At 36.0% G+C, this 106,301-nt stretch overlaps 2 protein-coding genes across 14 annotated transcripts in view; both read left to right on the forward strand.

The window, feature by feature from the left end:
- Window positions 1-31,383: 31,383 nt before the first annotated feature.
- svila (supervillin a) lies at window positions 31,384-95,136 on the forward strand. 13 transcript variants are annotated; one of them, XR_012341365.1, is made up of 42 exons: window positions 31,384-31,597; window positions 39,426-39,486; window positions 39,994-40,079; window positions 45,679-45,739; window positions 46,201-46,349; window positions 47,444-48,122; window positions 55,477-56,232; window positions 57,433-57,467; window positions 59,514-59,578; window positions 60,332-60,468; window positions 61,959-62,054; window positions 63,622-63,907; window positions 65,085-65,180; window positions 67,940-68,336; window positions 70,654-70,888; window positions 72,190-72,322; window positions 74,192-74,239; window positions 76,809-76,877; window positions 78,376-78,426; window positions 78,808-78,976; window positions 79,067-79,162; window positions 79,309-79,395; window positions 79,881-80,058; window positions 80,194-80,366; window positions 81,117-81,272; window positions 81,985-82,121; window positions 84,266-84,413; window positions 84,544-84,689; window positions 86,033-86,208; window positions 86,570-86,717; window positions 87,760-87,953; window positions 88,035-88,117; window positions 88,881-89,029; window positions 89,257-89,362; window positions 89,501-89,708; window positions 89,792-89,925; window positions 90,488-90,643; window positions 90,887-91,030; window positions 91,408-91,529; window positions 91,621-91,776; window positions 92,054-92,115; window positions 94,253-95,136. XR_012341365.1 is itself a non-coding variant. In XM_073827738.1 (42 exons), exons 1-42 carry the CDS (start codon window positions 31,543-31,545, stop codon window positions 94,337-94,339), a joined length of 6,669 nt encoding a protein of 2,222 aa, XP_073683839.1. In that variant the 5' UTR covers window positions 31,384-31,542; the 3' UTR covers window positions 94,340-95,136. The 13 variants fall into 13 exon arrangements, 12 of the variants coding, with proteins under 12 accessions (XP_073683839.1, XP_073683842.1, XP_073683841.1 ...); XM_073827738.1 differs by having other exon boundaries at window positions 92,095-92,115; XM_073827741.1 differs by lacking the exon at window positions 78,376-78,426 and having other exon boundaries at window positions 31,385-31,597; window positions 92,095-92,115.
- Window positions 95,137-104,397: 9,261 nt separating this feature from the next.
- The window catches only part of psme4b (proteasome activator subunit 4b), a 42,994-nt gene continuing 41,090 nt past the window's right edge, over window positions 104,398-106,301 (forward strand). Inside the window, exon 1 of the mRNA XM_073827879.1 lies at window positions 104,398-104,843. Coding sequence (XP_073683980.1) covers window positions 104,647-104,843 — 197 coding nt within the window. The 5' untranslated portion in view covers window positions 104,398-104,646. The remainder of the gene's footprint in view (window positions 104,844-106,301) is intronic.

Here is a 106,301-nt window from a genome sequence, read left to right on the forward strand (position 1 = left end):
GGCTGATGTGTCTCATGTCATTAAAATCCTTGCCTCACACCGGACAAAATGCATTCCTTAGATTCGATCGTGAGCAAAATCTTCGGGTGTTTCAGGTTTTTTGAAAAACCTACTTTCGCGAACTTCTCTTAGGTTTTTCACCCGATCAGAACATTCTCTGAAGAGCGAATATCGATATTTATCAAAACAGTCTAACTTTTTCATCGTTGCAAAAGACGCCAAAACATTCGACAGGGGCAGGGCCACTTTTAGTAAAATGCCTATAACTCCTGAATGGATTGACGTATCTTAGCCAACCTCAGAACAGCTATGTAAGAGCTCAATATGAGGTTGCAGGACCAAAATTGTGGCGCTTGGCTACTTGGTGGCACTATAAGAGGGGAACCCCCCCCAAAAAATGGCTATACCTATGCAACCATTTGTTCTATCAACATGTCTGCACACAGTCTTGGTCCAAAGTGCCACAAGTGTATATAAGGACATTTGTGTATCTCAAAAAACATGGTTTGAGCACCTATTAGATTTGGTTAAAGGAGGCTGATCGGAACAGAAGACCCCAAAGGTCTGTGAGAAATTTGAAAGAAATCAGCCACTGCCCATACACTGCAAAAAATGCTTTTCTTACTTAGTTTTTTTGTCTTGTTTCCAGCCAAAATATCAATTATCGATAAGTAAAAATTATTGTCTTGTTTTTAGTAAAAACGAGTCAAAATGAAGTGAGTTTTTGCTTAAAACAAGCAAAATAATCTGCCAATGGGGTAACTAGATTATTTTTCTTACCCCATTGGCAGATTATTTTGCTTGTTTTGAGCAAAAACTCACTTCATTTTGACTTGTTTTTACTAAAAACAAGACAATAATTTTTACTTGTCTAGATATTTTGGCTGGAAACAAGACAAAAAATCTAAGAAAAGTATTTATTTTTTTTGCAGTGTATTGCGTTTTTCAAGGGATTAAACAATTGTACATTGTGATTTTTTGGACATATGCACGATATTCATATCAAATGATAGACCTCCTCATTCCAGACAACTTTGTCTCTAGAATTACTGCTGTCAATCACTTTGTTTGTTAAATGATTGAGAAGATACTACTAAAAAAAACTACTTTTGCAAAACTAGGTCCTGGGTTTTTTGCTCTGTCTACAAAAACACTGCAGTACAATTCTGTGGACTCTCTAAGTCAATAATTATCAAAAAAAAAAAAAAAAAAAAAAGATTAAATTTACAATTGGGAAGCTATAACTGGACTGTTTAGAAAAGGGGCCTGTCCGAATTTATTTAAAATCCTATAAAGCCTAAAGGAAAACTCAAAACTTCACAAAACCTGATGAGCACATGCGACCGGTGATTCTAAACAAGGACGTAAAGTTTTAAAGAAAACGCACCACAGCTGCCACTATTACGGTCCTAAACATTACAAAACATACTGTTTCTATGGTAAATTACATGTATTTGCTAAAAAAACTTGCTACATAATGTCTTTTTTTTTAAGCACTTGCAGCTATATTTCATATTTTTTATTTTCAGTTTTCAACTTGAGTAATTTCAATTTGAGTAATTTTGTTATGTGCTTTTGTCATTTTTATTCATTTTTATTCATTTGATTATTATTATAAAAAATGTTTATTTATTCATTTCTGTTTTAGTAATTTTGGTGTTTTTAAACTTATTTGCCAAGTCAACATTTCTAATTTTTTATGTACAGTTCTTTATGTAATATTTTATTTTAACGTTACTTTTAACTTTTAATTGTTGTAGTTTTAGTTAGCAATAACGACAGTGATTAGAACAGAACATGCAACATTGTTTTCCATATTTATGCATCATATGAAGTTCTGCAAGCTTTGCATGAGACTTGAAATGCAATATTAAGACATAAAGAGCAAGATTGCTGATGAAGGTCACATCTGTTTCCCATGTATCAAATACCAAATGGATTTGCAATCAAATTTCCCTTCTGCTGCATGTGAAATGACGGTTCATGGAAACATTATTTAAACATTCGTGTTCAACATCTGAATTTTGTTTCTCATCACAATGAGAATTAAAGTTGTTCTTACATTAGTGAACTCATATGTCTCATATATAAACTTTACAATTAAATTAAGGTTGTATCGTAATTACTCATAGAGTATACAACTGACAGGTGTTGAGAAAAAAACTGACGCATACAAAGTACCAATTTGTTATGAGAGTTTGATCCAACACAGGTGTTTAACTCATAAAGTAGATGTACAGATTCAATACCGATGTGTTCATAACCTCTGGCTTCTCCAGAGGGATTTTTCTTGGAGTTAGTGCATGGTAAGGTTTCCAGGTCTGGTGAGTGATATGTAACTAATGTTGGAACGGTTCCAGTAGTGTTTAAGCTCTTCTGGGTCCATTGTCTCATACGTGGTAACCACATGTTTTCCCTGTTTCAAATTTGTTACGCTGGCATGCTGTTTCAATTCATGTTATCCGCCAACTAACAGTCATTGTCTTTTCAAACTCCAGCTCTCTGAATACAAAGATGTCTTTGTTGCTTTAGCTGAAGTTGTATTGTAGGGAGTTTGGGTGCAAACCACAATGATGTATCTGACAGTTTGTATATTCATTCAAAATAATGAATAATGGAACGGCTGATGATAAGGGAACAATTGTTATGGCTATGGTTTTCAATGTACAAACAAAAACACATTTATTTCAAGAAGTTTATGTTGTCTCTCCCTTATACTGTTCCAACCCAGAAACCTAGCTGTTTAGAAAAACTACCTCAGTCACCATTCAGTTTCATTGATTTCAAAGAAAGTAAATGGTGACTGTCATTGTCAAGCTCTAAAATCTCCTTTAGTCTTCTACAGAAGAAAGAAAGTCCTACAGGTTTGAAACGTCATGATAGTGAGCAAAGTATTATAGATTTTTTATTCTTTTTGCCTGGATCAGCTATGCCTTTAAGATTACACTCACGTCGCCCGGAAGCTGCTGCTGAGGACAAATGCAAGTTCGAGGCGCGCGCGCTAGGGAGCGTGAATGACAGACGGACACGCGCGCGGCTTCCCTGCACTCACGCAGCTCATTCGTTTGTCAAGATATGTTTGTTGAGATATTCTTTGTTGTCGCTTTTGTATTCACGAAGTGCAGTTTGGAAATAACTCCTACACACCAGTGACAAATACCTCTCCGGTAAGTTGTTAAATTTATAAACTTGCTTGTGATCAGTTCGTCGGATGTTACGCCTTTTAAACATTATTTCGCTTGTGTGTAACTTAACGTCAATTCCTTCAAGTCTAGTTTTTTTTTTACCAATTAACAAAACAATAAACAACATACATGGTTTTGTTTGTAAATACTCTTTAGTAGTTAATAAATTGTGTTAATTAGCTAAAGCTGTTTCTCCTCAAACCTGTTGGTGGTTTGTTTTTGTTTTAACGTTAGTCAGTTTGTTTAGCGTTTTCTAAGAGAAGTACTTTTAAATCGTTTTAATTCTTTGGTTTTACTTAGTTTTACAAGTGTTGCAGTTAAACAGTGCGACTATTATTTTGTAAATGTTTATTTAATTTTCATCTAGGTTTCTTGAGTATAACAGCGGACAGGATGCGCGCTCCCAGCAATTAAATGATGGTTGTGCAAAATAGAACGTGAACTAAAGTATTAAACTTTATTGAAGTGTATCCGTAAGATAAGAACAGGGCGAGGTTTCGAAGCGCCTTGTAAAGCATACCCAATGGTCTGTTTATCCTTCATTGTGGCTAAAGGAAGGGTCGCTCCCGTTACTTGATACACTGCATGTTTCCCAGCTGGGGCGCGCGGTCATGAAGCGCGCTCCTGGGGAGATGCATCTCACAAAAGCAGAGACATGAATGTGACATGCTTTTAGGATGTCACGGACTCTGCATGTGGGTGTACATTCTTCTGCCTTTTAAATCCTGAATGTAATTAGTTGTATACAACTAATGTAAAAGTAAAAATGTAAAAAAAAAAAAAAAAAATAGGATTAGTTTAAACTAAGTTATAGCTCAAGAACCACAGCTCTATAAAGTTAGCACACAGAATAACAAAACCAGTCTGCGCTGCAGTGGATTATTTTATGATCCAGTCTCATTTGCATTGATCCAATATAAAACCATCAGTGATGCAGCTTTGTGGTTCCTTTTTGTATTTAGTTTTGCCAGAAACTTTATTTTTACATTGGGTAGTTGGCCTGCCTTATGGGAAGTTGTTCTGTGGTGTGACACTATCTAAAACTTTTATATTTTATTATTAGGCAAGCAATTTTATGACATCCTGTTGAGAGTCTGTATGTATTTGTACTTAAAAATAAAAAATAAAGTTACAGGACCCAAGATACACTTAACCTTATACTTTAAAATAAGTTTTAACCTTAAGTCTTGATATTGATAAAATAATAATAATAATATGCACGGTTTTAAATCCAAGTTTGTTAGTTATTTTATATATAAAATGTGAATGCATGTAAATGCATATTGCTGACGATGAACATTTGTGATCTGCCCTATAAAAAAGCTCTTTACTGTAAACCAAGCAGTAATAAATGCAGGTGTATAGTCTCTTACACTTACAGTTGAATTATTAAAATCTTGTTTTGCATTTACACAAGGTAGGAAACAAATTCAACTTAATCTTTAATATATATTTTGCACAATTTTTCTCATATTTCTTTGTTTTTACAGGCGGTCAAATCTGTTTGGTTGAGAAATGGCTAATATTGTTAAAAGTGTAAAATCATTGGCAGAACAATAATAAGAGCATACTGCTATCAGGTCTTTTTACTTTTATTCAGGGTGTGCCTGGGTTGCATTTGGAAACCATCCTGAGCTTTAATGATTTCCTGCTTGGCCTTTAAAATCTGAGTTTAATGGGTTTTGTAATGCTGGCAGCTATTAGTATAGATCTTCAACCAGAGAGAGAGTGAGAGAATTAAAGGCTTGGAGATTGGTATAGACTGAAACTGAATTGGCCCAGCGACAATAAATGTTCAGCATGCTTTTTATATGTCCATCTCTCCATTATGGTGAAAGCAGGCTAAAATAGTTAGAAATTGCTCATCATCTGGGAATCATAAGCAAAAAAAAAAATGAAGAAATGTACTCTCCCTCGGGTCATCCAAGATGTAAACGAATTTGCTTCTTCATCAGAACACATTTGGACTGGAGAAATTTCGTTTTACATTATTGTTCATAAATAGGTCCTTTGCAGTGAATGGGTGCCGTCAGAATGAGTGTTCAAACAGCACAACAATCCACAAGTAGTCTGCATGACTTCAGTCCGTGAAAGTGAAGTGAAAAGCTGCATTTCAACATTAAACTGTTGCTTCTGGCCAAATATGTGTCTATAATTAATCATAAGAAACTGAAGTTGTCTTTTGCCTGTTGTGTCATTCCGTGTCAATTTGACCAGAGCTCCCCAGCTCAAATTTTAGATTTTGCTAATAGTTTTTTTCTGAATAAAGATAAACATGTATAGTGATGAAACCAAAAGTATTCACTGTCACTGATGAATATTTACTGAGTAATGTGCTATTTTGTAGAGGGACTGTCAAAATGGCAATTTTCACCTGAGATTCAGAATCAAATTACGAGTGACTTTAGAAAGATTGCAGCAGCATTTTTTTTTACACCGAGATTGGTAGTTCTGTTAGTAAAATCAGTTGACTTCAGCAATCTTTGTTGCATTATGTACCCAATGTGACCATTAAAACAGCAATTTTCAAGTTTTTACACAAGTTTGCAAATTTTTGCAAATTGACCCACATTGGGTTTTTGTCTACAATTTTAACGATTTACCCCTGGAGCCAAATTGAAATTACAATATCTCTGGAACTGAACCATACAGGGCCTTAACAATTAAGGTGCCAAAAGGAAAGTTGGTTAAGACCCAATATCTAAAAGGACATTAAGATATCTTTAATACTTCTTGAGTTACAGACATGCAAACTTTAAAGCAAAAACTTGAAAAGTGGCGTTTTCCCATTTTTGAATGGTCAACATTGGCACATAATGTAACAAAGATTGCTGAAGTCAACAGATTTTACTAATAGAACTAGCGATCTCTGTGTAAAAGTAACATTATGTTGCTGCCATCGTTATGAAGTCATTTTAACCCCCTGTAATTTGGCTCTGAATCTCAGGTGAAAATTGACATTCTGACCCCCCTCTACCAAATATTGGGTTACTCAGTAAATATTCACCCATGACATTTAATATTTTGGCTTTCATCACTATACATGTTTATCTTTCTTCACCAGGGCCCTGTTGTTCTCACATCACAATCCACCAACATATTTATTTAGAAATTTTTTGGACTGTTTTCACTTGTAAAGAGTGCATATTTCTCCCCTGACTCCAACAAGATGACTTTTTACACTGGAGAAAGGAAAAAATGAATAGAGGACTTGTATTTTAGCCAGAAGCAATGATTTGAAGTTAAGTGTCTCAATGGTATATTTGTATGTTACAAACATGCAGCTTTTTGGACTGAAGTTGCTTTGTGGCATTTTTATCAGCTGTGTGGACACTCATTCTGATGGCACCCATTTACTTAAGAGGATTCACTGGGCAAATCATGTAATGCAAAATGTCTCCAAATCCGTTCCAATGAAGAAACAATCTCATTTACATCTTGAATGCCAAAGGGTGAGAACATTTTCAGCGAATTTTCATTTTCGAAAGAACTGTGCAAATGTTTTCTCCAGTAGGAATAGGCAAATTTCCTTCACCGAAGGATCATGCTGTCCATCCGTATCTGTTTTCATCAGAGTGATCAGGGGAGCTGTGCCTTGTGACTGATCATAGCTCTTATGTTTCATAACAAAGCTGTCTTTCCATAGGCGGTTATATTTTGCAACTTGAGGGAGTGGAAGGAGCATGATGTGGATTACAGAACTGGACGTCTAGTCTTGTAAGTTTATGGTTAACCTCACTTTCCGCCTGTGGTCCTTGAGTCAGATGACTTTTGTAATGTATACGTTCTCAAAGCTCATTCCTTGTCTGTTTCATATCATTTGAAAACTTTAATTTGTATTAATTGGCTCATTTCTTAATGGTCTGTGAATTAGAGACTGTGATGGTAGAAAAGTAATGTCAGTAGTTTTTAAATGTGTTAGAAATCAATTTAGACATAACTATAGTACAAAATACAGTATTAAAAACTGATATTAAATTTGATATTTGCTAAAGATTAAATTTTATTGAATTGTTTTTAATTATTAGCTTAAAGTGAGCATAGATTATAGCAACGGTAATTAAAAGTAAAAATAGAAAAAACTAAAAAAAAAAAAAAAAAAAAAAAAAAATATATATATATATATATATATATATATATAATTGTATATTATTTTTATATTTTCAGTTTATTTTAATGTTTGTAGTAATTTTGTTATTGCTTCTACAGTATCACTTTTAATGGTGTTTAGGATTATTTTTCAATAATTAAATTAGAATTAATTTTTTCATTTCAGATTTAGTTTTAATGGCTTAAGATTTATCCTAAAAATATATTGCATTTGAAACTAAAACAGAGAAATACATCCAGTTCATGCTGCTTTATTGTTTCAGTTCAAACACGCTTCTCATTGAGTATAGGTCTGTATAATGGGGGAATGACCATGTTTTGAGGTTGGCACAGTAACAACCGTACCCATCATTCAGCAGACATAACCCACAGGGCCTTCTGAAGCAGCTGCTCATTAATCAGAATAAGTATCAGTTCTCTGAACAAGATAATAGCAGCTTTAGTCCTGCTCTGGCCTAAGCAGGGAGAGACTACCATGACATCCCAATGAGACTGAATTGTTTTCCTGTCACCAACAGTACTTCTCGTGTTACTCTTGATTAATATTGTGATTTCCTTCACAAAGGATGTCATTGTTTTAAGCGAATGACAGGAAGACGGTACATAGACTGAACTAACCCTTCCATCCTAGTCTCTGTGAAGCTATGTAAAATAAAATCTGAGCATGTGCAAATAAATAATTCCATTTAAGTGTGCCTACAAAATTATAAAATCATATAAAGTTACAGAAAAATTGGTCTTTTAAGTCAAGTCAACTTTATTTATACAGTGTTTTAACAATATAGATTGTGTCAAAGCAGCTTTACAGTATTACATAGTAAAATAGTGTGTTGATAATGCAAAAGGACAATGGTAATCAACAATCATCCAATAAATGCGGCTTATGAGAACAATTAATGAGAAAAAGTTCTTGATGTTCCCTTTCTAGTGCCCCTGAGCTTTCTCTCACTCAGTCCCGGTGTTGTCCGAGAGCAGAACTTCCCTGTAGACCCTCCTGCTTTCTCTGTGAGTCACGACTGACCCTGTTGCATAAGCGCAGGGGCTGACATCATTCCTAGAGACCCAGCACTGGGGTTTGAAGGCAGTGTGAACCGGTGTGGGGCCTCAAATCTCCCCCCTGCACTGGGATGAGGAGCAGCTGGGGCTCCTGAGGTGTGGACCTCACTATTGACAAAAGATTGTGAAACAGCTCCTCTCTCTGTTCTGTAACACAAGCACCTGGTTTTTGCATTTTGCTTGTAGACGATGTAGGCCATAGTTTGTGTGTGTGTCTTTGTCTTTGGTTTCTTCATTGAAAGATTTTGCCTTTAGGACATTTGTAGAGAGGATTTTAAACAGCAGAGAGATATTTAAAATGCAGGACTGTCTCCCTGTTTCAGTTGAAATTACGTCAATGCATAGAATAATGATGCATATTCCAAAGCACTTCAGTGGACCTTTAAAATTGCAAGTTGAAAAAAACGTCTAATGAAAACACATCAATTTCACAAAAATTCCCATATATCGCAAAAAAGGTACGCAAAAGCTGCTTGATCATTCTTTAAAGTACTATAACCTAAAAAAAAAAACCCTCATATAGCCGCTTACACAAGCATTGACTACAAAATACTTGAATAAAAAGCTTTCATTACCATTAAAGCTTGGATAACCCCTTATTTACACTGCACAAGATTATAAAATATCTTTTTCAAATCTGTAATGGTAATGCACCTACAGACTTAGATGGGTAACAATACTAAATGGGTGCTTTCCATTACAAATCCGTTACTTTTGCGATATTTTATAAATGTTGATTAAAAACTGTTGCGAAATGACACGGTTTCCATGAACCGATTATATGCGACTAAACGTAATTTTTTCCTCTTGCGGTATGACACTGTTTCCATTAACCGATTATATGCGGCTAAACGTAATTTTTTCCTCTTGCGATAAGTCATGTCAATAGATGTTTGTAGGTTTACATATGTCGTAGCCACCGCACAAGCCATTAATTTTAATCGTATAGGAGACATGGACATTTTTACGGAAGCAGCATTCTGAAACTAAAACGAGCCATTTTAGTTTCAAGCATTGACTAGAGTGTGCAGTGTAAATAAGGGGTTATCCTAGCTTTAAAGGAAAGCCCCTTATTCAAGAATTTCATAGTCAGTTCTTGTGTAAGCAGCCACATGAGGTGTTTTTTGAGGTTATAGTACATTAAAGAATGATCATGTGACTAATACATACACAAGGTGATTCCTTTTTCGAATTGCCTGAAAAACCACCTCATGCAAGCGAAAAAACTTTTTGCAAAATTAACGCATTTCCATTAGGTGTATTTTTAATTTGCACTTTCTGTTTGCGCAATTTGAAGGGTAATGGAAACGCAGCTACTGTCAATTTATCTATAGTGTTTAAGCAGTTGATAGTCATTCATAGCATAGTGTCTAAATAAAGAGCAAAATCTTAAAAACGTGTTTTAAAGAGATTATATAATTAGTAGTTTTTCTCTTTAATGATTCTTCCTTTTTTTTGCACTGTAAACAGGCTATTTGTTGCTGCTTTTGCTTTAGATCTTCTGTGAAAACAACACATTTGCATGTGAAATAAGATCCTTATTTGCAACCTGTGGATTTGTTGTCAGCTGTAGTTTTAAGTTGCTGTGATGTGTTCACAAAATAATCTGATTAAAGGGGTAAAATGATGCGGATGTCTTTGGAGTGTTACAAGCTGTTTGTGCATAGATAAGATCTGTAAAGTTGCAAAGTTTAAAGTCTCAAAACCAAAGAGATATTTATTATAAAAGTAAAGACTCAGACACACCTCCCTAAAACGGCTCGTTCAAACACGCCCCAACTTGTCCACATCAAGGAGTGAGTAGATTAGCGCAACATCGCCCATATGTAAATGGAAAGAAAGAAGGCATAACTTTTCCCGGCTGTAGTAGTGTTGCAGTCGATGCCATGTTGTGGAGACGCAGTGTGTTTCATTGCGAAAGCGAAAGTACTTAGTTTGGCCTTCCAAATCAGGACACAACTAGAAATCAGTGGTTAAGTTAAATTTACAACACTGTTCCGGAACCGTACAACGGAAAAATTCAAGTGGGTGATGAGCATGATAATTCAACGCTTAAAAAGACAGTATGAGTCATTATAATCAGTAAGGATGCACAGAATATTCAGCCACCGAAAATTTTTGTCCGAAAATGGCCCAAAAGTGCATTTTCGGTTTTCGGCCGAAAGATTTTTATCACAGAAACAACATGGCCGAAACAGTATGTTGACGCAAACAGAAACCGCAGCCTGCACGTGCTACACGTCTGCTTTGTGGACGTATTTCAGTATATCTGAGAAAGACCCATGGATAGCGATTTGCAAAACTTGTAATGCCGAAATTTCTGCCGTCGTGAGTGCAGTGATGAGAGCAGAGATCGAGACAGATGTAGCTTTCAGTGAGTGAAAAACAATGGCTTTACGTTGGTGTTACGTCGCAATATTTTAAAGAGATGTCTTTTCTATATACTGTATTTTTATAAATATTTATGTTTTAAACCATGAGTGTGGATGGATATCACACAAGCAACGTGAAAACTGCGCAATATGTTAAAGTGAAAGTGAAAACTGACGGTGCTTTCAGCATCTAATGTGCATTCTCTCAAAGACAATGAGAGACGGTTATACTTCATATGCTGATATTAATTTAGTCCCCTAATATTTTTCTTGTGCCCCGAACATGGTGGGAAAAAAGTAAAAAGAAACATATTTTGTGTAAGGTTTGTTTTTGAAAGTCGGTTCTTGAAATAAAGCTCTTAATTTTCATTGACTGCAGTGTTATTTGGGGTTAAGAAACTTTTAATTATGATTTCAGGTCTTAAATGTAGGGACTGACAGACAAGAATTGCAATGAAACTTCAAAAGGCTATCCATTGAATAAATTTGAGCGCTGCACGTTTCAAAGTCGTTTGCTGTGCTGCTTTGTGTACTAGCATTCTGAAAGCACCTCCTGCTGGAAGAGAAACGCTTAGAGTTGTAAATGTGAACTGATGGATCCACAAAATAGTCCCCCAGTTTCACAAACAAGGCTTAAGCCTAGTCCTAGACTAAAATGTAAATCTGAGCTGTTTCAACTGTAAGAAACTTGCGCTGACTGATCTTAAAATATATCAGTGTCTTTGCTTTGTCTCAGAATGCACATCGGTAATGTTTTTTTCTAAGCCAGTTTAATAAAAAATTACTTAAATGTCCTAATTGAACTATGGCCTAATCCTGGTTTATTCTAAGCCCTGTCTGAGAAACCGGGCCATCGTGTTATAAAAATTGAAACAATCAAACAATTTAAACAAAGGCAGTAAAATATATGTTATTTAAGTAATAATACTTGATTGATAATAATTGTTTAAATTGATTTATTCTTTGAAACTTTAATATTAATTTATGCAATTGCAATGCCTTGACTTAAGTAAGACTAGTACACAGTCATAGCCATAAATGCAATGGTACTAATAATTGGCGCAATTGTTTCGGTTTTTGGCCTTGGTTTCCTCTTTTTCGGTTTTCGGTTTCGGCCAAGAATTTATTTCGGTGCATCCCTAACAATCAGTAGTTATGTCCCCACTGCAACAAATGCCTTGTTTATAATGGGTTTTATTGTTTCTGTCTTGTCGCGCTGAGCAACGGCATGGTAAGGAGCGTAACATTTCCGTCCCACCCTTGAGGTATTCGGCCAATCACAATGCACCGGATAGCTGGCCAATCAGAGAACACCTCGGTTTCCATCAACGATGAGTTTTGTAAAAATTGAAGTGTTTCAGAAAAGCCAGACAGAGAGGAGCAACAATAATGTACAGTATGTGGAAAAACACATTAACATTGCATTACAACAAATACACATGACCCCTTTAAAATGTCTACATATTGCGAAGGTAGGAGTAAAATTGTTCAGGAATCTTGTTAAAAATAACGTTGTGATTCTTCAGAAGAAAGTGCACAGCTGTTGGTGCTACACACAACCAGCAACAGTGCAAAATTTAATCGTCTTTCCTATCTCATTATTTATTCTGATATTAGTAATAATAATCTTCAGATTTCTCTATATTACGTCACTAGTTTCTGAATACCCAAACCAACCTCACGGCAATTTATACATATTTTGTGAGGTGGCTAATTTGTACGGATTCGTACGTCCTGGCTGGCTCGCACGAATTCATACGTTTTGTGGAAAATCGAACGTATTTTATGAAATGGCAAGGATGAATTCGTACAAATGAGCCACCTCATAAAAATCTGTACGATTTTTCACAAAGCTTACAAATTTGTACATTTTGTGGAAAATTGTTTGTATTTTACGAGGTAGTAAGGACGTGCAAATTCGTACGAATGTGCCACCTCATAAAATGCGTAAGATTTTTCACAAAACATATACTAATTCATAAGAGCCCGGACTTACAAATTTGTATGTTTTGTGGGAAATCTTACTTATTTTTTTGGGATGGCAATTTCATAGGAATTCGTACGAATTACCCACCCCTAAACCTAGCCCTCACAGAAAACGTACAATATCGTACAAGTGAGGTTGTACAAATTCATACAAATTATCCACCTCGTAAAATACATTGGAAATTGGTTGTGAGATAACGTTAGAATACCAAACAGCAGTTGCTGATGTGTAAATGTGTTAATTTGTTAATTCACGTTTAATAGTTGCAGAAATACAGGGCATGTGCAGTTTAGTTTCTTTTTTACACTGGGAGGAAGTTTTGAGTTTTGAAAGTTCCAGTGCATTTTCATAATACACTAAACTCTTCCTGGAAAGTTCAAGGAATATTTGATTCCTCATGATATGACCCCTTTAAAGCCTAAGCTTAGAGGGCATGTTTTCTTAGTTTAGAGAGAACGGATGTGTCACAATTTATGAGCTGAAAACATCTCTGACTCACTGCAGAGTATAAACACACATACACATGAGCTCCTGACCATGGACAAACTTAGCACCAGATTTACACACCGACATACCTTCTGCCTAGACGCATGTAGTTAAAAACGTATACTTGGTGCTCACATGAGGATCCCAGATGTGTTGATCGCTCAGGATGTTCTCTGGCAGTGGGCCACAGAGTCCTAGAGCATACTGGGAAAAACAGTCTCTTAAGTTTCTAAGGCCTGATGAAGACATTGTCTGCTGATGCAACAACTGTTATTGTTCTTGAGTTATTTGATTGTTAAATATATGTGCCACAGCAGCCGTTTAGAGGTTATAAGGGTCATGTCTTTGTTTTTTCATCCACTCATTTCCTTTGCAGCATTTGTGACTTCATTTAAAAACAACAGTGCTTCTGGATTCATTCTTTATGTGCACCATCAGCTGTTTGACTGCTTGCTTATTCAGTGTAAGATGTTTTAAGGAGGTTTAAATTTATGTAATTGCATTTGTTTAAAACATTGCTGCCTATGTGATGGATGTTAACAACTCCAGACAGTTGTTAAACTATGTGTGGTTTGCAAATTGCATTGGGTTACTCTCTTAACATGGAATATGCAGGCACAGTTGTCAGTTTTTTCCTGGCTGGATAGTTTTGCTCTCTGCAAAATCATTCGACTTTGGCAGGTAGTCAGCAGTAATTTTATTAGCGGAACTTTAACATGGATGGTTTTTGTTTCTGTAACTTATCGTAGCTTGAAGTAAATGATGCCAATGAAATCAGTTAGCCAAGAAATACAAAATGAGAAAGATCTTTTATTAGTATTGTTTGGGGAGATCGATCCAAGCTTTTAATTGAATTCACCTGAGGTTATCTAGTAATCTCTGAACATCATGAGGACACACAAAAGCTAGCATGCTTTAGACACACACATCATCTCACTTCTGGTTTACCTTCTTTATGCTGTGTTGTGGATGGATTTGAACTCTCAGTGCAACTCTGTTTTTTTCATATCTATTTGTCAAATAGATCAGGAGTTGATGATATGATTTATACGGCCTTGACAGCTGCAAACTATTGCCTCTGCAAATGGCACTAAACTTCCTTAGCACAGTGGATGTCACAGAGGAAAAGAGTCAAGAGGCTGTTTTTTTGCAGAGGTGATGGGTTCAGCTTGTGGTTGAGTGAGAGAAAGAGAGCGAACATGATTTTTCAATTAAGCCTTCCCTCAGAATTTTCTTCGTAAGAGTGCAAAAAGCCAGATCTGGAGGGAGATCAAACCTCCACCCAAGTTGTGCATGTTATATTGCATATACACACACACTTTTATATAGAGTAACGGAGAACCACCCCGTCATGTTTAAAACCTTTCCCTTCGACATTCATTTGTTATATGTAATGTGTAGTAGATGGCCAACGGTGTCAAGCCCATGCTAACAGTTCACAGTTGATGTTATGTGGTTGTTTGACAGTGTCTGTAAGACTTTATATTCTAACCTGTAAGCTAATGGCGCACACACAATAAATTTTGGATTATGGTGGCACTAGTGAATGATTTGTAGAGACCTACTAGGTCCACTGTGCATACTGGGTTGGATGTTTTACTGCAAATGCATGAGTCAAATGCTAGAAGCACCACTGGCCAAATAATTTAAGTGCTACATAAGAATGAACATTGACTTTCAGTCATCCTGTTGTGTGTGTACTGTACATCTGCCCTCCTTTTACAGCGTCAGCATTTTAGTCCATCTTGTGGATGTTCCTGGAACTAAAGTTTACTTAAAGTAGACTGAATGTCTTTTCCAACTTAAGAACTATATTTGTATATAATACAATATATTATATAAATGTATTTGTTGAGTTTTATTTTCAGCTCATTCTGTCATTTACTGCACAGCATTTTTTTTTAATAGCATTCTTTGCGATTGCATGTTCACAAGCATTTTAATGCTTTCGATTGCTGTGTTTTCTTACAGTCTCTTTCTCTAAATGATTTGTTTTCCGAAATCCATATTTCTCTGCCCACTTTGAAACAAAAGACACAAAACGTGTTCTTTGTGACGATCATACCTTGCATTGCAAACTCTTGAATCCAAGAAGTTTTAAAATGCCATTTTGCACTTTTATTTGGGTGTTTGTTGTCAAAAGTACCAGAGTACCGGTACTGAAATTTAAAAATGTGACCAGCATTACCCACTAGTGTTTTTAGCACTGTTAAGCGGATTCTTATGGAAGCCTGTTTCCACCACTGAAAAAAAAAAAGGTTATTGAAACTCACAATTGCAAGTTATAAAGTCAGAATTGTAAAAACCATAAACTTACAATCCTTTATTTTTCCTCAATTGCGTGATATAAACTAACAATTGCGAGAAATAAAGTCTGAATTGCAAGGAAAAACTCACAATTTGGCCTTTTTTCACAAATGCAAGTTTGTATCTCAATTCTTTTTTCTCGCAATTCAGATTTTTTTTTTTTTTTGCAAAAGCAAATTTGTGTCTTGCAGTTCTGACTTTTTTTCTTGCAATTCTGACTTTATTCTTGCAAATGCGAGTTTGTATCTCACAATTCTGACTTTTTTCTCACAATTCTGACTTTTTTCTCACAATTCTGACTTTTTTTCTTGCAATTCTGACTTTTTTTCCTCAATTCTGACTTTTTTTCTCGTAATAGTTTTTTTTTATCACAATTCTGACTTTTTTCCCTTACAATTGTTTTTTTTACTCAGAATTGTGTAATATAAACTCGCAATTGCAAGTTACACAATCAGAATTGTGTAACACTCGATTTTTACTTTTTTTTTTTCTGAGAATTGCACAATATAATTGCATGATATATATCACAATTTGGCCTTTTTTCACAAATGCGAGTTTGTATCTCGCGATTCTGATTATTTTCTTGTAATTCTGACTTTTTCCTCACAATTCTGACTTTTTTTTTCCTTGCAAATTTGAGTTTGTATGTAACGATTCTGAAAATTTTTCACTTTCATAATTGTGTAATTTTAAACTCACAATTGTAAGAAATCTATTTTTCTTAGAATTGCAAGATAAAACTTACAATTGACTTTTTTTTCTTGCAAATGCGAATTTGTATCTCCCAATTCTGACTTATTTCTCTCAGAATTGTGAGATATAAACTTGCAATTGTGAGAAAAGACTGCTGTTCTCTGAATTGTGAGTTTATCTAATACCTTGCAATTGCATGTTATATAGATATAAGATATAAACTCAGAATTCTGACTTTTTTTTCTCAGAATTGCGAGTTTGTTTCACAATTGTGACTTATAACTTGCAATTGTGCAATTCATGCAATTTTGAGAAAAAAAGATTTGATGATTAAATCATGCAATTCTGACTTTATTTCTCAGAATTGCAAGTTTATATCTCACAATTCTGACAAAAAAAAGATTGAGTTTATATCTTGCAATTATGACTTTATAACTTGCAATTGTTAGTTTATATCACACAGTTCTGACTTCATTTCTCAGAATTGCAAGTTTATATCTCACAATTATGACTTTATAACTCGCAGTTGCAAGTTTATTTCTCAATTCTGAGAATAAAAATTCAAAATTGTTAAAGTTGCAATATTCTCTCTTTTTTTTTATAAAGTGGCAGAAGCGGGCTTCCATAGATTCTTAAACGTCTCTGGTTGGCCATTGTGTGCACAGATATGTCTTTAATTGGTTACAATGATCATCGCTTCACTCTCTTCACTGAACGATTATGCAGATACACTCGGGAACGTTTGAAAGCCACGTCTATCAGCGGATCCCTAATATATCTTCTCATAGACTGATCCGCTGATAGACGTGGCTTTCAAATGCTCCCATGTGCATCTGTGTGCGAAGAGCGTAAAGCAATGATCAACGCTGGTACTTGACATATGATGATTGTTTGAGCAAGTCTGATATTTTTTATTTTGCCGTGATTTTCTTAGACATGTTTGCTTTCCCTGTCTGTGTTTTGGCACATTACATGCAAAAATATTATATGCTCATACTATAGTAAAGTTCTTCGTGCATTTATTTCCGCACATCGCTTAAGGAACCAGTCGGCAGTGGCTTCTGCTTGGTCTTAAAGATGTGTAAGGCATTTGCATTTACATTTACAGGGTTTTATTGGGAACATGCCTTTAATTTTGTTATGCAGTTAATACACATTGCTTTAAAACAACCAGTTCCATGATTCCTTGGGTAAGAAAATCGTACTATTTGACACTTAATGCTGAAAAAAGTGTTGTGTCTCCAGCTGCTCATGCATAACACTTTGCATAGTTTCCATAATAAAGTTTGCATGTGCAAGCTATCTGTATGCAAAAAAATTAGTGTATGTAAATTATGTAGTTATGTAAATATGTCTGCACCCAATGCCCTCTTACTTTAGTTTACTTTGGTATGTAAAAGTTTAAGACTACTGCTGAAAATGCTTCTATTGTAGAAGCTCTCTTAGTGTAATACTTTTTCATTACATTCAAATGTGTTCAGCATGTTCTCAGATGTTTGGACCCCACTGTATATTTAAATACTCTACCAACCATCCTTAAAATACCAGTCAGAACACTATACTTTGGTATAACGTATCATGTTGACTTCAATTTACCAGTTTGACAGTAGAGTAGCTCCAAAGTGTATTGGAATAGACTTTCCTAAATGTGTGCCTAGGAAATGGAGCACTTTTTGTTACAGTTTTATATGAGACCACTGTCTTTTCTTCTAGTAGTGCTTATCAAAAGATTAGGCATTATCTCTGTGCAATATATCTGCCAGACATAATGCAGTAATGGAGAGATAAGTCTCCATGCTTGATTTGATGGATGGTGTGGTGGAGATAGAAAAATTGCCTGCGGAGAGACATGGAAAGAGAACGGGTGGATACAAATGTCTTTTTCACACATTCCCTTCGCCTTTTGAAAAGCATTCAAACAGATACCCAGGGACGCCACATTCAGCTGTTAGTTTGATTCTGCCCCCCACTGTCCATAATAATGTCTGGCCTAAGCTAGTAGAATAGGTTGCTAACATTTACGAATGAAACATTAGTGGGTTTAAAAACAATTAAATACAGTTGTGGTCAAAAGTTTACATACACTTTGCAGAATTTGCAAAATGTTAATTGTTTTACCAAAATAAGAGGGATCATATAAAATGCACGTTATTTTTTTTATTTAGTACTGACCTGAATAAGATATTTCACATAAGATGTTTACGTTTTTGTTTAGTGATACTTGTTCATGAGTGCCTTGTTTGTCCTGAACTGTTAAACTGCCTGCTGTTCTTCAGAATAAATCCTTCAGTGCCACCAATTCTTCAGCATTTCAGCATTTTTGTGTATTTGAACCATTTCCAACAATGACTGTATGTTTTTGAGATTCATCTTTTCACACTGAGGACAACTGAGGGACATTTTTTTTAAATTAAAAATCATTTTAAATTTGAAAATTAGGGTGAATTTAACTTGGTGTGTTTTCTGGGAAACATGCAAGTATCTTCTGTAGCTTCTGAAGGGCAGTACTAAATAAAAAAAAAATATGATATGTAGGCAATATAAGAAAAATGTACACATCTTCATTCTGTTCAAAGGTTTTCACCCCTGGCTCTTAAAGCATCAAATTTTCTTCTGAAGCATCAGTGAGCATTTATACCTTCTGTAATAGTAGCATATGAGTCCCTCAGTTGTCCTCAGTGTGAAAAGATGGATCTCAAAATCATACAGCCATTGTTGGAAAGAGTTAAAAGTACACAAAAATGCTAAAATACCAAAGAATTTGTGGGACCTAGAAGACTTTTCTAAAGATAATTGGGCAGTTTAACTGTTCAGGACAAACAAGAGACTAATAAACAGCTGTCACTAAATAAACAAACAAACAAAAACAAGTAACAACACAGTAAGAATCAAGTGTATGTACACTTTTGAACTGGGTCATTTTTATAAATTCAACTATTATTTTCTCTTGTGGACTATATGTAAATGTCTTATGTCGAATATCTTATTCAGGTCAGTACTAAATAAAAAATAACATTTTGTTTGGTCCCTTTTATTTTGATAAAATAATATCTTGCAGATTCTGCAAGGTGTATGTAAACTTTTGACTTCAACTTGAGGTAGATAGACTGCGTTTATTTCCTACAATGTCAAGCCTAAATTAGTTATGTAATTTTAAACATAGTTGGTGAGAGTAAAGCCTAAGTGTCCTGGTATGTTTGTTTATTGATAAACGGGGTTGTCTTTTGGCAAGAGCTGAGTTTTCAGTTTGTTGCTGACACAGGAAGATGCAGATGTCTTAACGAATAAAGACGCTACACTCATTGTGTGCCTAGCCAGATGGACCAACTGGCTTTAGTCCATGTATTATATACAAAATGTTTTCCTACCATGACCCACTTGTTACCCTCATTAAAAGTTTTTCATCATGATTTATGCCTCCATCAACATTGCAGCACTCTAATGAACTGTTATCTCCATTCATTTGAGTTCTTGATGAGTTGGCCAGCTTTTAGTTATCCTTTTGTGCCTCTGGTTTGGGACGGCGGCCGTTATAGCTTTGGCAAGGTCCAAAGTGGGTACTGTGCTTGATTTTCTTCCTCCTGCCCTAAAAACCCTCTTCCGGATTTACTCTCTTCCACCTTAACAGTCATAAAGCGTTAACCTCTAACAAAAACACTCTGTGGTTGCAAAGCTGCTCTGGTGTGAAACCACATCATGGTTTTGGGTACATGTTATGTGTTTCTCAGTTCACTGGGCTGTCCTGTCCTTCCCAGACCATCCCATTTGGCATGCCTGTTTCTGCAGTGAATTCCTTCCAAGTCTTTGCAGGATGGATCGTCTCTCTGTCAGTTGTACATGGTCTGAAGGCTTCTAGATTTCACTTTGGTGTCCAGGTGCAAAGACAGAAATGCTAAAGGGAGAAAGCATGTTGAGAGGTAAAGTGCTTAAGCTCAATGTACAGTATCTTTCTCTTTTTGTCATATTCTTGACATGAAGTCTCTATCTTGAGCTGTTTGTTGTTTGGTCTATATTTTAGCTCTTATGATATGAGTCCTTGCCTTTAGTCTGGTTTCTTTTTGTTAAATAATAAAGAACCTCAACTGGTTTTGCCCATTTTAATGAGGCATACGCAAGTATGTTTGTTTCTCATTTTTCTTTGTGATAGAGTGTGTGTGCAAAGAAGATTGGGGAATTGTTGCTATACTCCTAATGGTTCCCTCTCTCCTATAAATATGCATCCTCTGCCAAACTTGCTTTGGCTAATCTTATATTTCTATTTTTTTCTCAGTAACAGAGAAATTTGATTCTGGGCTCCAAGGTTGCGGCAAAAATACATTGCCATTAGCGTTTTGAATTGTTTGAAACTTTTTTGAGCCATGACAGTGAAGCAAAATAACCAGTTAATTTCATAGTGTTGACTTCTGTGCAGCTATTTTTTAAAACCTGTTTATGTGTGAAAAGGAGTTGGTTATGCAGTGATTGAGTGATGGTGTTCACATCAGTGAAATTGTTTTCAGTCAATTCTGGTTATTTACTAGTTGGATAAAGCATTTATAGCATGTACAAATGTCACGGTTGAAGTGTTAGGACAAAAACCCAAATTATTGTGGAAAACTGGACAATGATATGTCTTGACTTTTAACCAGTTGAATAAAGTCATTATCGGTTTAATTACTATTTGATGGCATCTACATAATCACATACATTCATTTACTTATCTGAATGAGAACATACTGCTTTGTTTCGTTATATAAAATATAAGGAAATAATTATTAATTGTTTCTCCTTGAGGGTGTACAAAAGAGTTCTGCACACAAACAATCTGACTTAGTTGTAAAATGCTGGATAAATGCCCAGGCTCTTGACTAATTCAGTCCAAAGTTAACTTTCCTCAAAGGTTGCTGATGAATTGTTTACTTGACCTAATTGCATAAGTGTGTTATGAGCACAATAGGGAAATGGAAAGAAAAATATTTGTAAATGCATGTGTGAGGATTTGATAAGAGGCACTAGGTGGAGCTCTGAACTCTTTTAGGAGCCAAGCACAGGTGAGGTTTTTATTTTTTATTTTTTATTTTTTTTACCGTTTCACTTTGTTATGTCTTGAGCACTCAAACACTTATTTGCTGTTCCTTTTCACTCCTCACTCTTACAGAATGCTGTAATCTTAAACAGCCGTGATCTGTTTTATCTCACGTTGACACCTAGACTCTGTTCTGCACACTGTCATCATGTTATCTCTGGAGATCCCTCTCTGGGTTTAGTGTACTACGCAGCACATTGGTTTTGTTTAGAGAGGACAACTTGGACATCCTCCTTTCACAATGTTTTACACATTTGCTTTGATCTTTTCCTTTTTTCTTATTTTTTTAGGCAGCAGCAGTAAGTTCCAGTCTAGTGATTCGGCAGAATCTGCACAATGTTAATTCTTTTACCAAAATGAGAGGGATCATACAAAACGCATTCTATTTTTTTTATTTATTACTGACCCGAACAAGATATTTCACATAAAAGACGTTTACATATAGTCCACAAGAGAAAACAACAGTTAAATTTATAAAAATTACCTTTCAAAAGTTTACTAATGCTTGATTCTTAATACTGTGGTGTTGATTTTTTTTTTTTTTTTTTTTTTTTTTTGGTTTAGTGATGGTTGTTTTATAAGTCACTTGTTTGTTCACTTGCTGTTCTTTTGTGTCCCACAAATTCTTTGGTTTTTCAGTATTTTTATGTTTTTGAACCCTTTTCAACAATGACGGTATGATTTTGAGATCCATCTTTTCACACCGAGGACAACTGAGGGGCTCATGTGCAACTGCAGTAGTCAACATTTGAAGTGCATCAAAAACTTTTCATCAAAGTTGTCCTAAAACTAAAACAAAAGTTTACACCCCTGGCTTTTAATCCATCATTTTTTCCTTCTGGAGCATCAGTGAGCATTTAAACCTTTGCTTCTGAGTCCTTCAGTTGTCCTCAGTGTGAAAAATGGATCTCAAAATCATAGTCATTGTAGGAAAGGTTTCAAATACACAAAAATACTGAAAAACCAAAGATTTTGTGGGACCTTAAGGATTTTTCTGAAGAACAGCGGGCAGTTTAACTGTTCAGGACAAACAAGGGACTCATGAACAACCAATAAAAAAAACACAGCTGTGGATCATTCAGGTAACAACACCGTATTAAGAATCAAGTGGATGTAAACTTTTGAATGAGGTCATTTTTATAAATTCAACTATTATTTTCTCTTGTGGACTATATGTAAACATGTTTTATGTCAAATATCTTATTCAGGTCAGTACTAAATAAAAAAAAAGCACGCATTTTGTATGATCCCTTTTGTTAAAAAACTGGCAATAGTTTGCAGATTCTGAAAAGTGTATATGACTTTTAACCTCAACTGTATAAAAGACATATAAAACTCATACAGGGGCATTTTTGCCCTCTTATCTTAAATTTTGGGGGAATTCTAAATAAATTTTAATAAACTAAATCACATAGTGAAAGTGTTAACTGTAAAGACCATTGCACACAGAGTCCAAAATTTTAGTATGCGTTTTTTTTTTCTTTTTCATATCTGTCTTCCTTTCCTATCAAATTGCTTGTTACGGATGTGAAAATGCAGAAAAATCAACCCTGATCCGAATTTTTTATGACGGACGAATGTTTCGGAGGCAGTGTGTAAACTCGATTGACATAATGTGAGGTTGTATTTGTTTTTTAACGTGCAAAAATTTCAGACGAAAATGTTGTACTCTGTGTAAAATGGCCTTAAATGCGCACATGCAGAAGTCTAACCTACATCTCAGTGTATGCGTGCACTGGATGTGTTTTTGTTTCAATTTTTGTACAATTACGATATTGTCATAGACAATATATATTGCACACCCCTACTTTAAACAGATTTTTATTTTTATAATACTTTATGTGATCCCTAGTGTGTTATCTTCATCTAGTCTCCTTACAAAACCTTGCATCCCTGCACTGGTTCATTCCGTTCTTATTTTACTGTGATCTGCATTCATGCTTCAGCTCACTCACACATCACATCAGTGTGTCAAACTTCACTTTGTCCTTGTGCTTTCATGTCACAGGATCACGTTTCCACTACTCTCCTCCCTGCCAGTCTGTGAGGCCTGCTATGGTATGACTGTGGTGGGAAAGCACCGTGCTATATTTGAAAACCTCTGATGTCTGTCTTCACATGAAGCTTTAGCCGCCTCACAGTACTCCTGTAAAGGGGGTGTGATTGACAGTGAAGGGGAGCTTGTATGTGTGTGAGTATGCCAGTACCACATGGCCCTCTGCTGTCCTCCCCTCTTCTTGTTGCTTGTTCGCTTTCTGACCTTCTCCAGAGCCGATACATCTCTTCTGAAGAGCAGCGAATACGTTTGTCCTGAGTGTTATTCTGTATTTAACCCTTTCATGATTGAAACATAGTCCACTTTCCCAACTGAGGCACATCTGATAGGAGCTACAGTAAGTTATTTGTACACATTGTCACTTTTTTCCTCTTTTGTTTTTGTTTTTGAAAGTTTCAAAATGGTAAAATATGAAAGCATGCAGTTTTAATGAAGTGTGTGTTCTGTAAGGTTTAGTCTGTGTACAGTACGTTAAATGAACCCCAAATCCCAGTATATCTGGTTTCCTACTGTAAGTAAAGTGGGTTAGTATCAGTGACCGAGAGTTCAGAGAGACTAAGCAGGGTCCTTTTAGACTGAGTGGTCTTTGATATGGAAAGACAGTGACAGAAAGTGCTTATATAGACGGCTGTACTAAGTGGTATTGAATCCTAAAGGGCATTTGTTACCTCCCATTAATGACAAATTCCTTAAAGTCTCCCAATGAGTCATTCTTACTGTTCTGAACAAATCATTTGTATCAATTGGACTGTGGAGAGTTGCTGGGAATGCTTTTTAACATCATAGTGCTTGTCATACTTCATTCTGCTTGTTCAAATGAGTATTCAGTTTTTGTTTTTTGAAAACTAAATTTATATAGAGGTATACAGATGTTTGCATAGCGTTCTGTCGGTTTACGTCATCTGGTCCTAGATTTGTCCTTCACTACTTTACATTGTGTGTTCAGTTTGGCTGTTTGGTGGAAGGAATAAAAATAGTGTCTGAAGGAGTGGCTAAAGGAGTAGATTTATTTATAAATGTCCCTTTTTTCGTTTTTGTCAACTAATGACATTTGTATGGAGCCACACACATGACGTGAAAAAATATATTTATCATGGCCACAAGGTAATAATTTGTCCCCTTGTTTTATTAATGTATTGTTTAATTTACTTATTTAATTTCTTTTATTTTAAGTTAAATTATAGCTATGAATTAATAATTAATTTCCTTAACTTATTAGTTATTTCCCTTGATTTATTAAATTAAGTCATTTTTGTACTAATCCTTTCCCTCCTTTTAATTTGAATAAAAATTTATTATTTTATTTTTTATTTTATTTTATTTTGGCATGTGCGGAGCTCCATACATTAATACAAAAACGTATGCATTATAAGGTATTTTCTCAAAGCTGACTTGTTTGTTTGAATGTTTCCAGATCATTAGACATGATGTGCCTTGAAAGCTTCATTAGAAGCTGCTTTCGTAAAAAAAAAAAAAACACACACACACAGCCGACGTAGCCTAGTATTTTTCTGCCCAGTTTCTGTTGCTGAGCTGTTCATCCTTTAATGGTGTGTGTGTGTGTGTGTGTGTGTGTGTGTGTGTGTGTGTGTGTGTGTGTGTGTGTGTGTATATGTATATGTGTGCGGGCAGTAAGCCTAAATAACGAAGCCTCATGCTCAACAGCTGTCTAGTGACCCCACCTGCTCTCTCTCCATCACTTCTCTGACCAAAATAGACCCACACAAATGGCAGATACACATTACAAACAATATTTTCTGTGCAACATGAGGTCAGAAGAGGAAATTAGGCTTTTATGCTTGTATCCATATGCAGTCTGATGTGATTAGGACGTGAAAACACATTCTGTGCTGCTGGATAAGCTTTTAAGCTGTGTAAATATTTTAACACTATTTCCACACTGCAATATCGTTTTCCATTGGATGAGTATTTGTGTCTGTAGTCCTTAATAGTGTGACAGGCTTACGTGTTAGCTGTAAATTAACTATAGCCCAATGCTAAATATACTCGCTCTAGCTTTAGCTAAGCTTAACAGGCTAACAATGACTTATTATCTGGCTTAAGGATGATTTTCTGTGCTTTCTGTCACTATACAGAGTGTTTACCTCAGAGTGTTTCTGAAATTTGTCATCTGAACACTTTGTATTCAAAAGGGATTGAATGCAACGAATTAAACAGACTTAAACACTTTTTAGCGACACTCAGTGGACATTTCACACTGATTATGTCACGAAACGTTGCAAAGTTGCCACAGATACATTTTCGTCATGAGTTCAGGTTGGAATAAAAATATTGAAATTAATAAATCTTACTGACCTCAAATTTTTGGAACAATAGTGCCCTTATAGCAACAATTGACAATACTTGTGAGTGTTGTTCTGTTTATGTACTGTATACTAGCACTTGTTTATATTTTCTGTAATTTGGGTTTGAAAGCCATGACTGAAACTGTAGGCTTTCTTTAGAAGGTGACTTGCCCTTGGTGTCCTAGATACTCAGTGAGGGTTATGCGCTGGACACGCACACGCACACACAAACAAACAAACAAACAAACAAACAAAACCTCCTATTACTTTCAACATAAAGGTGCAGTCACATCAGTGACACAGCCCCACCATTCAGACAAGGGAAAGAAAAAAGCAGTGACCCAGAGGCAGCCACTCAGAAAACACATTCCTTTTTTGGACAGAGGTAGGGGTGTGTGTGGGTGAGTGGTAATTTTAGGTAAATGTGATGTGGAATGAGTGGACAGTTTTCTGACCTTGTCCTGCTGCATAGTACCGACCCAAATCAGGTGACCAATGAGTGGTTGAAACAGGACTCCATGATTGTTTACCACTCGCCTTCCAATCTCAGGACTTTGATGATATATCAAGCACTGCAGTCATACTGATTAAATGGAGCAGAATGCAGCTATGGGTCATCAGTTCATTCTTCTGTGGTGCAATCTGAGTTTTCATTCTGCTACATCAATTATGGAAGTGAAGTGAAGCATTGATTTACAGATTGCGACGTGATTCATTTAGCATATTATTCACATTCTGCTTAATGATTCTGGTTTGGTAACATTAACACAAATGGAATCTTGATGTGCCAAAGTTTCCATCCTTTAATCAATTCACATATCATTTTTATAAATGTTCGTCATTTAGTTTAGCACAGCTCCTTTTTGCTTGAGTCTCATTACAGCAACCTAAAATGACATCTGCCAAATGAGCTACCTTGGATCTGTAGACTGTAAATGTAGCAGGGAAAATGTTATATTCATATTTCTGAGGCCCAGCACTGTTGGAAACAGCAAAGATGACGACAGATACCCATCTAAAGAGATGCAGTTAATCATTCTTCATATAATCCAGCAGCACAAGATAAGGCAGCACCCTCAGGGTTTTACTGTACATCTGAAAAGAATAAAATGACATATTTGTGGACAATATTTCAGACTTGGTTGGTTTTATTTAACAGATCATTTAGTTCCATTAGAAAACCAAAAGTCAGAATAGCTTAAACTTCCTGCCAGGTTGTGTTGTTCTGGCATGGGGCTTTCTGAAAGTTGATATGTGTGGAAATCAGGGCCATTTTCAGGACAAGCTGGACTTGAGTTATAGTATGATAACTTTAAGAGAGTCCAGAACAACAGCCTCTTTGGTTTAGTTTTCTTCTAGTCATGTTTGAACTATCCAAACTTATTAATTGCTAAAATGCTTTAGTGTTTTTTTTTTTTTTTCTTTCTGGCTTTGCTAGATATTTCCATTCAATTATTATCTGTTTATTTGCCTGCCCTGGAACATTTGACAGCACTGTTTAATAGATGATAGATGCTTAAGCTAAAATTCAACAAACCAATCTGTGGCCAAGTCTCTGCTTTGATTTATAAAATTTTCTGGTGCAGGAAACAATAGGCTAAAACTCTGGATTTAAGCTTAGACCCACTGCATGGCGTTTTGCTTTAATTTGTCTCATAATTCCTCTTTATTTCTGTTTGCTTGAGTTTATTGTCACCATTTACCACTTTAATCTTTATTTACAACTGTAGCGTGCAGATGGTCTAAAACCAAATCCTAGAGTTTGAGCTGTAAATACGGAGCACATGTGCAGAAGACCGTGTCATTATGGTGTGTTTTGGATCAAGCGATGAAGTCATTTATGTGCTATTTGTCATCTGAGAAAGCCAACCAGTCTCTGAGGAACTAGTAGATTACATTATTTGTAATGACAAGGCAGCGCGCATGCCCTCCTCCAGAGTCACGCAGTGATGTCATCCGCTTTCGGCCCTTAGTTAGATCCCGACTGGGACTCAAGTGCTGATTATTTTAGATATTCGTTCAGTCTCTGGAATGTCTTTGATTTCCTAATCATGGGCTGTGATGAAGTCTGATTCTCTGTATCTTGACTTGGCTCTGTGATTGTGTCAAGAACAACAGCTGGTTTCTCTGGCCACTTGAGACACTCATTGACACATTCTTGATGGGTCTCAGTCTCAGGCCGTCCTTAAGGGCGTTTGTTTGTGTGTCTATGAGAATGATAAGTATTGAAGTGGAAACATTGCAGTCAGGATAATAGGCCAGAAATAGTGCAGGGCAAATGCCATTGTGCATGTACATGAGTGTTAAAATGCCCTGCTTGCTTGAATGCACACTGAGGTTTAGTTCTCTCCGCTGCTGTTCCACACTGGCCTGTTTTTCATTGTTCAATGTCTTGTCAGCCTTATACTGCCTCCATCTGTTCTTTCTTTTCTATCCCTTTTTTTAACATTATTTTTTGCATGTCCATTTCTAATGTTAGTCAGTTTGAGGGCTAAATACAGTTGGGTTGACTGTAAGGCTCTCCTTATGGAGGTTGACATCTTAAATATTTAGCTTTTAGACCTGTTATAATTGGCTTACCTACATACATAAAGTTCAGTCTGTCAATCAGTCAGCCACCGCCCTAATGAACAATAGTCTGAATTGCACTCTAATGTGGAGATTAGCCAATAATGCCCTGAGGATGCATTAAATTAATTGACTGTAAGTGCTTTTATAATATTACAGAATATTTCTATTTCAAGTAAATGCTGTTCTTTTAAAATTATATAAATAAAATGAATGAATAAAAGGTACATCATGATTTACACAATTTTAAGCAACATTGATGATAATAAAAACATAAATCAATTGACCCTTCACAAACTGCTTGATTGACAAGCGATCTGACCAATCATAACGCCAAATATGCCATTTGTGACCCTGGACCACAAAACCAGTCTTTAAGTGTTGTGGGTATATTTGTGGCAAAAGCCAAAAATTCAATATATTGGTCAAAATTAATGATATTTCTTTTATGCCAAAAATCATTAGGATATTAAAGGGTTACTCCACCCCTAAATGAAAATTTTGTCATTAATCTCTTACCCTTATGTCGTTCCAAACCCATAAAAGCTTCGTTTTCATCCAAAATATTTTAAATTGTGTTCTGAAGACAAACAAAGCTTTTATGGGTTTGGAACGACATGGAGGTAAGTGATTGAGTAATTAATGATTAATAAATTGAAAAGTAGACATTTCACTCTCTATCTCACTCTATCTACATTTTCTGTGTGTCTGTAAGGCAAGTGTGCACAGAGTTTCGAAGTTTTGCGCAAATGTTCACAAAGACAATGTGCAATGTTTCGTTGTTATTCTTTGTGCATACAAATACAAATCTTTACAGATTTGAAAGATTACGTTTATCTGTATGACCAAAAATGATAGTATTTTAAGAGCAAGTGATACTGGCACGTCCATCTGTCATGCAGTGACCGCACTAGTATTCCGCACAGACACTTCAATAGCACACATTTTTCTAGGTTAGCGTTAGATTCAGCTGCCATGTAAAGTTTCTACTACATACATCTTTCAGATGAAAAGCCGATTAATGATAGATAAGCGTTTGAATGTCCTGCTCAATGTACTATATTACTAGCCTAGAATCTAGACGCGCCCCTAGCGGCAGCAAATTACATTTGCTTCTAAGGTCAGTCTAGTTACTCTCAATTCACTTAAAATTCCGAAAAATCCAAGATGTACCGGGCCAATCACGAGTCGGTGGGCGGGCTTAACATGATGACGCCTGACCTGCGACCATAAGTTCCGTCAGACATGAATTCCTGGTTCTGTGAATTACGCGTGGAAAACTGAACAGTATTTATATAATTTTTTACTTTGGATACACAGCCACGTCCATCTGTCCTGAGCAGGAGCTCGTTACATGTGAACGCGCTGTGGTGTAGAATACGCAAACACCGGAAGCGATCTGTGGCGTGTATACGACACTCATTGTTCACACAGTGCACAGAGATTGTGGATATAGCGGCTATTCAAAATGGTAATTACTTGCGCTTATCCTGGTTGTTCAAACCCATTTAAAGCTTAAAGATTACGTTTGCTTACGCAAACTCATCCTGGACTTTTTCACCGATTTCCTCTTCCGGTGTTTGCGTATACTACATCAGAGCAGGGTGTAATTTGGATTTGTCTGTGCATGTTTTTGTTTACTTTTAAAGGTTTAGTGCCCATCTATGTCTATTATTTGGCTGACAGACTGCACAGTGCACTGATTTTCGTTAAAAATCTCCGTCGCTCTGACTACGTCACCTGACAGACTAAGTCTCTGATTGGTTGTAGCGCTATCCTATTGCGTGGAGAGGAGTTTGAAAGACAACTGTTAATCCCACCCCTCCGGTTGAGCCCTGTCTATGGAGAGTGCCCAGACCCTACATTTATGTGGGTCTGGCTTGCCAGGCTACTATATTACTACATAGACCAACCATTAACGATCTGTCCGTCATGGACTGAGTGACTTTGCCACTTCCTGTGGAATATTTTTTTTTTTTAGCGAATAATACAAATTTGTTCGACCAAGCCATGGTTAGTCGACTATTAGGGGGAAGTCATACACAGAAAACAAAGCCATGAAGGTATGTCTAAGACTGAGACCGAAGAGAAGATACTGTTAAATAAAGTCATTATTTTTGTTTTCTTTGCACACAAAAAGTATTCTCATAGCTTCGTAACATTATGGTTGAACCACTGATGTCACATGGACTATATTAATAATGTCCTTACTACCTTTCTGGGCCTTAAACGCGTCAGTTGCGTCGCTGTCAATGCAGGGCAAGAAAGCTCTTGGAATTTCATCTTTGAGTTTATTTGACCATAATTTGTTTTCTCTCATTACCCTTTCATCTTTTCCTCCATTCTTCAGCACTCAGTGTCTTCCTCACAAATGGGTGACTTTATTCACTGAGAATTTCTGAGTTTGGCTGCCGGTTTGGATACTTTATTCCATTTGAACCCCGGAGCTAACAGGTGCGCCCGGTCAGAGTCATTCTTTTGAAACTCATCGTTATTCCTGAGAAGAAACTCAAGCGAGGAGCTCAGTTTTTTTTCCTGCACTGCAGGGACCAGGATAGCAAAAATGAAAAATCTAAACCTATTCAACACACAGCATCATCTGTTGATATTGGGAAGACAGAGTGGGAAAGACCCGATGAGTCCATAAATCGAATGATTGTTCTGCTACACACGTCGTTAATTATTTCGTCCCTCCTTTGAGCACTTAACACAACAATATGACTTGGCAAGTTACGTTCCCCATGGCAGAGATCTTGCTTTTCCACTCTCTTTCTCTCTGTACCACGCATATGTCATTGCTCAGAGATGAGTGGAATTTCTAGTTCCTTTGAGACACTTATCTTCTCTCACTTTCTCACCCTTTCAGCTGTCTTAAAAGCTAAACACACATCCATTGTATGCAGTTGCTAGTGCTACTGTCTGACCTCTGTTGTCTTCCCTCTCTCACCTCTTTCAGTATATGTCTCTCAGCCTCAGTATTGTTAATCTGATTAGCAGTGAGCAGCATAAACACCGTAGTTACCTTGCTAGCATTTAGCAGTAGCCATGCAGACAGCAAAAGGCTCTCCGTCAGCATAGTGTCATAGTGCTGGAGAGATACTGTTCTCCTCCTCCTCCTCTCACAGCGTTTCTCTCTCTCTCTCTTTCTCTCCACCTCCCTTCTCTGGCTGTCCCAGGACTGCTGCAGCTAACTCTGCATCACCTTGCAGTTCAGACACTGCTGCCTTTCTGCAGTCCTCTCTCACTCTCTCCTATTTTCCTCCTCTCTTTACTCCTTCACAATCCCCCTCCCTCCTTTCTGGTTACTTTCTTTTCTTATCTGTCATCCACCCCTCAATTTACTTTATCAATATGTACCGGAATCCTTGGATCTCCAACTATATCAACCATGTCAAGTTGTGCCAAGGTGAGTGAATGGCAGTTGGGGTGGGACGGGCCCACCACATGTCTGTTAATGCTGCTTGGGTTTTAATGGTTTTAGAGCCTCCAAGGACAGAAGTATTCAGGAAGAAGAACTCGCTGACTCAAAATTAAGAGACATTTCAAAGCAGAATAAGTGTTGTGTCTTGCATATTGTGGTTTAGATGCAAATAGTTGAAATTCTGCAGTTCATTTTAAGAGAGTTCGACTTGTGGTATTGCCTTTTAATGGTTTTGTTTTGGTCTGTACACTTGCGCAACAGCACATGCTTTTCCATTTATCCTGTGTGTTCTTAGTTAAGTGGTGCATTTGCACATTTATAGCAGGTGTTGGTGTCTAGCAAAGCACTTTTATGCAATATACAGTCAAACCAAAAAATATTCAGACACCAGATATAATTTTTGAGATTTTTTGACTAGTGCGTGCAGGCCACTATAGTTCATTTATGTAAGTGATGATAGCAAAATAAAGTAAACTGTGACATATTATACTCAACGATTCTTAAAAGAAAATTGTGACCTGCTTAAGTGTTTTATTTAATTGCTAAAGTCAACTTTTTTAACCACAGACTGAAGAAAATTAAGCATTGATTGGTAATCGGTCAACAAAGTATTGAATGCTGTGTAAATATTGCCATACTAACAGTTGTTTGAAATTTTGGTTGATTGGTTATCCATTACATACCTTTCTATCAAAGTTTTCTGACATGATCAAGATGAATTTGTTCTGACTCTTTAAATTCTAAATTCTTGTCATTTTTTTTTTTTATCATTTTCGAAACTGTGATAATGTGAGAAATGTTGAAGGTGTCTGAATACATTTTGGTTTGACTAGGTTATAATTGATAGTTTTCATTCAAATGTTTAATTTGTTTTCAGTCATAGTAAACAGTCAGTGTTTTGACTGCTTTAAATGTAAAATGGGTTAATGCGTAAACGTATGAATGGGTTTTAGAGATTCCCCATCACCTAATTCGCCCTTTCCTGGAGTGCAAACACCAGCTGTCTCATTTAAGACTCTTAAGATCTTCCTCTCTGTCTGTGAATCCGTAAATGACAGTTTTATACTCGTTTGAAGGCAGTGAAGAATGTTTGGAGTTGAGCTAGTATTAAAACATATCATTAAACATCATGATTTACTGTAAGTGGCGCCATATCTATGCGTGATGGCACACTTCCTGTGTGCACTGACTAATCCTATTCCTCTTGAAGGCTAATCCTATATTAGCTTAGCTACAATAACATCTGATTGCCACATTTTGGCGCTGTGTTTTCCAATGTACCTTCTTTTTTTAATTAATAACTATCAGTGTCCTACTTGCTCACTTTCATTCAGTTTTAGCCCTTTTTTAAGTGATTTGCTGTCAGTTGTTTGAAGGTAATAATGAAATGTTCAAATTTATTGTAACTATTTATACTACGTCATGGTTAAATGTTTGAACCTGATTGGCTGATGACTGTTCTAAGGTGTGCATTATTTTCAGAGAACGCTCTGCAAAATATTTCCAAGCAGGTCTAGAAATGTCCATATCACTTTTCCATATGATTTCAGTTATTTCAAAGGTCTTTACAGCTTAAATCAAAACAATAAACCCACAAAACCCACAATGACACTGACCAAGCAAATATATACAGTAAAAAATAGGATAAAAATGCCAAATTATTTCCATGTTTTTGCCACAAAATTGTTTTATGTAGTACAGAAAGCATACTCTATTTCTCTCTCACAAATGCACACACATAGTACAGACACACTTGCACAGAAACATGTTAGCACTGTTCTGACATTTTTAACAATAAAATAGTTTAGCAACTATAAATAGTTTAAAAACTACATAACAATGTCAGCGCCGATAGCCTTGTGGGCAACGCGCCGACATACAGGGCTGTTGCGCTCCGGGCGTACCGTGTTCGAATCCCGACTTGAGGACCTTTCCCGATAAATCTTTAAAAACTACATAATAATGCTAATAATGGAGCTGTTCTTGAAGATGGTTAACTTGCAGTTTTGCTATCCTACTCACAAGAGCATTGTAAGGACAAAAACCAGAAGAATGTCTTAAAATACAATATTTGAACAATATTTGAGGTGTGGTAACTGTGAAGTATAAGCAGAATAATTGACTCTGTTGAATTATTAGAAAATAATGCACACCTGAGGTAAAAATCTCCTCGGGTGTGCTTTATTTTCTAATAATTCAATGGGCCGTCGTCCATTATTCTAATTAACTTATTAGATCATGCATTACTGTTCAAAATGTTTGGGGTCAGTAATTTTAAGTATATTAATACTTTTATTAAGCAAAAATGAATTTAAAATTAAAACGTGACAGCATTTATTTTAAATAAAAATCTATTGTAAAGTTATAAATTACTATACTCTTTACTGTTCTTTGAATTTTCTGTTCTTTATACTTTGTTCAAAGAATCAAAGAACATTATTGGCTCTATTTTCCACAAATATTAAGCAGCACAACTGTTTTCTGCATTGAACACTAACGAAAATTTTAATCAGCATATTAAAATGATTTCTGAATGATCATGTGACTATAAAGACTGAAGTAATGGATGCTGAAAATTCAGCTTTGCGCCACAGGAATAAATTATGTTTTGAAATATATTCAAATATAGTTATTTTAATCGTAATATTTTACAATATTGCAGTTTTTACTATAGTTTTGATCAAATAAATGCAGTCTTGATGAGCACAATAGACTACATACACTACGAGTCAAAAGTTTTTGAACAGTACGATTTTTTTGTTTTTTAAAAGAGAACTTTTCTGCTCACCAAGCCTGCATTTATTTGATCCGAAGTACAGCAAAAGCAGTACAATGTTGAAATAACTGTTTTCTATTTGAATATATTAAAATGTAATTTATTCTTGTGATCAAAGCGAAATTTTTCAGTATCATTACTCCAGTTGTCAGTGTCACATGACCAATATAGAAATTAATACTTTTATTTAGCATAGAGGCTTTAAGTTGATCAAAAGTGATAATAAAGACATTTAAAATGTTACAAAAGATTTTTATTTCATATAAATGCTGTTCTTCTGAACTTTCTATTCATCAAAGAAACCTGAAAAAATATACTTGGCTGTTCTCAACACACACACACACACACACACACACACACACACACACACACACACACACACACATATATATATATATATATATATATATATATATATATATATAAATAAATAGTAAAAAGATTTCAATATTTCACTGTTTTTGCTGTACTTTGGATCAAATAAATGCAGGCTTAGTGAGCATTTTAGTTTCTTCTTAAAAAAAACTTAACTTTTGACTGGTAGTGTAGGTACAATAATTATTAAATTAATTGTAAGTAATTTGACTTGCATAGTGATTAATAATGCCTAAACGATGACTGTACAGGCCTTCTTTGAAAACATTAAAAATCTTACTGTTCAAAATCTTTTGACTGGTAGTGTAGTTAAAATAATTGTTCAATCACTTGCCAGTTACAGTATTTGACTTGCATTGTGATTTAATAATTTCTAAATATGCCTAAACGGTGACCGCACAAGCCTCCTTTGAAAACATTAAAAATTTTACTGTTCAAAAACTTTTGACTGGTAGTGTAGTTACAATAATTAAATTAATTGTCAGTAATTTGACTTGCATAGTGATTATTAATTCCTAAACGGTGACTGTACACGCCTTCTTTGAAAACATTACAAATCTTACTGTTCAGAAACTTTTGACTGGTAGTGTAGTTAAAATAATTATTAAATTAATTGTCAGTTATTTGACTTGCATTGTGATTTAATAATTTCTAAATATGCCTAAACGGTGACCATACAAGCCTGAGAGCATTGGGTTTATGATCTTGTCATACGACCAAACAGGCTGTGACTTGCTTCAGCTGTATCTCCTCCATGTGCTTTTACTCTGACTAATGCCAGATATCAGTGACAGAACCCTTCAGTCATGCAAGTTTATCAGCCACCAAATTGTTTGGTACTGACCATGCTGGAAAACAGGTGTGTGATATGCTGGAACATAAAATTAAGTGTCAGAGCTGTGCGATCAGCTTCTATACAATGCTTGTTGTAGATCACAGAGGTATGTTGGTGTGTCACAGGCCTGTGGAATAACATGCATGCCATTTAAAGTGCTGTAAATGTCGCACTTGACTGTGTCTGATTAGCATCTGTATTTAAGAGGGCAAAGAGCCAAGGTGTTGTGGATTTCCATGCATGTCTGTTAGCAGCGGGTGCTCTCAACCAGACTGTGCAATGCACATAATGAGTGCTTAGGATCATTTTAGTGATCAGTCTAGTTTATCAGCATTACAAACTGTCAGTTTGCATGATGGTTTTGTGTTGTTGTTCCTGCTTCTGGGAAACATTGTCATTAACTTTTAATTTACCCTGTAGTGTTAATTTAGTGAGGACATCGGAAAATCTATTAGCGCTTTGTTTTTTAACGCTGGCGTCATTAATCACTTGCTTTGCTTGAACGACAATGGCTTTGTAGTTGAATTATCCCAGATGTAACAATAACACATTGGTAACATATGGTACAGGAAGATGTCCTCGGTGCAGGGTACCAGAACAGAGGAGCTTCTGTTATTTTAATGTGAGTTCACTATTCTTCAAAGGTTAAAAACAACTTACAGTCCAGCCTGAAATTATTCATACCCCTGGCCAATTCTGACTTTGTTACTTTTATTCAACCAGCAAGTTTTTTTTTTTTTATTATTATTATTAGAAGTGACACAGACCTCTCTCAGAAGATAATATGATGTACAAAAGTTATTACTCATCTTTTATTTACATTTGAACAAAAAGTGGCATGTCCAAAATTATTCATACCCTTCTCAATAATCAATAGAAAAGCCTTTATTGGCTATTACAGCAATCAAACGCTTCCTATAATTGCTGACCAGCTTTTTGCACGTCTCCACTGGTATTTTTGCACATTCATCTTTAGCGATGAGCTCCAACTCTTTCAGGTTGGAGGGTCTCCTTGCCATCACCCTGATCTTTAGCTCCCTCCACAGATTCTCAATTGGATTTAAGTCAGGACTCTGGCTGGGCCACTGCAAAACGTTAATGTTTTGTCTGCTAACCATTTCTTCACCACTTTTGCTGTGTGTTTTGGGTCGTTTCTGAAATGTCCACTGGTGCCCAAGGCCAAGTTTCTCTGCAGACTGCATGTTGTTGTTGAGAATTTTGATGTATTGCTCCTTTTTCATGGTGCCGTTTACTGTGATTTGGTTCCCTGGTCCACCGGCTGAAAAACACCCCCAAAACATTAGGTTCCCACCGCCATGTTTGACAGTGGGGATGGTGCTTCAACTTTTTTACGGCAAATGGCCAAAGGCAAAGGCCAAGCGGGCTTTTGTGTGCCTTATCTGGAAAAGTGGTTCCTTCCTTGGTCTGCGTCCGTGGAACCCAGCTGTGTGCAGTGTCTGTTGGACTGCCTTGAGATGTTGCCACCAGCAGAGCCCAGATTCATCAGGATGGCCTTGGTGGTGGTGCTTGGATGCTTTTTTACCTCTCTCACTATCCTCCTGGCCAGCACAGGTGTCACTTTTGGCTTCTGACCATGTCCTCTGAGATTTTTCACAACATTTAGATATGGTCTTCTAGCTCTTTCCTGACTTGTGAGCAGCCACAATGCGCAGCCGCAGGTCCTCAGTGAGCTCCTTTGTCTTAGCCATGACTGTCCACAAACCAACAACAGAGAGCTTCTGTTTTTCACCTGTTGAGTTGATTAAAACAGCTGTTCCCAATGAATCAGGGTAATTAGGATGCTTAAGAACAGCTTGGACTATTTGGAATGGTATAGAACTTTGGATTTTCCCATATAATGTGTCTTTTTGAACATGCCACTTTTTGTTCAAATGTAAATAAAAGCTGAGAAATATTTTTTTCCACAATGATGCCTCTTGTGCATCGACTTATTATCTTTTGGGAGAAGCCTGTGTCATTTCCGATCAAAAAAAAAATTGCTGGTTGAATAAAAGTAACTTTAGGTCAGAATTTGCCAGGGGTATGAATCATTTCAGGTTTGACTATATATCAGGCATAGCAGCACAATGATGTTGCCTTGTCCATTGGCCCTGTGACTCTGAAGTGAGAGGAGATTTTTAGGCAGTGAGGAATGTTTTTAGCAGATACTCATCCCAGCTGTGAAAACTTACTCCGTACCAAAACACAGTCCATCAGTTGGCTTTTATTCACTTTCTCTTCTCAGATGTTTTTTATAGAAAGAAAAGGAGGTAATGATATCTAACCACAGTCTTTACTGTAGATTAACATATTTAAAAATTGCATTTTTGAATGTCAGAAAGGGTGTTTGGTCTGTGTGGGTGAATGTGTGGTCAGGCTATTGATCTGTGGGTAAAGTAGAAACACATGTTTCTGCTTTTTCAATCCCTCTGTGAGGCTCAGATGTCAGATCTCCATGTGCTTATTCATAGAATTGATGCCACACGTGGATAACTGCACTAATATAAGTCAATTTGTTGCAATAATCATGTGAATTTTAACAAAAAACAAACAACTATTAAACATAGTACCATCAGTTTATTTTATTATGTTAAATTATCCCATAATTTTTATTTAATTTTATTAGTCTGCATTAATCTTGTGAATATTAAGAAAAAAATCCTTTAGTCCTATAATTTTTATTTTATTTTATTTTATTATGCATTAATCTTGTGAATAATTAATCTTTTTTTTTACAAAAAACTGTTAAATAAATCCCATAATATTTTATTTTATTTTATTATTAGTCTGCATTAATCTTGTAAGTTTTAACAAAAAAAATTAAATTTTTATTTTTCTATTGTTTTTTTTTTCAGACCTATTCTAGCAGTCAGCATCAAGTGCCATATATCATTATAACAGGAGAACTTGAAGTTTGTCTATTTTATGTTTGTTTATTTTATTAGTCCGCATTAATTATGTAAATATTAACAAAAAATGTATTTAGTCCCATCATTATTTTATTTTATTTTATTTTATTTTATTTTTCATTGATTATTGTATGTTGGTGTCTCATTGGTTTTCTCCCAGTATTGATGATTGTGTTTTGTATTTTTATTTTTTTCCTTTTTGTTATTATATTGTATTTTTACTATTTTATTGTAACCTATTTCTGCTTTAAAATAACCTATCTCTGATTTAAAAAAAAATCTTGTAATTTAAATTACTGCAAAGATTTAACCTAGGAAGAATACCCATATCCTTTTAAGCATCAAAAAATTATTTGACAGACAAAATGTTTTATTTATTTATGCATTATTATTATTCTTAACAGTATTAATAATTAGTAGTAAAAACCGTATTAATAAACAATAATTTTATTTTGCATTTATTAGCCCTAACATTTTAAATAATATAAAATGAACTAATATTATTAGTTTTGGACAGAGTTCATTATTTATCACTGCAATGCAGTTTCTTTTCGTATCTTTGCTGCTGATCATAATGGCACATTTCCACTCAGGAGGTCTGTGAGAGTATGTTTTGTAAAAGAAACAGATGACTTTGTGCATTACACGGTGGTCAGTTTGACTAACAAAACCATTGAAAATGCATACAGCACAGAGCCCAGGCAGTTTACTCTCTGCATACAGATGTACCTATGAGTGCATACAGAAATAAGCCTGTTCAACTATGAACACAGCACCATGTTGACATCCATGAAATGGATACTATTGTTTTCGTTCCTGCCCTTCACATGGGGCCTTTGAAACATCTTTTGCTGATCACTCCTGTCACCAGTCAGAGTATTTGTAGTCTGAAGGCTATGCTTTCTTTTGTGTGCACAGGCGTCACAGGAGAAACAGCTCCTAAAGTTGGCAATACCAAACTACAACGAAGAGCTCTTAGGTAAGATCTGCATTTTTATGTAATAATTTAGCAGAATTTTATGTAACTTGGGTTTTGAGTGCTTTTATAAGCTCAATGGAAAAGATCCACACCAACCGAAATTCAGTCTTTGTACATGTCTTGTATAAGGCTTGAACAAATTTAATAGGACTACATGGTGTACCTCCAGATGTAGTCATGTTTTGAGATGTGGGATGTTTGTTTTTAATAGAATGTTATGTTTATATTTTATTGTTGTATTATTTGCTGTTAGGAAAATATTTCTTAACCTTGTTATTCTTGCTTCAACAAAAATACACTTTTCCAGTTGTGGAAAATATCATTTTTATGTGAAGATATTGCGTTTCACATTTTTTGGAGGGAACTATATGATTTCTGCCAAGATTCAAATCCCTTTAAGGTGCTGCCTCAACAAAAGCCGGCAATTCTGGGGCCTCTTGTTTCTGTTATAAACATTATATGCAAAATATATTGAAATTTAAAGCTGGTTTTTCTCTCTCTCTCTAGCTTCCAGAAAGAGTTTGCGTTTGAAGAGAAAGACGAGGGAACCAATAAAGAATTAGATGTCAGTCTGCTGGGAAATACACCCAAGGGTAAGTACAATATACATCAACATTTCAGCTGTGTGGTTCTTTATTATGGCTTTTATACACAAGTAAGTATCTCACTCAACCAGGAGCCACAAGCTCTGTCACAAAAATGAGCAAGATTGAGCTGACTTCTGCACTTTTCTAGTTGAGGTTGGAAGTTCATTTCCAAGGAGGATTTGAACATTAAATGATCTTAAAAGACAATTCAACCAAAAATAAAAATTACCACATGATTCACTTACCCTCAAGCCATCTTAGGTGACTTTCTTCTTTCAGTCGAATACAATCAGAGTTATATTTATATTACCAAAAAAATGTCCTGGCTCTTCCAAGCTTTAGAATGGCAGTGAAATTAGTTAAATTAATCCCTTTATTTTATGTTTTGTTTTGTTTTGTTTTATTGTAGTATGTTGGCATCATGTTGGTTATCTCCCAGTATTCATAGAACTGATGCCATGTCATTTTATTGCATTAGTCCTGTGAATATTACTAAAAACTGTTAATTAGCCCTTTTATTTTATTATTATTATTATTTAAAATTTAATTTAATTTTTATTTTATTTTATATTTTTTGTTTTATTTTATTTTATTCTTGTATGTTGGCGTCAAATTGGTTCTTTATCAGTATTCATAGGATTGATGCCGCATCATTATTGCATTAGTCCTATGAATATTAATAAAAAAAATGAAAATTAGTCCCTTTTTTATTTATTTAATTTAATTTAATTTATTTTTTATTTTTTTAATTTAATTTGGTTTCATTTAGTTTCATTTAATTTAATTAATTTATTTTTTTATTATTATTATTTTTTTTATTCTTGAATGTTGGCATCATATTGGTTCTCCCAGTATTCATAGAATTGATGCCACATCATTTTATTGCATTAGTTTGAATATTACTAAACCTGTTAAATTAGCTATTTTATTTTATTTTATTTTATTTTATTTTATTTTATTTTATTTTATTTTATTTTATTTTATTTTATTTTATTTTATTTTATTCTTGTATGTTGGCGTCATATTGGTTATCTCCCAGTATTCATAGTATTCATAGAGTTGATGCCACATCATTTCATTGTGTTAGTCCTATGAATATTAATAAAAAACTATGAAAATTGGTCCCTAATTTAATTTTTAAATTGTTTTTATTTAACTTCATTTTTATTTTATTTTATTTATTTTATTTATTTATTTTTCATAGATAGTTTTCATAGAATTGATGCCACATCATTTTATTGCATTAGTTTGAATATTACTAAACCTGTTAAATTAGCTATTTTATTTTATTTTTATTTTATTTTATTTTATTTTATTTTATTCTTGTATGTTGGCGTCATATTGGTTATCTCCCAGTATTCATAGTATTCATAGAGTTGATGCCACATCATTTCATTGCGTTAGTCCTATGAATATTAATAAAAAACTATGAAAATTGGTCCCTAATTTAATTTTTAAATTGTTTTTATTTAACTTCATTTTTATTTTATTTTATTTATTTTATTAATTTATTTTTCATAGATAGTTTTCATAGAATTGATGCCACGTCATTTTATTGCATTGTCTAAATATTACTAAAATCCTGTTAAATTAGCCCCTTTTTTATTTTATTTTATTTTATTTATTATTTTTTTTATTCTTGTATGTTGGCGTCAAATTGGGTTGATGCCACATCATTTCATTGCATTAGTCCTATGAAGATTAATAAAAAACTATGAAAATTACTCCCTATTTTTTATATATAATATAATATAATATATATATATAATTTTTTTTTTTTTTTTATTCTTGAATGTTGGCGTCATATTGGTTATCCCCCAGTAAACATAGACTTGATGTCACATCATATCATTGCATTAGTCTTGTGTATGTTACAAAAAAACCTGTTAAATTAGCCCCTTTAATTTATTTTTATTTTGTTTTATAATTTTATTTGTACTTTTTTTTGTTTTGTTTCTCCATAGAATTGATGCCATGTCATTTCATTGCATTAGTCTTGTGAATATTAACAAAAAAAACGTTTTATTTTATGTTATTCTTGAATCTGCCGGTCCAGATTTTGAAGCAAAATAAAGTGCGTCCATCCTTCATGAACGGCTTGGAGGGGTTAATAAAGACCTTCTAAAGCAAATGGATGCATTTGTGTAAGGTTACATAAAGGAAAACCAGTCTCCTTACTCTCCTCTTGGCTTATATCTAAATCCTCTGACATTTTTCTGTGCAAATTCACATTTTGTACTTCTAATTCATGACTGGTGCTTTCTTCTCTCTTCTCTGAGCTTCCGTGTTCATCACTTCCACGTTCAGCACCGCGTTTACCTACGTCCTAAGTCATCTGCTGGGATGCCACTCTCATATGTACGTTGAGAGTACACAAGCGTACAACAGTTAAAGAAAGCTAGAGAGTACGGTTCATAAAGTGTGGAGTGCTTTTTATGATGGATGCACTTTATTGGGCTTCAAAATCTCAACACTCATTAACTGCCATTATAAAGCTTGGAAGAGTGAATTTTAGGGTGTCTGTCCCTGTTATAATCACATGAGACATTCTGTATTCACATTAGATGATAAGGGTCTGCTACAATGACAAGTAACAATGTATATGATGCTAGCCATACTGTAGTGCTTTGATCCAAGTTTTCACAGGTTGCTTCAAGACTGTATGTTCTTTCAATTAGCATTGTCTTAATGGTTCCTGGACACATGGAGGTCACTGGGTTGGGGGGATGGGACGCCTATGACCTATATTTGGTCTGCCAGGGGCCACCTGTTGTTGGGCAAGTTGTCCTGCTTACTGGCCCTGAAAATGTGATAGTTGTGTGAAAGAGAGTGCTGAGATACTTTGTGATACTAAGTGTTTATACTGTAAAATAGTCCAGAAATGGGTGAACATGATTTTGTGGAGCTCTCGCAGGAGCAGCCTCCTTCCGGTAAGCTCCAAAATATATATATATTTTTTTTGTGTTTTGAAGTAATATTCTGTCTTTTAGTTTCTGCTTATGAGCTAATGCATGTTGTCAGTCTCTGATCAGACTACTGTTTTTTGATTGAATTGAAGCATATTTTTATTGCGTTAAAAAATCTAAGTTGGTTTCTCAATGCATGTTCCTGGTCTTATTGTGAATCCTGGTCTGTGTAATCTTCAATCAAAATTTAATATCTTTGTTCCTCTTAAACGACCGCAATTGTTCGCTGACATCACGCAAACTATTTGATATTTACCAAATAGCTGTTTAGATGTTTGTTTTAGTATACTTTCATTTGGTTTGGCTCCATTCTAATGCATAACACCCACTTTTCACCTCAATTAATTCCTGATGGATGAAATCAAGTCCACATTGTTTCCCCTTGTTTTTTTGTGTATCTGTGTTTTTTAAATTTGCAGGTAACAGTAGGCGTTCTCCTTTCAGAAAAACTCATGACAGTGGTTAGTCTTGGATATAAACTTTGTGTATTTTAGTTATTTTATGTCTCCCTTTTATTTCGCTGGCATTAAGCTCTTATAGTTCTGCAATGCAGGCTTGTTAGAATAAGGTCTGTCTAATGTCAGATTTACAGTACACCGCTGTTTGTTCTTCCCTCATTTCCAAGTGGGAACTTGATTTAAAACATGACACAACCTGAAAACATCCCTTAGAATATATTAATGTTTCTGATAAATGAATAAAAAAGTGCTAAAAGACATTTTTGTTTTGTTTTCCAATTCAAATCAAAATTCACCTGCAAATTAACCTTAAATGAGTAAATGAATAATAAAAATAGATGAATAAAAACATTATGAATATTCGTTGAAAGATATTCAAACAACTAGAAAATTGCATGTAAAGACTATTTTAAAGTTTTGTTCATTTTTTTTCTTTACTTGTCTTATACAGCAGCGTTTTAGTGCCACATTAAAAAAATCCAAGATTACGAGAATTAAGTCGAAATGTTTCGAGAATTAATTCGTAGCAATTATGAGATTAGTTATTAGATTTTGAGAGTATATAAATCTATTGCGCATGCAAAAGGCCCAGATTGATTTATAGCGAAATACAAACAATATGACTATTACAGTAATGTATTTTTCATGCTCCTTAATGTGGCATGACAGATCGTTGTATTCGCTTCATTTTAAGCGACATGTGAGACATTAATTTAATTAAATTAGGCTATACTGTTTTTTCCCACACCTTCTGATGATACTTTACTTCTATATCCTGCTATTAACCCGAAATAAAGTGAAAAAACACATTTATAATTTGTATTTTGTGACCAAATTGACAGAATTTGAACACTGAGCTGTGTTATACTAAAAGCAACAAAGCACAAAACAGCACTTTTAAAGAACTTGGGAAAAACTCATTCTTGTAAAACTGATTTTTAAAGCTGAGACTTATATTACAAATAACCAATGTTATCGAAGACATTATTTCCAAGCATACTGTCCCCGTGAGTATGACACAAGCTATGATTTCTGCTATAGTGTATTAAAAAGGGTTAAATAAGAGAGCTGGTGCCACCCAAAGGAATATCTATTGGCTGTGTGAGCTCTGATAAAAAGTTGTTTCTATTCAGTCTGTTAATAAATATCATATTCTTGATATTAAGCTGTTTCTACGAGTCCTTAAAATTGATTCCTCATTCCAGTAAGATTTCAGCGGCTGCTCGGACACAACAACATTAAAAAATGTATTCAAAAATAAATTCTGGTGGCCTTGCAACTTCTCCGGGTGCTCTCAATCTGGACCTCTGTATGCGCAATATTCACTATACATCTTTGTAAAACCTGCACAAACCCTGTTATTTGACTACGTGTTGCAGAAAGAGAAATCCTGCCCTGTGGGAATGAACCTGCCCTGTGTCTTCATTGCATTGCCCAGATCTTTGCTTTGAATCCCAGAGAGACCAGGCTGAGAAAGCATTGTTAGAAACAAGTGTGCCGTGTGTACACATTAGCCCGTGATGAGTCTCCTCTCAATCACTTCTCCGGTCTCCTGGTGACTGGACACAGCTGAGTGTCATATTTCCATGGTTACAGCTGAAACAACATTCACTGCGGATGCACCTATGATTGGCTAACTTTTGTGGAAATCCAGTCAGCCATGCTCCTAGCTGATGTCAGACGACTTAAGTATAAGAAGCTTTTGTTTTAGATAACACACTGGACTTTTATCTCCTCAACTATTATTGGAATTGTGTCGCTGTAATGTCATGGCAGTGTACTTGGTGACATAGGGAGCAATACTATAAAGGGATCTTGACGAATATTTCTTTTATTTGGAAAAATACAACACATACAAGGGATGGGATTGGCATTTTTATATGCTTACCACTGATTCTTGAGTCTTACTGTAGGAAAATGTGTTAGTGTTGCCAAAGAGCTCTCAGAATTTAACAGGTGTTTGATGCTGCTGGATATACATCAGATATATTATGAAACATGACTTGGTATTAAACACCAGCAAAGTTAAACTATGTATAGATTAGATTGTCCTCATGTAGTGTTAAGAATATTACAAATACAGGATACTATTTCTCTGTTTCAGTTTTTAGTTTTGGTGGATTTACTCTCACTCTTTTACCACTCCATTCTCACTTTGCTTTTCTTTTTCTCTTTTTTCAGTTTCAGAATTAAGGAAACGTTTTGAGAGTATAAGCTCGAGTCAGAGTTGGGACATGAACAGGTGAGAAGTTAAATCATTCTCAAAGCATGGACAGCCAAAGTTCAGTTACTGCAGGTGTTTGGCAAAAATAACAAGTCACAAAATTGTCAGCATGCTGTTATTGCCAAAAAACACTTTAGTTTCTCTTTCACCACGCATATTTCAAGCTCTTTACTAGAATTAAAGTAGCATACATATCCAAAAATACCAAAATAAGTGAGTAATGTGTACATTTTCATTTAGAAGTTTGGGGTTGTTACTATTTTTACTCTATTTTGAATAAATACACACAGCCATGGTGAGCACAGCAAGCTTCAAAGAACAGAATCCAAACTTTTAAATGGCATTATATAAATATAACAAAAACACAAAATATATGGAAGAGTAACTATTAAACATTGTGTTTTTCATTAATAATCCCCCCCCCCCTCAGATTAAGAATTATGCTGTTTAATATTCCACTGTACTACTCCTCTTTTTAGGAAAGAGCGAATTGCAAGGCGTCTGGAGGGAATCGATAGTGACGTTCTCCAAAATCTCCCAGGTTGTGGTGGTCTAGTTACTAATAGACTGCTAGAGGAGGACACTCCGAGATACACCCGTGCAGCAGACAACTGTGACCCCTGTACAGGTGAGAAATGTGCTTAAAGGGAACCCCGGGCCTGGGTATTAAGACTTGTATGGCTTAAAATAACGTAAATGATGTCTCTTACTGAAATATGTAGTAGAAAACACCAGTAAAGATGAACAAAAAACATTTAAAAAAGACATATTTCGGACTATAGGGTGCTATTATTTCAATGACATGAAATGGTTGCAGATTTTGCTCAATATCTGGGGACATTTAGTCTCCTTGTGGAGTGTTGTGGTAAAAATAGCAACTGGTAGCGCCAGTAGCCCACAGAGTGCAACCATTTCACGTTATTGAAATAATGGCACCCCCCAAAGTCTAAAATTTGTATGTGGATTTTTTGAATAATGCCAGTCTTTCATGGGTTTTCTAGTACATATGTGACCCTGGACCACAAAACCAGTCATAAGTGTCAATTTTTCGAAATTGAGATTTATACATCACATGAAAGATAAATGAATAAGCTTTTCATTGATGTATGGTTTGTTAGGATAGGACAATATTTGTTTGAGATACAACTATTTGAAAATCTGGAATCTGAGGGTGCAAAAAAATCAAAATACTGAGAAATTCGCCTTTAAAGTTGTCCAAATGAAGTTCTTAGCAATGCATATTACTAATCAAAAAATAAGTTTTAAATTATTTAGGGTACAAAATTTATAAAATATCTTCATGGAACATGATCTTTACTTATTATCGTAGTGATTTTTGGCATAAAAGAAAAATCGATCATTTCGACCCATACTTTGTATTTTTGGCTATTGCTATAAATCTACCTGTGCTACTTATGACTGCTTTTGTGGTCCAGGCTCACATATTCCAATAAAAGACATCAATTACGTTATATTAAGCTAAACAAGTTTAAATACGCAGTGTTCTCTTTAATATTTTTATATCTTGAATCGTTCACTCACATATAACATGAGTTAGAAATAATACGCAATGAGAAATAATGTGAATTAAACATTTATACTGTATGGTGCATGTCAGCACAAACAATGAATGGTTTGAGTTGATAAGCTAATGGTTAGGTACTTGTTGTCAAACTGATTCAATGTACACTGTGTTGTCTGTCTTTGTCTCTCTCATTGTAGTTTCTCTTCAGCACTATGGCAAAAATGACCCAAACTTCCCAAATCCGCACAGTGCAGAGGTTCAGTCCAGAACCCACACAGTCCAACCGGATCCTGTCTACAGCACTGGCACCACTCATGTGGCAGAGCTGGAATCTAAAGCCGAACGGATCGCACGCTACAAGGCAGAACGGCGCCGTCAACTAGCAGAGCGCTATGGAATCTCTCTGGATCAGGAGACTGAGATGGACTACACCACTCGCTACTCCAGACCCTCCAGAGAACCTGACGGCTCAGACCGCCAACATAGGTCAAAGGTAGAAGTAGGAGATGGGGTGGAGCATAATGCTTACACCCCTAGCCATCATGTAGATAGGGCCAGCTCACACATTCACAGCGATCCAGACTGCATCCGTCCAGAGTCCATCTCTGAGCGTGAGAGGATGATGAATCTGGAGAACCAGAGGAGGGCACAGGAACGGGATAGATTGCATGGAGGCGGAGGGGTTGCACCTGATCCATCTGCATATATGGATGTATCAGGGTCTGCCAGAGTCCCAGGGAAGGAACCAGGGGCCATGGGGGTTCCCAGCTCGCCTAATGCAGGCCGAAGGGCAATGATGCCATCTCCCAAACAGGCAGCATCTCCTGGTGATCTGTTTATTGAGCAGCAGGCTCACAACATCTTCCAAAGACAAGGGTGAGTCTTCTCAGCATGATAGATGTTTCTTTTTTTGTCTCTCTATCTCATAGTTACCAAGTATTATCTATATATTTCAGTGTCGTAATTTCCTTCACTTACTGTTACTCACTTCTCTTGGAAAGAATGTTGGCTGGTATTCCCCTGAATCTGTCTTTCACAGGTGAAAGAAAGTCATCAATTTGCAGGATTTGGCTTGTGTACTATTAGGAGTGTTTCAATAGCTCCCTAAAGATGGGTGGGCTCTGTTCAGTATGAAACATTATCCATTAGCATTGACCTTTACTGTCCTTTGGCAGTTGTTTCTTTATGGCATGGGTCAGTGCTCCGTGTGACGCATTGGAATTAAAGTGCGTGCCAAATTAAGCAACAAAAGATTCCAGCAGAATTCAAATTCCCAACATAAAGCCAAGCCAAAAAATTATAAATGAATATGATAAAGAATGATATTCAGGAAATACCCAGGGCTCATTTATAATGTCAGTATAAAGTTTGATTGGTTAGTTAATATGAACAAATGAGGACTTGGCCTTTTAAAACCCTGTTCCCAGCAGGCCGAGCTCAAGTTTCATAACTTATTTGAGGCCCTACTTTCTTTTTAGGAGAACCTAGTTTCCCTTAAAGAGTTAGTTCATCCAAAAATATAAATTATCCCATTATTTACTCACCCTTCAGGCATCCTAGGTGTATATAACTTCCTTCTTTCAGTCGAATGCAATTGGAGTTATATTAAAAATCATTCTGGCTTTTCAAACAAGTCCAATATAGCACATCCATCCGTTATAAAAAGTGCCTTAAACGGCTCCGGGGTATGAATAAAGGTCTCCTGTAGCGAATCAATGTGTTTTTGTAAGAAAAATATCCATATTTAAAATATAATAATTACTTTAATCTAGCTTGCGCTAACAGTTGTACACGGAAGCTGCTCTTGACGGATTATGAAGGACATATGCGTAGCGCATGCGTCGGCGAGTCTTGCGAAAACCAACGTTTGTTTACAGGAGCATAGGAACAGTTTCCTTACTTTAGCAAAGGAAAAGCAGTCTCCTCTTGGGTTATATCGAAACCCTCTGACATTTTTTTCTGTTTTTGTTTGTTTTGCTCTCTCCACTGCGTGTCCGCGTTCGTCACTTCCTACGTTATCTGCCCGGAATGGCTTCTGTGTACAACTGTTAGCGCAAGCTAGAGAAAAGTGATTATTACGTTTTAAATATGGATTTTTTCTTAAAACTAACCTGTTCACTACAGGAGGCCTTTATTCACCACCCAGAGCTGTGTGAAGCACTTTTTATCATGGATGGATGCACTTTATTGGACTCGTTTTGGAGTGTTAAAGAGAAACACTCGCCCATTGCCATTATAAACTTGGGAGAGCCAGAATAATTTTTAATATAACTCAGATTGCTTTCATCTAAAAGAAGGAAGTCATATAAACCTAGGATGCCTTGAGGGTAAGTAAATAATGGGCTAATTTTCATTTTTGGGTGATTTTTTTTTTTGGGGGGGGTACCCCCCTCTCTTTATGCATAAACACTAAATTGTTGAGTGGTTCACTCTCTTGGGCATTTCTCAACTAATTTAGCTCCCAGTCAACAAACCAGTGGTCACTTCAGACTGATTCAGAAGGAGACACCCTCTCTCCGATCAACTGGCCTTCCAGGTATCATACATTTGGATTTATGGGTGTGTTTGACATCCTTCACTTAACAGTGATCCCGCCTAACCTCATGGCCCTATCTCAAACCATCGTTAGTCCTGTCCTATAAACATCCTTGCTGGTATGTCAGGTAAAAAGGATTGTGACAAGATTCTTGTGTTGTCTAGTGGTTTATTGGATTGTAGTCTGGTTGTTCCTCTTTATTGTGGCTAGGAACTAAGGGTGTGCGATTTTGACAAACATTATATCTTACGATACTTTGGCTGATTTAGGCTTGCCATGAATAAATATCCCAATAAACCCTCAGTATGTGGCAGCAAGCATAGTTCATCCAAAAATGAAAATTATCATTAATTACTCACCTTCATGTCGTTCTAAACCCATAAGACCTTTATTCATCTTCAGAACACAGATTATGATACTTTTGATTAAATCTGAGAGCTTTCTGACCCTGTATAGGCAACAACACAATGTTCAAGACCTAGAAGGATAGTAAGAATACCATTAAAATGTGTAACTTCAGCAGCACCATACACATGTTGTGCTACTCTTGTGAATTTGTTTTCCTTGCTCACAAAAAGTATTCTCGTAGCTTCATAACATTATGGCTGAACCACTGATGTCACATGGACTATTTTAACAATGTCCCTACCACCTTTCTGGGCCTTGAACATGGTAGTTGTGTTGCTCTCTATGCAGGGTCAGAACACTCTTTGATTTCAATAAAAATGTCTTAGTTTGTGTTCAGACAATGAACAAAGGTCTTATCTGTTTGGAATGACATCAGAGTGAGTGATTAATGACAGAATTTTGGGTAAACTAACCCTTTATTGAGTGACTCACTTAATCATTCATTCAAACAGTTTGTTCAAAATGGCTGATTCATTTACAAACGTAGCAAGTTGTTGCCTGTGTGAAAAGATCATTGACTTAAATTCGATCAAAAACAGGTTTATTCAGGAATGAAACACCACAGTGTTGCTCTGGGAAACAAAAATATTTTGCTCCAGCTTTGTTTGGAGCTGTTTTCACTAGGGAAACAAAAAACAGACAATATTTTGTCTAAAATCTAACTCTGTCCATATAAAAGGCTTGTTTGTTGAACACTTGTATAAAATTAATATCACATTTGCAATTGCACTCATATGCTAATATTTAGGAAATGTGCACTGTTGCTTGTACCGTTACTTATCTATATAAATATAAAAAACAAAAACCCATACACAGGGAAAACCCATTATAGGCACATTCTAATAGGCTTCATCACTCTGTGAATGCTTTTGGACTTTCAAGACGTGTTTCTTTTTTGCAAAGTGAGTGACATAGTGTCAGCTTGCATATCATTAAAACAGTTGCGATATTATCGAAGATGATAAATATTGCACACCCCTACTAGGGACCACACTTAGCCTGAATGACTGGAACATGGAAAAGACTGGAAAGTTGTAAATTATGTGACTGTTGTGTGACACTCAAAAATGAAAATTCTGTCATTAATATTCACCCTCATTCCAAACCTATAAGACCTTTGTTCGTCTTTGGAACACAAATATATTTTTGATGAATTTCGAGAGCTCTCTGACCCTCCATAGACCGCAAGGGTCTTACCACGTTCAAGGTCCAGGAAAGTACCAGGAATATCGACAAAATAGTCCATGTTCAGCCATAATTTTAGAGCTACAAGAATATTTTTTGGGCCAAAAATAGCTTTGTTCAACAATTCTTCTCCTATGCGTCACCCTAGCACTATTTTTGAGAGAACGAAGTCTTTTGGCTTTGGAGCAACATGAGGGTGAGTAATTAACGACAGAATTTTCATTTTTGGGTAAACTGTCCCTTTAAGTGATCATGGTAGCAACTAGGTTTTACAAAGAGCTAATAAGGGCTGGTATAGTCTGTCAGGTTATTTGTAACCAGCAAGGTAGAGGGCTGAGGGTGTGGTTTTGAGTCGGGCCTATCATTTCCGTAATAAAGTGGCCATCCTCGTACACATTTTTACCACCCATCCCATCCACACTGTTAATGAGTGCTGTGGGTTTGAAATTTGATCATTGAACATTTAGACCTCTCGCTGCAGTTTACCCTTAACTATTGCTAATATACTCTAGACGCAGTTCACTCTACAGTGACTTTGTGTGTGTGTGGTTTATCTCTATACAACAGTTTTCGTCCTCTTGTTTCAGTACCTGGCAAGCAAGCGAGTCTTGTTTGAGTTTGTGGTATTGTGGTGGAAGAGAAAATTGTTGAGCTGTGAGTCACCAAACACGACAAGAATGTAAATGCAGATCTTTTGGCCTGCCTTAGCTCAATATGCCAAATGGAGAGTGTGATAACTTGATTAGTCATGCAAAACACCAGAGCCAAGTTCACTGGGAATCATTTCACACGCAAATTGTGTTCCTGTTTTGCATCATTTTTTTTCCTCTCTATTTCCCCCCCTTTTTATTTTTTTAAGTTCCTCTGCAGACTATACTAGTTTAGTGTTTTGTTTTTGCATTTGCTTGTCACCTAACATCTGCTGACGTTAACAAACCCAATGTAGATAAAAGAGATGTGTATCAAGAAATGGAGAAGGATGAAAATACAAGGTTAAAAACAGTTTACATGACTCAATTACAGAGTGCAGAGCATGGTTTCACTTAAACAGGGGTCCGGAGGAGCTCAACGGAGTGCATGGTACTATATGTGACCCTCAAGGGTGAGTGTATAGATTGCAGCCGTCAAGCTTAGGTCAGGAGAAACAGCTTTTATCAGCTAGAGGAGTATGGGATAGAACTCATAAAAGGGTGATGTGTAGAGAATGGTTGAGTAACTGGTGTTTTTAACAGTGTCGTGGCTCTCAGCTGATGGAAAGCAAGCATTAAATAAGTTAACCGGGTGGAAAAGACGAGATATACAAAGAGTGTAACCATATAAGAAACGTACATCTTTTAAAAGAATTATAGCAAGTTTCTTTGTGATTTACTGTGAGTCCCTTCACTGGTAATGCACTGACTGCAAAAGGTTTTGGATGAGAGTCTTTTGCCTCCCCCTGCTGTGAGCTTTGATTCTGCTGACCTAAACTAAAAGATCCAGTCATCACAAACTAAGCTAGTTTATCAGCAAACCTTTCTCACCCGGCATGTAATGAAATGCTGTGTAGTGTGAAATTAGCTGGGTTTTTAGATGTCCATTGCTGCAAATTTATATGATATTATAAAAGGGAGGAACAGCCTTTATGCATCAAAATGGTTTGGGCTTTCAGTACAGTTCACAAATAAGCTTATTCAGAGTTCTCAATGCCCCTCTAAGATTTTCAGTCATTGGTCATCTGAAGCAGAGCTTTTCAAGCTGGGGTCTGTGGAACATAATTGTTTATTGATTTAATTTGACATAATATTAATATAACTAATATAAAATTGCATAAGCTAATTATTTATTTTTGTAAACATGTTTTCTTGAAGTGCCTTTATTATGCCATTTCATATATTGCCTTTCATGCAGTATGTAATGTAGCTGTACAGTGCCTTCATTTATTTTTCAGTTTTTTTTACGTTGCAGCCTTATGTTAAATTGCTTTATTCCCACATCAATCTACACTCAATACGCCATAATGATAAAGCACAAAACTAATTTGTAACAACTTTTTTTTTAATTAAAAATAAAACACTGAAATAAGTACATTGCATAAGTATTCATACCCTTAACTCAGTACTTAGTTGAAGCACCTTACAGCCTCAAGACTTTTTAGGTACGATGCAACAAGATTTGCACATCTGCATTTGGCAATTATCTGCCATTCTTTTCCTCACCTCTCCACCTCTCAAGCTCTGTCAGTTTGGATGGGGGCAGAGACACATTTTCAGGTTTCTCCAGTATTGTTCGATTGAGTTCAAGTCCAAGCTGTGGCTGTCTACTGTATAAGCCACTCTTCAACCATGATGCTTGAAAATGTGGTTCATCAGACCAAAGAATATTGTTTCTCACAGTCTGAGGGACCTTTAGGTGCTTTGTTGCAAATTCCAAGTGTGTTTTTGTGTCTTCACTCAGGAGCGGATTGAGTTTGGCCACACCGTCATAAAGACTGGATTGGTGGAGTGTTAGTGATGTTTGTCCTTCTGTAAGTTTCTCCTATTTGCATGATCATGGAGCTCAACTATCAGCTTCTTGGTTACCAGTCTAACCAAGGCCCTTCATCGAATGCTCAGTTTAAAGAAAGATTTTAAAGAAAGAGTTCTAGTTGTTCCAAACATATTCCATTATTAATAAGGTTACATGCTTCTGTGAACCTTCAGTGCAGCAAAAAAAAAATTCTGAACTCTTCCTCAGATCTGTGCCTTGATGCAATCCTGTCTTTATGCTCTACAGGCAGTTCTTTTGACCTCGGGGTTAGGTTTTTGCTCTGATATGCATTTTCAGCTGTTAGACCTTTTATTGAGAGGTGTGTGCATTTCCAAATGGTAACCATTCAATTAAATTTGCCCCAGGTTAACTCCACTCAAAGTGTAGTAACATCTAGAAGCAATATGAATGCTCCTGAGCTAAATTTCAAGTGTCCCAGTATGAATACTTTTTGCAATGGAATCATTTCAGTTTTTTATTTCTAATAAATTTACAGAGTTGTTACAAACCTGTTTTGTGCTTTGTCGTTATAGTGTAGATTGATGTGGAAAAAAAGTAAATTAAAGCAGAATAATAAGGCTGCAACATAACAAAACATGAAAGACGAAACAAAACACGTGCTATTGAAAGATGGTTCTGTACCCAGTTTATTTGGACCAGCTGGCTCCACTGAATCACAACCTGTAAGTATGATAAATAATGATGTTTAAATTTTCTGTCAAGCGTTAAAAATAAGGAATTATGGCAATGGTCGTATTGTTTTTGACACATAGATGTAGACTAATCACAACATACTGGGCCATCGGACCAATCAGAGCAGAGTAAGCTCACTAAAAGAAGGGTTTTAAAGAGACTGAATCTCTGAGCTGCTTCTAACTAATCGTTTGAGAATCGCTGGAAAATGAGGTGATATTAAAGCATAATTTGAACAAATGAAAACATTTTTTGACCTTGAATGCATGTAAACATATTGTAGGATTGTCTTTACTTTAAAATGGTATAATAGGAGCACTCGAAAATTTTCACAGTAAATTTTCATCACACAGTATAAATGGCTCATATGTGAAAATATAGCTGCCTGTACACTATAGGAATAAGGTCTCTTTTAGAGAGAACATAGTTTTGGATTTGAGGATCTGTGTTATGCTTAGAAAGCCTCTGATTCAATAGACTACCCTTTATTTATGATGTTTTGACTATAACCCATATTTTGAGATTGATTCAGTATGTTTTAGTTGTTTCAGATATCACAGATGTGTTATGCTGTTTGATTTTGTTATAGTAAGTGCAGTATTTTTCACATGGTTCTCATTATTCCAACCAATGAAAACCTCAACTTTGATGCATACTATTAGTGTCTCAGTGTTTTTTATTTTATTCCAAACACTGTCAAAGTTGCTGTTTAACCACATTCTAATAGGCACAAACCATACTGAGATGCTTTGACTTGTTCTGTGGCTTGGGTTGTTTTGGTTGGATCAGAATTTCTTGCTTCCACTCACATCCAGGACCGTGAAACACTTTTTTCTTCTCTTGCAGAGTAAGCTAATATCTCTTTTAAATCTAAGTAACCAACCCTTTTCTCTTCTTCTGAAGAATCCGAGTTAGGGAGAGACTGGCCCGTGACGAGCCATTTCACAGGGGTCAAACAACAGAGGGACCTGCATACAACCAATTTCCTCAGTCATATCCTCGATACCACCCTCACAATCGGAACCTCCCCGATGCTCCAGCCAAACAGCGGCTGACCCACCCTGGACAAGAGGAACGGCATGACCTGGGATACCAGAGCTACTTCTCTATGGGCAACGAATCCGGTTCCAGGCATAAACAAGAGATTCAGGAAGTGCTTGAAATGGAAGGAAAACAAGATCCGAGGACAGAGGGGCTCCTGCGGAGCAGGAAGGCAGTTTTACCTTCTGAAATTCGTCGGAAAGAACGGAGCACTGAAGACCCATGCCGTGGAAGTGCAGACAACGTGGAGGTAAACCCAAGCTTTAGTCGGCACAGGAGAGAGGATGTTGTAGATGACTCCAGAGGGCGCCGTGGAGGTCAATCGAAGCGGGAAGTTTACACAGAGCACGTGTCCCGACTTCAGGCCACAGAGTCTATACAAGCAAGAGCTCGAGAGGCCCATAGAAGGGCTGACACTAGCTGCTACGCCCCAGTCCAGACTCCCAGTGGGAGATATATGCCAAATTCATCCAAACCTCTAGATACTGTCCAACAGAATGCCATCAGAGAGGAGAAAGTGCCCAATGGTGATCACCTATCCCATGATGCCAGGGTTTCAGTTGCCAAACTCCGCCACACCTATCTGGAAAGTGTTGCGAGTCCACGGAAAACCGAACTGTAGGTGGTGGTACATTATCATTATGTGTCAACTAACATTATCTAACATTGACGATTAACATGCAGTTAATCAAAATCTCATCTAATGTAACTGCTTGGAGAATGACACTGACACTGATCTTACAAAGGAATCACTCATTGAGTGACCAGCAGATTTCAATGCTCTGTTTCTTCAGCCATCACGCTGCTCGGCTTGTCTACTGCACACTTTGTCAGTAATAATTAACCATTTCTGTCTGTCTTTTGTCTTTCCTTGGCTTTGCAGCTTTGTATTTCTAGAGATGATTATGAATGTATTTATGCTAGTTGTGCTGACTTAACCACTTTTTATGTTTGTAGGGTTTTCATTAGTTACAGTAGCATAACCCACTGTGAGGATGCTCAGATGAAATATTCATCCGGCATTAGCTTTTTGCTTTTTCTCTCATGCCTGTGCATTTGCCATTTTTCAATGCTGCCTCGTTCAGTCATGCTTTGTGACGTAATAGGGCAGAAGAGATGCCTCCAGATACACATGCACCCTGGAGAAGTGAGAGAGTCAAAGATCGCTCATCTCGTCGCCCTATGCGGTATATATGTCCCGCTGAGAGTAGGAAAACATCTGAGAGATTTAGAACTCAGCCGATCACATCAACTGAACGCGAACAGTCGGACCGGTAGGCCTTTTGAGTAGTTTTATGCACGGTATTGAAGAGTCATCCTGGAGTGCAAATTTAAAATCACGCTTGATGTACACTCAGTGATAACCCAGAAAACTAAACCCAGACTGGTTCAAAAAATTTTAACTGCACTGTATTTATGCACTGATTACTTATTTAGTTAGCTTTTGGTTCACTAAATAATGTTATACTTTACTTCTTTAACACACTGTGTAATATTTTTATGTGTAGTGGAATCTAATCCAAAGGTTTGGTCAGTGGTTTTATGAAAGGCTCTTTGTTGTCGTTTTCTCTTCTATTTCCGTGGCATGTGGCGAAATCTATTAAACGCTGTGGATTAAGCAGTTCTGATTGTTTCTGCATTTTCCCACTAGTCGCTTTGTGTATTTTCCTGTTTCTCCTCACTGCTGCATTTGTGTGCTTACACTATTGCAATTTCTTTTTGTCAAGTCAGCTGGTTGACCTAATCATTCTTAAATCTTGAACGATTTATTGTTTAGTTGTAACTGTTTTTTAAGATTTCAACTTTTGCTTTCTTTAGATCTCATCCGAGCCCTGAACCACTGAGTCCTGAAGGTAAGTCTTTTTTTGCATTCACTACACAATCTGTATTATCACTTAATGTATTATCACTTAAACTTTAAAAGCGATTTGCTCAATATTTTTATTCTTTTTTATTTTTTTATTTTTTGCACTCTCTGATTCCAGATTTTCAAATAGTTCTAGTCCAAATATTGTCCTATCCTAGCCATACATCAATGGACAGCTTATTTATTCAGCTTTTAGCTCATGTATAAATCTCAATTTCAAAAAACTTAAGACTGGTTTTGTGTTCCAGGGTCACATATTTATGCACCCTAGTAATACAAACTGACATGCTGATATAATAAACAATAAGTTATTGTTAATTTGATACTGAACTGGGAAACATTTTCATTGGAAAAGCTTATGGAGACATTTTAAGATAACTCTAGACAGCTTGCAGTTGTACAGATGTGCAGAGTATCCATGATTACTCCAGAGAGCAACAGACCTACTTTTTGGGGGCTCTGGATCGCTGTTTAAGCTAGTACTGCTTTGCTTTTCTAGTTCTAATGTGTAAGTAATGTCAGTTTGGATTGCGATGATTTGATGTTCACTGAAACTAATATACACTACTGTTCAAAAGTTTGTCAGTAAGATTTTTTTATTAAATGTTTAATGCAAGTTTTTTTTTTTATACTTACCAAGGCTGCATTTATTTGATAAAAAAAAAACAATAAAACATTATTATTGTGAAATATTATTACAATTAAAACAACTTTTAAAAAAAAGTTTTTTTTTCCTGTGATGGGAAAGCTGAATTTTCAGCAGCAATTAGTGTCACATGATTCATCATGAATCATTCTGATATGCTGATTTGGTCCTCAAGGAACATTTCTTATCAATTTTAAATATTTTTGTGGAAAACCATTATACATTTTGGGACTTTTTCAAAGAACAGATTTATTTGGAGAAAGAAAAATCTTTTTTTAACATTTTCAACAATTGTGTATTATCTTAAAGTTCTGTCTTGAGGAATAAAGTTGTATTTTGACATTAAAACTGGTTAATCTTCGAAACACATTATTTTAATGAAACTTAAAGGATTAGTTCACTTCAACAAAAATGTACAGATAATTTACTCACCCACTTGTCATCCAAGATGTCTTTCTTTCTTCAGTTGTAAAGAAATTGTTTTTTTTTTAAGGAAAACATTTCAGGAATGTTCTCCATATAGTGGACTTTTATGGTGCCTGTGAGTTTGAGCTTCCAAAATGCAGTTTAAATGCAGCTTCAAAGGGCTCTAAACAATCCCAGCTGAGGAAGAAGGGTCTTATTTAGCCAAAAAATCTGTTATTTTCTTAAAAAAATTGTAATTTATACACTTTTTAGCCACAGATGCTTGTCTTGTCTAGCTCTGTGATGAACATGCGTACTCTTCACTCCAGTTAGGATATGTCGAAGAACTCCCATTTTATTTTCTCCTCCAACTTCATCCTACAACGCTGTTTTACCTTTTTCGTAAAGGGCGTTTAAACTTCTTTGCACATTCATTTTGTAAACACTGGGTGAATACTTCTGCAGCGATGTAGGGCAATTTTGAAGTTCCAGAAGGAGAAAATTAGATGGGAGTTTTTCAACATACCCTAACTGTCTTGAACCAGAATGGACAGAGTACGTGCAGCGCTAGACAAGACAGACATTTGAGGTAAAAAAATATATAAATTGTAATTTTTTTTTATATATAATACCCTTCTTTCTTGGCTGGGATCATTTAGAGCCCTTTGAAAGTCCACTATATGGAGAAAATTCCTGGTGAGTAAAAAGTCACAGATTTAAATTTTTGGATAAACTGTCCCTTTAAGTGTTGCATAAATCATGCCACACTTTACATTAGAGCAGATTTTACAATAGTACATTGCATTTCTTTTTCACTGCTGTGAGAAATCAGAGTGGAGAAGCAGAAATGTGCTTGTGTAATCTTTCTACCATGTGTTCAGCATTGTGTTTGTCCTCTGAAAGTCATGGGATTTCATGAGAGAGTTCTCATGAAAAAGCTTCTGACTCATTCTTTTCTTCTCTTCTTTTTGTGTTTTCCAGTGGATGAAGAGAAGCTGGATGACAGAGCAAAGCTGAGTGTAGCCGCCAAGCGCTCTCTCTTCAGGGTATGTGGTGCTTGTGTCTGTGCTTCTGTTCCAAACTCTGAAAGTGAGCTGCTTCTCTTTCTGCTGTCTATAAAGAGAGCATCCTAACCAAACCGAAATCTTTTGAGTGGCCTATTTGAAACACCGTTTGTTGGCTACAACCTTGCCAAACAAATATTATTACGAACCGCACATAAGAATCAGCCACAGCTCCTAGTTAATTCCAATGGAGACGAATTGATGTTCTAATAATATAACAAATGCATAACACACCAGTACTTGGTGAATTGCATTGCATTTTAGATCAATATTTCATTCAATTCTTTTTTTTTTTTCATGAAGGATGCATTCAGTTCTCTCTTCGACTTAGTCCAAAACAATCTTTTGCTGCCTGTTGATAGCAACATGCCATTGGTGTCTAACAATGTTGCTTAAGCTTTCAGTTGTGTTGTTTTTGGAACTGAACCTGTCTGTCTGTTGTTGTACATGCTTATTAATTTCGCATTCCAGGAATTGTGTAAAGTGCACACACCTCAGTCCATTACGCCTTAACTCTCGCATCATACACACATGTACATTCCTCGAATATGACATCTGAAACTTCAGATACTAAGAAGTAAATAAGAAATTGTGTTGTGACCAACTACACAGTTTAGTGAGTCTAATAGAAACCTGAGCATATGGAAAAACATCTGATATCCTGAAGTTCCTCAAAGTAAATTTTTAAATAAAGTATTGTGAAAAGCTTTCATACAAAGTCTTTGTGTTTCTTAGGAGCTTGAGAAGACTTCAGACGGTTCAGTTTTGAAGACATTGAGCCGTAACCCTGCTGTTGAACGGAGGCTGAGGAGAGGTCAGGATCGCTCCCGCACTCAGCCGGTCACCTCAGAGGAAGTGGTCATTGCTGCTACGTAAGTTATATTATGTGACATCTTTAACAATTCAGGTTGAGGGCACAAAAAACACCAAATGTTTACATTCCCTAGCTTCTACATGTACATCAACATGAGTATTTTAAAGATTTGGCAAGATATAAACTACCATTAAGTGGTGGGTCTGTGATTTTTTTTTTTTTTTATGTTTTTGAAAGAAGTCTCTTATGTTTAGTATGTATTTGATCAAAAATATAGTAAAAACAGCAATGTTGTAAAATATAATTACAATTTGAAACAACTGGTAATATACACCACCAGTCAAATGTTTTTGAACTTTAAGATTTGTAATTTTTTGTTTTTGTTTTAAAGAAGTCACCTCTGCTCACCAAGTCTCCATTTGTTTAATCCAAAGTACAGAAAAAAAACTGTATTTTTTTTTTCTAAATAACAGTTTTCTATTTGAATATATTTTAAAATTGTATTTATTCCTGTGATTTCAAAGCTGAAGTTTTGCATAATTTCTCCAGTCACATGATTCTTCAGAAATCATATGCTGCTCAAAAAACATTTATTATTATATTGAAAACAGCTAAGTAGATTTTTTTTTCAGGTTGCTTTGATGAATAGAAAGTTCAGAAGAACAGCATTTATCTGAAATTGAGTATTGAGTAAATTGAGTAATCTTTTGTAACATTATAAATGTCTTTATCGTTACTTTTTATCACTTTAAAGCATCCGTGCTAAATGAAATTATTAATTTCATTTTATTTCCAAAAAATATATACCCACCCCAGGCTTTTGAATGGTATGGTGTATAATGTTACAAAAGCTTTTTTATTTCAGATGAGTGCTAATCTTTGGATCATTCTATTCATCAATCAATCCTGAAAAAATGTACTCGACTGTTTTAAATATTGATATTAATAATAAATGTTTCTTGAACAAAGCAAATCAGCATAATAGAATGATTTCTAATCATGCCATCATGATTATGTGATCATGTGACACTAAAGACTGGACTGATGCTGAAAATCACAGGAATAAATTACATTTTAAAATATATTCAAATAGAAAACAGTTAATTTAAATGGTAAATATATTTCATGTTTTTGCTGTACTTTAGATCAAATAAATGTAGGCTTGGTGAGCAGAAGGAACGACTTTTTAAAATATTTTCATATTAAAATTTTAAAGATTTATTTTAGATAAAAATCTTTTGTAGCAATATAAATGTCTTTACTGTTACTTGTAGTTAATTTAATGTGTTCTTGCTGAATAAGTATTTCTTACTGACTGGCAACTTACTGACCCCAAACTGTTACTGTAAGCATCATACTACATGTATCAGTCAGCAAATGAATATGGCTTCAGAACAAGTTGTACTATGTACATTCTTCTCAATGCTCTTTTTTCCTTTAAATCCTATCCCTTTCTTATCTTTTGTGTGGTGTATATATCTCTGATTTGTTTTCTTCAGTTTTCTCCTGTGTCTCTGTTTCTTTGCTCCTGCTCTGTGTGGTTTAAAGTGTCCCTGGCCATTTGTCACAGTCCGTGACTGTACAATCCTCTGTAACGTGTGTTCCTAGTCCCACTCTAGTCAACAGCACTGTGACCAAATACAGGTACCCAGGACACACATATGAACACTCACAAAAGCGTGTGTGTGTAATACAGGCATGGTCAGTCACTCTTATTAATACTAATGTTCGTCACTGAGAGTTTGCATGTTCACAGATTTGTCTCCATTTCTTCAGAGTCATTAGATTGATGCATCATGAGAAAAACACTCAACAGTTGTATTGTGAAATATCATTACAATTTAAAATAACTGCTTCCTATTTTAATATACAGTACATTTATTTTAAATCCAGTGTCACATGAAATCAGAAATCATTTTAATATGCACATTCAGTTTTCAGGAAACCTTTGTTTTCATCAATGTTGCAAACAGTTGTGCTGCTTAATGATGGTTTTTTTTTTTTTTTTTACATCTTACTGTTTTGAATGGTAGTGAATATAAGTTATAAAAAGTGGTGAAGAAACAGTTTTCACTCAGAAATTCCAAACAATTGCAAAAAAAAAAAACAAAAAAAAGCAAGCAACATGACATTAAGCATGAAATTTTGAAGTAGAAAAACGCATTTTTCGTACAAAGCATACTCCAATCTTTGATTTATTTACAACTTTGAAAAGTCAAATTAAGAACCAGCACCCTCTTGTGGCGTTTTCAGGCTAATACAGATCATTAGTTTATGTTACTAGAACTAAGAGTACACCCACAATTTAATAACTACATATGTGACCGTAAGTAGCATGGGTATATTTGTAGCAATAGCCAACAATGCATTGTATGGGTCAAAATTATTGATTTTTCTTTTATGCCAATAATCATTGGGATATTAAGTAAAGATCATGTTCCATGTTCCTTCTGTAATTGTATCAAAACTTAATTTTTCATTAGTAATATGCATTGGTAAGAACTTTAAAGGCGATTTTTTTCAGTTTTATTTAGCTTTTTTTGCAACCTCAGATTCCAAATAGTTCAAATATCTATACGAACGAACAAATACATCACTGGGAATCTTATTTATTTAGCTTGTAGATAATGTATGCATCTCAATTAAAAAAAAAATACCCTTATGACTGGTTTTGTGGTCCAGGGTCACATGTTACTATATGTTATTAACATCTTGTAGGGTCATGAAATGGTAACAAATGATTTAAAAAAAAGAATCTGAATTGTTTGTGAAAGTATGACACATTGCTGGGAGGGATTTGAGTCATTTCACTTGTGTTTTTGATTCATCAGCAACATTGTGAGCATATAAACTGCATGGCATGTTTATCTGCACATGCTATAATCTTTATATGAAGATATGAAAATGTTTATTTGTGTGGATAAATGGACTGCTGAATGAACAACACATCCAAAATATTGCCAAAATGTGGTTACATTCACACTGCTTTATTCATACTGCAACGTGAATCCCGATTGCTTGTGTATTCAATGCATGCGTGTTTGTTTAATCCAAGATTAGTAGTAGTAGTTATTTACACAAACTGTTGTGAGTATTTAGTATTATCATAATTATTATGACAAATACAGTCATCCAGCCCAGCCTTACATGTGATGTAATGGAACTTATATGAAAGTGTTTCTGAATGGCCTGATGGTTATGTGCCCTACAGCTTGCAGGCATCATCGCAGCAGAGCTCCATGGTGAGGGAGCAGGCCAGGGAGGTTCGACTGGCTCAGGAGGCTGCGGAGACTGATCAAGCTCGCCATGCATCTCCAGGAGAGGATGGCCAAGAAGAGCCAGACCTTTCCACTCTCAGTCTAGCAGAGAAGATGGCACTCTTCAACCGCCTGGCACAGCCATCCAGCCAGGGCTCTCGGGCCAGGGGAGACACTCGGTCACGTAGGAGCAATGCCCGCTACCAGACTCAACCAATCACACTTGGAGAGGTTGAACAGGTATAAACCATTTTGCTCTCTCTTCATAAAAGAATTTGACCATGCTTATACATGCCACAGTTGAAAACTGTATTAGTTTACAACATTACTCATGTAATTTAGATCATGAATCATGACTGGTCATTAAATTAAGCACAGTTGGGTGTGATCTTTGGGTGTGCAAATGCTTTCAGTCATATACTGTAGCATATGTCAGTTACAAACTGGAGAAGAAGAGAAAAGACTAAATAAATAAAGCTATAAGCAAGTCAGAAATTGGGGGTTAAGAAGGCTGATCCTGAAAATGCACACTCTCAGAGTAGGTACTTTTTATTTCTATTTTTTAATATTTACTTTGCAGCTATTAAAAGTATGTTCTGTGTAGTATTAATGTGTGTAAAATTAAATTAAATAAGATGCTCTATATGTGACCCTGAAACACAAAACCAGTCTTAAGCAGCACAGGTATATTTGTAGAAATATGCAAACATGCATTGTATGGGTCAAAATTTTACGCCAGAATCATTATGATATTAAGTTAATTGATATGATATTAATAAAGTTAAGATCATGTTCCATGAAGATAATTTGTAAATTTCTTACCATAAATATATCAAAACTTACTTTGTGATTAGTAATATGCATTGCTAAGAACTTAATTTGGACAACTTTAACAGTGCTTTTCTCGATAATTTATTTTTTTGCACCCTCAGGTTCCAGATTTTTTTTTTATTTTTTATTTTTTATTTTTTCAAATTATTTTCCAAATATTGTCCTATCCTAACAAACCATACATCAATGGAAAGCTTATTTATTCAGGTTTTAAATGGTCTCAATTAAAAAAAAAAAAAAAAATGCCCTTATGACTGGTTTTGTGGTCCAGGGTCACATATTTGTAATTTTGTCATGTGACCTACAGCATCAGTTGCATCGCTTCACTGCCATTCACATTCTGTTTTTTTCCACCTACTTTATATTAAAATTTCATTGTATAAAGAGTTTAAATAAGTCTTTGAGGGATTAAAGTATGTTTAAGGATATTGAGATTATATTTTTTGCTCATATTGCCCACTCTTCTTGTGTACTCTTATTTAAGTTTGTTGGGCTTATGTAGAAGTATTCCACCCACAGACATGTAATCAATCTTACTCTTGCACACACACGATTGAGCATTTAAAGGGGTTTGTTTCTGATGCAGGATGATTCTGATTCTGAGATGTTTGACGAGGATTCTGAGTTCTCAGAGCGTCTGAGTGATCTGGAACATGTGTGGATACCCGAGTCCTCTAGAACCGTATGATATTTCATAGAAACCAAGGTTTTACTCTGCCTGCAGTAAAACCAGTGTCCCATGTCTTAGAAGCAGTTGTCCTAATGCTTCAGCATATACTGTATGTCCCTAAGTGCCAGTTGGCTAAATTCAAGCATTTAATTTTTTTTAAGCATCTTGCGTAAATGATAGTACAGCCACAAAAAGAAGGCATGGAGTTAAATGCTTCTGTATGTAAATGTAGTTCCAGATTGCTGGTAGCTCAAGTACAGGCTTTGCAGTCTTTTGTGCTTTTGAAATGGAGCTGAGAAATGTTAAAGGATTTGTTCACATGCCTGATAGTTTACTCACACCTATGTCATTCAAGATGTTCGTGTCTTTCTTTTTTCAGTCGTAAAGAAATGAAGGTTTTTAAGAAAAACATTCCAGGGTTTTTCTCCATATAGTGGACTTCAATGGTGCCCAACGGGTTGAAGGTCTAGAGTGCAGTTTCAATGCAGCTTCAAAGGGCTCTACATGATCCCAGCCAAACAATATGATCAGTCATTTTCTAAATAAAAAATAAATAAATATTTCTATACATTTTAACCACAAATGCTCACCTCGCAGTGGCTCGACCTCATGCACTATGTAGCCAAGTACCAACCCAGTGTGTTAACAAAGCTAACATGCAAAGAAAGTCAAACATCTTTTACAAAAAAAAAGGTAAAACAACAATGTTGGATGATTGTTGGAGGAGAAAATGAGATTTTGAGATGAGAAGTTTTTTGACCTACCCTATGCAAGATGAGCATTTGGGGTTAAAAGTATATACATTTTTATTTTATTTTTTAGAAAATGGCAAATCATTTCGGTAAATAAGACCCTTATTCCTCGGCTGGCAGTGTGTAGAGCCCTTTTAAGCTTCATTGAAACTGCAATTTGGACTTTCAACCCATTGATCTCTATTGAAGTCCACTATATGGAGAAAAATCCTGAAATGTTTTCCTCAAAAACCTTCATTTCTTTTCGACTGAAGGAAGAAAAACATGAACATCTTGAATGACGTGGGGGTGAGTAAATTATCTGGAAATTTTTATTCTGAAAGTGAACTAATCCTTTAACAGAAACTATGTTTTGACTGTTTATTGTGTTTTATGTATAAACATCATTACTGCTAGGTTACTGTGCAAAGAAATTTTCTGTAGTGTGTTTTGCTTTCTGTGATCAGAGAATGACGAAGCATGGAAGAATTGTGAAAATACAGGCTGGAATCTCTTGACTTCCTTCTTCTTTCTAATCACTATGGGCTTTTATGGGGTAAACTTTTAATGTAGCCCATTTTTATATTACTATTGGTTTTCTCGCACCTGGCTTATTTGGAGCATTTGTTTTGGAACCTGCCATGTTTTCTCTCTTAGTTTGATTTGTCTAGGCATATATGAACACAGCAAACATGCTGTTACAAAAACAATCGTTCTGACGTTACCTGAACGAGTCTCAGCCTGATTGAAAACTCTAAGGTCATTGCTTGTGATGAGAAGGCAATACGACCCAACAAACCTAACTGTGCCATAATGCAAAATGTTATTTAAGGGATAGCTCACCCAAAAATTTTATTCTGTCAGTAATTACTCACCCTCATACCATTCCAAACCCGTAAGACCTTTGTTCATCTTCAGAACACAAATTAAGACATTTGTTATGAAATCAAAGAGTTTTCTGACCCTGCATATACAGCAATGTAATTACCGTGTTTAAGGGTCAGAAAGGTTGTAAAGACATCAATAAAATGGTCCATGTTGTGCTATTCTTGTTAACGCACGTCAGCTGACACGAAAAAGAAGAAATTGTTGGATAAAGTCATTATTTTTGTTTTCTTTGCGCACAAAAAGTATTCTTGTTACTTTATAAAATTACGGATGAACCACTGATGTCACATGGACGTTACTACTTTTCTGGGCCTTGAACTTGTCAGTTGCATTGCTGTCTATGCAGGGTCAGAAAGCTCTAGGATTTCATCAGAGATATCTTAATTTGTGCTCCAAATACGAACGAAGGTCTATCCCTTTAAAAAAAATTAGGAGTGTTTATTTGTTTTTATTTTTATAAGACACTTTTGCTTTTAAATAACATTTCCCACATACTGCCCACCCCTTTTCATTATTGTTGTTTTCTATAATTTCTATTATATGAATATTTACCGGTAATTGTCACACTCCATGCATTGTGATCAAGCATTTTTCTAAGGAAAGTTGGTTATGGTTCTGTGGTTGTCATTGCAAAAATTCTGTGCTTTTGTCTATGAAGACTCCCTAATGAATGAGTGGGAGTTTTTGAGTGTTTTAGGAGAAATGTGTCAGTGCTGAATGCTTGCTTTATTTGGAAATCAATGATCTTATTATGGATGTACACCGCAGCTCTGCCTACAGCCCTGCTGACACAGTAGTGTCAATTTAATTAATCGTGTCTGTGACTCAGAGTCTCTGTTTCTGAGGGCATGATAGGAACAGTCGGGTTCAGTATATAAAGGGCATGGCTTCGTGAATGGTTTTGTTATTGGCTGATTTGATGCTTGCCTTTCAGCTACAGGAAACGCACTAAGTCAGCCTCTGATTAGTCGGCATGATTGACGTGTGTCTGCTGATGAAATGTTGATGAATGTGCTGTTTCCTGCCCATGCTGACTCACTTTTTGTTCTCATCTCATCCCTCCCCCTTATCTTTCTCATACTGTTCACTCTCAAATCTTCCATCCTTCCCTTTCTACCTTTTCCATCCTTCTCTTTTATTCTCCTCTTGTAGCTGCAGCCTGCAGGTGGAGCTCGTTTTGCGTCCACCTCTACCTCAGCCCTGAGATCCTCAACTGTTTCCACTGAACATGCTGGTGACATCCACCTGACCATGCCTAATGTATCTGGCCCTTCATATTATGAGCAAACCCTCTCCCCACCTCACTGCCCTCAACCTGCCCAAGAGTTCCAGACACATCAGATTCCAGATGTATCCTCCATGGCCCAAGGAGAAAAGCTGGTGTTGAACATGGGGAAAAGAAAGCTCCCCTCTCCAGAGAGCATGAAACAAACACCACTCGCTCAACCAGCCAGAGACTGGGAGGAGTATAAAGGGCACAATGAGGCTCTGGTGACCCCTCAAGACCTTTCAGAAACAGATGGAGAACACAAGTCAACAGCCATGTCAGGTAGAGAAATATGAATGTTTGTTTGTTGGTTTGTTTTCTAGAAATGTTTTAGTTGGCTTGTACTTCAAGGTAAAGTTGTTTTTAATTTAACTTTGGTCTTGTTTGCTTTTCCTAGTTAATAGGACAAGATACTCTGTAAGAACAGTGTGCATTTACTAATATAGCTGAAGTCAAAAGTTTACAGACTTTGCAGAATCTGCAAAATGTTAATTATTTTACCAAAATAAGAAGAATAATACAAAATGCATGTTATTTTTTTTATTTAGGATTGACCTGAATAAGATATTTCACATAAAAGATGTTTACATATAGTCCACAAGAGAAAATAATAGTTACATTTATAAAAGTGACCCCGTTCAAAAGATTACATACTCTTGATTCTTAATACTGTTGTTACCTGAATGATCCACAGCTGTGTTTTTTTTTTTTTTTTGGTGATAGTTGTTCATGAGTCCCTTGTTTGTCCTGAGTTAAACTGCCCGCTGTTCTTCAGGAAAATCCATCAAGTCCCACAAAGTCTTTGGTGTTTCAACATTTCTGTGTATTTGAACCCTTTCCAACAATGACTGTGATTTTGACTCTTATGCAACTATTACAGAAGGTTCAAACGCTCACTGAGGCTTCAGAAAGAAAAACGATGCATTAACAGAATGAAGATGTGTACATTTTTCTTATTTTGCCTATATATCATATTTTCATTTAGTACTGCCTTGCAGAAGCTATCAAAGATGTTTTCGGAAGGGAAAATAAATTTACCCTGATTTTCAAATTCAAAAAGTTTTCACCCCTCGGCTTTCAGTTTTTCCCTCTAAAGCATCAGTGAGCGTTTGAACCTTCTCTAATAGTTGCATAGAATTGCCTCAGTTGTCTTCAGTGTGAAAAGAAGGATCTCAAAATCATACAGTCGTTGTTAGAAAGGGTTCAAATCGCAAAAATGATGGAAAAAAAGAATTTGTGTTACCTGAAGGATTTTTTCTGAAGAACAGCAAGCAGTTTAACTGTTCAGAACAAACTCATGAACAACTATCACTAAACAAAAAAAAAAAAAAACAGCTGTGGATCATTCAGGTAACAACACAGTATTCACACAAGAATTAAGCGTATGTAAACACTTGAACATGGTTTTGAACTATTTTTTTTTATAACTTTTATATGTAAATGTCTTTTATGTGAAATATCTTATTTAGATCAGTACTAGATAACCAAATAACATGCATTTTGTATGATCCCTCCTATTTTGGTAAAATAATTTAAATTTTGCAGGTTCTGCAAGGTGCATGTAAACTTTTGACCTCAACTGTATATATTTACTCATATGCAGTGCAGTTACAGGTTGGTGATGTATCATCCAATACATTTTATTATTAGGAAAATTAGATGGATGCAGTTGCTTATTTAGTTTAAATTTAATTTTGCCTCACTGTTAGGGTAAGATGAGCCTCTGGAATAGAAGAAAGCCCCTGGGATAGAGGTCAGGTCATAGCTGTCATGGGATATTTGCTAAATATGCTAAATCTATCCGATATCATTTTAAATAATTTATACTGCCAAGCTTCCAAGCAATTTTAAAGTCAGTAAGATGTTTTTTTTTTCTCCAAGAAATGAATACTTTTATTAAGCAAGAATGCATTAGTCTTGATTAATGCAAATGTAACAGTAAAAACATTTATTTTCTGTTCATTAGAGAATCCTGTAAAAAGCAGCTGTTACATTTTTGTAACATTGTAAGATTAACGATAATAGATGTTGTTTTTTCAGCACTGAAACAGCATTGAAATGATATCATATATTATTATATGTTCATTGCACACTATCATTCTCTACAATTTACACAGTCATGCACTGTGTGTTTTATCAGTGATGGCTTTATGATGTTATCAGTGACTTTACAAAAAGATAGGGGTGGATAGGATATTATGTGCGTCTGTTCTGTAGGGTCTTCCTGTTTTGTGTCTGCCATTCAGGCTGGTGGCTTTAAACTTCTCCCCATTTAAAGAGACAGAAAGCTGTCTGTCTAAGCCACACGGCCACAGTGTGAGCAACAAAGCTTTCTTTTATGCTTAGAAACTGACACTCATTTCCTGTGTAGCACTTCTTACATATTCATCACAGTTGTACCATGTGTGTATTCACATGCTCAAGTGAACATCCACTCCTGACAGGACTGTGTGTGTGTGTGTGTGTGTGTGAGAGAGTTTGGCTGTGTTTCTATGCATGTGTATGTGTATGTGTCTGTGTTGGCTCCGCCTGTCACTGAGCTGTTATTGATTGTATCACTGGGGCTGCTGAAACCCTTTCCTGTGTCTGTGTTTAACAGATCTTCCTGTGCACACAGCCGCAGTACGTGCAGCGGCAGCTGTATCACAGGGCTCATCCTCTTTACGGAGCGGCTCTCTCGCACAGCATACACACGCACAAACGCACGCAGAGTCTGCCGGACACTTCTCAGAGGACAGCTGGATAGAAGAAGAGCAGGAGAGTAACTTTAAAACAGAGGAGGGGGACAAACTCTCAGACATCATGTCTGCCAGACAGATGTCCATCAAAGAGAGGTGAGTGTTTGAAAGTATGAATATATGTAATATACAAAATGCCATCTTTGAAGAGTTTGTGATATGGTGATGTGAAAGGAAGTCAGCAAAATGTCATGTTTGTGTTTTCCTTTGTATAGAAATTGTAAATTGTATAAAATGAGGCTGCCTCAGACTTTTCTGTGTGTGTGTGCGTATGTGTGTGTGTGTGTGTGTGTGTCTGTGTGTGTGTGTGTCTGTGTGTGTGTGTCTGTGTGTGTGTGTGTGTGTGTGTGTGTGTGTGTGTGTGTGTGTGTGTGTTTGTTTTTGTGACATATTAGGACACAAATTTGTGTAATAACATGGGTATGACATAGGTATTACAAGGAGAGGGTGACTTATGAGGACATTGTCCATGTCCCCACTTTTCAAAAGGCTTATAAATCATACAGAATATGTTTTTTGAGAATGTAAAGATATGCACAGTCTCCTGTGAGGGCTAGGTTTAGGTGTAGGGAAGGTGTAGGGTGATAGCAAATATCGTTTGTACAGTATAAAAACCATTACGTCTATGGAAATGTCCCCACAATTCACAAAAACAAACGTGTGTGTGTGTGTGTGTGTGTGTGTGTGTGTGTGTGTGTTCCACTTTGACTATTTGGGGAAAGTAGGTTGCACTGTGTGTCTTTTGAATACATGTCATTTGAATAAGTTGCATTGTTCTTTTCATTTAACTTGAGAGAATTGCATTAGAAATGAACGTATTAGATACATTAAGTCCTTATACAACATTTTTGACTATAAGCTAGGTTGTTGTCAATGGTAATGATGTTGCGGTTATGTCTTCGTGCCATCTGACTGCATCTTTGTGTTGTGGTCTGACAGCACACACACAGATGGAGGTGGATATTAGAAAGAAACTTACTGAATGTTGCATATTTTAGTTCAGTGTAACTCTTTATTGTGTATGACTCTGTAGATCTTTATTTGCATTGATTGGTTTATGTTTAGTTTTGTCAGAGCTGTACTGCTGTTATCCGGTTTGTGATCAAAGTATTGTGTAACCGATGAGCATCTGTCTGCTGCCATAGGAAGCAAGCTGACGCAAGCTGGTTAAATTGTTTAATGGCGTAATGAAACCACTCATCTGCATATATGTGACCCTGGAGCACAAAACTAGCCCAAAACTAGCACAAATGCAATACAAGTATAAGGCCCAGAAAGGTCATAAGGACATCGATAAAATGTTATGAAGCTACAAGAATACTTTTTGTGCACAAAGAAACTTTATCATTACCTCAGTCATTTAAGAATTAATGACACATGATTCTGTCTTCTTGCAGGCTGGCACAGTTGAAGAAGAGTGGAGAGGATGACTGGAGGAACAGGATAAATAAAAAACAGGATGTGGTGAAGGTTGCTGTGTCTGAAAGACACGCCCAGCTATGGGAAGTGGAGCAGAGCTTCAAGAAGAAGGTAACCTCTGAACCATGAACTGTTTCACCTGACCATACAGGTCAAAGGTCATGATGCATTGACTAATTTTGTAAACGGTGTGTATTGAACAGCTGTTGTGTTCGATATCTTGTAAGATCTTGTATTATCAGCTCAGATTGTTGCAGAGCAAATATCATGCAACTGGTTGATTTTGTGATTTAATAGTTGCATAGTTCAGCATTTCAGTTTAGAATTAGCCTTTCTGCAGTTGAGTAACTCAAAACAGAGAAGGGTGTGTGCTATCCGTTGTTTTCTCACCTTGTATCATTTCACTTTATTCTGTCCTTTCTGTTTGCATGTTTTTGTGGTGTGCATGGGTCACTTTTGCTGCTGTGTGAAACTCAACTCAAGAGCTCTAATCTGCACACAATCTCTATGGCAGACAGGTTTGCTTAGAGCAAACTATTTATTTTAAAGGGACAGTTCACCCAAAAATGAAAATTCTGTCATTAATTACTCACCCTCACATCTTTCCAAATCTGTAAGACCTTCATTCATCTTTGGAACACAAATTAAGATATTTTTGATCAAATCTGCGAGCTTTCTGACCTTCCATAGACCGCAATGTATCTGAAATGTTAGACAGACATCAGTGGTTCAACCGTAATTTTACGAAGATACAAGAATAACTTCAACAATTCTCCTGCGTCTTGGTACTCTTAATAATGGCGGAGAACGGTGACTTGGAGAAGAAGTATTGTTGAATAAAGTTGTTATTTTTGGTTTCTTTGCGCACAAAGTATTCTTGTAGCTTAGTGAAATTATGTTGCTGTCTATGCAGGTTCAGATAGCTCTCGGATGTCATTAAAAATATTTTAATTTGTGCTCTGAAGATGAACGAAGGTCTAAGGGGTTTGGAACAAGATGAGGGTGAGTAATTAAAGATTGAGTGTTCCTTTTTGGGTGAACTATCCTTTTAAACATGGTAGTGTGATTGTTGATCATGAATGGAAATGACCAAATTAGACTGCTAATTTATGCACCCTTAATTTATTGTGGCTGACAACAAAAAAAGAAAAGAAAGTTAGGCCTTAGTCCTTGAGAAATAACAGGTGCTGTCTATGCTGTTGTGTTTGTGCTAGGGCTAGTAGATCATCATGAATGTGTACATTATTTTTATAGCAAAGGGTCCTGGATTATTTGTATGTTTGATACAGTATGTGTTCTTAACCTGCATAATCTGTGTCTTTCTGCTAGTCCACTTCTTTACTGCATGTGTATTTTTATTATAATATAATTTATTATAATAAAACCTGTTTCAAAACTTTGCATGCTTGATACTAATTTTCTAGAGCGGTGGGGGATGTGGTGAGGTTTCACATGCCTTTCTCTGTTTGGATTTATTCTGAAGAATGTTTCAGTCACTTCACTGCAGGGTTTTGATATCTTTAGGTTGCATAAGTGCTGTAATGTGATTTTATTTATAACATCACTTATCACAAAGTTCAGAATTATAAATTTGCTATCATTAGAGCCAATGCTCATCTGACGATCTGGCAGATCAGGTTTAGCTGTCACAAATTCTGTAAAAGATTCTGCTTTCCATCAGCATGAAAGTTGGCATGAAATTCAAATTTCATGATGAAAAATCCATCAACAACTGATAACCAGGTCCTGGATCTATATTTTTTCTTATTGATAAACCATTTATCTCGGCTGTATGTATCAATATGTTTTAATAATATTGAGAATCACAGTCCTAGTTACTTTATTATTAGAATGAACACAGTAGCATCTTCAGACTGCATAATGAATATTTATTCTTCAGTAACCAGATTTAAGGTTTAGTATCTGAGGCTTTTATTAGGGGGGTCTTTTCTTGCCTGTTCATTTTACCCCTTTTTCTAGGATGATGGGATGATGATAGATGACTTTGCCGTGTCTGATCAACTTTGGGTAAGGCTGTTAGCCACTGTGCTAACAGGCTTAGCACGGGTGTTGCCAGTGTACAAGGGTTATGCTTTTGATTTTGTGTTTAATCCTTGTAATGATGGTGACGTCAGTGTGCTATCATGGTGTTTCAGATCTCAGGATTACCCAGTTGCTTGTGGTGTTTTTTTGATTTGCTTGTTGCTCTCACATTGCTACCATGGTGATGGTATGAGTTCTGCAATGTCAAAATGTATTTTCTATTATATTTTATTGTGGTGGTTTTGTCATTTTGCCTAATGGTGATTTTACGGTTATGGTGTGGTATTATTTGGCTTGTTCAACCACTCTAATAGGCTACAGGCTTTCGGTTTCTAAATTGAGTGTTTTTGTTGTTATTGATGTGCCTCCTCAGGGACAGTATCAATTAATGACAATGAATGAATTTATTACAGTTGAGGTAAAAAAAAAAAGACATCCCCTTTCAGAATCTGAAAAATGTTAATAAGAGGGATCGAACAAAATGCATGTTATTGTTTATTTAGTATATAAAATGACCCAGTTCAAAAGTTTACTTACACTTGATTTTTAATACTGTTGCTACCTGAATGATCCACAGGTTTTTGAATTTGATGATCAAGGTAAATTTAACTTTTGTCTTCTAGGAAACATTTAACCATCTTCTGTAGCCTATGAAGGGCAGTACTAAATTAAAAGAAAATGTATACAGTCGTGGCCAAAAGTTTTGAGAATTACATAAATATTGGAAATTGGAAAAGTTTCTGGTTAAGTTTTTATAATAGCAATTTGCATATACTCCAGAATGTTATGAAGAGTGATCAGATGAATTGCATAGTCCTTCTTTGCCATGAAAATGAACTTAATCCCGAAAAAAACTTTCCACTGCATTGTTAAGAAGGCTTCAGGGCATCCAAGAAAGTCCAGCAAGCGCCAGGATCGTCTCCTAAAGAGGATTCAGCTGCGGGATCAGAGTGCCACCAGTGCAGAGCTTGCTCAGGAATGGCAGCAGGCAGGTGTGAGCGCATCTGTACGCACAGTGAGGCCAAGACTTTTGGAAGATGGCCTGGTGTCAAGAAGGGCAGCAAAGAAGCCACTTCTCTCCAAAAAAAAAACATCAGGGACAGATTGATCTTCTGCAAAAAGTATGGCGAATGGACTGCTGAGGACTGGGGCAAAGTCATATTCTCAGATGAAGCCTCTTTCCGATTGTTTGGGGCATCTGGAAAAAGGCTTGTCCGGAGAAGAAAAGGTGAGCGCTACCATCAGTCCTATGTCATGCCAACAGTAAAGCATCCTGAGACCATTCATGTGTGGGGTTGCTTCTCATCCAAGGGAGTGGGCTCACTCACAATTTTGCCCAAAAACACAGCCATGAATAAAGAATGGTACCAAAACACCCTCCAACAGCAACTTCTTCCAACAATCCAACAACAGTTTGGTGAAGAACAATGCATTTTCCAGCACGATGGAGCACCGTGCCATAAGGCAAAAGTGATAACTAAGTGGCTCGGGGACCAAAACGTTGACATTTTGGGTCCATGGCCTGGAAACTCCCCAGATCTTAAGAGGCGGGTGGACAAACAAAATCCCACTAATTCTGACAGACTCCAAGAAGTGATTATGAAAGAATGGGTTGCTATCAGTCAGGATTTGGCCCAGAAGTTGATTGAGAGCTTTTTGAAAACTAATATTTGTGTCATTCTCAAAACTTTTGGCCACGACTGTACATATCCATTCTGTTCAAAAGTGTTCACTCCCCAGCTCTTAATGCTTAGTTTTTCCTTCTGGAGCATCAGTGAACATTTGACCCTTCTGTAATAGTTGCATAGTCCCTCAGTTGTCCTCACTGTGAAAAGATGGATCTCAAAATCGTAGTCATTGTTGGTAAGGGTTCAAATACACAAACATGCTGGAAAAACAAAGAATTTGTGGGACTCATGAACAACTATCACTAAACCAAAAAAAAAAAAAAAAAAAAACACAGCTGTGGATCATCATTCAGGTAACAACACCGTATTAAGATTCAAAGGAATGTAAACTTTTGAACAGGGTAATTTTTATAAATTCAACTATTATTTTCTCTTGTGGACTATATGTAAACTTTTTTGTGAAATATGTTATTCAGGTCAGTACTAAATAAACAATACCGTGCATTTTGTATGATCCCTCTTAGTTTGGTCAAGTAATTAACATTTTGCAGATTCTAAAAGGGGGTGTAAACTTGACCAACTGTACAGTACTGCATCTGTCCACTAATTTATTAAATTCCAGTACTCTATTGGGATTTCTCTTGAAACTACTTGATTGACATCATACAGTTTGGAGAGATATTTCGACATTTAGATTTGGGTGGTTGTACAAGGCTGGTGATTGTGTGTTGAACTCTAGATTTGACCATAGCATTCTAGTAAATTACTTTATCTTGTCTAGGGGTCATGTGGCTATTTAGAGGTGATATTTTACTAGTCTAATGTCACCTGCCTGCTGTCTGTCCCTAGACTCTGTCTTCATCTCCTTCTGCTTTTTTTTATGTGTCTCCATCTTTTGTCTTGTTTCCCCTCTGTCTTGTCTGTAGGATCCTGTCTTTTCCTCCTCCTTTTCATGTGCCTCTGAACCACTGGATCAAATAGCAATCCTCCCCAAGGTGAGCAAGAACAACCAATGTAAACATTTCTTCTCATTCCGTCCTCCGATACTGACAAGCTGGCCTCTTCTCTTGACCACTAATAATTTTGTCCTTTTTTCCATTTTGAATTTCTACATCATACTAAATACTAAATTTATGGTTTAAAAAACAGACATCCACCATACAAAAACAAACAGATGGCATTTCATTGCCTGTTTATTTTACCAGTGTTGTTATCATTACATGAAACATGAAATAATGAACACAACATGAAATAATGAACACAAATGCTAGCAAAACAAAAAGTAGTAAAAAAAAAAAAAAGAAAGGAAAAACTACTGACTTCTGGGAACATTTACTTTTTTTAACTTATAAGTGTAAACATTTTTTTTTCTTAGAAGTAAACAGTTATAACTATTTCACTGACTATTTTATATTATATGAAGTATACAGTAGTCCACAATTGAAGTGGATCAAAAATGTTGTCCTAAGACGAGAATGGGTATTGTTTTGCTTTTAGAACAACTTTGATTAAAGGTTTTGATCCACTTCAAATGTTGACTACTATATATTACATATATTCTTTTTTACTAATCTGTAAGGCTTTTATTATTTTCATAAGCTCTCTCTACTGCCTTGTTGTTGTCATCCTGGCAATTTCTCGTCTTCTTCCATGGAGCTACTCTTGGAAAACTCTTAAACTTTAAATAACTTTGTAACTTTTTATACATTTTGTACACTTCACTTAAAGCTTAAAAATTTTAGGCCTGTATTAAAAAACATCTTCATTATCTTGACCAACTGATTTGATGCATACAAACCTATATAACTGACCCTTCACAAAGACTCCATCCCTCTTTGTTACTGTTGCTATGTCCGACAAGCCTTGACGCTCCCAGGCCACTCATGTTTTCACGCAGTAAAAAACACATAGCGGCACAAAAAGGAAACTGACAGTGCACCAACAGACAAGACAGAGCAGGTTATTTTTGGCATTAAACAAAGCCTCAGCTTTCAAATTTGTCATTTTGTCAGAAATTGAAACGGTAAATACCATTTTGCGGCTGTGACAGATCAATATGGTGACTTAGTTCCAGCAGTACGTGAACCGATCATCTCTTCCGCTTCTAGTTATAGCACAAAATAAACATGATTTAACATCAAAAGGTGTCTTGTTTCAGCCATGGAAAACTCAATACATGCCATTTTTCAAATTCAAGTCTGCTGAAGTTAATTTACTCGCCTGCCTGGTTTGTTTGTCGGACAAGTTATAATTGCTCAAAATGCGAGCCAATCAAACTCCCTGTGAAGGGTCAATTGTAAGACAACAGTGTTCGACTGTAAAACTACAAAAGGAGTAACAGGTCAGCGGTGCGGTGAAGAATCACTTTCCTAAATCTATTAATAGGATCCTTTTTAGTCTAGGATGCATCCTCTCACCTTTATCATTTCTTTCCATTCTTTTCTCATCCCTCTTTCTTCCCATCTGTTTTCCTGCTCTTCCCTCCGTGTGAAGGCTACCCCCCTGCCCGTGCAGGTGGATGAGCGTCACCCCTGGAGACGGAAGGTGCCTCTTACCCCCAAACACACATCCACTATTCCTCCATAACACAACAATAAGACTTGTTGTAATGTATGTGAACGTATGTATGTTAAGTGTTTCTTGGTGTCATCTTTGGTGTGTTTTTTTGGAGTCAATAACTAGCTAGTTTGATGACATAAATATTTAGTGTATTTCAAATGCTTTTGATTTGTTTCCAGGTTAATGTTAGGAAACAGTGGCTAAATGTGTATACTTTTTGGCTAAATCTTTTGAGATTGTGTTGTTTCTTAACAAAGCATCACTTTTAGAAAATGATTAAAAAGCTATTTCAATTAAAGTGTGAGAATGTGTTTTACTCTGACAGTGATCTAAATGCTTAATTTTTTTTCTCCTTTGTTATCTCAGAAAATGGGAAATGAGGTGGTGGAGACTCAGCGGCTTGAGCGAATAGAGATGTCTATTCGGGAGCGCAAGCAGCTCATTACTGCACAGGAGGATGCCTGGAAGGTCAAAGGTTATGGAGCATCCAATGACTCCACTCAGTTTACAGTGGCTGGCCGTATGGTTAAAAAAGGTAAGTGAAAAATGCACATAGTACTTCACAGCAGTGAAACAGATTGAATGCAGTTTACGAAATTTTCTCCTCTTTTTCTCTCTCTCCCAGGTCTAGCGGCCCCTACTGTTCTCACAAATCCAGTGCTGTCCCCTTCGTCCTCTAAAAACAAGAATACCTCTCATACCATCTCAAAGCCACACGAAGGTGAGAATACTGTACTCACACTCAAGTCCCACTTGTCATTTTCTTGGTCCCTCTCACCCTTTTTTCCTATGGTATTTTCTGTCCTCTATCTACTTTGTCATATATGCATACATAAGGTTATATCACTGCTGTATTTTCTTAAGTAGAGATTGAAGTAAGACAGGACATGAAGCTGGAGTCAGATAAGAAGCTGGAAAAGTTGGAGTCATTCCTTGGTCGGCTTAATAGTAAAGGTGAGTGTGATTAAAAAATATATAATGAAAATATATCTATATCAACTTAAAGGGATAGTTCACCCAAAAATGACAATTCTGTCATTAATTACTTACCGTCGTGTTCCTAACCTGTAAAAGCGTTGTCCATCTTCGGAGCACAAATTAAGATATTTTTGATGAAATCTGAGAGCTTTCTGACCATTTACTTATCATAGCTTCACAACATTATGGTTGAACCACTATTGTCACATGGACTATTTTATTTATGTCTCTACTACATTTCTGGGCCATTAAACATTTCAGTTGCATTGCTGTCTATGTAGGCTCAAGGAGCTCTGTGATTTCATCAAAAAATATCTTAATTTGATTGATTGAATGAAGGTCTTAAGGGTTTGAAATGGCATGGGTGAGTAATTAATGACAGAATGTTCCTTTTTGCGTTAATTATCTTTAATATTTTATTCAGTTGATACTTGATGTATGTTTTCTTGTTCATTTCTTAGTTGCAGGACTTCAGGAGTCCACGATTGCAGTCACAGAGAAGTCTGTTAAAGAGGTCATGACTGTAGATGATGAGATCTTCGATAAGTTTTATCGACACACAGAGGATATGGCCAAGATCACTAGCAGGGTGGAAATCAATGATGATTTTGATGACATTTTTGGAGTGCAGCTGCCTAGGTAAAGAAATATTGTGTAGCAATTTGTGCTGTGTGCAGTCAGCCATATTTTGTGTTTTAGAATGTTCATTTGTTTATATACAGCTTGACAAATAAACGAGGCTAAAATTTATTTATTTATTTATTTATTTTTTAGGTTGACCTCAGACATGGTGCAGCACAAGCGTTCAGTGCGGCCCACCAGAAATGTTCAGTCATCAAAAAACCCCTTGAAAATGCTAGCAGTTCGGGAGGACATCAGACACGAGTACACAGAACAGAGACTGAATATCGGCCTTCTGGAGAGCAAGAGGATGAAACAGGAAAAGAGTGAGTGATTGAATTAGTCTAGTCTTAGTTTATGAACCTGTTTTCTTTAAATATGCACATTTTAGTCACACGTTTATAATTATAGTTCTGTGTTGGAACTGTATTTCAGTCAGTTTCAGTTTAACTAGACACCTTTTTTTGTAGAAAAAATTCTACACAAGGATTCAAGTGACTCACTGAATCATTTTTGCGTCTCTGGCCTTAAAGGGGACATCAGATGCCCATTTTCCACAAGTTGATATGATTCTTTATGGACTTTATGAAATGTCTGCAGTGGTCATGTGAAACCTCTTTTTACCTTGTCAAAAACAGCTGTTCATGTGTCTTTACACGATAATGAGCTACTGCTCATTCCACCCCTTTCTTCTAATTTTTTTATGTGTATTCGGTGGTGCAAAATTTTACATCCAACTACAAAACACCTGCTTTGCTTACGAGAGATTGTTGTCGCTACAGCTACTCGAGTGCGGACAAAAGGGCGGACAACGTACAACTGACTGAGTGCGAGAATATGCTAATACGGAGTAGTCCATCAGAGACCATGGGCGGGGCTTGAGCAATATGACGTCATACTGCTAAGAAAATCGAAACGGCTTGATAATTTACTTGTTTAGGTTTTTTGGGGATTAAAAAAAAGATGGAATGGATTTTTTTTATCCACTGCTAAGACACATTTATATGCAACCAGTTAATTTTGCATTTGATCCTCTTTAAACAAACCACCCAAACTGTCTCTCTCTTCTTTCATAGTGAATAAGAACAGCGGTTTCTCTGAGGTTGCTCTTGCTGGATTGGCCAGTAAGGAGAACTTCAGCAGTGTGAGTCTGCGAAGTGTGAATGCATCCGAGCAGAGTTCCAACAACAGTGCCATGCCCTATAAAAAACTCATGCTCATTCAGGTCAAAGGTGAGTGACAGTGACAACAGCTGTTTGTGATACACGATATTTCAGCTCAATGATAGGGAAGAGGGCTCTGTTTACAGATGGCTCAGCTGGTCAACAATATTTATCGTCCAACATTCTGACCTTGTTTGGGCAAAGCTGTATTCACAACTATGTTTCAAATGAAGATTGATAGTCTCTGATTAGCAGCTAGCCATATAGAGTATGCTGTATCTATGTGTTTTTGTAGAGAGAATACTTATTTGGCAGTGAGACAGCCATAAAAGATGATGTTTACTTAAAAGTGGGAGGGAGAACCCATCTTGCATGAGACCTGCTGCTTTTGTTATGGGGACTGCTGTTGTAAGGGCTGTGGATACCAATTCCTCATAAGGCGTCCCTCTCAATCTAACCCTACATGCATATTACCAAAACAACATTCTACCCTCGATAAAAACAGAGAAAGAGGCCAGATAGGCGTAATGAAGAGAACAACACATGAGCAGTCCAACAACAACTTTTGCAGGAACTGTTTTCAGTGCACTTTTTATTTAAGTACAACGTAGCGTTATTGTCATGCATTATATCATAACATAGTTGTCTTCTGAGTTTAAAAAGCAGTCAAGATAAAGCTATACAGTCAATTCAAATCACTTGTGGTTTTGATCCTGACTTCAGGGGTTCTGCATGTGACTCACATTGATACTGTCCTAATTTCTCTGTGCATTTTAATCAGGTCGACGGCATGTTCAGACCAGACTGGTTGAGCCCAGAGCTTCCTCCCTGAACAGTGGTGACTGCTTCCTTTTGATCACACCCCGTCATTGCTTCATCTGGATCGGAGAATTTGCGAATGTCATTGAGAAGGCCAAAGTGAGTGTGTTCTGCTACATGTACCAACAAACGCACATCACGCGTTCGCTTTAGCATCATTTAGTAACCAGCTGTTAGCAGGGGTTTTATTGTTAATTAAAATTATTAAAAATTGAAGCTTAAAATCTAAATATTAGATTTTCATTTAATTATCAAGGCAAAATGTAAATACTAAAATAATAATAAAATGACGAAAGCACGTATCAAAATTTAAACTTAACATAAACTAAAAAAAAAAATTTAAATTAGATGAAAAGACAGTGTTATTGTATATTAGTAATACTAAACTAACACTGGCTATTAGTGAAAGATGTTTGTTTTAGCCATCCAATATAAAAAGTTTTGTTCTTTTTGGTCTCAGGATTTTGATTAGAGCTGCAAACGATTAGTCGCGATTAATCGATTTAAAATAAAAGTTTGTTTGCATGTGTGTGTTCTGTGTATATTTATTATGCATATAAATACACACATCAAGGCTGTGTTTATTTGATCCAAAATACAGAAATTTTTTTATTTAATTGTGAAATATTATTACGATATAAAACAACGTTCTTCTATTTTAATATACATTTCAAATCTAATATATTTATGTGATCAAAGCTGAATTTTTCAGCATTATTGCTCCTGTGTTTAGTGTCACATGATCCTTCAGAAATCATTCTAATATGCTGATTTATTATCAGTGCTGGAAATAGTTGTGTTGCTTAATATCTTTTTGGAACATGTGTTTTTTTCAGGAATCTTTCATGAATAAAAAGATAAAAAGAACAGCATTTATTTCAAACAACATACACTACTGTTCAAAAGTTTTCATTATTTCTTTTTTGGAAAGAAATTATTACTTTTATTCAGCAAGGATGTGTTAAATTGATAAAACGATTCATCTTTTTAACTTTTTATTCATCAAAGAATCCTGAAAAAAGTATCACAGGTTTCAGAAAAATATATCATATCAAATATATCATTCTAACAATAAATCGGCATATTAGAAAAATCTGAAGGATCATGTAACACTGAAGACCGGAGTAATGGCTGATGAAAATTCAGCTTTGCATCACAGACAAATATTTTAATGTATATTAAAATAGAAACCATTATTTTATATTGTAATAACATTTTGCAGTGTCACTGTTTTTTTTTCCGGTATTTTTGATCAAATAAAATCAGTCTTGATGAGTGTAAGAGACTTATTTAAAAAACATTACAAGTCTTACTGTTACCAAACTTTTGAAAGGCAGTGTTAAGGAAAATATGTTGGATTTATAAGATTTATTTGCATAAAAATATATATAATACATACAAATATTTTTTAATATATATACATGTGTGTGTATTTATATATACACATAATGAATAATAAATATACACAGTACACGCACCTATAGTATGCATATGCATATATCGATTAATCGCAACTAATTGTTTTGCAGCTCTTTTTGTTACATTTAAATCTGTCATATCCTGTAGTCAGCCTTGGTGTTTTCTGTACTATTCATATGTTGGTGAGCCCCCCACGTGCAGGAAGTAAACAGAATTAACCACAAAGGAAATGTCTTGTTGTAGAGGAAGCAGGAGGTGAATTGTAAAAGCTTGTGTGTCTATCTCTCACACACAACTTTCTATTATTGTTCAATCTGGACTGTAGGTCATTGAACTCAGAGTTTGACCTACATCTCACCAATGATAAAATGCTCATTGTCTTAAAAAGATGGAAAAGTTTTTTTTTTTTTTTCAGTTGAATAATGAAGTGAGCATACAACATACATACAGCCAATTTCTCACACATGACAGCTTATTTGCTTTAGTTTAGAAAATAGTAATAAAATATGACAAGAACACAAGTGTTAGACTGTGTCAGAACAAATTCATCTTGATAATCACAAATTAATTACAGTTAAGCCAAAATTTATTCAGACAAAATTTCTCACATTATAACAGTTTATTAGATGTAGTTTAGAAAATGGTAATAAAATATGACTAAAACTCGAGGGTTAAACTGTGTGAAACCAAATTCATGGTTTGACTGTATGTGTATTTCTGTACATGAGGGGAAGTGAGGGGAACAGAGATCTATGTTATATTATATTACATTGTCTATTTGTGGTGCAAATAAAAATTAAGAGTTTGTATCTTCAATCATGCAGGCCGCAGAGTTAGCTGCGTTCATTCAGACCAAGCATGATCTGGGATGCAGATCTTCGTATGTGGAGACCATCGAGGAAGGTGCCAACACTCACACTCATGCTGCCAAAGAGTTTTGGAAGCTTCTTGGTGGCCAAGCCAGTTATCAGGGTAAGCTAATCTGTAATTTCTTCTGCTAAAGGAAAAGTGTTTGAACATCTGTGTTTTTGTACAGCATAATATGCTGATGTCTGAGAAGTTTAATGGCCTTTTAACAGTCCCTGCCTTTACGCACCTACAGGCGCTGGCACTCCGGAAGCAGATGAGTTTTATGAGAGTGCGGTTGTAGAAACCAACTGCATCTACAAGCTCTTGGAGGACAAACTTGTTCCTGATGATGACTACTGGGGTCGAGTGCCTCGCTGCTCCATGCTGAACCCTAAAGAAGTACTTGAAAATACTACTTTTTTATTTATTTAGTTATAAAGTAACAATTGAGATATTTTTAAGATATTTTCTAACAAAAAGCGAGTTTATATCACAATTCTGACTTTTTTCCACACAGTTCTGACTTTTTTTCTGCAATATATCTCATAATTCTAACTTAACTCGCAATTGCATTTTCTCACAAAAGCGAGTTTGTATCTTGCAGTTCTGACTTTTTTTCTTCCAAAATGGGAGACATAAGCTCGCAGTTGCAAGCAATCAAGTGAGAATTGCGAGATAAGAACTCACAATTCTGACTTTTTTCTCGCAAATGCAAGTTTGTATCTCGCAATATATCTCACAATTCAGAACAATGTCAGAATTGCGAGAAATTTTCTTGCAAAAGTGACTTTGTATCTTGCAATTCTAATTATTTTTTTTCGCAATTCTAACTTTTTTCGAACAATTCATTGGGAAAAAGTTTGTATCTCGCAATTCTGACTTTTTCACACAGTTCTGACTTTTTTTCTGCAATATATCTCACCAAATGAATTGAATGGCAAGATACAAACTGGCTTTTGCGAGAAAATGTCTCGCAATTCTGATGTTATGCAATTTCGAGTTAAGTCAGAATTGAGACATTTTCTCGCAAAAGCCATTCTATCTTGCCATTCAATTAATTTTTCTCAGAATTAGAAGACAAACTTGCAATTGCGAGAAATAAAGTAAGAATTGCAGGATAAGAACTCACGATTCTGACTTTTTTCTTGCAAATGCAAGTTTGTATCTTATAATTCGTGACTTTTTTTCACACGTTTCTGACTTCTTTTTTTTTCCAGAATTCTGGGGTATAAATTTGCAATTGTGAGAAATGACTGATATGTTCTCAGAATTGTGAGTTTATATCTCATAATTCTGACTTAACTCGCAATTGCATTTTATAACATCAGAATTGCAAGAAAGAAACTCACAATTCTGAGAAAAAAGTCACAATTGCAAGATGTAAACTAGCAATTATGAGAAAATTTAGAATTGTGAGAAATTCTGACTTTATTTCTCAGAATTGCACATTAGTCTCTCAATTCTCACTGTAACTCGCAATTGCAAGTTTATATCATGCAATTTTGTGAAAAAAGTCAGATTTTAGATTTCATCTTGCATTTCTAACTTTATAACTCACAATTGTGAGTTTGGCACACAATTCTGACTCAATCTCTCAGAATTGCGAGTTTATATCTTAAAATGAAAAAAAAATAAAGAATTGTGAGATGTATACAAAAATCTCTGCTAAACACTATATAATGTTAACTAAAGTAAGGCAAATTCAAGTTAAAACTAACTTTTTATTCTTGTTTGCCATCTAGGTGCTGGTGTTTGATTTTGGCAGCGAGGTCTACGTATGGCATGGTAAGGAGGTGACGCTGGCACAGAGAAAAGTTGCTTTTCAGCTGGCAAAGCACTTGTGGAATGGCACCTTTGACTACACCAACTGTGATATTAATCCTCTGGACCCTGGAGAATGCAACGCACTTATACCCAGGTACAATTCAGAGCGGAGTATGTTTGGCTCTGCTGATGTGTACTCTTCCATCATAGATCAAGTTTTGGCACTTGTGACCTTTTAAAGCTCATTCACAGAGGCCTTTCAGGTCAGAAGTATGCTACTGTTGCTTAACTTACTACAGCTGTCAAAACAGTAGCTTAGTATTTCAGTGTTCATAAACAGACTTGGGTTGCCAGCAGAATTTCTGAGACCTGGTGCGTCACTCCTAAAATAAATGAGTGCTGTGTTTGCATCTCAGTTTTGTTTTGTTCTGTTCTTATGAAGTTATATACAGATTTGTATATAATGTGTATGAAATTAAAACAATTGTTGTCTTTTCTGAATCTGTTATTCATAGGAAAGGCCAGGGACGACCAGACTGGGCTGTGTTTGGCAGGTTAACTCAGCACAATGAGACTATTCTTTTTAAAGAGAAGTTTTTGGACTGGTGTGACGCCAAGAAATCCACTAAGAAGAATGGCGACTCGCATGTTGTTGAAAACCAGGTAGACTTGCACAAAATAAGCTCCTAAATTAGAATTAGATACTTTGGAATATGTGACCCTGGACCACAAAACTAGTCTTAAGTTGCACAGGTTTATTTGTAGCAATAGCCAAAAATACATTGTATGAGTCAAAATTATATATTTTTCTTTTATGCCAAAAATCATTAGGCCAAAAATCATTAGGATATTAAAGGTTGTATCAGCGATTTCTAGCCTAAAACATAAAGTGTCAATTTCAGCTGACCTTTCTTCACGATCCGCTCGCTGCCTGCCCCATAAATTGTCTGTGAAAAAACCGCGTCTCTCTGGTCAGCCTAGGGTCCGAGATATGCCAAAAAAACAATCGGCACTACCAACCTTTCCACAGATAAACAAACAGTGTTCCAACCAATCAGCGTCAGGGGTTTGGTGTTGTGGACTTTCGCTCCGCCTCCCTCACATCCCAGCACCAGTAGGAAAGTCCACAACACCAAACCCCTGACGCTGATTGGTTGGAACACTGTTTGTTTATGTGTGGAAAGGTTGGTAGTGCCGATTGTTTTTTTGGCATATCTCGGACCCTATGCTGACCACAGAGACGCGGTTTTTTCACAGACAATTTATGGAGCAGGCAGCGAGTGGATCGTGATGAAAGGTCAGCTGAATTTGACACTTTATGTTTCAGGCTAGAAATCGCTGATACAACCTTTAAGTAAAGATATGAAGATATTTTGTACATTTCCTACCATAAATATATCAAAACTTAATTTTTGATTTGTAATATGCATTGCTTAGAACTTAATTTGGACAAATATAAGAGCAATTGTCTCAATATTTAGATTTTTTTTTTTTTTCCCCCCTTAGATTCCAGATTTTCAAATAGTTGCCTCAGCCAAATATTGTCCTATCCTAACAAACCATACATCAGTGGAAAGTTTATTAATTTGTGATGTATAAATCTCAATTTAAAAAAATTGACCCTTATGACTGGTTTTGTAATCCAGGGTCACATATATTTCAAAATGTTGCAAAACTTGAAATATCTGTTGGTTAATTTTTTTAGGAGCATCGAAGTGGGGAATGTCGACCGTACAATGCATCACTGATGTTGACGACTGTACGGACGCCAGTCAAGACCGTTCTGGATGGGTTCGATGTTGGACGAGGTTATGGATTGGTTGAAGGTGACGAGGGGCGTAATTTTGAGATCAGCACATTGTCTGTTGATGTCTGGCACATTCTGGAGTTTGACTACAGGTAGGATGGATCATTTATTTGTTAAGACTAATAAATTAATAAGGTTTTATATACAAACACTGTCTCTCCTGTTTGTTCTAGTCGTCTACCCAAACAAAGCATTGGTCAGTTTCATGAAGGGGACACATACGTGGTCAAATGGAAGTACATGATCAGCACAGCAGGTGAGTTGTATGTTGAAGGTGTGCATAGTAATGTTGTTTTTGTCAACTAATATATGAAACGGATGCACAGCTAGCTAGAATTAATTAGCAATCGATCGAGAGAGATGACAGTTGCGTGTGTGAATTACCTATGACTGCGCTTCGCTCTCTAAACAATAAAGCTGTGAGTTTAGTTGCTTCAAAAACAGCAATTCCTGAGGAATCTAATGTAAAAGTATTTAAGCTGTTTTATAAAATAAAACTGCCAGGGCAGGGTTGACAAGTTTCTGTGTTCCTAAATGTTTCTGTATGTGCAGCGCTCTCTTTCTTTCTGTGTGTGCAAGTGATGTTTTTGCGTGTTAATGAAAGCAGCGCATTAATATAGAACCATGATTAAACTGACTTGGAACTACCTCTGCATTGAACTGTTTAATGCATACCTGCCAGCCATCAGAATTGAGGTTACAGACAGAATATGTTATTAATGTATAAAAAAAACAAAATCAGTAATTGAACTAAAATATAAATTTAAGTTGGAAAAACTTAAACAGGTGCACTGGTGATGAACTAAAATAAGTTTAAGCACTAAATTAGCTAAAACTGAAAAAACAAATTAATTAAAATAATAATTAAATGCACTAGACACTTTATTTGCACCTTTTCACCTTTTTATTTAAATTAAACCACCTGTGCTGCTCACTTATTTTAACTTTGTGAAACCTTAAGATACAGTGCTTCACATGATGTTTGACCATGATCCAAAACTCTCTGCTTTTGTGTACAGTTGGCAAGAGACTGCATTCAGAGCGGATCATCGGTCCCGGGAAGGAGAAATGTTGTTATTTTTTCTGGCAGGGTCGCAACTCCACTGTGAGTGAGAAGGGAACCTCAGCACTGATGACTGTAGAGCTGGATGAGGAGAGAGGTGCTCAGGTACTCACTATGGTTCATCTTATACTTTAAAACTTTTATTATTAAAGTAGTAGTTCACTTTCAGAACAAAAATTCAAAGATAATGTACTCACCACCTTGTTTGGCTCTGCTGATGTGTACTCTTCCATCATAGATCAGTCTTCAGTGTCACATGGTCCTTCAAGAAGTATTCTAATATGAACTTTATTTGAAAAGTCTTTTGTAAAAACATGATGCTTGTTTTGCAGGTCCAAGTACAACAGGGAAAGGAGCCTCCTTGTTTCTTACAGTGCTTCAATGGAGGAATGATTGTTCATGCTGGAAAGAGAGAAGAGGAGGAAGAGAATGCACAAAGTAATCTTTATTGCTGACTTTACCACAGACTGTTATTTTATGTTATTTTATGTAATTTTTCCTTAGATATAATAGATAAATCAAAATATATACATCATGAAAATCTCATTTTAAACTCGATTTCCCCTATTTTTGCAGATGACTGGCGCTTATACTGTATCCGAGGAGAGAAACCCATAGAGGGCCATCTGCTAGAGGTTGTGTGCCACTGCAGCAGCTTACGGTCTCGCACTTCGTTGATCCTCCTGAACATCCCAAAAGCCAGCATGTACTTGTGGCACGGCTGCAAATCACAAATGCACACACGTGATGTGGGACGTACCGCTGCCAACAAAATCAAAGAGCAGTAAGTCAACTCGCATGCAAACAAACCAACAGCACTTCACGTCAAAAAGATTGCAGTCATCTGACAGACTTTCTGATCTTCAGGTGTCCTCTAGAGGCAGGGCTTCACAGCAGCAGTAAAGTGTCCATCCAGGAGTGTGATGAAGGAGCTGAACCACAGGGTTTCTGGGAGGCCTTGGGAAGGCGAGATCGAAAGGCGTATGACTGCATGCTGCAGGGTGAGCAGAAAAGTGTGCGTCTGTGTTTGCATACTGACATGGAGGTGATTTACAGAGTTTCTGCAGGTCTGTAAAAAGTCTTAAATTCAATTTGATCAATTTATGGTAATAAGTCTTAACAGCTACTGAAAGAGTTTACACATGGCAGAGACAAAAAACCCTAGATGCCATCCTGGCAGGATGTAAACATGCCAAGGCTTGCCGTGATGCCGCAGCCACTTAAAGAGATTCTTGGCATGGATTTTACTCGATATCCAGGGCATTTAGACTCCTTGTGAGGAAAGATCGATGGTATGGCATTTAGTTTAAGCTTATGCTTATATCCATCGCCACTTGTAAGCTCTTTCAGTAGCTATGGTCCACTAGAAGCCTCAAAGGCATCAGGGCTGAAGTGGAGAAAACAAAGACGCAGGTCTTTAAGAAGTTTTATTCGTCCACAGGCATCTTCCCATTCTTTTCTTCTCTACTTATCGTTAGGAAAAGTACTGAAGACTTGCATCGCTTCTCTTGTTGCCTTTCGTCTGAAAATTACAACCAAAATGTATTTTGTTGTTTCTCTCAGATCCAGGAAAGTTCAACTTCACTCCCCAGCTGTTTCAGTTAAGCAGCGCTTCAGGAGAGTTTGTGGCAGTGGAGTTTGTGTATCCATCCCGAGAACCAAATTTGGTCAACTCGATGCCTTTCCTACAGGAGGATTTGTATACAGCTACTCAGCCAGGTGCTTGACACATTCTTGTTCGCTAAACACTGCTAAGAGTGCTGTCTGATGTAACATGTTAACTTGTACTTTTAACCTGTTAGGAATTCTGGATGGGTGTCGGTTACAATTTAATTAGGCTTTTCTACACTTATTGCATGCATAATGTATTAAGGAAATTTGATGATTCACACTCATTGAAAAATCATGAGATATGTCTGTGGCAGTATCATGATGTCCCTACTTGTGTTTGATTGTCTTTAGCCCTGTTTTTGGTGGATAATCACCATGAAGTGTACCTGTGGCAGGGCTGGTGGCCTCAGGATAGTGAGAGCACGGGCTCAGCTCGCATTCGATGGGACTCTGACAGGAAGTGTGCCATGGAAACTGTGCTCCAATATAGCAAAGGTGACTTAAAAAGACATGCCAGTGGTTAAAGGAGTAGTTTACTTTCAGATCAAAAATTTACAGATAATGTACTCACCCCCTTGTCATTAAAGATGTTCATGTTTTTCTTCAGTTGTAAGAAAGTTGTTTGAGGAAAAATTTCAGGATTTCTCTCCATATAATGGACTTCTATGGTGCCCCCGAGTTTGAACTTCCAAAATGCAGCTTCAAATGGCAAATTTTTAAACAGATTTTTGGGTTATTCATTTGGAGGTGCTCCTGAAATTGACTTTTGCTCCTCAATTTTTTTTTTTTTTGTAATTTAATATGACAATAATAAATATATAAAACAATAAAATAATAATACAATAACATTGATTTTGCTTTTGTTTTTCTAGAAAAAAATGAAAAGAAAACTCCAAAATCATACCTGATTCATGCAGGACTTGAGCCTCTTACCTTTACTAACATGTTTCCCAGTTGGGAACACAGAGAGGACATCGCTGAGATTACTGAGAAGGTGAGAAAGAATGTTTAATGCACAAACCAAGTTCGTTTTTTGTGCTCTAAGAATATGGTTTAAAGATTTTGTTGTTTTCTATGATTTTTAGGAGGCTGAAGTATGTAATCAGATCATTCTTGTCGAAGACGTCTTGATGAGACTCTGCAAGACCACTTACCCACTGGCTGATCTTCAAGCCCGTCCACTACCAGAAGGTGTTGACCCTCTGCATCTTGAGATCTACCTTTCAGATGAGGACTTTGAGGTGAGAAAAGCCTAACTTTATAAATACGGATGATTTAAAGTAATGTATGATTTTGAGACACTGAACAGGGATATTACTGAAGTGTATCTGTTCTGTAACATCTGCCTGCCTGTGTGTGCTCATATGTTCTTGTCTTAGTACTATCTACTTTTATTTTGCCTTTTTTCCCTTCATCTATTTCATGTTTCTCCTTCTGCTCTCACTGTCATCTTAAAGCAGCCTCTCTTAAACTGTCTTTCCCTGCATCTTTCTGCTTTTCCCCTTTTTGCTGGTGTAGTCTTGCATCTGATGAGGTTAATTTTTCCCTTCACATGCCAGGGTGTAGGGGCTTCTGGGAAGGTGAGTTTTGTTTCCTGAGGAACACTGGTGTTTTCCCACTAATGCCGCATCCTCACTGTGTGAACTGCATCACCATGTGCTTGTGTATCACATGCCTTGACACAAACCGCCTAGTATCTAGTAGCGTGTGGGTCACCGTTCACCCCTGATATCTCACTGATACTTTAGGTCTCACATGTGCGGTTGATTTTTTTCTTGGATATACACTGTGGTTCAAAAGTTTGGGGTTATTAAAATTAGATTTTTTTTTTTTCTCCCAGAAAAAAAATGCAATTATAAAAGCCTGTTTCCACCACTGAATAAAAAAAAATTATGATAAAAAAAAAACCTTATTGTGACTTTATAAACAGAATTGTGAGTTATAAAGACAGAATTGCAAGATAAAGACTATATCTCGTTTATATCTCACAATTCTGACTTTTTTTTCTCAGAATTGTGAGCTATAAACTCGGAATTGCAAGTTACAAAGTCAGAATTGCGAGTTATAAGTCAGATTTGTGTGACAAACTTAAAATTGTGAGTTAAAATATAGAGAGAAAAACTCGCAATCAGACTTTTTTTTCTCACAAATGTGAGTTCATATCTCACAATCCTGGCTTTTTTGTTAGAATTGTGAGAGATAAACTGGCAATTGCAAGTTATAAAGTCAGAATTGCATGATATAAACTCACAAATCAGACTTTATTTTTTAGAATTGTTACACCAACTTAAAATTCTGAGTTAAAAAATATAGATATAAAGATAAAAACATGCAATTGTGAGTTTATATCTCACAGTTCAGACTTTTTCTTTCAAATTTTCTTTTCAACTTTTAAAAAGTTTATAGCTCAATTCTGACTTTTTTCTAAGAATTGTGATATAAACTCAAAATTGCGAGTTATAAAGTCAGAATTGCATGATATAAACTAACAATTCTGACTTTTTCTCAGAATTGTTACACAAACTTAAAATTGTAATTTAAAAAAATATAGATGAAGATAAAAACATGCAATTGTGAGTTTATATCGCACAATTCTGACTTTAAACACAATTCAGACCGTTTCTTTCAAATGCAAGTTTATAGCTCAATTCTGACTTTTTTCTAAGAATTGTGTGATATAAACTCAAAATTGCGAGTTATAAAGTCAGAATTGCAACTTGCAATTCTGACTTTATAACTCACAATTTTGAGTTTTTTTCTAGCAAATGCAGTTTATATCTTGCAGTTCTGACTTTTTTCTCAAAATTGTGAGCTATAAACTTGGAATTGCAAGTTACAAAGTCAGAATTGCGAGTAATGAAGTCAGATTTGCGAGATAAACTCACAATTCAGACTTTTTTCCTCAGAATTGTGAGATATTAACCGCCAATGGTGAGTTATAAAGTATAATTGCGAGATTAAAAACGCTCAATTCAGACTTTCAATTCTGACTTTTTTTCTCAATAATAAACTGGCAATTGTGAGTTATGAAGTCAGAATTGCATGATATAAACTCTCAATTCTGACTTTTTTTTTCTCAGAATTGCGATATAACAAATCGTACTATCTCCAAACTTTTGAATTGTAGTCTTATTTAAATTAGGCATGCGCTAATAGTAAAATTTATTATCCAGTAATTGTTTTCTTGTTATGGCCAATAACTACTTTTTTTTTTCTAAATAAATAAAAAATAATTTGTAATTTTTTTTTAAAATGCTTTGTGAATTTGGGCATCACAACATGTACAGTATTTAAAAAATGTATACTGATCGAAATGCTGCTGATACTAATAAAAAATTCATATTCATTATGATAAGATTCAACAGTGTTTTTAAATGACTGTTTTTATTAACTTTGAGTGTTAGATGTTGGCAAAGGTAGTTAAATGTACAAATGGGAGAAATTAACACGAATAATTTCATATTCAACACTGATTGCGACGTATAATAAAAAGCAATCTAATATCAGCTAATAACAGATATAGTACAGATCATTTAAATGCTTTGTACTCTAATATTTTTAACATTTTTGCATTGGTGAATGGCAGTGACCAGTATCCTACAGCTCATGTGTTTGTGAGTGTGATCATTCATCCATTTTGTGCAGCACCTCAGAGTCTTCCAATGTGTTTTTAAACCCTTATACTTACAATTCTATATGTGTGTATGTCTTTAACAGAAAGCATTGGAAATGTCAAGAAGTGAGTATGAGGCACTGCCAGGATGGAAGCAAGTGAATGTGAAGAAAGCCAAAGGACTGTTTTAAAGGAACTCTGACTGCACTGGAACTGCTAATAGCAATTGAATCTGAAGTAAAAAAACCTTCTCATTCCTTTTGACTCAGACAGGACAAATGCAAGTAAAGATCTACCTGTGTCAAACCACACAGGGAAGTGAAAAAAGAGCTGGAGGAAGAAGAAAAGACACAGATGGGCAGGGGTTTACCAGCCTCTTGTAGCACATTTCTCTCCCATTTTCTCCTTTTTTGTTTTTTTTATCAGTGAATTAACAAGATTTGTTTTCTTGTTGAATGTTTCGAGTGCTTCCCGGCATCTTTTCCTCCCATTGTTCTGCATTGCTGTGTCCACGTGAAGCCAGTCACCGTCCAACTTGCACAAGGCAGCCCTCCTGCATTGCCCAGCTTTATATAAAGACCTAATAAATGAAAAATGCCTTTTAGTTATTATCTGATTGTAAGAAGGCTCAAAAGAGCACTTTATGTAAGTACATTCATACCTGCTCTCATACATGGCCTCAAAATGTGTTTAAACCTTCCAGATAGATGCTTGAACTTGAGAACCCTATCTGTGTGTAAGTGTGTGTGTGTGCATGGGAGAGTGTTTGTGAATCCATACTGTGTGTGTGTGTGTGTGTGTGTGTCTTCAAACAAGATTGAATGAAACTGTGGAATAAGAGAAAGACTCTTTCTATTCTGCATTGTATAGTGCCTTGCCTTCATGTACAGTTTATATAAAGACAGATGCTAGTCTGCATTTTGAAGACATATTTGTGATATATAATAAATAATGGTGCAAATAAACACTGAATAATGTAGATAATGAACATTTTGTCTGGTGCTTTGTTCGCAAATCAGTTTTGATCATACATTTTGAAATCAAACTCATAAAATCATGATTATACTGAGGTTTTAGCATGTTTCATGTATGTTTTTGAATTTGCCATGTGTTGTTTGACATGCTGTGTCCCAATTTGCAAACTATACATCCTAAATAGTATTCAAAATTAGAATTGGTGTGTCCCAAATTGTATTATGATAAATGAGTGCACCATAAATATATGTATTTTTTCAGAATATACTTTGGGCTTTAGTGGGAAAACATTAAGTTTCTCTCTCTCTCTCTCTCTCTATATATATATATATATATATAATTTTTCTTTTTTTTTTTAATTACGAGTTATAAAGTCAGAACTGCGAGTCGCAATTCTAAGAAAATATTTGCAAATGCGAGTTTGTATCTCGCAATTCTGACTTTTTTCATGCAATTCTGACTTTTCTGTTCTCAGAATTATGAGTTTATATCTCACAATTCTGACTTGACTCGCAATTGTTATAAAGTCGACATTGCAATATAAATTCACAATTCTGAGAAAAAAAATCTGAATTTTGAGTTTATATCTCACAGTTCTGACTTTTTAACTCACAATTGTGAGTTTATCTCACAATTCGGAGGAAAAAAAGTCTGAATTGTGGGTTTGTATTATGCAATTTTGAGTAAAATAGTCAGATTTGCAAGATATGAAGTCACAATTTTGAGAAATTCTGAGATAAGACTACTATGTTCTCAGAATTGCGAGTTTTTATCTCACAATTCTGACTTAACTCGCAATTGTGTTATAAAGTCAGAATGTAAACTCTCAATTCTGAGAAAACAGACAATGGTAAGATATAAACTCGAAATTCTGAGAAAAAAAAATCAAAGTTGTGAGTTTATCTCGTAATTCTGACTTCATTTCTCAGAATTGCAAGTTTATATATCACAATTCTGGCTTGAGGCCTATAACCCGCAATTGTGAGTTTATAACTGACAATTCTGAGGAAAAAAAGTCTGAATTGTGAGTTTGTGTCATGCAGTTGTGAGTAAAAATTTAGCAATTTATAAAGTCACAATTCTAAGAAATGAAGTCAGAATTGTGAGATACAAACCTGCAATTGCGAGTCATAAAGTCAAAATTGTGAGATAATTCGCAATTCTGACTTTTTTTCTTGCAAATGTGACTTTCTCCGAATTATGAGATATAAACTTGCAATTGCGAGTTATAAAGTCCAGTTTTGAGGGGAAAAAGTCTGATATGTTCTCAGAATTGCGAGTCTATATCTCAATTCTGACTTAACTTGCAATTGTGATATAAAGTCAGAACTGCGAGATATAAACTAAATTCTGAAAATAAATAAATAAAATAAATAGTGGAGAGTGGGGTCAGTTGTGCCAGTTTTTACTCAAAGTGACTTTATAGTGAAGCCATGACAGTAATCCCTTCAATTTAAGCATGTACATATATTTCAGGATGTTGTGCATCTACGGGAACAATAACTTTGGATCTGAAATAAACTGCTTCAGAATTATAGCTTTCAGAAAAAAAAGTGGTCTCGTGGCACAACTTGCCCCCGGTGCGGGGTAAGTTGTGCCTTTGGGGAGAATACATCGGGGTAAATTGTGCCAGTGGTTTTTGAAATTAAAAAAGAACATTTTAATGTCATGAACTGTAATGTTATATAAAATCAAGACAAATTCAATACAAAATTACTCATTTAAGGTTTATTTAGATATCGTTACCCTATTAAACTACTGGCATGTCATATTTTCTACTTTTTCGGAAAACACAAAAAAACTCAAATATACAATATATGATATTTGTGAATCATTAGAACACTGTCTGTTAACAAAACACTGCCAATTATGTAAGTAAAATGTGACTTTTTTTCTGAACATTTCTGAACATCCCATTGTGACTTAGGCCACTTAAAAAACTGACAAACGGCAGGTAAATCAAACACTTATGAGGCACGTTCATCTTTTCACACAGATTATCCCCTGTGGGTATGTAGGTCTAGATCACGGATGCCCAACTCTGTTCCTGGAGATCTACCATCCTATAAAGTTCCACTCCAACCCTAATCAAACCAGCTAATCACAGACAGCTGTGTTGAAGCAGGACTGGAACTAAAGTCTGCAGGTAGGTACAGTCGTGGCCAAAAGTTTTGAGAATTACATAAATATTGGAAATTGGAAAAGTTGCTGCTTAAGTTTTTATAATAGCAATTTGCATATACTCCAGAATGTTATGAAGAGTGATCAGATGAATTGCATAGTCCTTCTTTTGCATGAAAATTAACTTAATCCCGAAAAAAACTTTCCACTGCATTTCATTGCTGTCATTAAAGGACCTGCTGAGATCATTTCAGTAATCGTCTTGTTAACTCAGGTGAGAATGTTGACGAGCACAAGGCTGGAGATCATTATGTCAGGCTGATTGGGTTAGAATGGCAGACTTGACATGTTAAAAGGAGGGTGATGCTTGAAATCATTGTTCTTCCATTGTTAACCTGCAAAGAAACGCATGCAGCCATCATTGCGTTGCATAAAAATGGCTTCACGGGCAAGGATATTGTGGCTACTAAGATTGCACCTAAATCAACAATTTATAGGATCATCAAGAACTTCAAGGAAAGAGGTTCAATTCTTGTTAAGAAGGCTTCAGGGCGTCCAAGAAAGTCCAGCAAGCGCCAGGATCATCTCCTAAAGAGGATTCAGCTGCGGGATCAGAGTGCCACCAGTGCAGAGCTTGCTCAGGAATGGCAGCAGGCAGGTGTGAGCGCATCTGCACGCACAGTGAGGCCAAGACTTTTGGAAGATGGCCTGGTGTCAAGAAGGGCAGCAAAGAAGCCACTTCTCTCCAAAAAAAAACAAAAAAAAACATCAGGGACAGATTGATCTTCTGCAAAAAGTATGGCCAATGGACTGCTGAGGACTGGGGCAAAGTCATATTCTCTGATGAAGCCTCTTTCCGATTGTTTGGGGCATCTGAAAAAAGGCTTGTCCGGAGAAGAAAAGGTGAGCGCTACCATCAGTCCTGTGTCATGCCAACAGTAAAGCATCCTGAGACCATTCATGTGTGGGGTTGCTTCTCATCCAAGGGAGTGGGTTCACTCACAATTTTGCCCAAAAACACAGCCATGAATAAAGAATGATACCAAAACACCCTCCAACAGCAACTTCTTCCAACAATCCAACAACAGTTTGGTGAAGAACAATGCATTTTCCAGCACGATGGAGCACCGTGCCATAAGGTAAAAGTGATAACTAAGTGGCTCGGGGACCAAAACGTTGACATTTTGGGTCCATGGCCTGGAAACTCCCCAGATCTTAATCCCAATGAGAACTTGTGGTCAATCCTCAAGAGGCGGGTGGACAAACAAAAACCCACTAATTCTGACAAACTCCAAGAAGTGATTATGAAAGAATGGGTTGATATCAGTCAGGATTTGGCCCAGAAGTTGACTGAGAGCATGCCCAGTCGAATTGCAGAGGTCTTGAAAAAGAAGGGCCAACACTGCAAATACTGACTCTTTAGATAAATGTCATGTAATTGTCAATAAAAGTCTTTGAAACGTATGAAGTGCTTGTAATTATATTTCAGTACATTACAGAAACAACTGAAACAAAGATCTAAAAGCAGTTTAGCAGCAAACTTTGTGAAAACTAATATTTGTGTCATTCTCTCAACTTTTGGCCACGACTGTAGATCTCCAGGAACAGTGTTGGTCAGCCCTGGTCTAGATGGTCTACTACTTAACATCCCACTGGCACAACTTAACCCTGCCCCTTTGGCACAAATCACCCCAGCCTGACAATTTTGAAAGACTAGCATGATCCAGCAGTTTAGAGCTAACAATATGCTAACTGTATAGACTCACTGTGTAGCCTACTAAAGCACTAAAACATGTGTGAAATATTTTCAAACTTGTCATTGTTCAGACGCAACAACCAAAAAACCTTGATCATGTAAATTTTACTTTGTAAGGCAAAAAACAGTTTTTTGAGCTAAAATGTGCTTAGCTCTCATGTGTCTCTCTTCTTTGGGGGATAGGTAAATTAGATGGCTCTTCAAAAGTATGTGGTCACATGACCAATTTCTTTTATGGTTTTCTAGAAACAAGGGGTGAAACTACTTCCCCCCCCCGGCACAAATCACCCCACTCTCCTCTAATGGCGAGATATAAACTCGCAATTCTAAAAAAAAAAAAAAGACGATGGTAAATCATAAACTCTAAATTCTGAGGGGAAAAATCTAGTTTGTGAGTTTATATCTCGTAATTATGAATTTATTTATCAGAATTTCGATATATAGATTCGCAATTGCGAGCTTATATCACGCAATTCTGACTTCATTCCTCAGAATTCTGAGAAATGCTGACTTTATAACTCGCAATTGCAAGTTTATATCAATTCTGAGACAAAAAAGTTAACAATTACCTTTTTTTTTTCTTTTTTCTTTTTTTTTGTCCAGAGGCAGAAACGGGCTTCCAAACTGAAGTTCTGCTAGCGAACACAGTGTTCCTCAGTTTTGAGAGCGAATGCAACTTTTTGATATGAAATATAAAGTTTCTGTGGGGAATGTCTATTTCTAAATAAACTTTTAATGTGTAGGGGCTGCGTGGTTTTCCACAGCCAATATGTAGCCCTACTACAAATATAATTTGGCAACAATCTAAAAGCTCTTAAGGAGTATAATTCCTGTTTTTTTGAAATTATAAACCAATCTTGTTTCCCAGCTTTGAGTGCATGTTCTCAATGTACCAACTATATAGTCAAATAGGCTTGTATCAAATAATGAACCTATTTCAAGAGAAAAAGAAAACATTAGAGCAGCAGAGGGCGCTGTTGTTCCACAAGTGAAAGTTGCATCATCCCAGAATGCCTAACCATAAGGAAAACGGAGCAGTGGCGCCTCCAAGGGGTGTAATGTAGAATACGCTCTCAACCCCTCCACCTCTTGAGCGTCTCTTCAAGCACTCTCACAAGCGCAGCCGCAACGCGAAGCATGCATAAATAGTTCAGTTTTGTATGCAATGACAAAGAGATTATATTATATTTCGTCTCGTTATTATTTTAAGTTAATTTAGAAAAGTGTTTGGAGCATTTGTTTGTTCGTTAAATGTTAGTTTTTGATTTTCAAAACGACCAGCGAGTCGAACATAGCCTATGTTTGATCAATTTAGCCTTCTCAAATAATCACGACTTGTCTGAAATAAAATCTCTGGATATTAAACTGTTCAATCATATTATATATGTTAGTTTAAACATTTAACCTATATAATTGTACGCTGTTAGACCCATATCCAATCGTTTGTGCATGCGGAAAGTGAAAGCTAATTTTGGGCTTACAGGACTTGGAGGTGCAGCGCGATCACTTGCACTGGAAACAACTTAAAATACGGCCTAATTTTTGCTCATAAAGGTAAGAGTAATAAATTATTCGGACCTGTAAAGCTGAGGTCTACGTTTATTTGTGTGCACTCACAATATCAACAAAACTTTGTGACTTTATAAAAAAAGAAAACATAGAAGACCACATTCAGTGGGAGGGGAGGGGTTCGCGATGGGCTCCCCGTCGCCAAGGGCCCCTGTTACTCTGTTCTACTATTATATTATATAATATAATATTAATATATTATATATAGTAATATAATTATATTATATTACCTGTCCGACGCCCTTGCATAGAAGATGGGCTTCTGTCGTCTTGGTCTTGAACAGAAGCGTACAGTATTACAATAATGAACCGAAACCGAATGCAAAATCTTTTAGGCTATGAAATCCTTAAAAATGCAATTCTCTCTAAAGAGCGTCCAACGAGAAAATGGCATGTCAGGATCGTCAGCTTAATTTTTTTTTTTTAATATTACCTTACTATTTCCCCCGACACATTCATGGTAACTACCTCTGCCTGTGCTTTGCGGCAAGCTTTATTGCGTGCGCATGATCGCGCAACTCTTCAAACTGCGCTGAAGGCAAGCTCGATGCTGCCCGTCGGGCTCGGGCTGCACATGTATTAAGCTTGTGTCTATTTTGATGAATATGTCGATTAAACATCTATGCTTTCTTGTTTATTTTTAATCTCATTTGAAATTAATTTGCCCTCCAAATAAAGACGAGGTTATTTGCAGTTAAATTGCAGAGCGACTTTTTCTATTTTGCTCTATAAAGAGTAATAGGCTACTGAAGTTTTGAAGCCTATAACTTTATATGCTACCAGAAATAATGCCAAAAATGATCGTCTTCAGTCAGATTTAGGCATGCATTTTTTTGTATTGCATTGTTGTGCCACCCTAACATTTTTACTGGCCCCTTTCGGCCACCCTATGAAAAAAATCCTGGAGGCGCCACTGAAACGGAGCAGAATATCGGACTATACCTTTGCTTAATCTCATTATCCATCTTTATTTCTTCTGTAAATTTCTCTATAGAACCACAATTCACAAAATAAGTAGTTCTATAATAAATATATTGCCTTTTTAATGTCACCTAAATCTCCACAGCAAAATATATCAATCATCCCTCTAACAAACATATTATATTATATTAGTAACACCCATCATAAATGACAAAAGATGCAAGTAGTTAGAAAAAAACAAACAAATGAGCATTGCAGTAAGTCCACAAGAACACAGTTAGGACACCGGGAGTGGAGGCTGTGAACAGGTCAAGTGGGATTTATAAGTCACATGATCCAATCAAAGTCAGGGCTAAAAATGCTGTATGGCCAAGGAGCTGCTTCCTGTCTGTCCAATTGAGGATTGAGGACGTACCCGCATCTAAGAAAGCAACTCTGATGCGAACTAGCCATATAGTGTACAATAGCCATTGTTGCAATTTGTATCAACACATTTGATTCTAACATTAACATGCGTTTTGAATGCATGTTGGCGAGGTGTAACTGACTTCAAATAGTAGTTTGGACTCGGAGAAGCCTAAAAAATTAGCATGAATATTCTGTTATATGCATACTGGTCATTTCAGGTGTGCTATTCTCTGTTACACTTGACATCGCACCATGTTTTAGAGACTGGCAAAGGCCTAGTTAATCCAGGATCTCATTAACAGTACCCATGATCAGAGCAGACAAATCTGCTTTACCTGGAATGCAATAACCCTCCTGGCAAAAGATCTGATTGGCTGAATGGTAAAAGGTCACTGCAGCTGATTAGCTGTAATTTCTGTACCGAATTCCTGATTGGTTGAAAAAGACGTAGGGTGTGTGGTTGACGGGTAATAAATGACCTTGAGGAACCTATCAAGCAAGGCGCTGTGGGAATGTGGCGTATTTTTATTTTCTCTGCCATGAATCTGCTCATTTTACATTGACCTGGAGGTCTCCGTCAAAATCAAATATCTGTGAGAAACTGGAAATCACTTGAGAGCTGAACAGAACAGGAAACATGAGAAAAATTTAATTAATGATAGACTAAAGGCCCACTGAGCTGCAGAAATGCACACATCTTTGTGCAACTGAGAGCTTATTCAAAAAATGAGAATGAGAGCCGCTGAAGAGTGAATGCACAGAACGCTCTTCCTGTCTTCTGCTGTGACAGTAGGTCATGTGAATTGTAGTGCACTGGGTCAGTACACAAGGAAAGAAGCAAAGCGGATTTAAGTTATCTCGTTAGTATCATTGCCTTACATAAACCGTTTAAACAAAGTGAAGGGCCCTATATACAAACAAAGCTTGCGTCAAGTGGATGTTCTCAGCATTTCTGTGCTCAAAGGACATGTTCATATTGTAGTTCCAACTATAGTGACACACTCAAAAGCTTTTGAAACTACATGCTATGAGCTAATGAAAAATGCAGAAACTCCAAGGCCTTTTTTGCTGACATATTTAAATAAATAAATAAGACATTTATACTTTGTGAATAAAAATGTACAATTAAAAACAAATCTATCTATCTATCTATCTATCTATCTATCTATCTATCTATCTATCTATCTATCTATCTATCTATCTATCTATCTATCTATCTATCTATCTATCTATCTATCTATCTATCTATCTATCTATCTATCTATCTATCTATCTATCTATCTATCTATCTATCTCTATATATAAAATTTTATTTTATTGAATTGAAAATGAGTTAAAATAAATTGACATTTATTTAGTGTTATTTATTTTTTGAAAAATTATCAAAATGGCAAACTAATCTGGTGTTAACATTTATTTACTTAATCTTTTATTTTAGTTACTGTTTTATTTTTCACCTTTTGAAAATGTATTAAAACAACAAATTAATTTTGTGTTAACTTATTTATCTACCTTTTTATATATTTATCTATTTAATGTATCTTATGTAATTTATCTTTATTTATTTATTTCATTTATTTATTTTGTTTTAACGTATTTATTTACCTTATTTATTTATCTTATTTAACTTATTCAACTTCTCTTTATTTTTTTAAACGTATTTATTTATTAATTTTGTATTAACTTATTTATTGATCTTATTTACTTATTTATTTATACTTTGAAAAAATGATCAAAACGAATTTATCTTTATTTATGTTATTTCGTTTATCTTTATTTTATTTATCTTATTATTTAACTTGTTTTTTTTATTTTATTTTACACTTTTAAAAATGTATTGAAATGACATTCATTTTGGGTTCATTTTTATTTATTTATTATTTTATTTTATTTATTGTTTTATTTGATCTTATATATTCATTAATTTTTGTTAACTTAGGCAAGTTAATTTTCTTATTTTTTAAACTGAATTATCCTATCTAATGTACATGTATTTAACATATTTTATTTATTGTTTTCGTTTATTTTACACACACACACACACACACACACACACACACACACACACACACACACACACACACACACACACACAAACACACACACACACACACACACACACACATATATATATATATATATATATATATATATATATATATATATAATAAAACGACACATTTTTTAATCTATTATTTTATTTTATTTGCAGTTTTTTTTCTTATTTAGTGTTAGTGTAACTTTATATTTATATTTTAACGTTACATTTATTATTTCATTTATAAGTCAACATTTTTAAAAACGACAGATTCATTTCAACGTGACATTGTTTTTATTATTTTTATGCTTTGTTGTTATGGCTGAATGTGCGGGTGAGCACCAGTAGGGGGCGCGCCGCTTACGGCTCATTGTTGCACCCGCCAGTGTGTATGTATGTGAGTCTGAGCGTGTGTGTATGTGAGTGTGTGTCTGTCCGTGTGACTCGTAATATATGTCAAGAGAGTAACGGGAGACTTCTCTATGTAGGTGACTGAAGCTAATGTGTTTAACACCAGAGGTCAGAAAGACAGAGATCTGTCGAAGTTACAAGTTTTGATCTGAAACCCGCTCCGCAACACCGGCACTTATGCGAAAGTAACGGATTTTGTGAATAAAACAAAGATTTGTCAAGGGAACTTCTGTCAAGAGGGGAAGGAAATAAGCCGGACACGTCAGAAGAGGATATTTATTTTTTTGGGAAACCGTAATATGAAAAAGGAGCAGGCCGAGATATTAGGTTTTGTCCCTCAGAAAGAGATCGTTTACAACAAACTTCTCCCGTACGCAGACAAACTAGACCGCGAATCCAATGACATTTTGGCCCAGATTAAAGGGAACTTGGGTCGGGCTGTCCAGCTCCGTGAGTTATGGCCTGGAGTTTTACTTTGGACCCGGAAACTCTCCACGTAAGTATATTCGAGACTCCAAAATGCTTTGCTGTGGGATTCGATCCTGTTTTATTAATAAACAAGAGGAACAGCTGAATGACTCAGGTAGCCGTTAGCTCCCGAGCTAAAAGCTAAGCGCTAACGTTACCTGAGTCACTCAGCTGTCCTTGCTCTTATGTAAACATCACGTATCTAACTGCTAGTACTCCATAATGACCTTTCATAACATCGAGCGTAGGATTACTTCGGTCAAGTTTGCCATTGTGGCTTCATTCGGTAAAACGGAGGAAATGCAGGACTATTGAAAGCTCATTTCTAAGCTAATCAGCTAACGGTGGCTAACATTAGTGCTGGATAAGCAGCTGCCACATGCATCACTGCAACTAGTGGTTTAGACATGGAGTCCTTAGAAAGACATTTTTACCTAGAGAACACTGCTTAAATGTTGTAAAACATCATCTTTATTCTCATCTATTTAGTATGCGTCTTATTGGTGCTTAAAAGTAATTCATGTTGAATAACACACTTGCAAATGTTTGCAGTGTAACCTTTTTATAGCCATTATTTATACCTTATTTAAAACTCAAGGTCTTTTTTAAGATAAGGTAAAGGGGTTATTATTCTAGTCAAATGCTTGAGTTTTATGATGTAGTATTTAATGACACTTAAGTCTTACATAAGTTCATGCTGCATAACATTTGATACCCTTCATTTATGTGAAGTGTGTTACTAGTGGTTTTACTGTTGCAGAGTTTGTAATACACTAAATACTTGACAATATCTCTGCTTAAATGGGTGTGTTTATAACACAATTTCTCGACTATTTGGCCTTTTACCTCATCATCAGGTTAAATTCAAGGGTTTTGTATTCATAGTGGGTATGTTGTGTTGAATTGAGTAAGTCATTTGAGCCGATTCAGTGAAAAAGCGAGTGGATAAGGTGTTTATATGTACAGGGTTTGCACTTATGTCACGATTTGGTCAGTTACCTGGATGCGTTGCCATGTTGGTGATACTCGGATGTAAACAACACCATGGTTAATGTACTACTGAATACATTGTTCTGCTAATTTATGCTGTCTAAACCATGGAAAAAACATGTGGAAGCTGTTAAATCATATAGAGAAGGACTTCGTAAGCAGGAAAGGGCACAATATTTTGACAAACTGAAATCAATAGGTGGTAAATATATGTACAAGGAGTATTAATTAAGATATTAACCTAACATTTCACCTACCTGATGGGAAATGATAAGAACAAACACGAATGTTGTAAAGATTCTTGCTCTGGAAATCCTGGTTCAGTCTGGCCAAAATGAAACGCCTTCTTTAATTAGCGCCTTCTTGATTTGTTATAACTTTTGGCCGTTTGTAGTATTCCAAATGTTTTTCCTGATTTTACTGATTTAGTACAGCCCAAAACATGACAGTAAATGACCATTTTTAGCAGCGAAAGTCGGTAAAGTATGCAAGTTTC

Source organism: Garra rufa, chromosome 22 (genome assembly GCF_049309525.1).
Source record: "Garra rufa chromosome 22, GarRuf1.0, whole genome shotgun sequence".
Lineage (NCBI taxonomy): Eukaryota > Metazoa > Chordata > Actinopteri > Cypriniformes > Cyprinidae > Garra > Garra rufa.

Excerpts from the sequence above, each read along its gene's own strand:
- svila (XM_073827738.1), top strand. The coding sequence starts at position 31,543 with ATGTACCGGAATCCTTGGATCTCCAACTATATCAACCATGTCAAGTTG. Across the intron at positions 76,878-78,375 it reads AAATAGCAATCCTCCCCAAG|GCTACCCCCCTGCCCGTGCA; the intron begins GTGAGCAAGAAC and ends CTCCGTGTGAAG. Across the intron at positions 90,644-90,886 it reads GTATACAGCTACTCAGCCAG|CCCTGTTTTTGGTGGATAAT; the intron begins GTGCTTGACACA and ends GATTGTCTTTAG.